This window comes from Triticum urartu, chromosome 5, assembly GCF_003073215.2.
Source record: "Triticum urartu cultivar G1812 chromosome 5, Tu2.1, whole genome shotgun sequence".
NCBI classification, from domain to species: domain Eukaryota; kingdom Viridiplantae; phylum Streptophyta; class Magnoliopsida; order Poales; family Poaceae; genus Triticum; species Triticum urartu.
Genome location: NC_053026.1, coordinates 525,316,646 through 525,460,824, shown reverse-complemented (window position 1 = coordinate 525,460,824; position 144,179 = coordinate 525,316,646).

The following is a 144,179-nucleotide window of genomic DNA, read 5'->3' as shown; positions in this document are numbered from 1 at the left end:
GTGAAGACCGGGAGAAATCCCAGTCCGGCCTTGCTGGTCTCGACGGCGGCGACGCCCGAGGGCACCGCTCCCCTCCTTGGAGGCGCCGCTCGGGTCTGTTTCTCTGCCTCCTTCCCCTCCTTGCTTCCCGGGAGAAAACCTCAATGTTGTTGGGTGGCGGCGGCGCCCTTGGCGTCGCGTCCTTCCTGAAGGCGCCGTTTTTGGGGAGCTGGGTGGGCGTGGTGTTTCTCAAAGATGTGTTTCGTGTGCATCGGCGGCAATAGCTGTTCTCCCACGATGACGGCGACTTCCTAAGTGACTCATTCATTTCGTGAGCTGTCCGGTCTGCTGTAGGTGCCCTGCCTAGCCTGTGGATTCTCCTGAGCCAGGCGAGGAGGCAGGGACCATCTTTGACATTGGAGCTAGGCGGATGTGTTGGGTCGTGGCTGCTGGTGATTAGGTAACGGTTAAGGGAGTCCTGGATTAGGGGGTCCTCGGGTGTCCGGGCTATGTGCTATGGGCCGGACTGATGGGCCATAAAGATACTAGGCAGAAGATCTTCCCCCATGTCCGGGTAGGACTCTCCTATGCGTGGATGGCAAGATTGGTGTCTAGATTGAATCTGGTGGTTCTGAACTCTATGGTGGGTGAATGAATATTTCTTCTACTCCTCTAGGGTTCTGGAATTTTTGGGGTATTTATAGAGCAAAGAGGTGGTCCGGGGGGGCACCCGAGGTAGGCACAACCCACCAGGGCGGGCCTCCTGGCACGCCCTGGTGGGTTGTCCCCTCCTCGGGACTCCCCCCAGGTGCAACCAGGGCCCAACATGTTCCTTCTAGTCCATAAGAAATCTTCGTAAAGTTTTGTGGCATTTGGACTCCGTCTGATATTGATTTTCTGCGATGTAAAAAAGACGGAAAAAACAAGAACTGGCACTTGGCACTATGTCAATAGGTTAGTATCAAAAAATGATATAAAATGATTATAAAACATCCAAGATTGATAATATAACAGCATGGAACAATCAAAAATTATAGATAGGTTGGAGACGTATCAGCATCCGCAAGCTTAACTGCTACTCATCCTCGAGTAGGTAAGTGATAAAAACAGAATTTTTGATGTGGAATGCTGCCTATCATGTCATATCATATTTCTTTCTTTATAGCATGGACAATTGGACTTTTAGTTGTTCAAAGCAATAGTCTAGTTTTGACATGATAATTTAGATACTCAAGCATATCAACAAGCAACCATGTCTTTCAAAATATCAACGCTAAAATAAGCTATGCCTAGCCCATCATGCTCAAACATTGATCCATTCATAAAACACACTCAAATATTAGCTACACCCAATGCTTAAGTACGATCATATTTCCTCTTAGTTGGTGATTTTATAAGAGAAGATGGAGACTCAAAATAAAAAAATAAAAAAATTTGCATAAAGTAAAAGAAATGCCCTTCGCAGAGGGAAGAAGGGATTTGTAGAGGTGCCAGAGCTCAGAGCGAAAAACTTAGAGACAAAAACATTTTGAGAGGTGTATCCATCCCACCAACGAAAACGACTTGGAGTTCCCAATACTTTCCATGCATATATATATCATAATCGGTTCCCAAACAGAAAATAAAGTTTATTCCTTTTTCCACCATAACTTTCACTTTCCATGGTAACCGTATCCACGGGTGCCCTCTGATACGTCTCCAACGTATCTATAATTTTTTATTGTTCCATGCTATTATATTATCTGTTTTGGATGTTTAATGGGCTTTATTATACATTTTTATATTGTTTTTGGGACTAACCTATTAACCGAAAGCCCAGTGCAAATTGTTGTTTTTTGCCTATTTCAGTGTTCTGCAGAAAAGGAATATCAAACGGAATCCAAACGGAATGAAACCTTCGCGAGGATCATTTTTTGAACAAACGCCATCCAGGAGACTTAGAGTGGACGTCAAGGAAGCAGCAAGGAAGCCACAAGGCAGGAGGGCGCGCCCCAGGGGGGTGGGCGCGGCCCCCACCCTCGTGGGGCCCTCGCAGCTCCACCGACCTACTTCTTTCACCTATATATACTCTTATACCCTGAAACCTTCAGGGAGAGCCACGAAACACCTTTTCCACCGCCGCAACCTTCTATACCCGTGAGATCCAATCTTGGGGCCTTCTTCGGCGATCTGCCAGAGAGGGGCATTCGATCACGGAGGGCTTCTACATCAACACCATAGCCTCTCCGATGATGTGTGAGTAGTTTACCACAGACCTTCGGGTCCATAGTTATTAGCTAGATGGCTTCTTCTCTCTCTTTGGATCTCAATACAAAGTTCTCCTCGATATTCTTGGAGATCTATTCGATGTAACTCTTTTTGCGATGTGTTTGCCGAGATCCGATGAATTGTGGGTTTTTATGAACTGTAGCGATCCGACCTTAAACGGTCAAATCTCTATGCATAAGTGTCATCCCTGGATCGGTAATGCTGACACACACAGTACTTGAAGGATTTATAACAGAGTGCAACCACACACCTATTACATCGAATGTCTCAAAAGATAACTTATTACAATAATATGGCTTAAGGACATCTAAATACAATAACAGCGAAAGGCTTGGAAGATAAAGTGAGTCCATCAACTCTAACGGCATAGCTGAGTGCACGACAACGACCTAGCGCACCTTACTCTTCGTCTGAAAAGTCTGCAACATGATATGTTGCAGGCCGAAATGGGTCAGCACATGGAATATGCTGGCAATATAACACATTAGAGCAATGAACAGAATAAATGCTATCACTACATGCATATATGGCTGGTGGAGGCTCTATGGTTATAAGGTTTTTGCGAAAAGCCAATTTTTTCCTACATCAAAGGAATATATTTTATTTAACTATCATGGTAGCTGATAAACATTGAGAATGGTACCCCCATCTCAATCCCAAATAAACAGTAATTAATAACCCAACAAATTAATTTAAAGTGATGAGATCAACATGATAATCCAAGAACCAGATACTCAAGATGTCCATGACCGGGGACACGGCTAACCGCGATTAGTTTGTACACTCTGCAGAGGTTTGCGTACTTTTCCCCACAAGACTCGATCTCCTCCGTTGGATTTCTCGTACTACATGGTGTTTGAGAAACGGATGACCGAGACACAGTCTTTCAGAAGCATTAACTCTTTACTCTGGGTGGACAGTTACACCTACTTTCCCCTACATCTGCTAGCCCACCACTGAAAGAGGTCATGCAACATACTCAACTATGCTAGAGCCCATAATAGCTTGTGGCTGCACACAGAAGTTTCTATCATGAATAATCTTATGATCCCTTTGAGCCTGGGTGGCGAACCAAAGGACAACACTGGTATATCCCCTGGTGCCCGCAACCAATCCACCCAGATGTGTATTTAAGTAGCCACCTTAAGTTAACCATTAATTAACAATCTCACATCTGTCATGGATCACTCAAACCAAACCACGTCTACGAGCATAGCATGGCAACCTAAGCATAGCGTAGAAGTAACTCCTAAGGGTTTGATAATAAAAGGGCAATAAGTTCTCCCTAATCATCTACTTCCCAATACCCACAAGTTAATCACATCCTAATCATGCAGGGTTTTGAGGATTGTAACTAATGCATAAAAACTGGGTATGAAAAGAGTATGATCAATGTGTTACTTGCCTTGCTGATGATCTTCAAACCCTAGAGACTTGTAGTAGCACGCTTCGCACTCCAGGAATTCTATCGCAAACAAACAATAGCATACATAAGCACTCAAGCATAGATGCAAGGGTAAAACTCAAATAAGAAGATCGTGGTGGGGGAGTAAGTCAAAATAGAAAAAAATCACATTGGGTTTAGGGATAATCAGGCTTGAACTGAAGAGCTTCGGTTTGCAAAAATAATCAATCAAATCGGAGCTACGAAACTCAAACTACGGTCAAAAGAACTTCAAATTCAAAACTGCTTGAAACCAAATTTTAAATTTTCAAAACCATGTTCAAGTTGATTAAACAGAAAAAGGGGCTCGAGGCGAAGATTTTGGCGTTGGTTTCACTGGATTTGGACGAACGGTTGAATAGTTGCGAGGGTTTGAAGATCAGGGGCTAATCTGTGATAAAAGTATTCGCGGATAGGTCCCTGGCAGAAATAAAACAAAAAAAAAGAAAAATCTATCGGACCTGATGTGGACCAGATCATGACCAAGGCATCCAAGAGTGAGGTTAATGCTAGCACAAATGCTGAACTAGTAGAGCATCCAAAGGAAGACAAGTGAGGTTAATGCTAGTTGGGGAGCTTCCGGTGCCTATTTTGGGAGAAATGACACATCAGATTTCCAGCTGCAACTTCCCACCTAACCCTAATTAATTCTGGAAGTCTCTAGCACTTTATAGAGGCTAGAAAAGATGGTCTTTGAAGTCAGCTTTCATTCAAAAAAATGGTGCATCATTTGAGGTCTTGAGTCAAAAGTTGTGCAAGTTTCCATGCAAGCTGTCCAGGAATTTATTACAGCGCGAGGCTCAACAAGTTTGCTCCTGCTATAGCTTGGGGCTCACGAATTTACCCTTCTTTTTGAGTTGTTTTCACACCTAACTAGTGGGTGCTTCTAGTATAAATACTCCCCAGTTGTTCCATGTGAAGGGGGATGAGATTGGCAAGTTTATGTTTGTAGACAGCCGGTGAGGTTGTGTTGTGCTGTGAGCACTAGTATCGTTGAGTGTTAGCTCGTGTGTGTGGATTGGAGGGCCTGTCCTCATTTCATATAGGATCCTTGTGGTTCCCTCTTGTGATTCTTCATAGGTTCACAAGCTTCATGGTTTGGGTTGCTTCCTTGTCAACCAAGCTAGTTATCCGCTGCAATTTATCTGAGAGTGTTTCCTCTTGCTCTTGCCACTTGAGAGAAACAAAGTTTGTTAAAAAAGGTTTCGAGTGAGTTTGTTGCTGCTCCTTGTGGGTTCTTTGGCACTGTGAAAGATCGTTTCCGAGGCATCCCGTATCAGGACCAACGTCCGCTAACAGAGACTAACGAATGAATTCGTTCGTTAAAACGAACGAATAGACGTTCGCAAACAGAACTAAAACGAGAAAAACCAAACCGATCTAATAAAAAACCGAAACTAGGGTTATATATAAAAAACCGATGGGTTTTACACCTAAAACCAAAAAAACGGCGGTAAGATCGGCGAGGTCCGGCGGCTCCGGCGGGGTTGCGGCGGGGCGAGGCGGCGTCGGGCGGCGGCAACGGCGCGGCGAGGCAGCGGCGCTCGGCGGCGGCGGAGTGCAGCGGCTACGGCGGCGATGTGCGGCGCAAGCGGCGGGGTGGCTCGGGGTCCAAGGGGGGAGACAAGTGACTATTTAAAGGGGGGAACGGCGTGGCGGCGGACCGACTTGGGGAGGGGGTCGGGAGGCGTCGGGGCGAGCTCGGACTCCCACGGAGTCCTGGCAAGGCGCGACGGCGCGTGCGGAAGGTGGCGGCGAGCGGCTGGGCTGAGGCCCGCTCGGCTGGGCCGTTGGCCCAGTCGGGCAACGCGCGTTTTTTTTAATTCCGCCGAAAAGGGAAATCCTAAATAAAATTTAAAAAAAAATCTAAAAATGCCAAAAACAATTTTTGTCGTCTAAATAAAATATTTAGAACGAAGTGAACATTTTCTTGGCCTAAAAATGCAATTTTGATAAATGCATATTTTTGTAATTCGAATAAACTAGGAATAAAATCTAAATAAAATTATTTATTTGATTTTAATATTTTTCCTGTAATATTTCCTTTATTTTGGAGAAGTCATATCGAGGATAAAAAGATGGGATTTATATCATATTGCTTGAGTTTATCCCTCTACATCATGTCATCTTGCCTAATGCGTTACTCCGTTCCTAAGAACTTAATACTCTAGATGCATGTTGGATAGCGGTCGATGTGTGGAGTAATAGTAGTAGATGCAGAATCGTTTCGGTCTATTTGTATGGGCGTGATGCCTGTATTCATGATCATTGCCTTAGATATCTTCATAGCTATGCGCTTTTCTATCAATTGCTCGGTAGTAATTTGTTCATCCACCGTAATACATGCTATCTTGAGAGAAGCCACTAGTGAAACCTATGGCCCCCGGGTCTACTTTATATCATATAAGTTTCCAATCTACAGTTCTAGTTTATTATTTATTTTGCAATCTTTACTTTCCAATCTATAAAACAAAAATATCAAAAATATTTATCTTATTTTCTTTATCATATCTCACTTTTACAAGTGGGCGTGAAGGGTTTGACAACCCCTTTATTGCGTTGGTTGCAAGGTTCTTATTTGTTTGTGCAGGTACTAGGCGATTTGCGTGTAGTCTCCTACTGGATTGATACCTTGGTTCTCAAGAACCCAGGGAAATACTTACGCTACTTTGCTGCCTTTCCTCTTCAAGGAAAAACCAACGCATGCTCAAGAGGTAGCAAGAAGGATTTCTGGCGCCATTGCCGGGGAGATCTACGCACAAGTCAAGACATACCAAGTACCCATCACAAACTCTTATCACTCGCATTACATTATTTGCCATTTGCCTCTCGTTTTCCTCTCCCCCACTTCACCTTTGCCGTTTTATTCGCCCTTTTTCGTTCGCCTCTTTTAGCTTGCTTCTTCTGTGCTTGCTTGTTGGATTGTTTGATTGTCACGATGGCTCAGGATAATACCAAATTGTGTGAATTTTATAATACCAACAATAATGATTTTATGAGCACTCCGATTGCTTCTATTACCGATGCTGAATCTTGTGAAATTAATACTGCTTTGTTGAATCTTGTCATGAAAGATTAATTTTCTGGCCTTCCTAGTGAAGATGCCGCTACCCATCTAAACAACTTTGTTGATTTGTGTGATATGCAACAAAAAAAGATGTGGATAGTGATATTGTTAAATTGAATCTATTTCTGTTTTCGCTTAGAGATCGTGCTAAAACTTGGTTCTCTTCTTTGCCTAAAAATAGTATTGATTCATGGAATAAATGCAAAGATGCTTTTATCTCTAAAAATTTTCCTCCCGCTAAGATCATCTCTTTTAGAAACGATATTATGAATTTTAAGCAACTTGATCGTGAGCATATTGCACAAGCTTGGGAGAGGATGAAATTAATGATATGTAATTGCTCTACACATTATTTGAATTTATGGATGATTATACAAAAAAATTATGTTGGATTGAATTTTACTTCTAGAATTCTTTTAGATTTGGCAGTAGGAGGCACTTTTATGGAAATCACTTTAGGAGAAGCCACTAAACTCCTAGATAATATTATGGTTAATTATTCTCAATGGCACACCGAAATATCTACTAGTAAAAAGGTTCATGCGATAGAAGAGATTAATGTTTTGATTGGAAAGATGGATGAACTTATGAAACTGTTTGCTAATAAGAGTGTTTCTTCCGATCCTAATGATATGCCTTTGTCTACTTTAATTGAGAATAATAATGAATCTATGGATGTGAATTTTGTTGGTAGGAACAATTTTGGTAACAACGCGTATAGAGGAAACTTTAATTCTAGGCCGTTCCGTAGTAATTTCTCTAATAATTATGGTAATTCCTACAACAACTCTTATGGAAATTTTAATAAAATGCCCTCTGATTTTGAGACTAGTGTTAAAGAATTTATGATTTCGCAAAAGAATTTCAATGTTTTGCTCATGAGAATATTTTTCATTTTTTACTAGAGAGCGGTAGAATACCAATTCCAACTCCATTAGATTAATATACAAATTACCCTGGTCGTCCTAATTTGGTAGAATTTGTGGATTTATAGAAGTATTTGAAACCTACAGATTGCTACAGACTGTTCTGTTTTTGACAGATTCTATTTTTCGTGTGTTGTTTGCTTATTTTGATGAATCCATGGCTAGTATCAGGGGGTATGAACCATAGAGAAGTTGAAATGCAGTAGGTTTAACACCAATCTCCCTAATAATAAAGCACGGATTGAGTCTCCGGGTTCACCGTCGCGGCGTTTTTACAAAAGAGTCCTTTTATTTCTTGATAATCTATATCTATATACCTACTAACGCACGGTCAAATTTTCCCCTCCCTACGAACCTGAGTTGGAGTCAAACTACACCATCAGAAAAAAGAGGTGGAGTCAAACTACACCTCCCCATTGCCTTCCCAACCCCTTCACTAAATATCAATTTGAGAGGCAGAGGAGAAGCAGACAAGAAGGCTTGCGACGGACCTCCGCTCGTGCTGCCAGGAGCTTCCATGGGTCAAGTTGCTACCGTCCCAAGATCCCATGTTGTGCCGCTGCTCCGTTCCACACCGCCGGATCGACGCCGCCGATGTCGTGTGGTGCTGCGATCATCCCGTTCAATACGAAGAAACGATGATGCTGATAAGTAGTATGATCGATTTCCCCTTGATTTCCTCAACCAGAAAACAAGATCGAGATAACTCCGCTCGAGTCATCCGACCACGTCTCAAGCCACTGCCTAAGATTTTTTTGCTCCGCAGTGCAGCCGACCCCTGCGTCGTGGCCGTCGCCGGCGCGCTGGGTCGTAATTCCTATCTATCCCCGGATCTAGGTGGCCTTGCCGCAGTGCACGCCGACTGGGAGATTGGAGAACGCTCTCCAGCATTGGGTGTTCCATAGCACATCCCAGCGGCTGGGGGACGGGAGCACACTCTCCTCCAGGGTATCCCAAACAGTGTCTTGATTAGCGCGGGCCTCCGCAAGCCCCTACTTCAGCGAAGATGCAGAGGCAGACGAGGTCGACGCCGGAGGAAAATTCGTCAGGGGAGGCGGCGCTGCAGGGAGAGGAAGTCGAAGGACATGGCTGGGCTGTGAGAGGTCGCGCCAAGGGAGATCAGGGGAGGATGAGCTAATAGGCGGGTCAGAGAACCGGAGGAGCGCTCGTGTTTGACCCTGATGCGGGACTGCATAGGGAACGGAGCTGAGGGTGTAGGGAGCGAGGTGTCCGTGGCAATGAGGCTGAATGAAAGATGAAATTATTGACTGCTCGTTCGCTACAATTTGGATGAGAGACTACTCTATGGTGCTACTACCTGTGGCTTGATTATTATATTTTCTGAAGTCGCGGTGTTGCGGCCGCTTGCTATCATACAAGGTGAGGGAGAGAAAGAGAGGGGGAGATTTTGCAAGATAAAAATATCTTTGTTTTGGGTTGTGCTGTCGGTGCTTGTTTGATGCTGCTACTAATGGTACGAGAGAGATACCGACTGCTGGCATTGATTATAAGCGTTTGATGGCTGATGTTTATTGCTACTAGATTGAGTGTTTTGTAGCATTGTGCGTGAGGTTTGCATGATCAATAGCATGTTCAATTGATTTCTCGTATTTATGAACTATATTGCCGGGTTGCTTTGTTTTTCATTTTATTTTGTTATGCTAGATTTTCCGTGAAAGAAATACAATTTTGCTAAAGCACATCTTGATGTGCCATAAGTATCGCACATCTAAGTTCTATGTCATTGATCTTACGTCGAAATTCATGTGGATATTTTTTCTTTTTTCTTTTTGTCTTTATGTTTGATTCACTCATTTAGATGTGCAATAACTCGAGCACATCTAGATGTGCCCTAGACACACCTAAAGAAATATTATGAGAAGTGCAACGATTGCTAGAGTATGCCAATTTAGCCAGCTCTCATGTTAGTGATTTTATACTTTTTACGTGGAAGTTAGGATTGGATAAAAGGAATACTTAGAGGTAACAACTGGATATATGCTTCTAAAATGACTAAGATGAGATAACTCTCAAAGAGGCCGAGATAAAAACAATAGTACCTAAGATGCATCTTTGCATAGGTTAAGTCTAGATGTTTATGCATATCGTTACATCTTGGACGGTACAATAAGTTGCTCTAGAAAATTAAGATGCAAAAGTATGACGATTATCCTGATAGCCTAAAAAATATTGAGTATATTGAGTTTAAATGGAGCCGGCCAATCCTAATTCATGGCCACTGGTCTTTGTTCGCACAGGTTAACGGTAAAAAAGAAAGTCGACAGTGCTATCTAATGAGCACGAGGATCCTAAGGGCACATATTTAATTTGCATGCATTAAAATATATATGCTCTGTGAACCAAACTGTGGTTGAATGGTTAAGAGGAAAACAATACTCCAGCTCAGAAGGGTGCAAGTCCTAGACTTGGCACTTGTGTTCGCATTTTCTTGGGTTTATTTCATGCCTTTCGGCGATGTGTATTTAGTGGCAGAAGAAGTTCCCGTTGTCTATGAAGATTTTGATGTGACGATTTTTTCAATCTCTAGATGATGTGCCGACTCAGTCTCTCGAAGATGCTCATAAAGAGCATCTTGCGAATTATCTTGATGCCGCTTTAATCTCCTTAATAATGCCTGCATACTACCCACCCGTGCCTTCCTTGGTGTCATTGACCACAACCTTGCACTCTGAAGCTATGATCACATGTGATAGACAAAGATCAAGAGCAAGAGAAAGGGCTTCACGGAACGCCAACACTTCCAAGGTTGCCGGATCTAAGACCCCAAGCATTTGAATGCCGAGAATCCTAAATACGTATCTACATCATCATTGCAAGAATATAGTATTAGCCTTCACACCCGTATAGGATGGGTTGGAGACTATGCCACACTTTAGCCACTCCCTCTGGCTCAAGGAGCGGGCGGGGCAGGGCAGCATTGAAGCAAGCTAATAAACCTTCATATTTTGTTCACCTGTTAAATAGTCCTATCTTACTTTCTTAACTACATAAATTTGTATATGACATTGGTTGAGCGTATTAACAAGTTCTCTTGTGAACTGATAAGCAGAGAGACTGGTGCACGGATCTAAATTATTTGGAAAACGAAGGAATTGCACTCTCGGATGGGAGAAAGGCCCGAATAAATTAAAGACATAAGGGAAGATGGTGAACATAAAAATAGCATGCAAGTTTTTCTCCCGTTGCAATGCACGAGCATTTGTGCTAGTATAAACAAAGAATTAGTTCATTAAAGTACCTTAAGATGGTGGTTTGTTTTCTTATACTAACGGAGCTCATGAGATTTTTTGTTGAGTTTTGTGTTGTGAAGTTTTCAAGTTTTTGGGTAAAGATGTGACGGATTATGGAATAAGGAGTGGCAAGAGCCTAAGCTTGGGGATGCCCAACGTACCCCAAGGTAAAATTCAAGGACAACCAAAGGCCTAAGCTTGGGGATGCCCCGGAAGGCATTCCCTCTTTCGTCTTCGTCTATCGGTAACTTCACTTGAGGCTATATTTTTATTCACCACATGATATGTGTTTTGCTTGGAGCGTCTTGTATGATTTGAGTCTTTGCTTTTTAGTTTAACGCAATCATCCTTGCTGTACAAACCTTTTGGGAGAGACACACATGAATCAGAATTTATTAGAATACTCTATGTGCTTCATTTATATCTTTTGAGCTAGATAATTTTGCTCTAGTGCTTCACTTATATTTTTTAGAGCGCGGTGGTGGTTTTATTTTGTAGAAATAATTGATCTCTCATGCTTCACTTATATTATTTTGAGAGTCTTTCAGAACAACATGGTAATTTGCTTTGGCTATAAAATTAGTCCTAATATGATAGGCATTCTAGATGGGTATGATAAAAACTTTCATATAGAGTGCATTGAATACTATGATACCTGATATATGTTTTAAGATATAAAGGTGGTAATGTTAGACTCATGCTAGTTGGGCAATTGTGAAATTGAGACATACTTATGTTAAAGTAGGCAAGTCCCTTAGCATGCACGTATGGTAAACATTGTGTGACAAATTTGAAGCATGGGGTGTTCTTTGAGTGCTTTCCTTATGAGTGGCGATCGGGGACGAGCGATGGTCTTTTCCTACCAATCAATACCTCTAGGGGCATGCATAGTAGTACTTTGATTTGAGGGCTAATAAACTTTTTCAATAAGTATACGAGTTCTTTATGAGTAATGTGAGTCCATGGATCATACACACTCTTACCTTTCCGCAATTTGCTAGCCTCTACGGTACTGTGCATTGCCCTTTCTCACCTCGAGAGTTGGTGCAAACTTCGGCAGTGCATCCAAACCCCATGATACGATACACTCTATCACACATAAGCCTCCTTATATCTTCCTCAAAACAGCCACCATACCTACCTATTATGGCATTTTCATAGCCATTCCAAGATATATTGTCATGCAACTTTCCACCATTCTGTTTATTATGACACGCTCCATCATTGTCATATTGCCTTGCATGATCATGTAGTTGACATCGTATTTGTGGCAAAGCCACTTTCATAATTCTTTCATACATGTCGCTCTTGATTCATCGCATATCCCGGCACACCACCAGAGGCATTCACATAGAGTAATATTTTTGTTCTAGTATCGAGTTGTAACATTGATTTATGAGTAAATAAAAGTGTGATGATCATCATTATTAGAGCATTGTCCCATGTGAGGTGAAATAAAAAAAGGAGGCCAAAGAAGCCCAAATAAAAAAAGAGGTCAAAGAAGCCCAAACAAAAAAATGAGAGAAAAGGAGAGAAGGAACAATGTTACTATCCTTTTTCCACACTTGTGTTTCAAAATAGCACCATGGTCTTCATGATAGAGAGTTTCTTATTTTGTCACTTTCATATACTAGTGGGAATTTTTCATTATAGAACTTGGCTTGTATATTCCACTGATGGGCTTCCTCAAAATGCCCTAGGTTTTCGTGAGCAAGCAAATTGGATACACACCCACTTAGTTTCTTTTGATTAGCTTTCATACACTTATAGCTCTAGTGCATCCGTTGCATGGCAATCCCTATTGGGGATCGTTGCAGAAATGAAAAAATTTCTACGCATCATCAAGATCAATCTATGGAGAGACTAGCAACGAGAGAGGGGAGTGTATCTTCATACCCTTGAAGATCGCAAAACGGAAGCGTTGCAAGAACGCGGATGAAGGAGTCGTACTCGCTCACTACTAGGAAAAGGCTTATACATAGAAGTTTGCCAGTAGTGTGTGTTTTGGTGCCCACGCTACTGATAATTAGCAGTAGCGTGTGTTACAAACCGTGCTATTGGTACAACTTAGCAGCAGCGTTGGTTTCTAGAGGGCACACTACTGGTAAGTTAGGCACACCACACCCCCCGGCCAAAAAATAATAGCAGCGTTGGTACCCTAACAAGCGCTACTGTTAAGCAAATATCAGTAGCGCGGGCCCACTAAGAAGCACTACTTCTACTTCTTCTATGTGTAATCTTTTACTAGTAGCGTGTTTTTTGGGCAAGCGCTATAGCTAGTTTTATGTACCAGTAGATATTTTGGCTGGCACACATAGCAGTAGCGCGCTTTGGTGCCCAGCGCGACTGCTATGGTCGCCAGCCAAAATATCTGCCACCTTTCCCCCCCCTTCTTCTTCCTCCCCCTTTCTTTCTCCCCCGTCCCTCTTACACTTGCTTGTCCTTCAATGCTTCCCCCTATTCTTTGCCCCTCCTCCTCCCTCCATTAATGCCCTCCCTCCTTTCTCTTCCTTGTTTTTGCCCCTCCCGCCCATCTCTTCTTTGCCCCTCCACCACCCCCTCCATTAATGCCCACCCTCCTTCCTCTTCCTTTCTTTTGCCCCTTCTCCCCTTCTCTTCTTTGCCCCTCCACCACCCCCTCCATTAATGCCCTCCCTCCTCCCTCTCGTAGCTCTATCTAGAGCTACTAGCTAGTTATAAGAAGGTGCGCGATATTCCTCTTGACAAATAGGTGAGCAAAAAAAGAGTTGTGCAAGAATGGAAATATGTGTGTTTGCGATTAGGACCAAAACTATGTGCGATATGAATATACCGAATTGTGTGTGGCATGTGAGTGACATGAGTTGCCTATGTTTTGTTGAAATGTCGATTCATTTCCGTTTCGGCGAATTTTGGGCAAACTCAGTATGTCCTATGTTTAGGGAAGGTCATGCCGAATTTTTGTATGAATTTGATCCATTCATGCATATATACGTGGTTATAAAATTTGCTCCGCGCACAGGTGATCATGAAGGTCAATGGAAGGATGGTGGAAAGATATTGGCAATCCGATGTGGATGACATGTATGAAAAAAGACTGAGGGATGTTTTATGTCCGTGTCGAAAATGCAAAGGAAGAGTCAGGCTCGACCCCTTTCAGGGTGGTAAATTCAAGGCGCACCTTCTCATGCATGGTTTCATGCATGGCCATACTCGGTGGATAAGTGAAGATGATGATGATGATGATGATGATGATGATGAGGACGTCGACGGGGCAGGAAATAACGACATGGGGCCACCAGACGAAGAGATGACCGATTATGTGCCCGAAGAGGAAGACGGCCTCGGAAATGTCGATGGAGAAGACGCAGTTCAAGGTGGATAAGACGCGGACACGCCACCGTCTTCGTCGCTACTAAGTTCAGCCATGCGGGACCCGCATGTTCGAGACCTGCTTCGCAAGAAGACGACTAGCGACAGAGCTGCTTCTAGAGAGGAGGCCAAACTGGCGCAACTGGAGGTAGACTCGATGACTCCTTTGTATGATGGTTGCAATCCCGAGGTGACCCGCTTGAGTTTCTCACTAGAACTTCTAAAGATGAAGGCAAAAAACAAATGGACAGATACAAGCCTAGATGAGCTTCCGAAGTACCTAAAGAAGGTTCTTCCCGCGGGAAGCCTGTGTCCTACTAGTGTCGAGGAGGCAAAGAAAATCGCGTGCCCTCTTGATCTGCCACATATTAGATATCACACATGCATCAATGATTGCATCATATATCGGAACGAGCACGCGGAAAAAACCATCTGTCCAAAGTGCAATGCTTCACGATATAAAAAGGCCGGAAAGAAAGCTCCACGGAAAGTTGTATGGTACTTTCCTATCACTCTGCGTCTACAGCGGTATTTCGTAGATCCTAAGGAAGCAAAGCTTATGCCCTGGCACGCGCAGAGGGTGAAGCCAGATGACGGAGATGAGCCGAAGCTGAGACACCTCGCAGATGCTAGCCAGTGGAGAGCATTAAATGCTGAATTTGAATTTTTCACAAATGATGCAAGGAACATCGTGCTTGGTGCTAGTAGTGATGGCATGAATCCATTTGGGAACCAGAACACCAATCGTAGCACATGGCCCGTGTTTGTATGGATGTACAACCTCCCCCCTGGTTGTGCATGAAGGAAAAATACATGCACATGGCTATGCTTATTCAAGGGCCGAAACAACCGGGAAATGATATAAATTTGTATCTCGGGTTACTGAAAGAGGAGTTACAGACCTTATGGACAACACCAGCAAAGACATGGGATGCAAGCAAAGGAGAGTATTTCTACATGAGAGTCGCGCTGATCACGACGGTGCAGGACTATCTCGGTTATGGCTATCTTTCCGGCCAGGTGTGCCACGGATATTGCGGATGCACGAGGTGCATGGATGATACAACTTCTCTGCAGCTATCGAAAGATGGCGGGTCTTCGAAAATCGTGTACATGGGGCATCAAAGATGGCTCGAGAAAGATGACCCATGGAGAAAGCGTGGAGATCTATTCAATGGTAAGGCTGAGCATCGAAGTCCTCCACGTAAGCGTAGCGGTGCAGAAATATATGAGTTATTGAAGAACTGGGAAGAGTGCCCCTCGCCGGGAAAGACGAAGAAAAAGGTGCCGGAGCCCCTGCTGAAGATATGGAAGACGAGATTTGTTTTCTCGGACTTGGAATACTGGCCCATACTCGACACGCCTCATAGCCTTGATCAAATGCATATCACAAAAAATATCCTTGAGAGTTTGCTTGGAACAATGATGAACATGCCGGAGAGGAACAAGGATGGGCCGAAGGCAAGAAAAGACTTGGAATTTTTTAAAATCAGGAAAGATCTCCAAATGCCCGGTAAAAGGTCGTCAGAGGAGACCGAGATGGAGACGGAGACGGAAGATAGGGGAAAAGAGTAAACAAGAAGGAAGAACAATATTTCCCCCCCTCTTGCTTCACTTTAGATCCGAAGGAGATCGATCAATTGTTCAGGTGCCTTGCCGGAATCAAAGTTAGTTCCGGATACAGCAGATATCTGGACACTAAGAAAAAAGGTTCAGTGGGATGAAGTCTCACGTCTGTCATGTGATGATGACGCAGTTACTCCCGGTTGCACTTAGAGGGATTATGGATACACATGTGCGTGACACGCTTACTGACCTATGCCACTTTTTATGCTATCAATTGAAAGTCGATCAGTGTGAAGCAACTCCATAGGCTACAGGAAGAGATTGTTGTCATACTGAATGAGCTAGAGATGTACTTCCCGCCCGTGTTCTTTGATGTCATGGTGCATCTATGTGTCCACATCATGGACGACATCATCGACCTAGGGCTGACATTCTTGCATAGCATGATGCCGTTCGAGATGATGAATGGGGTCATCAAAGGATTCGTTCGGAACATGTCCCGTCTAGATGGAAGCATAGCCCAGGGATATCTGACCAAAGAGTGCATCTCTTTCTGTTAGAGTTATCTGACCAAAGACCCTGTTGTTGGTTTGCCCGTCAACAAGCACTGTGGAAGGCTCGAAGGCGAAGGTCACACCAACGGTCATAGGGATGTGAATGTGTTACGCTCAGGCCGACAAAAAGACCTTGACAGCGCAAACTTAGTAGTGCTACAACACCTAGATGTGCTAGAAGATTTCGTGACACTGCACAAAGAGACCATCGCAAAGAAGTACCGTGACCGTGGGGTGCACAGGATGGACGCTGAAGTTATTAGAGAGCACAACTCCACTTTCCTGTGTTGGTTCAAAGAGCGAGTTCTGGCTAATCCCCCGGAAGAGGGTTGTCCGAACGGAACACTCATATAAGCCTTAGCACATGGCCCCTCGACCAACCTCGCGAGTTATCAAGCATATGATATCAACGGATACACGTTTTACACGGAGGAGAAAGATATAAAAAGTGATGACCAAAACTCAGGGGTGAAGATGGAAGCCATGACCGGGAATGTAATTGAAAGATATTACAGTAGGGTCGAAGAGATATGGGAGCTTAACTACTATGGATTGCATAGCGCGACGATGTTCCGTGTCAGATGGGCTAAGAATGTACAGAGAAAACCGACATTTCACTACCATGTGTATACCCGACTCCGATAGCTGTACCGTCAACGCCATCGCCAAAAATGAGCCATGGGTACATGCTAAACACGTGACACAATGTTTCTTCATAATTGATCCGATCAATCCCAGCCGTGTTGTCGTGAGGAGAAGCAAAAGGAGCATCGCCGGAATGGATGGAGTCGCCAACGAGGAATACTATGACCAGTACAATGATCCGATGAGGGAAGATGATGCTGATGACGACGAAACATATGTCAAAAGAAGAATGAAGACTACATTACATACGAAAGATCGTAATCCCTAGAGAAGGAAAAGTCACAACCATGGGCTCACTTATTCGACAACGAACAAAAGAGGGAAGAAGATCAGTCTGAAGCGTCGTCGTTGCCCAAGCTGACAAACTAATCCCCAAAGTGCAAAAGGAAGAAAAAGAAAAGTGCAAAAGAAAGATAAGAAAAAGAAAAGTGCAAATGAAAGAAAAAGAAAAAGAAAGGAAGTTTTTCAAAATGAAATGAAAAGAAAAAGAAAAAGGAACTAATAAGTTGTGGAAAATGAAATGCAAGAAAAATAAAAAATAAAGAAAAATAAAAAAGGAAAAAATTAGCAGTAGCGCGTTTGGCCTGGGCAGGCTATAGCTAAGAAAAATAAAAAGAAAAAGAAAAAGAAAAAGAAAAAAGAAAAAAAAAGGTTCCACCTCTGGCTTGAATGTCGGGCCGTCAACATTGGCTGAGCTCGACACCCTCACGGTAAATACGCGTCGCACCTTCATCAACTCAACTAATTAATTAATCTTCAGTTGTTGTTCTTTTTGGATCTCTGACGTTGCACGTATATGTCTTTGTAGGCCGACTCCACTCCGTGCACCCTTCTTTACAACATGAAGGGCGGGTTGGTGGATGTGGGGAAGGGTACTATAGTGAAGCCTAAGGATCGATTGTTTCACCGCCGGCAAATGCCTGATAAATCCTTAAGGGTCTCTGTGGCGAGTGTGAAAGCGGGCTACGAGGGTCTCCCTCGTCCGATACAAACCGATGGAGAGGATGACGAGACCCCCACCCAGCTTGGCCAATGCAAAAATTGGCCGATCCCGTGGGCGAAAAATCTTCTTCGTGTCGAGGTGGTCGGGAGCACGTCAACGGGAGCTCAGGAAGGTATGACCACAACCCCTCCTACACAAGTACAACCATTGTATGTGTTGCTTGCTGAGATCGAGAGACACGAGGAAGGAGGGCCAACCGTTCCGGCAAATGATGCCATCTGCCCCATGGAAGAGGATATGGATCATGACATGGAGGAGGCCAATGACCCTGACCAGTATTTCAATACTGCCTTTGACAACGAAGTAACAATGAGTCAACCATATGAATATGAGATGCATGTACCAGAGCCGGAACGTCCTCGGGAGTGCAAGATGTCTTTGTTCATGCAATTCTCGCAGGACACGACTCCAGATGCCGGTTCCACCCAAGTTCAACTACTTAGCCAGAGTCGTCCAATGCTGAGCCCGGCAACACTAGGGGTGTTGCTTAGGGAGGGTCTGACAGACCCACCACCACCTCAGCCCACCAAGAAGAAGCAGATGAAGAGACCGGCGACGAGAAAATCCAATAAAGTTGGCAATGTTGGTTCTAGCAGCCAGCTGTGTTCGACCAAGGTTGACAGTGTATCGATGAAACATGCACCATTAATCCATGTCACGGGAGAGCCAATGGTACCAGCGAATGCACTAGCTGCCATAACAGGTGATCTCAGGAGACTCCATGACCATGTGCTTTCGACAGAGAGAAGCCTCCTCGCCTCGGATGATCCAGGATACCCACTTTATACGGTTCATGTGCCGAGCAGTTGCAAGATGTATGTCCACACATGCCCCGCGGACCTCTTCTTCCTGAGGTTTGATTACATCTTCCAGATGTTTCAAATGAGGACACTCGATTTTACCTTCGTCCGCCTATATGCGCTGCACATGAACTACATCGTCAGGAGAGAGCAAGTCACCGGTCTTGCAGTCGCGGACCCATACTACATGCATGAGGGCTTCTTGTCAATCAATGACGCCAACTGTCAATATGCGAGTCAGTACATCGAAGAATTCTTGGTCAGCAATAAGGACAAAGAAACGATTCTCCTACCTTATCATCCCGAGTAAGTCATCGACGGATAGCACTATAACACATACATGCATTTCAATAGTTTCTTTGCACGCATGGAGGCTAACTTGATCGTGTATTTTGCACAACAGGGTGTGTCGTGCCGTTCTCATCATTCTGTACCCACGTTACTCCCGCACTCTATATTTGGACCCATCGAAGAACATAGAGAAGAAAGATTACACACACATAAAGCATGTTCTGGACAGATCTATGCTGGGCTTCAGCACGCGGGGTGGCTACATCCAATGCAAAAAAACAAATAAGGCCGGATGGAGTACAGAATGGATGTGCAATCACTTTGCATGAAATCTTCATCCGATACCCATATCCAGAGAAGGGCCGAAGCCTTTGGAGCCGTGCCGGATAATCAACTTCAAAATGATTTCTACCGGATCCAGCAGGAAATTGTGTCCATCATCATAAAAGTTGTCCTCGAAGAGAATGGCATGTTCTACGGCGGCCCAATATCGCGAGCTGACGTCCGAACCCGCATTGCCCTACAGCGTCAGGACATGACGCCTTTCACTAAGCTTGGTGACAACCTTCCAGATATGGACAGATGTGAAGAGTGCAATGCTTAAAAACAATGTGTCTATTTAGTTACTTGTTACTTTCTGTATGACGAAACTTTGAATGTCTCAGTGTATGATGAAACTATTAGATGTATGGTGCCACGCTCTAGTTAATTACTTTCGGTATGATGAAATTAGTTAACTATGTTTACTATATATGTTGCTTCTATTTCATAACTGTTTCGTTCAATTCGCTTCATTATATATATATATGCATCTCTGACAGGTATATAGATCAACGATGGCGAGGAAGTGGTATGCCGTGTATGTAGGGCATGTTCCGGGTGTGTGCGATGAGTGGCCACAGTGTCAGGCCCAAGTCTCTGGCTTCTCCGGTGGAAGCCAGAAAAGGTTTGATAGCAGAGCGGAAGCGAAAGCTAGTTACTTGTGATTCATAGCACAACAGGGCATTCAGAACCAGCGCTGCTGCGAAAACTACTACATAATACCGTTTTTGATCATCGTGATCGCTCTTATCTTCTATGCGGTCATATCATAGTCTACATAGATGATGAAACATGAGTATGTGACCATGTAGTTGCATGTATTGAGAACTTGTAATGACTTGTAACGCTATTTCGAGACATGTGTTCGACCCTGATTGATGATGATGAGATACTTGAGACATGTCGAGACTTCTAATAACTTTCGCTCATCGATGACTCACTTGCTTTTCAATGAATATGCATGTTATTGTATAAACGGGGTATCTATTTAATTGTGTACAGATCCAAAATGCAAAAAAATACAAAAGTTAGCAGTGGCGTGGGGGTAAGCATTACCAGTAGCACTCATAGGGCCCTCCGGGGTAGGTTGACGCTCTCGGTGGACCCTCGGAACCCTTTCGGTGGTCCTGGTACAATACCGATAAACCTCCGAACACTTCCGGCGACCGAATAAGGACTTCCCATATATAAATATTTATCTCCGGACCATTCCGGAACTCCTCATGATGTCCGGGATCTCGTCCGGGATTCCGAACAACATTCGGTAACCGCGTGCTAATTTCCATAACAACTCTAGCGTCACCGAACCTTAAGTGTGTAGACCCTATGGGTTCGGGAATCATGCAGACATGACCGAGACATCTCTCTGGACAATAACCAACAACGGGATCTGGATACCCATGTTGGCTCCCACATGTTCCATGATGATCTCATCGGATGAACCATGATGTCGAGGATTCAATCAATCCCGTATACAATTCCCTTTGTCAATCGGTACGTTACTTGCCCGAGATTCGGTCGTCGGTACCCTAATACCTCGTTCAATCTCGTTACCGGAAAGTCACTTTACTCGTTCCGTAATGCATGATCCCATGACTAACTGCTTAGACACATTGAGCTCATTATGATGATGCATTACCGAGTGGGCCCAGAGATACCTCTCCGTCATACGGAGTGACAAATCCCAGTCTCGATTCGTGCCAACCCAACAGACACTTTCAGAGATACCCATAGTGCACCTTTATAGCCACCCAGTTATATTGTGACGTTTGGTACACCCAAAGCATTCCTACAGTATCCGGAAGTTGCACAATCTCATGGTCTAAGGAAAAGATACTTGACATTAGAAAATCTTTAGTAGACGAACTACACGATCTTGTGCTATGCTTAGGATTGGGTCTTGCCCATCACATCATTCTCCTAATAATGTGATCCCGTTATCAATAAAATCCAATGTCCATGGTCAGGAAACCGTAACCATCTATTGATCAACGAGCTAGTCAACTAGAGGCTCACTAGGGACGTGTTGTGGTCTATGTATTCACACATGTATTACGATTTCCGGATAACACAATTATAGCATGAACAATAGACAATTATCATGAACAAGGAAATATAATAATAACCATTTTATTATTGCCTCTAGGGCATATTTCCAACAGTCTCCCACTTGCACTAGAGTCAATAATCTAGTTACATTGTGATGAATCGAACACCCATAGAGTTCTGGTGTTGATCATGTTTCGCTCATGCAAGAGGTTTAGTCAACGGATCTTCGACATTCAGGTCCGTATCCACTTTACAAATATCTATGTCTCTATCTTGAACATTTTCACTAATGGAGTTGAAGCGATGCTTGATATGCCTGGTCTTCTTGTGAACACTGGGCTCCTTGGTAAGGGCAATAGCTCCAGTGTTGTCACAGAAGAGAGTCATCGGCCTAGACGTATTGGGAATAACTCCTAGGTCGGTAATGAACTCCTTCATCCAGATTGCTTCATGTGCTGCCTCCGAGGCTACCATGTATTCCGCTTCACATGTAGATCCCGCCACAACGCTTTGCTTGCAACTGCACCAGCTGACTGCCCCACCATTCAAAATATACACCTATCCGGTTTGTGACTTGGAGTCATCCAGATCTATGTCGAAGCTAGCATCGACATAACCATTTACGACGAGCTCTTCGTCACCTCCATAGACGAGAAACATATCCTTAGTCCTTTTCAGGTACTTCAAGATGTTCTCGACCGTTGTCTAGTGTTCCATGTCGGGATTACTTTCTTACCTTCCTACCAAACTAACGGCGAGGTTCACATCAGGTCTGGTACACAGCATGGCATACATAATAGACCCTATGGCCGAGGCATAGGGGATGACACTCATCTTTTCTCTATCTTCTGCCGTGGTTGGCATTGAGTCATGCTCAATCTCACACCTTGCAATACAGGCAAGAACCCCTTCTTGGACTGATCCATATTGATTTTCTTCAATATCTTGTCAAGGTATGTGCTTTGCGAACGACCAATGAGGCGTCTCGATCTATCTCTATAGATCTTGATGCCCAATATGTAAGCAGCTTCTCCAAGGTCCTTCAATGAAAAACACTTATTCAAGTAGGTCTTTATGCTTTCCAAGAATTCTATATCATTTCCCATCAATAGTATGTCATCCACATATAATATGAGAAATGCTACAGAGCTCCCACTCACTTTCTTGTAAACACAGGCTTCTCCATAAGTCTGTGTAAACCCAAACGATTTGATCATCTCATCAAAGCGAATGTTCCAACTCCGAGATGCTTGCACCAGCCCATAGATTGAGCGCTGGAGCTTGCATACCTTGCCAGCATTCTTAGGATCGACAAAACCTTCCGGCTGCATCATATACAATTCTTCCTTAAGGAAACCATTAAGGAATGTTGTTTTGACGTCCATCTGCCATATCTCATAATCATAGAATGCAGCAATTGCTAACATGATTCAGACAGACTTTAGCTTCGCTACGGGTGAGAAGGTCTCATCGTAGTCAACCCCTTGAACTTTTCGGTAACCCTTAGCGACAAGCCAAGCCTTATAGATGGTCACATTACCATCCGCGTCTGTCTTCTTCTTAAAGATCCATTTATTTTCTATGGCTCGCCGATCATCAGGCAAGTCAGTCAAAGTCCATACTTCATTTTCATACATGGATCCTATCTCGGATTTTATAGCTTCAAGCCATTTGTTGGAATCCGGGCCCGCCATCGCTTATCCATAGTTCGAAGGTTCACCATTGTCTAACAACATGATTTCCAGTACAGGGTTGTCGTACCACTCTGGTGTGGAACGTATCCTTGTGGACCTACGAAGTTTAGTAGCAACTTGATCCAAATTTTCATGATCATCATCATTAACTTCCTCTCTAGTCGGTGCAGGCACCACAGAAACATTTTCTTGAGCTGCGCTACTTTCCGGTTCAAGAGGCAATAACTCATCAAGTTCTACTTTCCTCCCACTTACTTTTTTGAGAGAAACTCTTTCTCCAGAAAGGATCCATTCTTGGCAACGAAGACCTTGCCTTCGGATCTGAGGTAGAAGGTATACCCGATAATTTCCTTAGGGTATCCTATGAAGACACATTTTTCTGACTTGGGTTCGAGCTTTTCAAGTTGAAGTTTCTTGACATAAGCATCGCATCCCCAAACTTTCAGAAACGACAGCTTAGGTTTCTTCCCAAACCATAATTCATATGGTGTTGTCTCAACCGATTTCGACGGAGCCCTATTTAAAGTGAATGCGCAGTCTCTAAAGCATAACTCCAAAATGATAGCGGTAGATCGGTAAGAGACATCATAGATCACACCATATCCAATAGAGTGCGATTACGACGTTTGGACATACCATTATGCTGAGATGTTCCAGGCGGCGTGAGTTGTGAAACAATTCCACATTTCCTTAAGTGTGTGCCAAATTCGTGACTCAAATATTCTCCCCCACGATCTGATCGTAAGAACTTTATTTTCCTGTCACATTTAATCTCCACCGTATTCTGAAATTCCTTGAACTTTTCAAAGGTCTCAGACTTGTGTTTCATTAAGTATACATACCCATATCTACTCAAGTCATCAGTGAGGGTGAGAACATAACGATAGACACCACGAGCCTCAACGCTCACTGTACCACACACATCAGTATGTATGATTTCCCATAAGTTGGTTGCTCGCTCCATTGTTACGGAGAATGGAGTCTAGGTCATTTTGCCCATGAGGCATGGTTCGCACGTGTCAAATGATTCATAATCAAGAGACTCCAAAAGTCCACCTGCATGGAACTTCTTCATGCGTTTGACACCAATGTGACCAAGGCGGGAATGCCACAAGTATGTGGGACTATCACTACTAGGGAAAACCCTAGTAGTAGCGCGGGTTTAATGCCCACTAGTAGCGCGGGAACCCGCCCTACCAATAAGGCGCTACAGCTATTAATTACCAGTAGCGCGTGTGACAAGCGCTACTGCTAAGACACATAGCGGCAGCGCTTGTTCTATACCACGCTGCTGCTAATCTAGCTAGTTGTAGCGTGTTTACTATCCATCGCTACTAGTACTCTTTTTTTCATTTTAGTGTATTTATACGTCGTTATACAAATTTTGGGAGAATACCAATTATGAGGTTTATATCATTATGTCCATAACAGTGTGTCAAATGAAGGTGGATTAGGTTCAAGTGGAGCCAATATGTGGTGCATGTCAAAAGTATACTACTAATCCAAATTAACTTGATCTAGTTTGGACTAGTAGTACTTTCGATGTGCAGCACATGTTGCCTCCACTTGAATCTAATCCGCCAACACAAGCTATAATCATCATCATAGTCATTACCACCAACAGTATTTATTTAATCACCATAGTCATAGTGTAGCACATCACCATCTTTAAACTCATTCTAGCTAGCTAATCACCACCAACACTACCTGCGGTAGCTATCTAATCACCACCAACACTAGCTAATAATAATCATCATAGTTATTACCACCAACACTAGTTAATTAATCATCATAGCCATAGTGTAGCACATCATCATCTTCAAACTCATTTCTAGCTAGCTAATCACTCATGTTGCTCTCTCTTTGGTAAAATAACATAAAACATGTATAGCACTCCTCCTTCATCAAGTTGGAGCATGCAGATGAACCTGTCTCCTAATCGTGAGCTGCGCTTCTGATTGCTGCCCCCTAGTACTTCTCTGCGATAATTCACAATTTTGCTCCAGTCTTTCACTATTAAGCATTCCTCGCTATTAGAAATCCTGAATGCACTAAAGTGCATTGTAGGATATCTTGGCTGTAAGCTAACAATATTCATGGTACCTTTAGTCTCGATCCAATCAGGCACAACATTCATCGGGAGTCCCTGTTAAAGAATGTCGTATAGTAACATACTTAGCAATGAAGTTTAGCTTAAAAATAATGTATGCAAAAGATGCACTGAGGACAAATAGTAAAAATCTTACCATCTTTCCTAAATAGATGTGACCGTAGTTCAGTACGAAGACTATTGGTCGAACGTTTTCAGTACTAACATTTCTAAGTGCAGGAAGAAAATTTGACTTGACAGTATCAAGATCCTCAAGCCATGAAACATAATGACTTAGCTCCTCGCAGTTTAGTTCAGCCCCGGGACAGTAGTAGGTCCTGTCTACCAAGCGCTGGTCATGCTTGCTTGAACGGAAATAAGCTGAAAATAGAAATTAGTTGTCAACTATTTTTGAATAAACAATATCAAAGACATAAATATGGTTGAGAAACTCACATAATGGTATAACTGGAGGCGTCTGCACATCGACCCAGATGTCAGTATTTTTTCAAGTAAACTTTCTTTACCTCCAAAGTACAACTGAAACCTATCTTATCCAAGACAAAAACTCTTGCATGGCAGGGGATACGCTAGTAGAATAGTAAAATAAATAAATTATAAGTTGAAGCAAATGAAGGAGATGTCATGCTTAATTACGAAAAAAGACTTGCCATTGTGACTTACTGTATCCACTTCGAAGTTCTCGTCCAGCTTGATGCTGAAGCGCCTATCATCATCTAGGAAGATTCCGTCGCATAGTCCGCGCCCGTCTTTGCAGTATTTGCAAATACCGAAATCCTTTTCGTCGTCAGACATTTCCTATGTTCATAGTTGAAAGATTAATTGAAAATCGATCGAAGACAACTACCAGGATACTCATATTCTGGCACAAGTCATGCCAAAATTCACGGAAGTCAACTACCAGGATACTCATATTCTAGTACAAATCCTTTGCACTCGATATTTCCTACATATTCTGGCACAAGTCATGCCAAAATTCATGGAAAAATCCGGCATGACCTTTGCTAAAATAGGACATATCGAGCACCTAAAATTTGCCGGAACGGAAGTGAATCAACACTCCGGCAAAACATAGGACACTCGGAGGTGTAACTTGCAAACATGACCGGCCACTTGGGCAAGCACATATCCTATTTAAGTAACACAAGATATACACTTCAAAATATCTTATAGGACTCATATTGACATGAGCATTCAATAAGCAAAACCAAATCGTAAAATAAGTAAGTATTCAAATTAGCATGCATTCAATAAGCAAAATTAAATCATCTCATGCCTCCGTACATCATCGAATATTATCACTAATACATCCCGAATCGTATCATACATATAACATCACTAATACAAGTAAAACCCTAGCGCACGACGGGTATCGGCGCGGGCGGTGGACACCCACAGAGAAGGAACCATCACATGATCATAGCTCCAGTGAGATCCCTGGAGAACCTGCCAGGTATTGGAGAACCTGTGCTCCAACGCAAACAAGTAGCGACGGACATGTGCGTCCTCCTCACTGACATGGTGACGCACCACCTCCGTGGGGTCCTCGAGCCTCTGGACCGTCACTGGCCCACGCGACCGCCACCAAAGAAGGTTCGGGTTAACAACGGGCTGGCTCCTCACCAACCTGCGCCCCCCGGTAGGTAGCGCCTCCTAGTACCACCCCGGCGGAGCCCAGTCCCGGACATAACCCATCTGGTGACGTAGGTGTCCTCTGCCGACTCGACGACGAGGATGCAGGATAGGCATCGTCGACTAATTGCTTTAACTAAAAAATTAAACTAGTTCTATTAATTTTCGTACTAAAAATAAAATAGTTGTATTAACTCAACTAGTCCGATTAGGCACTTACTATGAATAAAACTAATTTGATGAACTCTAAATTTAACCCTAAGTAATTTGATGAACTCTAAAATTTAATGAACCCTAACTAATTTGATGAACTCTAAAATTTAACCCTAACTAATTTGATGAACTCTAAAATTTAACCCTAACTAATTCGATGAACTCTAAAACTAATTCTATTTAACAACTACAGCCATAATTAGCATCTAATTTGATGAACCCTAACTAATTAGATGAACTCTGAAATTTAACCATAAGAACCCTAGCTAGGCAGAGGTAAGGGAGGAGGAGGAGGAGGGCGTGCTCACCTTTGGCGCCGTTGGAGTTAGGGAGAGGGGCACGCGGCGTCGAGGTCGGGGACGGGGTCGGGGTGGCGGGCGCACGGCGGAGGGCGGCAATGTAGGGGGGGCGTCGAGGTCGGGGTCGGGGGCGACGTCGAGGTCGGGGTTGGGGACGGGGGCAGCGTCGAGGGTGTGCGGAGAGCGACAGGTCACGCGCGGCGGCCGACGGCGATGCAGGGTGGCGACAGCGGAGGAGTAAGAAGAGAATAGTGATCTATGGCTTTAGCTTAGTGGTCGTGTCCTACACTCAGCGTGTGCTCTGATACCATCTTGTAGCGACCCAACCTCAAACGGTCAAGTCTCTGTGCTTCAGTGTCATCCCTGGATCAGTAATGCTGACACACACAGTACTCAGGATTTATAATAGAGTAGCAATCACACACTTATTACATCGAATGTCTCCAAAGAGAATTATTACAATAAATATGGCTTAAGGCCATCTAATACAATAACAACGGAAGGCTTGGAAGATAAAGTGAGTCCATCAACTCCAATGGCATAGCTGAGCTGCACGGCAACGACGTAACGAACCTTACTCCTCGTCTAAAAAGTCTGCAACATAATACGTTGCAGCCCAAAAACGGGTCAGCACATGGAATATGCTGGCAAAATAACACAGTAGAGTAGGAACAGAATAATGATATCACTACATGCATACTTGGCTGGTGGAAAGCTCTATGGTTATAGTTTTGCGAAAAGCCAATTTTTCCCTGCAACAAAGGAATAGATTTTAATTTTAACTATCATGGTAGTTGAAACATCATTGAGAAGGTTCCTCCAACTCAATCCCAATTAAGGTAATTAACAACCCAAAAATATTATTTTAGAGTGATGAGGTACTTAAGATACTCCAAGTACTAGATACTCAAGATTGTCCATAACCGGGGACACGGCTAACCATCATTAGTTTATACACTCTGCAGAGGTTTGCGCACTTTTCTCCACAAGACTCGATCTCCTCCGTTGGTTTTCTTGCACTACAAGGTGTTTAAGAAACGGATGACCGAGACACAGTCTTTCAAAAACATTAACTTTCTACTCCGGGCAGACCATACCAAACCTACAAACCCACTACCTGCTGATCCACCTCTTCAAGAGCTTCACGTAACTTACTCAACTATTCTAGAGCCAATAATAGCTTGTGGCTGCACACGGAAGTTTCTAGCATGAATAATCTCAGTTCCCTTTGAGCCTAGGTGGCGGTCCATAGGAAGATCACACGGCTACTCCAGGATTTCCAAAAATATAGGCAACATTGGGTACTCCAGGTGCCTCAATCCACCCAGATGTGTATTTAAGTTGCCACCTTAAGTTGAACCATTAATTAACAATCTCACATCTGTCATGGATTTCACTCACCCAAACCACGTCTACGAGCATAGCATAGCAATATAAGCAACGCGTAGAAGTAACTCCCAGGGGTTTGAATGTAACAGGGCAATAGGTTCTACCTCATCAACTACTTCCCAACCCACATGTTAATGACACCCTAACCATGCAATGTTTGAGGATTGGAACTAATGCATAAAAACTGGGTGATAAAGGCGTATGATCAAAGTGTTACTTGCCTTGCTGATGATTCGCATAACCTAGGGACTCCAAATAACACGCTTCGCACTCCGGGAACTCTATCGCAAAAAAAACAATAGCATACATAAGCAATCAAACAAAGAAACACGGGTAAATCTCAGATAAGAAGATCTAACCAGAAAGTTCAACTTAAGAACTCCGGTTTGCAAAAAGAATCAAATCAAACGGAGCAACGAAACTCAAACGGCGAAGGAAACAAGATCTATTTACTAATCTGGACCTAGGTCAAATTTTATAGTAGAAAAAACTTGTGCAGGTTGGTTAAATGAAAAGAGGGTCTCAAGACGAAGATCTAGGTGCTTGAATCGCCTGATTCCGACTAACGAGCAAAAAGAAAAACTAAAACGAAAATCGGATAAGAAATCGTGATCAGAAATAATCGCGGATTAATCCGATAAAAGAAAACTGACGAACAAGCTAACGAACGAGCGTTTGTTATCTGTAACTAACGAGCGAAAACCGTTCGTTAAAACGAACGACTGGACGAACGTCTGCTAAACGAAAAACCGAAGAAAAATCGGCGAACCGAAAAAAATGACTAGGGTTTTCTAACGCAAACCGATCCGGTTTTCAAAAAACCGAACGGCGCTAACCTCGGCGATGTCCAGCACGGCGGGGCTCCGGCGAGGGGCGGCGCTATGCGGGGCGGCGGTGGCGGCTCCGGGCGACGGCGGCGCGGCAGCGGCAAGAGGCGGCGGGGCGGCGCGGCGGCTCGGCAGCAGCGGCGGGTGGTGCGGCGGCGTTGGCGGCGGGGGCGGCTCGCGGCGGGGTGGGGCTCTAAGGGCGGTGGGGGTGCGGCTTTAAAGGGGGCGGGGCGGAGGTGCCTTGGCGGAGGGGGCACGACGCGGGGAACGGGAGTCCGAGCCGGACTCCATGTCGGCGGCAGCGGCGCAGTCCCGCTAGGAGACGGTGGCGCGGGGCGAGGTCAGCCGGCGCTGGGCTTCGACCCAGCTAGGCCTAGGCGCGTTTTTTTAGTAATTCCGCCAAAACTCAGAAAAATCCTAGAAAATAAAATAAAATTCTAAAAATGCCAAACAAATTTTCTCCATCTAAATAAAATATTTAGAACAAGATGAACATTTTCTTGGCTCTAAAATGCAATTTTTGAAACCGTACAATTTTTCTAATGCAACCAAAATTGCAAATAAAAGCAAAAATTGATTTTAATATCTTTCCTCCAATATTTCATTTATTTTGGAGAAGTCATATTATCTCCTCTCATATATTAATAGGAAATATTTTCGGAGAGAAAAATAATTAAAACCAAAATCCTTGTTTCAATATTTGATATAAGTCAAACATGGAATCTGGGAAATCCCCAACTATCTCCGTGGGTCCTTGAGTTGCTTAGGATTTCGAGGATCGCGAGACGAAATGCAACAAAACATGATATGCAAGAATGATCTATGTTACAAAACCGGCGGATCTCGGGTAGGGGTCCCGAACTGTGCGTCTAAGGCGGATGGTAACAGGAGGCGGGGGACATGATGTTTACCCAGGTTCGGGCCCTCTCGATGGAGGTAATACCCTATGTCCTTCTTGATTGATCTTGATGATATGAGTATTACAAGAGTTGATCTACCACGACATCATAGAGGCTAAACCCTAGAAGCTAGCCTATGGTATGATTGTTGTTGTCCTACGCACTAAACCCTCCGGTTTATATAGACACGGAGGGGGCTAGGGTTACACAGAGTCGATTACAAGGGAGGAGATCTACATACCCGTATTGCCAAGCTTTCCTTCCACGCCAAGGAGAGTCCCATCCGGACACGGGACGAAGTCTTTAATCTTGTATCTTCATAGTCTAATAGTCCGGCCAAAGGATATAATCCGGCTATCCAGAGACCCCCTAATCCAGGACTCCCTCAGTAGCCCCCGAACCAGGCTTCAATGACGATGAGTCCGGCGCGCAGATTGTCTTCGGCATTGCAAGGCGGGTTCTTCTCCAAATTCTGAATATCTGCTGAGTAGTGTCCGGTTCCCCATAAATGTTGCGCTTCTTGGCTTCCGCGCTCAATAAGGGCTATCTTCCACGTGTCGAGCGTATGAGAGGATCCAGGGCATTTTTATATTTGCCACCCTAGCCATGTAAGTAAACTGTCTATTAAAGAGATGGGGATTCTTAGATCCAGACCACACCATCCTCCCACGGCGAGTATCCATCAGAGCGCACTCGGAAAAATCCATTCCAACATGGCCGGCCGTCGCAGCTCCTCCTCTCGCTCCCGTAGCCCTAAGCCCGGTGATTGGGAGAAGTGTTCCTTACCGCACAGCCAATTAGTAGGGTTACAGACCCAGGGATTTCTCCCTCCAGCGTATATGGTCCCGTTCGAGCCGGGCTCGCCACATATAATGGCGGGGAGCAAGCGGAGAGCTTCCCCAATCCCTCCAACGGGGAGCGGGTATGCCTTGTCCCTTATTTACTAAGGGGACTTGGATTTCCAATCCATCGTTCCTCCGCGGGCTCCTGGAGTTTTATTGCCCCCAGTTGCATAATTTCACCCCCTCTTCCATATTACACATCGCTGGTTATGTTGCCCTTTGTGAGCTGTTTCTGGGTTGCGAAGCTCATTTCGAGCTATGGAAGAGGCTATTCTGCCTTGTGCCCCGCACATAGAAGGGCTCAATATATCAAGTGGGCGGAGCCGAAATATGGCGCATCGCCGGGACCGGATACCTGTCCGGTACCCCGAAGAAGATGTCAGAAGACTGGCCTTCGGAGTGGTTTTACATGGAGGACGCCCCCCTTCCAGATACTATTAGGATTGGTCTTCCCGAGTTCGACAATGCCCCTTTGAAGAAACGCCAAAGCTGGCACCCACAGAGCCCTCAGGAGGAAGATAACGGAGAAGTCCTTTACCTGATGGGCCGAATAAAAGTGCTGGCTCAATCAGGACTGACAATAATCGAGGTTATGTCAATATGTATAATGCGGGGGGGTGCAGCCACTTCAATATCAAGGGCACCCCATGTGGCGCTTTAACGGGGAAGATGATGCCACCCGCTACGGGCGTAAGGGACCGGACTCAGTTGCTGCTCTAGCAAAAATTCTGTCCGATTTGTTCAAGGGAGAGGAAGAGGAGTTCATCCGTATTAAGCCACGGGATGGATTCTCCATTTACAACCCTCCAAGCTGGGTGAGCTGTCATTTTTTACTCCCAACCTTCCCGCATTCTTCGTCATAAATACTTACCTTGTCATTTCATGGAAGGAACTGCGAAAAGCTGTAAGGGAGGTCAACAGCCCACCTCCACAACCGAAGGACCCTGACCGGGCCCTCGATCCCGGACTCGAAGAGGATCCGGACATATTTGTGGAGCTGATCGACAGGACATTCTATCAATTGAGCTGCGATGATGCCATGGTGGCAATCATAGCCGACTATCCTGGGCTACTCCCTGCATCTCATGTAAGAAAACCGGAGTCCCAACTTCCGAAAAGGATCCCCTTTTATACACTTCACCTACCGTACACATATGGTGTCTTACAGGGAAGGCCGTCGAGACGCCACGCCGAACCCGCAGTGACTCACCAACAAGGGGCACCGAAGCCGGGTAGGCTAAAAAGGAAGGCGGTTAGGAGGGAGACGCCGGCGCAGAGTTATGATACAGAACCTCGCTCCGTGGTTGTCGTCTTTTAAAATATAATAACGTCCATGTTTCCTAGTAGGAAAAACGCTCGCCGGACTATATCCGGGGAGGTTTACCAGTCGGGCTCCAAGGCCGGACATAGAGGCGGAGGCTAACACGGGGCGAACGCCGGATGCTCCTCCTACAGAGGATGCGGATAGACTATCCGCTACAAATTCCAAAGTGGAGAGCGCCATGAATCACAGGCGTCGCCGGCCATACTCCGTGACGCTTGTTTCTCCCAAGAGGCGTTCGATGCCTTCAACTCAGGAGACGCATACATCTGTGCTGCTCAAAACGGTCTTGCCAGAGCCACGGACCAGTATGTAAAGGATATACGGGTAAGAAAATATGACGATTATATATATCAGTTACCCCTGAGACTTGAAACAGTTGACACAACTGATTTAAGGATCATTATTTGTGAAGGTTCTTACAAAGAAGAATACCCAATTGTCTCAAGAGCTGGAAGAGTGCAAAGCCCAGCTACGGGCTGCAGTTGCCACATTGAAGGAGTCTGAGAAGGCCCCCTCTGGTAACACTTGTTTCCATTGCGAAGAATGACAGGTACCAGATAGTATGCGGCATGCATGCAAATCTAACAATAGATGTTGCAGATGACTCCGGAGTGAATCCGGAGGCCGTGCCGGGGAATGCACAACGTGTTAATCGACAGCTAAATGCTGGCGACCGCGTGCTTACATGCGTCAGGCAGGAGAAAAATGATCTCCAGGACGCTAATATCCAGCTGGGCGTGGAACTGAAAGAATTCCTAGCCCATCTTGCGGACTCCGTGAAGGAGAATAAGCAGCTTCGACGCGGCATTTTCAGTAAGTGCTTGAACAAACTTTTGAAAGAGTTCGGTAAAGAAGCCGGCTAACAGAGTTATGTCTATAGGTATGCTGACGGGTCGTGGGTGATCTTCTACCACAGCTCTCACAACTGCACGAACAAGTTCGGCAGGTGATGCAGGGTATTGCCCAAGCCTTGTGGCCATCCTCCTCCCCGCCAGGAGGCATGGGGGAACTTATAGAGAAGCTCAAGGGAGCGTGGCGGCGCTTCCAATTATGGAAGATATCAGCCTGCCGACAAGGTGCAAGGGAAGCCTGGGCCATGGTGAAGACGCGATATACCAAAGCTGACCCAAACCACATGGCCGAGGTTGGACCTATGGGGCCCGATGGGAAAGAGATCCCCATTAGTTTGGTGTATGACCAAGTAGAATTAGCCGCAAAGTATTCCCAACAGGATTGTAGGCTAGACAGCCTCACTACTAGGAAAAGGGCTATAGATAATATGGACACTAATGGCGCACCACATACAGGTGCGCCATTAGTAATATATTACTAATGGGGCACGTGGTGTGTGGTGCGCCATTAGTAGTTTTGAAAAAAAATTGTTACTAATGGCGCACCATGGGACAGTGCGCCATTACTAGTAATGGCGCACCACACCCACCGTGCGCCATTAGTAGTTTTGAAAAAAAAATAAAAAAAATTGTTAGTAATGGCGCACCAGTGGACAGTGCGCCATTACTAGTAATGGCCGATGTGCCATTACTAAGTTTCTTTCAAAAAAAAATTCAATTTTTTTATTTTTTTCCAAAACTAGTAATGGCGCACCGTGGGTGTGGTGCGCCATTACTAGTTTAACTAGTAATGGCGCACCGTGGGTGTGGTGCGCCATTACTAGCTTAACTAGTAATGTCGCACCACTCCCACCCAAAAATTCCACCGAATGCACCCCCCCGGACCGCCTTTTCAGTTTAAAAAATAAAAGAAAATGATGGAAATGTCAAAAAAATAAGTTTCCCATGTGATATGTGGTCTACTTGTTGGGGAAATTTACAAGTATGAATTTCGACTTTATTTGCAACATCTCTCTAGAATTTGTAAAATGGGCATAACTTTTGCATACAAACTCGGATTAAAAAGTTTTTTATATGAAAAATCACCTACTCAAAAGGTTACATCCAAATTTTCAAAATCCCCAAAAACCTAACAGAAAAAAGATACGGGGCTTTTAAGATCTACAGGGAAAAAATGGAAAAAAAAATTAAAACTTACTAGTGGCGCACCGTTTGCTAGGTGCGCCACTAGTAACAGAAAAAAAATTGGTTTAAAAAAAATTCGTTTTTTTTTCAAAATATGATACGTAATATGACCGGGAAGTTTGAAATATTTCGACGGAGATTTAAGTAGGGGGCTTACCCTAGGCATTTGCATACCAGAAGCTAGAGAATATGACCAATCTCCCTCCATTGAACTCGAACCTAGCCGCAACATGATTGATTTTTAGGGTCGCCCCCTTCTGATCGACTTGGGGGCTCAAAACCCAAGCCCCGCCGCCGCCCCTCCCTTTCCTCCCCCCTCGGCGCTGCCTGTGCTGCATCCGGGCATGCCCGAGGCGCCACCAAGGAAGGTGGTGGCCGGGCCTTCGCTGCTCTCCATCTGCTGCAGGGGGCTGCGTGCTCCGGGGCGGCGGCCCTGGTGGAGTGGCGTCACCAGCCTGCGGCAGGTGGTGGCGCGGGCATGGTGTTGGAACTACGTCCTAGAGGTAATAATAAAATGGTCATTATTATATTTCCTTGTTCATGATAATTGTCTATTGTTCATGCTATAATTGTGTTATCCGGAAATCGTAATACATGTGTGAATACATAGACCACAACATGTCCCTAGTGAGCATCTAGTTGACTAGCTCGTTGATCAATAGATGGTTACGGTTTCCTGACCATGGACATTGGATGTCATTGATAACAGGGTCACATCATCAGGAGAATGATGTGATGGACAAGACCCAATCCTAAGCATAGCACAAGTTCGTGTAGTTCGTCTGCTAGAGCTTTTCTGAATGTGATGAATGATATATGTGATGTATGAGATTGATCATGTTCTTGTAATAGGAATCACGACTTGCATGTCGATGAGTCTGACAACCGGCAGGAGCCATAGGAGTTGTCTTAATTTATTTATGACCTGCGTGTCAACTTATACGTCATGTAATTACTTTACTTTATCGCTAACCGTTAGCCATAGTAGTAGAAGTAATAGTTGACGAGACAACTTCATGAAGACACAATGATGGAGATCATGGTGTCATGCCAGTGATGACGATGATCATGGCGCCCCGAAGATGGAGATCAAAAGGAGCAAAATGATATTGGCCATATCATGTCACTATTTGATTGCATGTGATGTTTATCATGTTTTACATCTTATTTGCTTAGAACGACGGTAGCATAAATAAGTTGATCCCTCGCAATAATTTCAAGAAAGTGTTCCCCCTAACTGTGCACCGTTGCTAAGGTCCGTTGTTCCGAAGCACCACATGATGATCGGGTGTGATAGGTTCTAACGTTCGCATACAACGGGTGTAAGACAGATTTACACACGCAAAACACTTAGGTTGACTTGACGAGCCTAGCATGTACAGACATGGCCTCGGAACACGGAAGACCGAAAGGTCGAACATGAGTCGTATGGAACATACAATCAAGATGAAGATGTTCACCGATGATGACTAGTCCATCTCACGTGATGATCGGACACGGCCTAGTTGAATCAGATCATGTATCACTTAGATGACTAGAGGGATGTCTATCTGAGTGGGAGTTCATTAAATAATTTGATTAGATGAACTTAATTATCATGAACTTAGTCTAAAATCTTTACAATATGTCTTGTAGATCAAATGGCCCACGCTAATGTTGTCCTCAACTTCAACGCGTTCCTAGAGAAAACCAAGCTGAAAGACGATGGTAGCAACTATACGGACTGGGTCCGGAACTTGAGGATCATCCTCATAGCTACCAAGAAATCATATGTCCTTGAAGCACCGCTAGGAGAAGCACCACCCCCAGCAAACCAAGACGTTATGAATGCTTGGCAGTCCCGTGTTAATGATTACTCCCTGGTTCAGTGCGGCATGCTTTACAGCTTAGAACCGGGGCTCCAGAAGCGTTTTGAGCAACACAGAGCATATGAGATGTTCCAAGAGCTGAAAATGGTTTTCCAAGCTCATGCCTGGGTCGAGAGATATGAAGTCTCTGACAAGTTCTACATTTGTAAGATGGAGGAGAATAGTTCTGTCAGCGAGCACATACTCAAAATGTCTGGGTTGCACAACCACTTGTCTCAGCTGGGAGTTAATCTCCCGGATGATGCGGTCGTTGACAGAATCCTTCAGTCGCTCACACCTAGCTACAAGAGCTTTGTGATGAACTTCAATATGCAGGGGATGGAAAAGACCATTCCTGAGGTATATTCAATGCTGAAATCGGCGGAGGTGCAAATCAAAAAGGAACATCAAGTGTTGATGGTGAATAAAACCACTAAGTTCAAGAAGGGCAAGGGAAAAAAGAACTTTAAGAAGGACGGCAAGGGAGTTGCCGCGCCCGGTAAGCAAGCTGCCGGGAAGAAGCCAAAGAATGGACCCAAGCCCGAGACTGAGTGTTTTTATTGCAAGGGAAGTGGTCACTGGAAGCGGAACTGCCCCAAGTACTTAGCTGACAAGAAGGCCGGCAACACCAAAGGTATATGTGATATACATGTTATTGATGTGTACCTTACCAGTACTCGTAGTAGCTCCTGGGTATTTGATACCGGTGCGGTTGCTCATATTTGTAACTCAAAACAGGACTGTGGAATAAGCGGAGACTGGCGAAGGACGAGGTGACGATGCGCGTCGGGAATGGTTCCAAGGTCGATGTGATCGCCGTCGGCACGCTACCTCTACATTTACCTACGGGATTAGTTTTAAACCTCAATAATTGTTATTTAGTGCCAGCTTTGAGCATGAACATTGTATCAGGATCTCGTTTAATACGAGATGGCTACTCATTTAAACCCGAGAATAATGGTTGTTCTATTTATATGAGAGATATGTTTTATGGTCATGCCCCGCTGGTCAATGGTTTATTCTTATTTAATCTCGAACGTGATGTTACACATATTCATAGTGTGAATACCAAAAGATGTAAGGTTGATAATGATAGTCCCACATACTTGTGGCACTTCCGCCTTGGTCACATTGGTGTCAAACGCATGAAGAAACTCCATGCAGATGGACTTTTGGAGTCTCTTGATTATGAATCATTTGACACGTGCGAACCATGCCTCATGGGCAAAATGACCAAGACTCCGTTCTCCGGAACAATGGAGCGAGCAACCAACTTATTGGAAATCATACATACTGATGTGTGCGGTCCAATGAGTGTTGAGGCTCGCGGTGGCTATCGTTATGTTCTCACCCTCACAGATGACTTGAGTAGATATGGGTATGTCTACTTAATGAAACACAAGTCTGAGACCTTTGAAAAGTTCAAGGAATTTTAGAGTGAGGTTGAGAATCAACGTGACAGGAAAATCAAGTTCTTACGATCAGATCGTGGGGGAGAATATTTGAGTCACGAATTTGGCACGCACTTAAGGAAATGTGGAATAGTTTCACAACTCACGCCACCTGGAACACCTCAGCGTAATGGTGTGTCTGAACATCGTAATCGCACTCTATTGGATATGGTGCGATCTATGATGTCTCTTACCGATCTACCGCTGTCATTTTGGGGCTATGCTTTAGAGACTGCCGCATTCACTTTAAATAGGGCTCCGTCGAAATCCGTTGAGACGACACCGTATGAATTATGGTTTGGGAAGAAACCTAAGCTGTCATTTCTAAAAGTTTGGGGATGCGATGCTTACGTGAAGAAACTTCAACCTAAAAAGCTCAAACCCAAATCGGAAAAATGCGTCTTCATAGGATACCCTAAAGAAACTATTGGGTATACCTTCTACCTCATATCCGAAGGCAAGATCTTTGTTGCCAAGAATGGATCCTTTCTAGAGAAAGAGTTTCTCCCAAAAGAAGTAAGTGGGAGGAAAGTAGAACTTGATGAAGTATTGCCTCTTGAACCGGAGAGTGGCACAGCTCAAGAAAATGTTCTTGAGGTGCTTGCACCGACTAGAGAGGAAGTTAATGATGATGATCATGAAACTTCAGATCAAGTTGCTACTGAACTTTGTAGGTCCACAAGGACACGTTCCGCACCAGAGTGGTACGGCAACCCTATCCTGGAAATCATGTTGTTGGACAATGGTGAACCTTCGAACTATGAAGAAGCGATGGCAGGCCCATATTCCGACAAATGGCTGGAAGCCATGAAATCCGAGATAGGATCCATGTATGAAAACGAAGTATGGACTTTGACTGACTTGCCCGATGATCGGCGAGCCATAGAAAATAAATGGATCTTTAATAAGAAGACAGACGCGGATGGTAATGTGACCATCTATAAGGCTCGACTTGTCGCTAAGGGTTGTCGACAAGTTCAAGGGGTTGACTACGATGAGACTTTCTCACCCGTAGCGAAGCTGAAGTCCCTCCGAATCATGTTAGAAATTGCCGCATTCTATGATTATGAGATATGGCAAATGGACGTCAAAACGGCATTCCTTAATGGTTTCCTTAAGGAAGAATTGTATATGATGCAGCCGGAAGGTTTTGTCGATCCTAAGAATGCTGACAAGGTGTGCAAGCTCCAACGCTCAATCTATGGGCTGGTGCAAGCATCTCGGAGTTGGAACATTCGATTTGATGAGATGATCAAAGCGTTTTGGTTTATGCAGACTTATGGAGAAGCCTGTGTTTACAAGAAAGTGAGTGGGAGCTCTGTAGCATTTCTCATATTATATGTGGATGACATACTATTGATGGGAAATGATATAGAATTCTTGGAAAGCATAAAGGCCTACTTGAACAAGTGTTTTTCAATGAAGGATCTTGTAGAAGCTACTTATATATTAGGCATCAAGATCTATAGAGATAGATCGAGACGCCTCATTGGTCTTTCATAGAGTACGTACCTTGACAAGATATTGAAGAAGTTCAATATGGATCAGTTAAGGAAGGGGTTCTTGCCTGTGTTGCAAGGTACGAGATGAGCACGGCTCAATGCCCGACCACGGCAGAAGATAGAGAAAAGATGAATGTCGTCCCCTATGCCTCGACCATAGGGTCTATTATGTATGCCATGATGTGTACCACACCTGATGTAAACCTTGCCGTAAGTTTGGTAGGAAGGTACCAAAGTAATCCCGGCATGGAACACTGGACAGTGGTCAAGAATATCCTGAAGTACCTGAAAAGGACTAAGGATATGTTTCTCGTTTATGGAGGTGACGAAGAGCTCGTCGTAAAGGGTTACGTCGATGCTAGCTTCGACACAGATCTGGATGACTCCAAGTCACAAACCGGATACGTGTATATTTTGAATGGTGGGGCAGTCAGCTGGTGCAGTTGCAAGCAAAGCGTCGTGGCAGGATCTACATGTGAAGCGGAGTACATGGCAGCCTCGGAGGCAGCACAAGAAGCCATCTGGGTGAAGGAGTTCATTACCGACCTAGGAGTTATTCCCAATGCGTCGGGCCCGATGACTCTCTTCTGTGACAACACTGGAGCTATTGCCCTTGCCAAGGAGCCCATGTTTCACAGAAAGACCAGGCATATCAAGTGTCGCTTCAACTCCATTCGTGAAAATGTTCAAAATGGAGACATATATATTTGTAAAGTGCATACGGACCTGAATGTCGCAGATCTGTTGACTAAACCTCTCCCTCGAGCAAAACATGATCAACACCAGAACTCTATGGGTGTTCGATTCATCACAATGTAACTAGATTATTGACTCTAGTGCAAGTGGGAGACTGTTGGAAATATGCCCTAGAGGCAATAATAAAATGGTTATTATTATATTTCCTTGTTCATGATAATTGTCTATTGTTCATGCTATAATTGTGTTACCGGGAAATCGTAATACATGTGTGAATACATAGACCACAACATGTCCCTAGTGAGCCTCTAGTTGACTAGCTCGTTGATTAATAGATGGTTACGGTTTCCTGACCATGGACATTGGATGTCATTGATAACGGGATCACATCATCAGGAGAATGATGTGATGGACAAGACCCAATCCTAAGCATAGCACCTTTTCTGAATGTCAAGTATCATTTCCTTAGACCATGAGATTGTGCAACTCCCGGATACCGTAGGAGTGCTTTGGGTGTACCAAACGTCACAACGTAACTGGGTGACTATAAAGGTGCACTACAGGTATCTCCGAAAGTGTCTGTTGGGTTGGCATGAATCGAGACTGGGATTTGTCACTCCGTATGACGGAGAGGTATCTCTGGCCCACTCGGTAATGCATCATCATAATGAGCTCAGTGTGACTAAGTAGTTGGTCATGGGATCATGCATTACGGAACGAGTAAAGTGACTTGCCGGTAATGAGATTGAACAAGGTATTGGGATACCGACGATCGAATCTCGGGCAAGTAACGTACCGATTGGCAAAGGGAATTGTATACGGGATTTCTTGAATCCTCGACATCGTGGTTCATCCGATGAGATCATCATGGAACATGTGGGAGCCAACATGGGTATCCAGATCCCGCTGTTGGTTATTGGCCGGAGAGTTGTCTCGGTCATGTCTGCATGGTTCCCGAACCCGTAGGGTCTACACACTTAAGGTTCGATGACGCTAGGGGTATTAGGGAGACTTGTATGTGATTGCCGAATGTTGTTCGGAGTCCCGGATGAGATCCCGGACGTCATGAGGTGTTCCGAAATGGTCCGGAGATGAAGATTTATATGTAGGAAGCTGTCATACGGTCACCAGAAAGGTTCGGGGGGCATATAGGTATTGTACCGGGACCACCAGAGGGGTTCCGGGGGTCCACCGGGAGGGGCACCTCTCTCGGAGGGCCTAATGGGTCGTAGAGGAAAGGGATCCAGCCCTACATGGGCTGGGCGCATCCCCCCTTGGGCCCATGCGCCTAGGGTTGGGGGGAAACCCTAAAGGGGGTGCCCCCCTTGCTTGGGGGGCAAGCCCCCTCCCCTTGCCCCCCCCTCTAGATCTCATCTAGAGCGGGCCGGCCCCCTTCCTGCTTCCCCTATATATAGAGGGACAAGGGGAGGGCTGCACACACCATGCAAGGCGCAGCCCCTCCCCTCCCCAACACCTCTCCTCCTCCGCAAGAGCTGGGCAAAGCCCTGCCGAAGTACTGCTACTCCACCACCACCATGCCGTCGTGCTGCTGTTGGAGCCCTCTTCCTCAACCTCCCCCTCCTCCTTGCTGGATCAAGGCACGGGAGACGTCCTCGCTCTGTATGTGTGTTGAATGCGGAGGTGCCGTCCGTTCGGCGCTGGGATCATCGGTGATTTGGATCACGACAAGTACGACTCCTTCATCCCCGTTCTCTTGAACGCTTCCGCTCGTGATCTACAAGGGTATGTAGATGCACTCCTCTCTCCTCTTTGCTAGATGACTCCATAGATTGATCTTGGTGATGCATAGAAAATTTTAAATTTCTGCTATGTTCCCCAACAACATGGACCGGCGACCTCGGCCGTGTGGACGACCGGCGAACCAGAGGACATGAGCCAGGGTGTGTCGGCAACCTTGGCTGTCAGTGGCGCCAGATCTGGCCACCCCTGCATCCTCTGTCTCTGGATGAGCCATGCCCCAGTCGGATCCGGCTTACTTCATCGTGGGGCACCGGTTCTCGCGCCATTGGGGTGTGGATGGCAGGGAAGTGAAGACCGGGAGAAATCCCAGTCCGGCCTTGCTAGTCTCGACGGCGGCGATGCCAAAGGGCATCGCTCCCCACCTTGGAGGCATCGCTCGGGTCTGTTTCTCTGCCTCCTTCCCATCCTTGCCTCCCGGGATAAATCCTCAATGTTGTTAGGCGGCACGGCGCCCTTGGCGTCGTGTCCTTCCTGAAGGCGCCGTATTGGGAAGCTGGGTGGGCGTGGTGTTTCTCGAGGATGTGTTTCGTGTGTAGCGTAGGCGGTAGCTGATCTCCCACAACGATGGCGACTTCCTAAGTGACTCCTTCATTTCGGGAGCTGTTCGGTCTGCTGTGGGTGCCCTGCCTCGCCCGTGGATTCTCCTGGGTGAGAGGGGATTAGGTTCCCCTCCTACGGCCGCCCTTATCAGTGCACCATGAGAGAATTAGCCCCACATTCAGTACCTGCACTTCGGTTCTCAGTGTCTTCTGCGAGTCTAGCTGTTGCTCATCTTCGTCTTCCTTTTCGTGACCAGTCTGTGGAATTCAGTGTTGCTCTGCTCTTGGTGATCTATTTGTGACTTGTTGGACGAGCTTGCTTTCTTTCCAGATGCAGCATGCGGGCAACTATCTCCCAGGTTGTATGGTGAACTGCTCCTCTTGTCAACAGTACGGCGCCTTTCGAGCCAGACGAGGAGGCAGGGGCCGTCTTTGACATTGGAGCTGGGCGAATGTGTTGGGTCGTTGCTGCTGATGATTAGGCGACGGTTGAGGGAGTCCTGGATTAGGGGGTTCTTAGGTGTCCGGGCTATGTGCTATGGGCCGGACTGATGGGCCGTAAAGATACAAGGCAGAAGACCTTCCCCCGTGTCCGGGTAGGACTCTCCTATGCGTGGATTGCAAGATTGGTGTCTGGATATGTAATTTCCTTCCTCTGCAAACCGACTCTGTACAACCCTAGGCCCCTCCGTGTGTACATAAACCGGAGGGTTTAGTCCATAGAGGCTATCAGAATTCATACAAGCTAGGCATCTAGGGTTTAGCCATTACGATCTCGAGGTAGATCAACTCTTGTAACCCCTATACTCATCAAATACAATCAAGCAGGACGTAGGGTTTTACCTCCATTAAGAGGGCCCGAACCTGGGTAAACATCGTGTTCCCCTTGTCCCTTGTTATCTTTGATCCTCAGACGCACAGTTCGGGACCCCCTACCCGAGATCGGCTGATTTTGACACCGTCATTGGTGCTTTCATTGAGAGTTACTTTGCGTTATCGATAGAAGGATCAATAGCTCGCCTTGTCATTAATGCTGACATTACTTTTGGAAGGACCCTAACTCCAGGACAGGTCCTCCAGCTCGGAGGTTTTACCATGGGCGCTCGCTCAGCTATTAAGCCAACGGCGGCCCCCACAATTGCCAAACATCATCTCCGCATCAGCCTCGAACACTCTGAAAAGATGGACCCGGCAGATGTCTTGTCCTTGAACGAGCTGCTAGATCGCATCGCCGCCCTAGGGGTCACAACAGACTATGATCGGCTTGGGTTTAAACCCGATCAGAGGGAGATTAAATCCCCACCGATCACCCATCTGGCAGCGGTCATTGAGGAACGAGCCGATAACGCTTCTTCTCCTAAGTTAATTAAGAACCAGCTATGTTCGGATTTCCAAGCCCTGTGAGCCGGATACCCATCCTCGGGGAGAGACTTCATGTTCTACAAACATAGGATCAGGCATTAAGCCCGAAAGTCACCGGGGCGCTCCTGATCCTGAACTAGTGACCTCGGAGATTCTTCACGCTTTAGATTCAATTGTGGGTCAGGATTCAGATTTTATCCCACCCACCACGATCAATATTTCCCAAGTAATTCAGGTCCTCCAGACATATGTAACCTAATGTATGTACAACAACAACCTTAGGAAACAGTTCATCACTTCTAGACCAGATTCCTCCTTGTTAAAAACAAGATTAAAGATTGTTGCGACAATGAAGCGGTTTCAGTTTTTTGCCATAACTGTGCAGACGAGGGATTTCTTAACGCTCTCAACCGTTGTCGCGTACAACACTTCATAGAATTGGCCCACATAGTACAGAAGTACTGCGCGATGGAAAGCGCATGGAAAACTGTGACGGCCCGATGGCAACCCCTTGCCTTTAAGCAGCCCACCGGACGAGCAAAACGGATGCACCCCTATGGGGCATCCGAACATAAGCCAATTGACAAGAAAAACAAGCCCTTCATGGGATATAGAACCGTCCTTGACGAACTGCTCTACAAGCCCTGTCAGATACATACGACGCCGAGCACCGAACCAACGCACAGCCTTCGGGCATGTTGGGCTCTCTGGCAAGTGGCTAAGAGCGGTGAGGCTATCCTCACCAACACTACTCCAGAGAAGCATTCTTCGGAGGATGATGATTTCAACATCTTTACGGTCTTTGAGACCTTTTCTTAAAATAATCGGCGCAAACGGGCGCTCCGCGAGCTCGCCAAAGTCAATCAAGTAACCGCAATGAACCCTTGGAGCGATATGGCCATAACTTTCACTGCTTATGACAAACCAAGGGCCCGATCAGTCCGAGCACCAGCCGCCTTGGTCTTAAATCCAATTGTGGACGGCTTTCGACTCACCAAGGTGCTCATTGATGGCGGAAGCGGACTTAACCTCATATACGAAGATACGCTCGACAAAATGCAAATGGACAAGAGTCGCATCGAGCAAAGCAGTACCACCTTTCAAGGTATTATCCCCAGTCAAGAAGCACGATGCTCGGGGAAAATTAAACTTGATGTAGTATTTGGCACGTCTGATAACTACACGTCCGAAGAGTTGCTCTTCCACGTGGCCCCTTTCAACAGCGGATACCACGCCCTTTTGGGGTGGGACGCCTTCGCACGCTTTCAGGCCATACCCCATTATGGGTACATGAAGCTCAAAATGCCAGTGCCCAATGGAGTAATCACTATCACCAGCGATCCAGATATAGCCCTCCGTGCTGAAAACAAAACCGCATCCTTGGCCCTTGAGGCACTATCCGAGGTCCTCGCAGCCGAAGAATTAACCACTCTGCGTTCCATAGTGGACAAGGACGATGTAATCCTTGACAAGAGGCCCAAATCCACCTCTTTCAAACCAGCAGACGAAATAGTCAAATTTCAAGTGCACCCGACGGATCCTAACAAGATAGCATCCATTGGTGCATAGCTGGATCCGACGGTCGACGTCGCCTTACGAGCATTTCTGTGTGAAAATTGGGACGTCTTTGCCAGGCATCCTTTGGATATGCCAGGAATCCCACGCAGACTGGCCGAACATAGCCTCAACATAATAAAGGGGTTCAAACTAGTCAATCAAATGTTGCGGCAATTTTTCGAACCCAAACAACAAGCTATGGGGGAGGAACCAGCCAAACTACTTGAAGCCGGGTTCATCAGAGAGATCAAGCACCCGGACTGGCTAGCAAACCTGGTCACGGTGCCGAAGAATGATAAATCCTGGCGCGTTTGTGTCAATTTCAAAGACCTCAATAAGCATTGCCCTAAGGACCCCGTCCCACTGCCCCGCATTGACCAAATCATTGATGCAACTGCAGGACACGATTCATTGTGTTTCCTCGACGCCCACTCCGGTTATCATCAGATTAAGATGAAGGAGTCCGATCAGGCCGCAACGACATTTATCACCCCATACGGGCCTTTTTGCTTCAACACTATGCCCTTCGGACTCAAAAATGTTGGTGCCACCTACCAACGCATGATTCAAACATGTCTGGAAAAACAAATTGGCAAAACAGTGGAGGCATTTGTGGACGACGTGGTCATCAAGACTAAACATGTCGAATCACTGGTGGACGACCTACGCCTCACATTCGACAATCTCCGAACATATGACATACGACTCAATCCAGAAAAATGTGTCTTCGGTGTTCTAGCCGGGAAACTGCTCGGGTTCATTGTTTCCAATAGATGAATTGAAGCGAATCCAGCCAAAATTCGAGCCTTGTCACAGTTGGGAATGCCAACAGACCTAAAGCAGGTCCAAAAACTAGCTGGTTTCATGGAAGCCTTAGGCCGCTTCATCTCTAGATTGGGAGAAAAGGCGCTACCACTTTATCGACTGCTCCGGTGCACCGACCACTTCGAACGGACGGATGCGGCTATAGCCGGATTGGAAGAAATAAAAACCTTGTTAGTAGGCAACACATTCCTAGCCGCACCATGTGTCGGGGAGCCTATGTTGCTCTACATATCTACGACTCACCAGGTAGTGAGCATCGTACTCGTCGTTGAACGAGAGGAAGAGGGACATAAACTGGTGTACTATGTATCGGTGGTCCTTACTCCATGCAAATCTCGATACTCGCATTATCAGAAGATAGCTTATGTGGTCTTTATGGCATCCCGGAAGTTGAGACACAACTTTCAGGAGTGTTCAATCACGGTAGCATTCGAAGTATCACTCAATGACATCATAAATAACTAGGATGCCACTGGCCGCATCGCCAAATGGGCCATCGAGCTCTTACCATTCGAAATAACATACAAGCCACGCTGAGCTATTAAATCTCAGGTGTTGGCCGACTTTGTCGCCGAATGGATGGAAGCCAAACTCCCTAGAGAGTACAACACATACTCCAACTAGAATATGTACTTCGACGGCTCTAAAATGTTAGCCGGATTGGGGGATGGTGTCATCTTGACACCCCCTACGGGGGACACAGTCTGTTACGTGTTACAAATCATGTATACAGACTCCAACAATGCGACCGAATACGAGGCAGCACTACATAGTCTCTGAATGGTTGTCTCTATGGGCATACAACGCCTAGAGGTGTGTGGGGATTCGAACCTCGCAATATCCCAAATAAATGGAGAATTCAATGCAAAATACCCAAAAATGGCGGCATACCGAAACTCCGTACTCAAAATATCAGCTCGGTTTGAGGGGCTCGAGTTCCATCATGTTGCTCGAGACAATAATCAAGCAGCGGACATCCTTGCTCGAATGGGCACTAAGCGTGATCCCATCCCGCCTAACACCTTTGTGGAAAGGCTCTTCAAGCCATCCGTGGTATGGTGGGACAAGAGCGGAAATACTAGTCCGGAGCCGATCATACCCCTAGATGCCGAACATAATTCTGATATCATCGGGGGTTCAGGCACCGAAATGACACCTTCCGCCCATGTAATCATGGTCGTCATTGCTCCATGGACCGAACCCTTCCTGACCTACTTTAATAGGAAGGAGCTCCCTGTTGACCAGAATGAGGCCCGTCGCATAGTTCGACGCTCTAAAGCGTACAAAGTTCACAAAGGTGAACTCTACAACAAAAATACTACCGGAGTTCTTCAAAGATGCATCATCGAAGAGGAGGGACGACAGCTCTTGGCCGAAATACATGCTGGTCTTGGTGGCCATCATGCCGCAGCTCGGGCCCTCGTAAGTAAGGCCTTCCGTACAGGCTTCTTTTGTCCCACGGCCCGAGCAGATGCACAGGCCCTTGTACAGCATTATGTGGGATGTCAGCTTTTCGCCAACCAAAGTCATATGCCGCCCACTGCCTTAAGAACAATCTCCATTACTTCGCCTTTTGTGGTCTGGGGGCTAGATATGGCCGGACCCCTTAAAAAGGGAAGTCACAAGAAGAAATATTTACTTGTCATGATGGATAAATTCACTAAGTAGATAGAGGCCAAACCAGTAAAAACGGCTGAAGCCGGGCCGGTGATCGACTTTATATCCGGCGTGGTACACCATTATGGTGTCCCACACAGCATCATTACTGATAACGGCTCCAATTTCACAGCTGATGAGGTGAAAAATTGGTGTGCCAACTTGGGCATTAAGCTCGATTACGCCTCCGTATATATCACCCTCAAACAAACGGACAGGTCGAACGGGCTAATGGCCTGATAACGGGCGAGATCAAACCCAGACTAGTGCGATCCCTACGGGAGTCAGATAAACACTGGGTCGAGGAACTAGATTCCGTAGTCTGAGGATTGCAGACTATGCCCAATCGCAAGACTGGATACACACCCTTTGTTACGGTGTACGGCACACAGGTTGTCTTGCCTTGCGACATTATCCATGACTCACCTTGAGTACGCATGTATGAAGAGAGAGATGCCAAGCTCGATCGGTAGGACGACCTAGATGGCCTGGAGGAAGAGCGTGATATTGCAAAAGCCCGTTCTGCATTTTATTAACAACAGGCTCGGAGATACCAAAGCAGAGAAGTGCGGGCCAAAACTTATAATGTCGGCGACCTCGTTTTACACCTCCCAGAGAAGAAGAAGGACAAGCTCAAACCAAAATGGGAGGGGCCCTTCATTATAGATGAAGTTTTCACAGGAGGAGCCTATCGCCTTCATAATGCATCGGATAATCGCCTAGAGCCGAATCCATGGAACGCTGCTCGCCTCGGAAGATTCTACGCATAAGTTCTTTTTCTCCTCTTTATTTGTTTTTGTTTTCTTGTTTTTATACGATTCCCAGGATATGTTCGGATAGGCCGAATACTTAAGGGATACACATCCTAAAATGTATACACCTCACCATGACTGGGGGCTTCTTTAGCCGAAGCTTATTATTATTCCGAGCCTGCAGCTCACAATATATGCGTCGTTTGTTCATATACACCCTTTTTGCCATTATATGCCTCTGTATGACTTGAGGTTTTGCAAAGCTGGGTTGCCTCGCTCGTTTGTTTATGCCCTACGTTCCCGATTGTTCCGCTAGGGCGTAAAGGGAGCACCTCTGTGATTGTTACAACCGGGTAATCCAGACCTGTACCTCAGACGGGTGAAGCTGAAAGCTAGCATTCTTAAGAGAATAATTGGTCGGCAATCAAACGACAGATTGTTACATATTGGTAACTCTTCAAATATACAGGACAGTTTTTTCCGTACTACGGACCAAAGCCCCGGCGCGCATAATTACAGCATGCCAACCCAAAGAAAGGAACACTTAATGGAACTTTTCTCCTTTGAAGATGTTTCTTACACATGTAATATAACATACCTCCTGAACTAAAAAATTTGTCTGTTCGAGCACAATGACTAGGTTGCCTGGTTTCCAGACATAAGTGAATATTTCTTTTTCATTCCACAATAATATCCAGAAACACTCCACCATTTCAGTTTGGAGGTTAAAACCGAAAGCCTGCGATGACAAATTTTCCACATGTTCGGTTGAAGATACAGGTTGATCACAAAGTACATTAACACATTGAATCAAATACCTATTCCTTATCTATCCCATCAATCAGACTGTCTAACCTACAGTCTTCATGCGAATATTTCGCAGCTATCATTACTTGGTCATACACCAAGCTCAACGGAATTCCTTTACCGTCTGGTTCCGCCGGTCCTACTCGGGCCATCTGATTCGGATCTACCTTGGTGAAGCGTGTTTTCACCATCGCCCAGGCTTCTCGTGCACCTTCATGGGGGCTGTTGGTGAGGCTCTAAGACGTCAGATATTGCGATCAATGCAATCTATCGCAACACCAATTAGCATTCACCTAAAGCACATGAAACACCATTCCCCAAAAAACAATAGAACTATTTGCCTGCCGTCTTGATGATGATTTGCTGAGTGGTTCTATGGTGGTGAGGCCATTTATTATTCCATGAATCTAAGAGATGAAGATGATCGCATGTCTCCATGACACACACATATATATAATAGTTCATATTACAGAAATTGCTAATGGAGCTCGATGGAGCCCTTAATTTGAAAACCAAAAAAAATAGGTTTTAAAATGTTCTGAAAAAAAACTCTAGACCTATCGAAATACGTTTTTACGCTCGCTACACAAAAATGATAAAATCACGTGTTTCTAGCACATGTACTATTCACTATAAAAGTACATGATTTTGTATTTTACACCACTCACATCAAAACGTATGTCGTGATGAAATTTCACAGAAATCTAGTATACATCTATAAGTACGTACTTGTGTATTTATTTTCAGATTTTTTTGAAACTTAAGAAGTTTATTTATTTTTCTAATTTTTGAATATTTCGGGCTCCTTGGGAAAAGTATACCCTTATAAAGAGGCGAATAGTTCGATCTAATCTCTATCCCTGATGTGCTTCGGAAATCATGAAATTTTGTGATGGCGATGTCACCAAGCCAAACACAACGAAAATCCTGGAAACACGTTATATATATAAATGATAAAATCACATATACCTACTTCATTGTAAAACTCCCTTATTGGATAAGTACACAACGAAAATCTTAGAAGAAATCCCATCCAGATAACCACCTTGCTGAAAACTTGAATTACATTTTGATGAAGACAAACAAATCACCCGGGTACATGGCCCAATTGCAATTTGCCTTACATAGGCACCCATAAATCACAGGGAAATACGATCAAGTCTAGCTTATTCAAACAATCACAGAGAAACATTTGCTGATTCACTTCAGAACCCAGCCCCTAATTCTAGAGCCTCAGGGTCAGATCAATCCCGTCGGAAGTCTCTACCTTATCTACTCCTTGCTGGTGTCCACGGTGAACCTGTTTGCCGCCGGCCACACGCGCCGACAGAGCAGATGATGGTTGAGTTGGAGCAAGGCTGGTACCAGTCTGCCATTGCCACTGCAGAGAAGGAGGCACGAAGCTGACCGAGGGGTAGTGGGGTGTTATTTTGGGTGGTGGTGGTGGTGGTGGTGATAGCGTGCATTATGATGACAGAAGAAGATGATGATAATGACGATGATGATGTACATTTTGTGGTAGCTAGGTCATCAAAATTGATAATGTCATGTATATATATTCTCCTGAGGTGGTATATAGTAACCCCGCATGGTGATGGTGAACTTGCGGTGATAGGATCACACCATATTTTTGGATGTCACGGTAGGATGACACCATATTCAGTAAATTTTGGGTACATAGTCTTTATGTAGGAGTGAATTCTATTTTTGTAAGGTTTTGCTAAGTCTCAAACGCTTGAGATTTTCTTAGACATCAATAGATTCAGAAAAGTGTAACTTATTTCCCTGAGCAGTGCAACTTGCACTTTCCTAGAAAAGTACAAGTGGATGAAAAGTTCACTATACTAAATTTATAGTTTTGTGAATTGATTGGGACTTACGATAAAATTCTCCATCCAATTGATCCCATAATTGTTGGCCTGATTATATAACTTTTGCTTATGATATGATAAATTCAATTTGAATCCATGAAAATTTTCTTTCTCATTCGTAATAATATTTGTTCTCCATGAGCTATTTTTTTATTACAAAAATTATTTGAACTATATTTCATAGACTAATGAAATTGTGATTCTATGTTTTAGAGTCTACTTCCACCTAGACAATATTTCTTTTTCTTTTTTGATATGAAAGATCTGGAGAAGCTGATGTAATTCTAAACATCAAGCTAATTAAGAATGAGAGTGGGATTACTTTAACGCAATCTCACTATGTTGAGAAGGTCTGGAGTCGGTTTGGTTTTATATATAGCAAGATTTCTCCAACACCTTATGGTCCTAGTGTGACACTTCAAAAGAACATGAAAGAAACGAGAGATCAACTAAGATACTCTCAAATTATCGATTCACTCATGTTTTTAGCTAGCGCAACAAGGCCAAATATTGTGATCCCTCGCGACACAAATTAGCATTCACCTTAAGCTCATGAAATACAATTTCTTAAAAAAATGGAATTTTATCTGTTGTCCTGATGATGATTTGCTGAGTGGTTTTATAGTGATGAGGACACTTATCCTCTTAATTAATCGATAGGCAAAACTTTTGCCTCCATTTCGGACATTACGGAGCTACATGAAGCCCTTAATTTGAAAATTTTAAAACTCAAATTTTTATATTTAAAAAAAATCTGAAAAATTCACTCTAAAAGTATCCAAATAGTTTTTACATGAGCTAAACAAAAATGAAAAAATCAAGTATGTCTAGCACATGTACCACCAGAAAAGTATATGATTTTGTATTTTGTATAGCTCACCCACGTATTTCATGATGAAATTTCATACAATCTAGTATGCACCTTGTGTATTTATTTTCATATTGTCTTTGAAACTTAGGAAGTTGATATTTGAAAATTTCAGGCTCCATGGAGCCCGAGAAAAATTCCACTCTCGTCATACATTACCCTTATATATAAAGAGGGGAATAGTAAGATCTAATCTCTATCCCTCTTTTTTTGGCGGGTAGATCTGATCACCATCCTGGTGTGCTTTGGAAATCATGAAATTTTGTGAAGGCGATGTCACGAAGCAAAACACAACAAAGGTCCTGGAAAAACTTTTATATAAAATGATACGATCACACGTTTTATAACTACTTCGTTGTAAAACTCCCCTATTGGATAAGTACACAACGAAAATTTAGAAGAAATTCCATCCAGATAACCACCTTGCTGAATACAGTACTACTCCCTCCTTCCATTTATATAGGGTCTAATGCATTTTTTAAGACCGCCTTTGACTATTGACAAGATTAATAGTACATGACATGCACAATGTGAAAATTATATCATTGAAAACTCCTTTGACACACGAATTTAACGGTGTGCTTTGTGCAAGTTGCATGTCATATATTATTGCTCTAATATTTGGTCAAAGTTAGCCTTGAAAAACGCATTAGGCTCTATATAGATGGAAGGAGAGAGTACTTGAATTACACTTTGAAGAGAGACAAGTCACACGGTAGATGGGCCAATTTCAATTTGTCTTAGATACGCATCCATAAATCACAGGGAAATATGATCAAGTCTACCTTTTATAATAAAACGAAGAAAGTAGAGGAATCGAACTTAACGAAATAACTTTAAAACACTTCCAGATTCACTTCAGAACTCGACCCCTAATTCTAGAGCCTCAGGGTCAGATCAGTCCCGTCGGCATTCTCTTCCTGATCCACCGCACGCACGCCTTTCTGGTCTCCACGGTGACCTCCATCTCGAGTCCCACCGTAGCCGCGGGTCATACGCGCCGACACAGCAGATGACGCTTGAACCGGAGCAAGCCCGGTACCAGTCTGCCATTGCCACTGCAGCGAAGGAGGCACGAAGCTGACCGAGGGGTAGTGGGCGGCAAACAGATTCTCATGGAGGTAAGCTCTGCCCAAGGCGGTGGTGTCCTCCGACGAAGCCCAGATGCGCGCCGACGACGACGAGGGAGGACGGTCTATGCGTGCCTTCTTGTTGACGGGGCCTGGTGGCGCCCACAGGTGCCTGTGCACCGTCTGATGCCCGGACCGCCCCTGCACGGTGGTAAACGTGCGCGGGCAGTACTCGCACTTGAACCTGGCCTTCTGCACCTCGTTGCTGGAAGTCGATGACGCCGTGAGAGACGACGTATGGCTCGTGTGCCCTGCCTTGTCATCCTCGGCACGGGTGGCCAGCGGCAGAGACTTGTCGTTGTCGGCGGGGAAGGTGGACACGGAGGAACCAGAGGACTCCATTTCTGCAGCTGGACCAGCAGATGAGAGAGACGTAATGATCTTGTTGTGTGGTTTGGCTGCTTGCTTGCAGTACTCTACGGTGGAGATTTTAAAGTTCCGGAGCGGGATGTGGGATTGGCTAAGAATGGAAGAAAACATGCAGGCGATGTTATTTCTAGCAATGCAGTCATTTTCATAATTCTCTACAATTACTCATATATTTATGGCCTCCCAAATAAATGTATTTTCCCCCTCAAAAAATTAAATGTATTTTCCTTTTCTAAATGGAAATGTATTTCCCCTTAATGACGATAGGAACTCAATTTGCATTGACCGGCTACGATTCCCACGGCGGATGGGCTCTCAGTGTGCATTTCCCATGACACCGGTCGGCTGACGTTTTTCTCTAGCATATTAGTAATGTCAAAATGGGATTGACACTGAAAATGAAGAAACAAAATTTTATGGCCGACGAGCACTGATGGGTTAAGCTTGCAGTCGGTCTGTGTTATGATATCATCACCGGACGGCCAATTCTAGAGGCGGGTCGGTGATGACTCCAAGTGTGTATATAAGCCTGCACTCTTGAAAGCTTAACCATATCCCAGCCTTCGGCCGCCGTCTGCCTCATCATCCCTTCCCTCTTCCCTCCCCCCTCCCCCCCCCCCCCCACACACACATACACATACAGACGTACTTTGCCCCTGGCCGCGCCCTCCCCGTCGATGCGCCATGTAGAAGGTGCCCGCGTAGGCACGTGCGTGCAGGTGCCATCACATGCCCTTGGTCCAGGTGCGTGACAGCCGGTGCAAGGCCTGATGTCTGCGCAATGCTCTCGGGTCTCCCGGGCCGCCATGGGCGGCCGTTGACCCCGGCATCACTGCCATGTTCTTCGGCCATGGCAGCGTCTGTGATGGTGAGCATTAGTACACTCGTAGTTTTCGAGTTCATGTCTAAACTAGTTTTTTTTATTGTGAACGTATTGTTTGTATGTGTGGCTAACCTATGCAATGTATGAGATTGTTTGTATGTATAACCCACGAAATGCAATGTAAGAGATTTTGTTTTGGAGCCGACGCGACGACTCTTTCATGGGGATGGCTCGAAGGGAGAAGGCGACGTCGATCGGCCGCCCTCTGGTGCCGTCCGCAGCTTCGACAGCCATCCGCGTGGCCCCGAAAAGCTAAGTCATGTAAAATTTTGGCTAATTTCATTTATATGAGTTTGTTCTCCTCGAAAGATCTATTTCCTTGTATGGGAAACCTGCACGCAATGGGACCCTTTCTCTATTCGCAACGCCCTTGTCTCTGCCTCGAGTCCGCTCGACAGTTTATGCGGCCGCGCTGGGAATGGCAAGGTGGCCTACCCGCTACTAGCCGCGCTCTTGTCCAGTTTCGAGTCCGCTCGACGGTTCAAGCGACCGTGCTGGGAGCGGCAAGGTGGTTTGCCCGGCAGCAAGCGCCCTTCCGGCGGGGTGCTAAGGATCCGTCCTCAAAGCACCACAGCATGGGTTTACACGATGGCAGCCTTATCTCACCAAGCGTAGGGTGCAAACATACAAAGAAAGATCTAACAGAAAGATAGCATGCAGGATATTGATGTACTGCAGAGTTATATTACATCAAATAATCGCTGCGGTTCTAACTTAAGATAAAACTGTCTTGGTCTTGAACTCGCAGCGGCAACGAGAAACGGAGTGCCTAGTCCCGGCGCCGGCCCTCCACCCTCTCAACTCCATCGACGCAGTTGATGATGGGCTTGATACGCTCCTTGAGCACCGCGAGGTCCGCCTCCTCCGGCAAGCTCTCCAACACATCGGCAAAGTTGATGGTGGGGTTCCAGAACGCCACCTTGGTGAGTACCTTGGTCAGGGCGCCCCGGTAGAGCCTCCAGGACTCGTTCGCCAGATAAGTTGCCCGGTTGGAGCGGAGCTGCTTCAGGGCTCCAAGAATGCCCTCGAAGAACAGGGTCAATCTGGCGTTGGGACTCACGTTCGTCTCCGGGAGGTACCTCACATTCGGCATCCCCATGGCAGCCAGCTTCGTGGTGATCCTGCCGGCGACGTCGGCGAGGCGGCTGACCCAACGGTTCATGATATCCGCGTATTCCTTGTGTTCGGCGGCAGCATTCATCCGCAGCTGCCTCTCCTCCTCCAGGCCCTTGGTCAGGGTCTCTTCCTGGGTCCTGACCTCCGAAAGCGTCCCCTCAAGGCCCTCCAGCTTCAGCTTCAGGTCACTGATGGCGTCGTTGGCCTTGGAGAGCAGCTGGGCCTTGCCAAGGACTATGGCATGTGCCTCCGCCAGAGAACCATTGGCCGCATCCTTCTCCTCCGTCAGCTTCAGGACCTGTTCCTTCAGCCCATCCAGCTCCGCCACCTTGCCGGCATGGACCAGAGCTTGAGCATTGAGTGCCTCCTTGTGCCTCTGCTCCAGCTCCTGGGTCGACTGCGCGACGAGCTTCTCGACCTCCTCATCCTTGCCGTGGAGTGTGGCGGCGAGCACCTCCTCACGAGCGCCAAGGTCCTCCTCATGGGAGTTCAGCTCGGCCTGGTGCTAGTGCCGGACGGCCACGTCCTTGGCGGCATGTTCCTTCGCCGCCTCCTGGGCTTTCTCGACGTCAGCCTGCTTCAGGATGAGCTCCTGTTCACGCTCAGCCAACAGATCCTGGGCAACTTTCAGTTCATCGTGGGCATGGCGGAACCAGGCATGCGTCTTAGCGACGTGCTCCTCGAGGTCCACCTCTTCTTTGTTCACCGCTGCCATCCTGGATTTCGCCTTATCCAGGCGGGCACGGTGAAGCGCCTGGAACTTTTGGAAGTTGACGCTCATGGCCCGAAGGAGCTGCTCTCCTTGAGAACCGTCACCACCGGCGCTCGGTTTGTCGACAAACTCAAGCCCGGCGGCGGCGAGTGCCTCGTCATCGAACACCTCCCCCTCGGTTGGTGCCCTGGTGCTCGCCGTCCCTGGGAGGTGGACGAACAGGTCATCGCTCACCTTCAAATATTTGCCCAAGACAGAGGCAACCGAGGAGGAAGGTTGATCGTCGACCAATCCCTTCCGGCAAGCCCCTTGCCGGCCTCCCCCGCAGGCCCCTTGCCGGCCTCTTCAGCGGCGGTCTTGGCGGCCTCCTCGGCGGCAATCTTGTTGGCCTTGTCCTCGGCGTCCTTGGCGACCTCCTCGATGACGGTGTCGATATCCTCCCGGACCGCCGAGGAAGGGCCTGGATACCAAGGGGTATGAGACGGAGCCAAGATCAAGATTCAAAAAGAAGAAGAAAGAACAGGGACGAGAGGCGAACAACTTACCCGCACCAGGCTGGGAAGAAGTGGCGCCTTCCCCGCCAACGTTCGTTGCCGGGGCGGAGCCACCGGCACCTAAGCTCGCTCCCTCCTTCTCCATATGTGTGGGCTCGGTGGTCGATGCCCTTTCCGAGGATGCCCCTCTGGGCAGCGTAGTCGAGGGGGCGGCATGCTGGGGGTGGCCCTCGGTGGCTCCTCCTACTGCTGTTCTCCTCCTGCAAACCCGGCAAGGTCAGCATCAAAAATTCACACCCCAAGGCTCATCTATGAAGGAGTGAGTGGCGGACTCATGCTGGGGGCTGAAGCGGGGGTTGCATCGGGGGCTGATGTCCGGGCTGCTCTCCACCAACAGCGGCGTATGCGGAGTACCCGCCGGGGGCTTGTCGCCCGCTGAGGCCTTGGCCCTCTTCGCCACCCTCTGTGCCAGCGCCTCCGTGTCCCTGTGAAGATGACACCAAATCAAAGGAAGATAACACAGGCGTAAGGTCAGGAAATGATGGGGGCAGAATATTACTCGTTCTCCACCTCCTCCTCCGCTAGCTTCCTCTTCCTTGCCGGGCTGAAGGACCCGAGGTCGAACTCGGCCTCCAAGGTGCCGTCAGAAGAGGACGGGTTTCGGTGCCGCTTGGACGAGGAATAAGAAGCTATTGTCCTCTTCGCTGTCGCGGCCTTCATCGCCCTCGTCTCGCGCACGGGGTGTCCCTAGGCCGGCTGCCGCTGCATGATCCTGCCAGGCTAGACCGGCTCACCAGAGGTAGCCCGTCACGGGACGCGCCGCCTCCCCGCAGCCGGGAGGTCATTAACCTCGACCTCCTCTTCAGACGACTCCTCGCCCACGTCTTCCATGAGGGGAGCCTCATCGCCGGCGCCGCTGGCCTTCCCGGCAGACTCCGCCCACTGGGCGAGCTCCTTCTCCTCCACGGCCGCGTCGGCCTCATCCTCCACGCTGCCAGTGTTGTCGGCCTCCCTGGCGAGCGCCGCCTCTGCCGCCCTGGCGGCGATGTAGTCCAGCTCCGCCTTGATGGTGTCCTGGATGAACAGCGGCTCGTCGCGGACATAAGCCTCCGACAAGGTGTCGAAGAACTCCTGCACCCTCTCCACTGGCGGCTCGGCCCAGACCAGGTCAAGGCCATGTGCATTGAAGTCCGACATCATGGCGATGATGCCGGACTGGCGAGAGTTGTTGCTCAGCAGTACCACTCCCGCCGGCAACCCAAACAGGGGCCCCTTGATGGCCTTGCCGGCCTTCGCGGCCCTTCCGGTCCTCTCAGCCCTGCCGTCACTGCCCATGTCGAGATGAAAGTGCCTTTGACAGAAATGGGCATGCCCTATCACCGTGAAGTTATGCTTCAAGCCAGGGCGGAGCCTCATGACGTTGGCCGCATTCCCGAAGTCCCAGGCCGGCCTCCCCTTGTTGTGCAACGGGGCGATTCGGCGACGCATGAAGTACGCCCCAATCATCTCGAGGGTGAGCCCGGTCGTGGTGAGGCGATGGATCCTGGTGGTGGCGATTGAGAGCTTCTTGTCATTGGCGTCGAGGTCGCTCCAGTCCGTGCGGCGGGTCGGTGGGCTCTGACGAACCCAGCAAAACTCCTGCGGGTCCTCCTCCTCGATCCAGCACCACCGGCCCGCCACTCCTCCCACCTCTCCTTTCGGGCACCCTTCGGGTACGTGCCTTTCTCCTGGGTCCTCGGGATCCAGGCGATGCTCCCAGAGATGGCACCCCTGGTTGGAGGCAAGGGAAGAAGTGGTGGCAGAAGAGCGTTGTGCTAGGGAGCACCCCGGCAAAACCCTCGCGAAGGTGGGCGAAGAGAGCCATGCACACCACTGTGTTCGGCGTGAGATCCAAAAGATGAAAGTCGTAGGTGTGCATGACGTCGTTGAAGAAGTCAGAGAAAGGGGGGCAAAGCCCGCAAGAGAAGAAATTGATGAAAAAGGGGTACCGATTTGGGCCATCGGCAAAATTGGCGGGGACGAAAAGCATGGCAGGGTGCCCCGTCGTCTTCCTCCCCCACAGGGGCAAGAAGAAGTTCTTGAGGTGAACCGCATCGACCGTCGATGGGAAGTAGGCGAGCTGCGTCCGCCGTGCCGCCGACTCGCTCTCTGGTGCCTCCTTCTCCCCGGCATCCTTGGCCGCTCCCTTGCCCCTGTTGGTTTTGGGCGCCATGGCAGCTGAGAGGGGGCGAAGGATCAAGAGCAATGGGGGTGCAGCGGCAGCAAGCAGAGGCAAGAACTTCGAATCTTTCGCCTAAGGAAGAAGAGAGGAATGGCGGTTCCAAGATGGGAAGAGGCGCAGAGGGTAAATGAGCAACGCACCTATGGTTTTTCCTTTTTATGGGGAAGGCGTGGGCCGCCTCTTTACCATTTACCGCAATGTGACGCATGAGAGCAGCAACCGCCCCACGCATGACCCCCACGTCATGCATGACCCCCACGTCGCGCATTCAACGCGGGTCGTGGGGAAGTGCAACTGGCGAGGGAGTTACTGCGGTACAACTCGGCCCCGCATGCCCGCGCACCATTTTGGGCGTAGCCCAACAACACATCGCGCTTATGTATGGCCCAGGCCCGGGGCTCCTGTCGGTGCACAAAAGAAGGGGTCCTATTTTGTACCCTTTACTTGTGCGTGGGAAGTTGGAGCCACGCCTGCGGCCACACCTAGCGGGGCAGAGGAAGGAAGCAAAGCCACAAGAAAACCAGAGCAACGCCAAGCCAGAAACACAAAGAGCAGAGGGGCAAGGTGAACTCCCCCGGCAAGGCCCTTGCCGAGGCAGCCTCCACAGCCCCGGCAAGAACCTTGCCGGGGCAACTTGCCCAACACCAGCAGAGCCGCCACCCTTGAGCCCAAGAATTCCAGCACCATCAACCACTTTGGAACCGAGGCTCGGGAGGCACCTCCATGGTGGCATGCGGATCTTTGTGGAGACCAGAAGCACACAAGACTAGATGATAACCAGAAGACGACGATCTTGCCAAGGATAGCCGCGAGATCCCTGGCAAGACCCTTGCCGGGGACGACCACGACGCCACGGCAAGACCCTTGTCAGGGCCCCGGCAAGACTCTTGCCGAAGACATCCGCGGGGCCGCAGCCAGGCCCACATCTGCCAAGACTCCCCCGCCGTTCCCATGCAGCTGCCAGCCCACCAGCTAGGCAAGCACCTGCGTGGCTATGTGCGGCCTCTAGGCCGACTCAGCAAGCACCTGCGTGGTGGCATGCAGATCTTCGTGAAGATTGCCACCGCACCAACTCAGCAGCCAGCCAGCCAGCGTGGCGCTACACGCCTTGTCAGTTCAGACGCGCGTCGAAGCCAGGCGAGGCGGTGACAGCTGGGACGAGCTTCCTTGCCGTCCCCGATAAAGCAAGAAGGGCATGTCGGCAGCGCATTAAATGTGTTTGTCCTACGGTACCAGGAGATAGACTCGATTACTGTATAGCTTTCCACCTCCTGTGTGCCACTGCGGCAGCCCCTTTGGCTATAAAAGGAGGCCCGCGGCATACTGAGGGGGATTCGGATTTTTTGGACCCTGCACGCCTTGTAGCTAGTCCAAGAAAACCAGATAAACACAAACCAGCAGGAGTAGGGTATTACGCATCACTCGCGGCCCGAACCTGGATAATCCCCCCGCGTTGATCTCTCAATCCCGCTCTTTCCACAGCCCGCGCTCGCCAACCGTAGCAAAGGGGATTCCTCGTGATCCCATAGGTGTCGTTTCCCCCGACAAGAGGTTGTCCCAAAGGGCTTTGGAACGCGAGGAGGCCATGGCGGGCGTGGTGCGGAGAGGAGAAAGGGACCGGAGGAGGATGACTGCGGCTATGACCGGGGTTGGAGTTTATATACTAGGCGGATGGCAATGAGTCGCCGCGATGCGGTTAATGGTAGGTGGAAGACAGACGGACGGGTGTGCCGGAGTAGGTTCCTCAGCAACCGCATACGATTAATGTAGGGCGACGGACCGACGGGGAGTAGTTTGAACGCGGAGCAGTCGCATGCACCGGGAAGCAAACGACCGGGGCGCCGCTTCAATGCCGGCAACAATGAGAGGTCGCGTCCGCTCTGACTGGCCATGAATGTGGCACTGGCGCCCTGGAGGGGCGTTGACCGCTTTGGCAGGGAACCGATCACGGACGAGGGGGGCTAATGGTGGGACTGGGTAGTTAGAAGCGGGCATGGCAGCGGTCCGGACGCCTGCAACACCCACGTGCATATGAGTTTTCCGCTAAATTGCATATTCCAGGATCGTAGCAGTTATAACATGAAATATAAACTCTTAATTATGAATAATGGAAATATAATAATACAAGATTATTTCCTTTAGGGCATATTTCCAACACGTGCAGGTGCCATCGCATGCATGTGGTCCGGGTGCGTGACAGCCGGTGTAAGGCCTGGTGCCTGCGCAATGCTCTTGGGTCTCCCGGGCCGCCATGGGCGGTCGTTAACCCTGGCATCACTACCATGTTCTTCGGTCACGGCAGTGTCCATGATGGTGAGCTTTAGTACACTCGTAGTTTTCCAGTTCATGTCTAAACTAGTTTTTTACGATTGTGAATAAATTGTTTGTATGTGGGGCTAACCTATGCAATGTATGAGATTGTTTGTATGTGTTACCCATGAAATGCAACGTCAGAGATTTTGTATATGTGCATATCAAATGTATTATTGGAAATATGTATGTGATGTTGTTAGTTGTATGGTTGTGAAGGTGGGCTGCACTCCTAGCAGTAGTACTACTCGACTGCTAGCATTGCAGCATTTTGCTTTTAGCAAGAATAAACATTACTGACCGGCCTCTAGACTAATAATTCTTAGTGATAATACTTTGTTGTAGCCAGTGGCGGAGCTTCAGTAGCAAACATGGGCGGGCCAGTACAAAGGAAGACTCAGTATTTTTATTCTGATGGCCCAATTTACAGTTTGTCTCCACTGCATCTCCCTTTGGCTGGGCGGGCCACGGCCGTTTTTCCTAAAATGTAGCTCCGCCAGTGGTTGTAGCACTCTTCTATGGAGAAGTGACATGTCAGGCGGTCTGTGATGATAGTTACCACAGATGGGTCAACTGGCACTAGGGCCATGCCGGCGGCGAGTTCCTCCTCCGTGGGTCAGTGCTCGTCGAGGAGGCGGAGGTTGTAGGCCTGGTCGGCATGCGCTTGCCGGAACTCGGCCTCCCACTCCACCCACATCATGTCGGTGTATTGAGAATGGGCCTCATCACCCACGGTGATGCTGGCTTGGACCGGCGAGGAGGGTGGCAACGACTCGTCATCCATTGGGATGTCGTCAGCCACCGTCTGCCTGCCGGCTTGCAAGCCGGCAGCAATGGAGGCCATCTCTTTCTTCTTCTAGGATGAGATGTTGTCCCAAAGGGCTTTGGAATGCGAGGAGGCCATGGCGGGCGTGGTGCGGAGAGGAGAAAGGGACCGGAGGAGGATGACTGCGATTATGGCCGGGGCTGGAATTTATATAGCGGGCGGATGGCAATGAGCCCCGGCGGTGCGGTTAATGGTGGGTGGCGGACAGACGGACGGGTGCGTCAGGGTTGGTTCCTCGGCAACCACATATCATTAATGTAGGGCGACGGGCCGATGGAAAGTACTTTGAACATGGAGCAGTCGCGTGCACCATGGTAAATTACTCTATCACCTAACGACGTGGCAGTGACCAAACTAGTATGATAGATTAACGCAATTAAACGTCATCGGGTATGTACTTTCTTCGTTTTTATTTTCTCTGCATATTAGCTAAGTCAAACTTTATAAAGTTTGATCGAATTTATAGAAAACAATATGAACATTTACAGTAACAAATTTATATGATGTGAAAATATATGCAATGATGAATCCGATGATATATATTTGGTGATGTATATGTTAATATATTTTTCTAAAAACTTGTTGAAAGTATATGAAGTTTGACTTTAGACAAACCTAATATGCAGTGTAAAAAACGGAGGAGTATATTAGTAATTACACGATGCATGGGTTTTAGTACATGATAAACAAATAAATACATGATTAACATTTTGCTATACAGGATGAATATATTTTTTAATTACATCATGAACAACTTTTTAATGAGTGGCAATCATTTTCTTAACATACACAATGATTTGGAGAAAAAAATAGGAGGAACCTTTTCTGAAAAACAAGAAACAAATAAAATATTCAACAAAGATTTTGAATACATGGAAAAACATCAAATGATAGTCTTTGTGAAATAGACGATGATTCTTCAAAATATAAGGGATTTATTTTCCATGCCCCTGATTCCTTAGTATCAATCAGGCAAGATATTTACAAAGTAGGCAATCTCCAAAACCTCACAAATTGCTTGGTTCCTTCGCATATTGAAGGCTCCCAAGCACACCTAGCTAGGGGATCTGACCTCCTCCAAAAGTAGCAGCATAAGGTTGCTTCATGATGAATCTCTAACTTATGCTTCAAAAACATAATCTCCTCCACACTTAAACTCTAATAGGATGGATCCTTGGATATGGATAGGTTGAGTATTTGAATGGTAGGCTTGGACATAAAGGGGAAAACACATCAGGGGATAAGATGCACTTTCACATACTACACTTCGCATCATCTTCGGCTAGCATTCACTATCAAATATCTCGGTCACCTTTGTTTGCTCCTTGGAAATGGAGTGCCCTGGAATCCAATGGGGTCATCCTTTAACAGCAGATGAGATTTGACCAAATAAGAGCATCACGAATAGTTCCACTTCCATAAAAGTTTCAGGTTTGAGGGGAGTTGGGTCCAAAAAAACTTGAACAGTTCATGTAAAAGCAAAAACAAAAACAAAAAGACCCAATATAATCAGCCCAACTATCCCTCCTTCTAGGGGGGAGATGGCCCTTCCCCTAAACATTCTGTAAAACTGCCGTGTCAGCGCGCCGCCACCAGAATCCGCCAGGTCGAGCCAGATCCACCATGTCGCCATCGCGCCGCCCACCATCGCCAACCACCGCCATCTGCTGTCTGCCGCCATCGCCACCGCCAAGTACCAATTTTACGGGAAGATTTTTACAGAAACTACAAAAGCAGCTTACCTGTCAACCTCCCCTAGATTATATGGACACCTTGTAAAACCATATTTAGGGAGAGTTTGTCATGGGGACTGTTGGTGAGGCTCTAAGTCGGATATTGTCATCTCTCACAATCTATCGTGACCAATTAGCATTCACCTAAAGCACATGATAACCCATTCCCCAAAAATTTGCCTGCCGTCTTGATGATGATTTGCTGAGTGGTTCTATGGTGGTGAGGCGATTTATTATTCCATGAATCTAAGAGATGAAGATGATCGCATGTCTCCATGAGTTCATATTACAGAAATTGCTAATGGAGCTCGAGCTCCATGGAGCCCTTAATTTGAAAATCAAATTTGTTAGGTTTTTCAAAATTCTTTAAAAAACAAGTCTGGAAATATCAAAATACGTTTTTACGCGAGCTACACAAGATGATAAAATCACGTGTTTCTAGCACATGTACTATTCACTATAAAACTACAAGATTTTGTATTTTATACAGCTCACGTCAAAAGGTATTTCGTGATGAAATTTCACACAAATCTGGTATATATCTATAAGTACCTGTGTATTTATCTCAGATTTATTTTTATTTTATTTTTGAAACTTAGGAAGTTTATAATTTGTTCTAATTTTTGACTATTTCAGGCTCCAAGGAGCCTCAGAGCAAAAAGTATATACCCTTATAAAGAGGGGAATAGTTAGATCCAATCTCTATCCCTGATGTGCTTCGGAAATCATGAAATTTTGTGATGGTGATGTCACAAAGCCAAACACAACGAAAATCCTGGAAACACGTTAAATATATAAATGATAAGATCACATATACCAACTTCGTTGTAAAACTCCCTTATTGGATAAGTGCACAACGAAAATCTTAGAAGAAATCCCATCCAGATAACCACCTTGCTGAATACTTGAATTACACTTTGATGAAGACAAACAAATTACTCGGTACATGGCCCAATTGCAATTTGCCTTAGATAGGCAGCCATAAATCACAGGGAAATACGATCAAGTGTAGCTTATTCGAACAATCACAGGGAAACATTTGCTGACTCACTTCAGAACCCAACCCCTAATTCTAGAGCCTCAGGGTCAGATCAATCCCGTCTGAAGTCTCTTCCTGATCTACGCCTTGCTGGTGTCCACGGTGATCTACGCCTTGCTGGTGTCCAAGGTGAACCTGTTTGCCGCCGGCCACACGCGCCGACAGAGCAGATGGTGGTTGAGTTGGAGCAAGGCTGGTACCAGTCTGCCATTGCCACTACATTGAAGGAGGCACGAAGGGGGCCGAGGGGTAGTAGTGGGCGGCAAACAGGTTCTCATGGAGGCAAGCTCTGCCCAAGGCGGTGATGTCCGACGATGATGCCCAGATGGGTGCCGACGACCAAGCGGGAGGAGGGTCTATGCGTGCCTTCTTCTTGACAGGGCCGTCTGGCGCCCACAGGTGCCTGTGCACCGTCTGGTGCCCGGACCGCCCCTGCACGGTCGTGAACCTGCGCGGGCAGTACTCGCACTTGAACCTGGCCTCCTGCACCTCGTTGATGGAAGTCGATGACCGCGTGCGAGACGACGTTTGGCTCGTATACCCTGCCTTGTCATCCTCGGTACGGGTGGCCAGCGGCAGGGACCTGTCGTTGTCGGCGGGGAAGGTGGACACGGAGGAACCAGAGGACTCCATCTCTGCAGATGGTCCAGATGAGACGTACTACTGAATGCTTCGGCTGCTTGCTTGCAGTACTCTACGATGGACGTTTTATAGTTACGGAGCGGCATGTGGGATTGGCTAAGATTGGAAGAAAACATGCTGGTGGCGTTATTTCTAGCAGTGCAATCATTCCCATAATTCTCTACAATTACTGGGATGTTTATGGCCTCCCAATTGAATATATTTTCTTTTTTAAATTTTTTGGATTAATCGAAATGTATTTTCCCTTGAATTTTTTTTTAGTCTAAACACACTCCACTTCATTGATCATTAAACAAATACTTGTACATGGGAATACAATTTAGGTCTAGAGTATTAAGGAGCCATACATGGCGTCCTAAAGAAAGGCCTAAAGTGTGTTTAGCGAGGCTATGTGCCTCAATATTTGTCTCTCTTCCTTAAAAGATGAAGGAACACCAAGGTGTATCTGTGTAGACATAAGGTTGATCTCCTTGATAATGCTTGCATGCATACCGCCGGTGCTTCTTAGAATGTCATTCACCACACCTTTGCAGTCGGAGGCAACTTGTACATTTGTTAAAGAAAGGTCTAGAGCTAAGCTAGCGCTTTCCGGCATGCCAATGCCTCCAAGGTAGAGGGATCGGTGACACCGAAGCACTTAATCGCTGAAGCACCCAGATACTTGCCTGTGGAGTCTCTGCAAACAGCACTAAAGGACCCTTCAAACGATTCACGGGCCACAACACCATCCACTCGAATTTTAGCTACTCCATCAGCCACCCGGATCCATCTTTGGCGTTGAACATGAGCTACATGGGGCTGTCCCAACTGTGTCTTTGGTTTACTCAACTCAAGTTCCATTATATACCTCTTGACAAAACCGCTCGTGGCCAAAGGCCCCTGAAATATTTGCTCATGTGTAGCCTTTCTGCGTGCGTGCCAAATTGCCCGAAGTGTCACAAGTAGCTTAGTGAAATCCGCATGCGGTAAGGTCTCCATGAGGGAAAATATTAATCGCTTCGCATCAAGTTCTCTGATCTGCATCATTACTTTCATCAAGTCCTCGTCCTCAAGCGCCCAAACGCAACATGCCATGTTACACTCAATCAAAAAGTGTCGCCAAGAATTCGGTGTCCCACATGGTCCACACACTATTTGAGTTGACATGTTTCGGTGGTGTAACAAAACTGCCGTAGGAAAAGATTGCCGAGCTAGCCTCCAGAGAAAGATTTTAATCTTGGAAGGGACATCAATTTTCCACATTTTTGTCCATGCTTTCATCTCCCCATAAGCATTAGAGTTGTCAGTGCGTCCTTCCAACCATGCTTCTCGACGGATCTTTGTAGAAATCAACATGCGATACACCGAACGCACCGAGAAGATGCCATTTCATTCGTGCACCCAAGACCAAAAATCGTCAAGTTGTCTTGTGCATAGAGGGATAGATAGGATCACTTGGGCATCGGTTGGCAAGAAGACTTGACAAAGTCTCTGTCGGTCACATTCCCTCGACGGCAAGATGAGTTCGCTGACATGCTACGGCCACTAGAGGCCCAATTTTGTTTCGTCCAATTTCCCGTTCCGGCCAACGTGCTAGAACGGTCCATTATTTAGTAGCCCATATATATATATATATATATATATATATATATATATATATATATCAAGCACATGCAATAATTTTGGAGAAATGGTCTAGAAAGTTACTCAAATTATTACATAATCTCATAAATAATTAAGTTACAAAATGTGTTTACACACAAAATTATGACATATATCTAAGAGCTCAGGAAACGACAAGTTCACCAACAGAATCACCATTTCGATGGAGATTTAAGAAGGGGGTTTACCCTAGGCATTTGCATACCAGAAGCTAGAGAATATGACCAATCAACTCTTGCTTCTTTCTGACTCCTCCGTCTCTTTTTTTTTTGATGATCACCTACATGTTTTCCTCTTCGCTGCTTCCTCGAGATGTTGACTGCATCTCATAACCCAGCTTCACCTGTCTTTTAGCCAGTAGTTGTGCCTCAAGAACTTTTACAGTTTGTGACTTTGACGATTGCATCTAATCTACATTATGCGGGCATGTGCATGTGGCACTGCTCTAGGAGGTTACCTTGGAAATGACCTCAAAACTTGATCTTGGGATTGTCCCTTCTGCCATCATAATCTCATTTGTAGTCTCGAACATTACTACATATCGACATACGACTAACCCCTCATCACTGGCCGGCATATGGCCATGAGTCACTGATGAGGGTCATCACCGACAGGCCAGCGTCGGCGCGTCAGTGTTAAGCCTGTGCGGATCATCTATGATTGTTAACACAGACAGGTTAAAATTTTGTCGGTCAGTGATGTTGTCCTCCTCAGCCATTTGGAGGTCGAAAGTTCATCACAGATTGATGTCAAAATTTGCTCGTCGATGCTATTACTTAATCCCCCCCTAAATGATGGCCATTGTTGTCTAATCAAACATCAGCCTCTTTTTCCGACGGAGAGAAGTATGTGAAACGAAGTATTAACCCATCCATGCCTCATCGATTACCAGCAACATTGTTCGGCTACCAATCCGTGCGTTCCCAACAAGCATGCATTGGTTGGCTTTTAGTGTGCATTTTCACTAGTAGAAAACGGCCCATTTATCCCGGTTCCAGAGGCCCTTTAGCCCTGATTCTGAAATCGGGACTAAAAGGTCGGGACTAAAGCCTAAAACCTTTAATCCCGATTCGCTTACGAACCGGGACAGAAGGGGCTCCACGTGGCCGTTGCAGGGCGTCCAGGCAGGAGGACCTTTAGTCCCGGTTGGTAACATCAACCGGAACCAAAAGGCATCCACACGCCAGCAGCTGGTAGGAGCTGGGGTTTTTATTTTATTTTTTGAAAGGGGGGTTTAGGGGTTTTGGAGGGTTAATTTAGGGATTTCATATTGTGTTCGCTAGCTAATAGAGAGAAGTGACCTCTCTTTATCTCCGTGCTTGGTCGACACTAACTACTATACGTATAGAGAGAACTCGACACACTAGCTAGTAAGCAAATGAAGGAACCATTAAGTACACAAGATCGTCATGAACATATACGGAGAGAAGTGACCTCTCTTTCTCTGAGAGATTGGTCGAACAACAAGTTTTCGTATATCTATCTGACGCTACTAGCTACATATATACAATATAAGATCTCTTACAATCCCTAACATCTAAAGTCTATATCAATTTCCACATGGTATTCTCCGGCTTTATGTATGACGTGGTCAAGAAAGAATCTCGCCAATTCCAAGTCTCTTTCCATAGTTTCTACAAATATTACAACATGGCAATAAACAAACATGAGATATGGATATATTAGTGGCAAACATACGCCTAGCTAGCTAATCACAACAAGGAATCATATGCACAAACATATACCTAGCTAATGACAATAATGAACATAACAATTAACGATAGGGGCGGGAGGGGGTAGATCGACAACGCTCTTTCTTCGTCTATGGCTTGAGTGGCCACGAGAGTTGGTCGGGCAAGCGGACCGCCTCTCTCATGCATGTCTGATGTCCCCCCTCATGTCAAAGTTATCGGGGTTATACTTTCAGAAGAGGACACTTTGCGGAAAATAATTGCTATGAACATAACAATTACGGGTAGGGGCGGGAGGGGTTAGATCGACAACTCTTCTAGGGTTTGGGGTGTCCTCGACAACTCTCTATGGTTTGGGGTGGCCTCGACAACACTTTTTCAGTCCCGGTCTGGGTGGACTCTAGAGTTGGTCAGGCGAGAGGGGGTTGATCAACGTCACCCCTCATGTCGAAGTTACCGGAGTTTTTTCTAGGGATTTGGGTGGCCCCAAGAGTTTGTCGGGTAGGGGCGGGAGGGGTAGGAGATCGACAATGCTTTTTTCTAAGGTTTGGGTGGCCTCGAGAGTTGGTTGGGCGATAGGGGGTTGATCGACGTCCCCCCTCATGTCGAAGTTACCGGAGTTTTCTATATGAACAAAAAAATCCACATGACATGTCCGACGAGCGGACCGCCTCTCTCGCATGCATGTCCGACGTCCCCCCCCCCCCCTCATGTCGAAGTTATCGGGGAGGGTGTAGATCGACAACGACGCTCACCCCTCATTTTAACTTATGAACATTTGAACAAAAAATATTCTAAGAACTAAAAATGCTATCCATCCATACATCCATAGACACATACATACATGAAAAAAATGCTATGAACAAAAAAATACATATAGCCACATATTTGAACAGAAAATACATATATGTACAAAAAAATTCTATGGAACAAAAAAACATCATATATACATCCATCCATACATACATATAGCCACATACATACATTATATATGAACAAAAAAATCAACATATATATATAATCATAATGCAGCGAGCCGGGGTGGCGGTGGCTCACAGCGGGCGTGGCCGGCGACGATGACGGTGGGGGTGGCGACGGCGACGGCGATGGCGGGTGTGGGCTCGGGGACAACGACGGGGGCGGCGAGGGCGCCGGCGACGACGACCGGGGCGGCAAGGGCGCTGGCGACGATGACGGTGGGGGCGGGCTAGGGCAGGGGCGCGGCCGGGCACGCTCGGGGGTGGGGCAGGGGCGCGGGCTTGGGGCGGGGCAGGGCCGGGCTCGGGGACAACGACGGCGATGACGGGGCAGGGGTGCGGCGACGGCGACGGCGGGGCAGCGGACGGCGTTGGGGCAGTGATACGTCCATTTTGCATCCTGCTTTTATATCGATATTTATTGCATTATGAGCTGTTATTACACATTATGTCACAATACTTATGCATATTCTCTCTTATTTTACAAGGTTTACATAAAGAGGGAGAATGCCGGCAGCTGGGATTCTGGGATGGAAAAGGAGCAAATATTAGAGACCTATTCTGCACAGCTCCAAAAGTCCTGAAACTTCACGGAAGACGTTTTTAGAATATATAATAAATATTGAGCGCAAGAAGTTCACCAGGGGGGCCACACCCTGCCCACGAGGGTGGGGGCACGCCCTACCCCCTGGGCGCGCCCCCCTACCTCGTGGGCCCCCTGGTGGCCCTCCGGTGGCCATCTTCTGTTATATAAAGTCTTTTGATGGGAAAAAATCATAAGCCATCTTCTCGGACGAAACTTCGCCGCCACGAGGCGGAACCAATCCAGGGCTCTGCCGGAGCTGTTCTGCTGGGGAAACTTCCCTCCGGGAGGGGGAAATCATCGCCATTGTCATCACCAGCGCTCCTCTCATCGGGAGAGGGCAATCTCCATCAACATCTTCATCAGCACCATCTCCTCTAAAAACCCTAGTTCATCTCTTGTATCCAATTCTTGTCTCTAATTCCGGGATTGGTACTAGCAGGTTGCTAGTAGTATTAATTACTCCTTGTAGTTGATGCTAGTTGGTTTATTTGGTTGAAGATCGTATGTTCAGATCCTATATGCATATTAATACCCCTCTAATTATGAACATGAATATGCTTTGTGAGTAGTTACGTTTGTTCCTGAGGACATGGGAGAAGTCTTGCTATTAGTAGTCATGTGAATTTGGTATTCGTTCGATATTTTGATGAGATGTATGTTGTCTCTCCTCTAGTGGTGTTATGTGAACGTCGACTACATAACACTTCACCATTATTTGGGCCTAGAGGAAGGCATTGGGAAGTAATAAGTAGATGATGGGTTGCTAGAGTGACAGAAGTTTAAACCCAAGTTTATGCGTTGCTTCGTAAGGGGCTGATTTGGATCCATATGTTTCATGCTATGGTCAGGTTTACCTTAATACTTTTGTTGTAGTTGCGGATGCTTGCAATAGAGGTTAATCATAAGTGGGATGCTTGTCCAAGTAAGGACAGTACCCAAGGACCGGTCCACGCACATACCAAATTATCAAAGTACCGAACACGAATCATATGAACGTGATGAAAACTAGCTTGACGATATTCCCATGTGTCCTCGGGAGCGCTTTTCTCTATATAAGAGTTTGTCCAGGCTTGTCCTTTTATACAAAAAGGATTGGGCCACCTTGCTGCACTTTATTTACTTTTGTTACTTGTTGCTCGTTACAAATTATCCTATCACAAAACTATCTGTTACCACTTATTTCAGTACTTGCAGAGAATACCTTGCTGGAAACCGCTTATCATTTCCTTCTGCTCCTCGCTGGGTTCGACACTCTTACTTATCGAAAGGACTACGATAGATCCCCTATACTTGTGGTTCATCAAGACTCTTTTCTGGCGCCATTGATGGGGAGTGAAGCGCCTTTGGTAGGTGGAATTTGGTAAGGAAAAATTTATATAGTATGCTGAAATTTACTGTCACTTGTTACTATGGAAAGTAATCCTTTGAGGGGCTTGTTAGGGGTATCTTCACCCCGACCAGTAGATCAAAGAGTTGCTCCTCAACCTACTGAACCTACTGAAAATGAAAATGTCTGCTTTGAAATTCCTTCGGGTATGATAGAAAAATTGCTGGCTAATCCTTTTGTAGGAGATGGAACAAAGCATCCTGATGAGCATCTAATATATGTGGATGAAGTTTGTGGACTATTTAAGCTTGCGGGTGTACTCGGAGGTGTTGTTAAGAAGAAGGTCTTCCTTTTATCTTTGAAGGGGATGCATCGACATGGTATAGGCTATGTGATGATATGGGGTCATGGAACTACAAACGATTGAAATTGGAATTTCATCAGAAGTTTTATCCTATGCATCTTGTTCATCGTGATCGCAATTATATATATAATTTTTGGCCTTGCGAAGGAGAAAGCATCGCTCAAGCTTGGGGGAGGCTTAAATCAATGTTATATTCATGCCCCAATCATGAGCTCTCGAGAGAGATGATTATTCAAAATTTATATGCTTGGCTTTCTGACAACAATCGCACCATGCTTGATACTTCTTGTGCTGGCTCTTTTATGAAGAAGACTATGGAATTCAAATGGGATTTATTGGAAAGAAGTAAATGCAACTCTGAAGATTGGGACCTCGACGAAGGTAAGGAGTCAGGTATGACACCTAAGTTTGATTGTGTTAAATCTTTTATGGATACCGATGTTTTCCGTAAATTTAGCACTAAATATGGACTTGACTTTGAGATAGTAGCTTCTTTCTATGAATCTTTTGCTACTTATGTTGATCTCCCCAAGGAGAAGTGGTTTAAATATCATCCTCCCATAGAACTAAAAGTAGCTGCACCAATTAAAGTTGAAGAAAAGACTGTCACTTATAATGATCCTATTGTTCCTACTGCTTATGTTGAGAAACCAACTTTTCCTGTTAGGATAAAGGATCATGCTAAAGCTTCAACTGTGGTTCGTAAAAGCAATATTAAAACTTATACACCTTCTGAGCAAATTAAAGTTGAACCCGATATTGCTATTGTTAAAGATCTCTTGGCTGATAATATTGATGGCAATGTTGTTTATTTCTGTGATGAAACTGCTAGAATTGCTAAACCTTGTGCTAAAGATAAACCTAGACTTGTGGTAGGCATGCCTGTTATTTCTGTTAAAATAGGAGATCATTGTTATCATGGTTTATGTGATATGGGTGCCAGTGCTAGTGCAATACCTATTAGCCTATATAGAGAAATTATGCATGATATTGCACCTGTTGAGTTAGAAGATATTGATATCACAATTAAACTTGCCAATAGAGATACTATTTCACCAATGGGAGTTGTTAGAGATGTTGAAGTCTTGTGTGGGAAAAATAAATATCCTGCTGATTTTCTTGTTCTTGGTTCCCCACAAGATAGCTTTTGTCCCATTATATTTGGTAGACCCTTCTTAAACACTGTTAATGCTACCATAGATATGTTGTCACTATCGGTTTAGATGATATATGAATTTAATTTCTCTAAATTTAGTAGACAACACCGTGAAGAAGAATTACCTAGTAAGGATGAAATTATTGGTCTTGCTTCTATTGTCGTACCTCCTAGTGATCCTTTAGAACAATATTTGCTAGACCATAAAAATGATATGTTTATGAATGAAAGAAGGGAAATAGATGAAGTATTCTTTAAACAGGAACCTATTCTGAAACACAATTTGCCTGTTGAAATCCTAGGGGATCCTCCTCCACCCAAGGGTGATCCCGTGTTTGTGCTTAAACCGTTGCCTGATACTCTTAAATATGCTTATCTTGATGAGAAAAAGATATATCCTGTTATTATTAGTGCTAACCTTTCAGAGCATGAGGAAGAGAGATTATTGAAAACTCTGAAGAAGCACCGTGCTGCTATTGGGTATACTCTTGATGATCTTAAGGGCATTAGTCCCACTCTATTTCAACATAAAATAAATTTGGAAGAAGATGCTAAACCAGTTAGTGATCATCAACGACGGCTGAATCCTAAAATGAAAGAAGTGGTAAGAAAGGAAATACTAAAGCTCCTTGAGGCGGGTATAATCTATCATGTTGCTGATAGTCAGTGGGTAAGTCATGTCCATTGTGTCCCTAAGAAGGGAGGTATTACTGTCGTTCCTAATGATAAAGATGAATTGATTCCTCAAAGAATTATTACAGGTTATAGGATGGTAACTGATTTCCGCAAATTAAATAAGGCCACTAAAAAAGATCATTACCCTTTACCTTTTATTGATCAAATGCTAGAAAGATTATCCAAACATACAAATTTTTGCTTTCTAGATGGTTATTCTGGTTTCTCTCAAATACCTGTGTCAGCCAAAGATCAATCAAAGACTACTTTTACTTGCCCTTTTGGTACTTTTGCTTATAGACGTATGCCTTTTGGTTTATGTAATGCACCTGCTACCTTTCAAAGATGCATGATGGCTATATTCTCTGACTTTTGTGAAAAGATTTGTGAGGTTTTCATGGACGATTTCTCCGTCTATGGATCTTCTTTTGATGATTGCTTGAGCAACCTTGATCGAGTTTTGCAGAGATGTGAAGAAACTAATCTTGTCTTGAATTGGGAAAAGTGCCACTTTATGGTTAATGAAGGTATTGTCTTGGGGCATAAAGTTTCTGAAAGAGGTATTGAAGTTGATAAAGCCAAGGTTGATGCTATTGAAAAGATACCATGTCCCAAGGACATAAAAGGTATAAGAAGTTTCCTTGGTCACCCGGATTTTATAGGAGGTTCATTAAGGACTTCTCAAAAATTTCTCGGCCTCTGACTAATTTATTACAAAAAGATATACCATTTGTCTTTGATGATGATTGTGTAGAAGCATTTGAAGTACTTAAGAAAGCATTGATCTCTGCACCTATTGTTCAGCCACCTCATTGGAATTTACCCTTTGAAATTATGTGTGATGCTAGTGATTATGTCGTAGGTGTTGTTCTAGGGAAAAGAGTTGATAAGAAATTAAATGTTATTCAATATGCTAGTAAAACCCTAGACAATGCTCAAAGAAATTATGCCACTACTGAAAAAGAATTCTTAGCAGTTGTATTTGCTTGTGATAAGTTCAGACCTTATATTGTTGATTCTAAAGTAACTATTCACAGTGATCATGCTGTTATTAAATATCTTATGGAAAAGAAAGATGCTAAACCTAGACTTATTAGATGGGTTCTCTTGCTACAAGAATTTGACTTACATATTGTTGATAGAAAGGGAGCTGAGAACCCCGTTGCAGACAACTTGTCTAGGTTAGAAAATGTGCTTGATGACCCACTACCTATTGATGGCAGCTTTCCTGATGAGCAATTAAATGTCATAAATGCTTATCATACTGCTCCATGGTATGTTGATTATGCTAATTACATTGTTGCTAAGTTTATACCACCTAGTTTCACATACCAGCAAAAGAAAAAGTTCTTCTATGATTTGAGGCATTACTTTTGGGATGACCCACATCTTTATAAAGAAGGAGTAGATGGTATTATTAGACGCTATGTACCTGAGCGTGAACAGGAATAGATCCTACGCAAGTGTCACTCCGAAGCTTATGGAGGACACCATGCTGGAGATAGGATTGCACATAAGGTATTGCAATCTGGTTTTTATTGGCCTACTCTCTTCAAGGATGCTCGTAAGTTTGTCTTATCTTGTGATGAATGACAAAGAATTGGTAACATTAGTAGACGTCAAGAAATGCCTATGAATTATTCACTCGTTATTGAACCATTTGATGTTTGAGGCTTTGACTATATGGGACCTTTTCCTTCCTCTAATGGTTATACACATATTTTAGTTGTTGTTGATTACTGCTACCTCTTGAGCACTGCGTTGGTTTTCCCCGAAGAGGAAGGGATGATGCAGCAAAGTAGCGTAAGTATTTCCCTCAGTTTTTGAGAACCAAGGTATCAATCCAGTAGGAGGCTATGCGCGAGTCCCTCGTACCTGCACAAAACAAATAAATCCTCACAACCAACGCGATAAGGGGTTGTCAATCCCTACACGGCCACTTACGAGAGTGAGATCTGATAGATATGATAAGATAATTTTTTTGGTATTTTTATGATAAAGATGCAAAGTAAAATAAAAGCAAAGTAATAAGCAAAGGAAATAACTAAGTATTGGAAGATTAATATGATGAAGATAGACCCGGGGGCCATAGGTTTCACTAGTGGCTTCTCTTGAGAGCATAAGTATTCTATGGTGGGTGAACGAATTACTGTTGAGAAATTGACAGAATTGAGCATAGTTATGAGAATATCTAGGTATGATCATGTATATATGCATCACGTCCGAGACAAGTAGACCGACTCCTGCCTGCATCTACAACTATTACTCCACTCATCGATCGCTATCCAGCATGCATCTAGAGTATTAAGTTCATGAAAAGAGAGTAACGCCTTAAGCAAGATGACATGATGTAGAGGGATAAACTCATGCAATATGATGAAAACCCCATCTTGTTATCCTCGATGGCAACAATACAATACGTGCCTTGCTGCCCCTACTGTCACTAGGAAAGGACACTGCAAGATTGAACCCAAAGCTAAGCACTTCTCCCATTGCAAGAAAGATCAATCTAGTAGGCCAAACCAAACTGATAATGCAAAGAGACTTGCAAAGATAACCATTCATACATAAAAGAATTCACAGAAGATTCAAATACTGTTCATAGATAGACTTGATCATAAACCCACAATTCATCGGTCTCAACAAACACACCGCAAAAAGAAGATTACATCAAATAGATCTCCACAAGAGAGGGGGAGAACATTGTATTGAGATCCAAAAAGATAGAAGAAGCCATCTAGCTACTAACTATGGACCCGTAGGTCTGAGGTGAACTACACACACTTCATCGGAGGGGCTATGGTGTTGATGTAGAAGCCCTCCGTGATCGATGCCCCCTCCGGTGGAGCTCCGGAACAGGCCCCAAGATGGGATCTCGTGGATATAGAAAGTTGCGGCGGTGGAATTAGGGTTTTGGCTCCGTATCTGATCATTTGGGGGTACGTAGGTATATATAGGAGGAAGGAGTACGTCGGTGGAGCAACAGGGGGCCCACGAGGGTGGAGGGCGCGCCTGGGGGGTAGGCGCGCCCCCTACCTCGTGGCCTCCTCTTTTGTGTCTTGACATAGGGTCCAGGTCTCCTGGGTCTTGTTCGTTGAGAAAATCACGTTCCCGAAGGTTTCATTCCATTTGGACTCCGTTTGATATTCCTTTTCTTCGAAACCCTAAAACAGGCAGAAAACAGCAATTCTGGGCTGGGCCTCCGGTTAATAGGTTAGTCCCAAAAATAATATAAAAGTGGATAATAAAGCCCAATAATGTCCAAAACAGTAGATATATAACATGGAGCAATCAAAAATTATAGATACGTTGGAGACGTATCAATTACGTTACTAAGTGGGTAGAAGTTATTCCAACTAGTAGTGCTAATCATAACACCTCTATTAAAATGCTTAAAGAAGTTATTTTTCCAAGATTTGGAGTCCCTAGATATTTAATGACTAATGGTGGTTCACATTTTATTCATGGTGCTTTCCGTAAAATGTTTGCTAAGTATGATGTTAATCATAGAATTGCATCCCCCTATCACCCCCAGTCTAGTGGTTAAGTAGAATTGAGTAATAGAGAACTCAAATTAATTCTGCAAAAGACTGTCAATAGGTCTAGAAAGAATTAGTCCAAGAAACTTGATGATGCATTATGGGCCTATAGAACTGCATATAAAAATCCTATGGGTATGTCTCCGTATAAAATGGTTTATGGAAAAGCATGTCACTTACCTCTCGAACTAGAACACAAGGCATATTGGGCTATTAAAGAGCTCAATTATGATTTTAAACTTGCCGGTGAGAAGAGGTTATTTGATATTAGCTCACTCGATGAATGGAGAACCCAAGCCTACGAAAATGCCAAGTTGTTTAAAGAAAAAGTTAAAAGATGGCATGATAAAAGGATACAAAAGCATGAGTTCAATGTAGGTGATTATGTATTGCTCTTGTTTAAGATTTTTTTGCAGGAAAACTTCTCTCGAAATGGGAAGGTCCTTACGTTATCGAGGAGGTCTATCGTTCCGGTGCCATAAAAATCAACAACTTCGAAGGCACAAATCCGAAGGTGGTGAACGGTCAAAGAATCAAACATTGTATCTCAGGTAATCCCATAAATGTTGAAACCAATGTTATTGAAACCGTAACCCCGGAGGAATACATAAGGGACACTTTCCGGAACGTTTCAGACTCCGAAAAGGAATAGGTATGTGGTACGGTAAGTAAACCGACTCCAAAATAGTTTTTAAGGCAATATTTCTCCGTTTTGGAATATTTAGAAAAATAGAAAAATAAGAAGCAGTCCGGGAAGGACACGAGGCCTCCACGACGGGTGGAGGGCGCGCCCCACCCTCCTGGGCGCGCTCCCCTACCTCGTGGGCACCTCGTGCGCTTTCCGGACTCCGTTTTCTTACACACTATGTATTTTGGTCGGTAAAAATTCATTATATAATCTCCCGAGGGTTTTGACTCCCGTATCACACAAATATTCTCTGTTTTTGTTTCGACTGTCCTGCTGCATATTAGAGCAACATGTCGTCCCAGGATTCAGAAGGAGAAAGCTATGTGGCTGATTACCTTGTAGATCCTAAGGTCTATGGAGATGTGGAGCATTGTGGTTGGACTACGGAAGAAGAAGAGGACTATGAACCCAAGGGAAGGGAGGAGACGAGCTCAGAAGAAGATAAAGTCCCATTACCTCAACCTGTGGACATGCATGTGGAGTTCAAAAAGTCAAGCCTCCCAGATAGAGTAAAGAAACCTAAGATCGAGTTTATCCCTTTTCGCCTCTTGCAGGAAAACAAGCAGGAACTATGCAAAAAGATACTGAGCCTGGAGCAGGAGATCGATGACCTAAGGGACCAAAACTCTGTCCTCAAGCGTAAATTAAGGAATAAACCTACGCCATCAACAAAACCATCACCTTCTCCACCAACAAAGAAGAACTGAGCATCGGGTATGGGCACTCCCCTTGGCAACTGCCAAGCTTGGGGGAGTGCCCCGGTATCGTATCACCATCACTTTTATCTTTACTGTTTTTCTTAGTTCGATCCTTTTGGTAATATCTTGTTCTAGTAGAATAAAGTTTATGGCATGATCTAGTTTTGAGTTTTGCTTTATGATCCCTCTATGTAATCGATTCCGTGAGCTATATACAGTAAAGATTAGTGTTGAGTCAAGGGCTTGATTGTTTTACCATTATCTTAAGTGAATAAAAGAAATGAGAAAGAAACAAAGAGATCATATGGATCTTATGGATAGTAGTGAGCTCACATAGAAAAATTATGATGAATAAAAGTTGTTGAGAGTTGACAAACATAGTTTTGGTCATCGTTGCAATTAATAGGAAGTAATAAAGAAAGATAGATCTTCACATATGAATATACTATCTTGGACATCTTTTATGATTGTGAGCACTCATTAAAATATGACATGCTAAAGAGTTGACGTTGGACAAGGAAGACAACATAATGGGTTATGTTTTCTTACATCTGAGATAAATTATATTGTCATGGATCATCCAACACGGTTGAGCTTGCCTTTCCCCCTCATGCTAGCCAAATTCATCGCACCAAGTAGAGATACTACTTGTGCTTTCAAATACCCTTAAACCAGTTTTGCCATGAGAGTCCACCATACCTACCTATGGATTGAGTAAGATCCTCCAAGTAAGTTTTCATCGGTGCAAGCAATAAAAATTGCTCTCTAAATATGTATGACTTATTAGTGTGGGAGAAAATAAGCTTTATACGATCGTGTGATATGGAAGAAATAAAAGTGACAGACTGCATACTAAAGGTCCATATCACAAGTGGCAATATAAAGTGACGCTCTTTCGCATTAAGATTTTGTGCATCCAACCATAAAAGCGCATGACAACCTCTGCTTCCCTCTGCGAAGGGCCTATCTTTTACTTTTATCTCCTACCTTGCATAAGAGTCATGGTGATCTTCACCCTTCCTTTTTACATTTTATCCTTTGGCAAGCACAGTATGTTGGAAAGATCCTGGTATATATGGCTAATCGGATGTGAGTTTTCATGAACTATTATTGTTGACATTACCCTTGAGGTAAAACGTTGTGAAGCAAAACTATAAGCCCCTATCTTTCTCTGTGTCCGATTAAAACTCCATACCCATAAGTATTGCGTGAGTGTCAGCAATTGTGAAAGACTATATGATAGTTGAGTATGTGGACTTGCTGAAAAGCTCTTATATATATTGACTCTTTCCTATGTTATGATAAATTTCAATTGCTCCAATGACTGAGATTATAGTTTGTTAGTTTTCAATGAAGTTTACGATTCATACTTGAAATTGTGATTGAATTATTACTCTATCATAAGAGATCATATGACAAGAATTATATAAGTTTATGTTCTAAGAATGATCATGATGCCCTCATGTCCGTATTTTATTTTTATCGACACCTTTATCTCTAAACATGTGGACATATTTTTCGATTTCAGCTTCCGCTTGAGGACAAGCGAGGTCTAAGCTTGGGGGAGTTGATACGTCCATTTTGCACCATGCTTTTATATCGATATTTATTGCATTATGGGCTGTTATTACACATTATGTCACAATACTTATGCCTATTCTCCCTTATTTTACAAGGTTTACATAAAGAGGAGAATGCCGACAGCTGGGATTCTGGGCTGGAAAAGGAGCAAATATTAGAGACCTATTCTGCACAGCTCCAAAAGTCCTGAAACTTCACGGAAGACGTTTTCAGAATATATAATAAATATTGAGTGCAAGAAGTTCACCAGGGGGGGGCCACACCCTGCCCACGAGGGTGGGGAGCGCGCCCTACCCCCCTGGGCGCGCCCCCTACCTCGTGGGCCCCCTGGTGGCCCTCCGGTGGCCATCTTCTGTTATATAAAGTCTTTCGATGGGAAAAAAATCATAAGCCATCTTCTCGGACGAAACTCCGCCGCCACGAGGCGGAACCTTGGCGGAACAAATCTAGGGCTCTGGCGGAGCTGTTCTGCCGGGGAAACTTCCCTTCGGGAGGGGGAAATCATCGCCATCGTCATCACCAGCGCTCCTCTCATCGGGAGAGGGCAATCTCCATCAACATCTTCATCAACACCATCTCCTCTAAAAACCCTAGTTCATCTCTTGTATCCAATTCTTGTCTCTAAGTCCGGGATTGGTACGAGTAGGTTGCTAGTAGTGTTAATTACTCCTTGTAGTTGATGCTAGTTGGTTTATTTGGTGGAAGATCATATATTCGGATCCTATATGCATATTAATACCCCTCTGATTATGAACATGAATATGCTTTGTTAGTAGTTACGTTTGTTCCTGAGAACATAGGAGAAGTCTTGCTATTAGTAGTCATGTGAATTTGGTATTCGTTCAATATTTTGATGAGATGTATGTTGTCTCTCCTCTAGTGGTGTTATGTGAACGTTGACTACATAACACTTCACCATTATTTGGGCCTAGAGGAAGGCATTGGGAAGTAATAAGTAGATGATGGGTTGCTAGAGTGACAGAAGCTTAAACCCTAGTTTATGTGTTGCTTCGTAAGGGGCTGATTTGGATCCATATGTTTCATGCTATGGTTAGGTTTACCTTAATACTTTTGTTGTAGTTGCAGATGCTTGCAATAGAGGTTAATCATAAGTGGGATGCTTTTCCAAGTAAGGACAGTACCCAAGCACCGGTCCACCCACATACCAAATTATCAAAGTACCGAATGTGAATCATATGAATGTGATGAAAACTGGCTTGACGATATTCCCATGTGTCCTCGGGAGCGCTTTTCTCTATATAAGAGTTTGTCCAGGCTTGTCCTTTACTACAAAAAGGATTGGGCCACCTTGCTGCACTTTATTTACTTTTGTTACTTGTTGCTCATTACAAATTATCCTATCACAAAACTATCTGTTACCACTTATTTCAGTACTTGCAAAGAATACCTTGCTGGAAACCTCTTATCATTTCCTTCTGCTCCTCGTTGGATTCGACACTCTTACTTATCGAAAGGACTACGATAGATCCCCTATACTTGTGGGTCATCAGGCAGCCTGGCGGCGTCGTCGGGGTGAACTAGCGATGAAATTGTGAAATTTTGCTAAGTGTGGGCTTATATACCCACACCTTTAGTCCTGGTTAGTGGCACCAACCGGGACCAATACCCCCCTTTGGTCCCGGTTCGTGCCACCAACCGGGTCCAGAGGTCTCTGGTTTCCGCCCTTTGGGCTGACAAATGAGATCTTTGGTCCCGGTTGGTGGCACGAATCGGGACCAAAGGGGGGTATTGGTCCCGGTTTGTGGCAGACGAAAGGGTGTTATTGCCCGGGGCCAAATGTTTAGTCCCACCTCGCTAGCTGAGAGGGCTCGAGAGTGGTTTATAAGCGCTGTTGCGCGAACCCTCTCAGGCTCCTCTCAACTGCATGCTTTCAGGCCTAATCGCACACTCCTCTGCCTGTGGGCCTACTGGGCCTGCTGCGATCCTAAATCCTGGCCCAACTAGCTGGCTGGCTTTCTAGTCATATTCAGGCCATGGTGGCCCAGTAGGAGGCATTTTTTAAAAAAAATCCAGTTTTTTTGTTTTCTTTTTTGCTTTATTTTTTTCTTACAGCTAAATACTTATAGTTTTTCAGTAATTCTTTTTGCTTTTAGGTCACAAAAATTATAAACTTTCTATTAGTGCCATTAGTTTTCAAATTTAAATAGTTCAAATTTGAATTCTTTTAAATTTGTGTGAATCACTAGTTTGTGAATAACTTTACTATAAAAATAGATTTTTGAGTGATTCTTTTTCCTGCTATTTAATATTACTGTGTTTTATCATTATATTCAATTTGGTTATTTTTACGTTATTTTAAGTGTTTGTTTTAATAAAAAACATATTTTGTAATTTAGTTTGCTATTAAAGTTTCTATCAAAAAAATCTTTACGAAAATTCTTTTTGCTATTAATGTTTTGAACAGAAAATACTTCCGTAATTTTATTTGCATAAGTTTTATATAATTTTAGTTTCAAAAATACTAGAGGTTTATAAAAATCTTTTTAGATGATTCCTTTTGCTATTAGAGTTTTACAAAAGCTTTTTAGTTCATTCTTTTTGCTATTGAAGAATATTATAGTTTTGTTTTAGTTGATCATAATAGAATATTTTAATTGATTATTTTTAGTTCATTATTTTTGCTATTAGAGTTTCATAAAAGTTTTCTAGTTGATTCTTTTTGTTATTAGTTCATTCTTTGAGCTAAATGACCCTGTAATTGAAAAGCACTACAAATGAACTCTGAAAAAGTTGAAAGTTGGCATGGTATCATAAATTCACCCACATAGCATGTGCTAAAAAGTTGAGAGGGTTACATCAAAAACTGGATGCACTTCGTGTACAAAATGAACAATCTCTTTCAAAGTATTAGGGTTTCGGACGAAAAACTCATCTGTTACAAAGGGATTTCATTTTTTTGAACTTATTTGAACTCCAGACTTTTTGTGTTTTCAAAATGCACCATTCAAAGCCACATCATGAATCTTTAATCCATTCTGACTTCATTTGGTATTTTTCATGCATTTACTGATTTTTAAAGCTAAATGACCTTGAAATTAAAAAGCCCTGCAAATGAACTATGAAAAGTTTGAAAGTTGGCATGGTATCATCATTTCACCCACATAGAATGTTCTAAAAAGTTGAGAGGGTTATGGCAAAAACTGGATGCACTTCATGTACAAAATGGACAATCTCTTTCGACGTATCAGGGTTTCGGATGAAAAATCATCTGTTACAAAGGGATTTCATTTTTTGAACTTATTTGAACTCCAGAATTTTTGTGTGTTCAAAATGCACCATTCAAAGCCACATCATGAATTTTCAACCCTTTCTGACTTCATTTGGTATTTTTCATGCATTTACTAATTTTTTAAGCTAAATGACCTTGAAATTGAAAAGGCACTACAAATGAACTCTGAAAAGGTTGAAAGTTGGCATGGTGTCATCATTTCACCCACATAGCATGTTCTAAAAAGTCGAGAGGGTTACAGGAAAAGCTGGATGCACTTCGTGTACAGAATGGACAATCTCTTTTGAAGTATCAGGGTTTCATACGAAAACTCTTCTGTTACAAAAGACATTTCATTTCTTCACATGTAATTGCAGTGATAGTCTTCACTTTTTCTTTGCTTGTGTCCTTTGCTTATTGCGTCGTAACCATGGATAATCTTTATCGTTTAACAGGGTGCTTGGGTCAGCCTTGACTTTGAAGGGAGGAATTTCATGAAACTTTTCATAATCTTCAGACATGTCTGTCTTGCCCTCCACTTCCACGATGTCTCTTTTTCCTGAAAGAACTATGTGACGTTTTGGCTCATCGTATGATGTATTTGCTTCCTTATCTTTCTTTTTCTCGCGTTGGTAGACATGTACTTCACATAGGAAACCTGTGCCACATCATTGGCTAGGACGAATAGTTCGTCTGTGTACTCAAGATTGTTCAGATCCACTGTTGCCATTCCGTCCTGTGGGTCTACATGTACCCCACCTCCTGACGGATTGACCCATTTGCACTGAAACAACGGGACCTTAAAATCATGTCCATAGTCAAGTTCCCATATGTCCACTATGTAACCATAATATGTGGTCTTTCCCCTCTTGGTTGCTGCATTAAAGCGGACACCACTGTATTGGTTGGTGCTCTTTTAATCTCGGGCGATCATGTAAAATGTATTCCCATTTATCTCATACCCTTTGTAAGTCAATACAGTCGAAGATGGTGGCCTCGCCAACGAGTACAGCTCATCAGAAACAGTGTAGTCACCCATGAGACGTGTTCATATGTAATCCAGTCGTCACACTACTCCGGATGTTTGGAGCGCAAAATATTCTTGTGTTCATTGGCATACGGGGTCACCAAGGTAGAATTATGTAGAACTGTGTAGTGTGCTTGAGACCAAGAATGTCCGTCCCTACATATTATTGAGTCCTCTCCTAGCATGCCTTTTCCAGTCAGTGTCCCCTCATACCGCGATTGAGGGAGACCAATCGGCTTAAGGTCAGGAATGAAGTCAACACAAAACCCAACGACCTCCTCTATTTGTCGGCCCATGGAGATGCTTCCTTCTATCCTAGCGGATACGAACATATTTATTTAAGACACCCATGAACCTCTCAAAGGGGAACATATTGTGTAGAAATACAGGGCCCAGAATGGCAATCTCGTCGACTAGATGAACTAGGACGTGCATCATGATATTGAAGAAGGATGGTGGGAACACCAGCTCGAAACTGACAAGACATTGCGCCAATTCAATCCTTAACCTTGGTAGGATTTCCGGATCGATCACCTTCTAAGAGATTGCATTGAGGAATGCAAATAGTTTCATAATGGCTAATCGAACGTTTTTCGGTAGAAGCCCCCTCAATGCAACCGGAAGCAGTTGTATCATAATCACGTGGCAGTAATAAGACTTTAGGTTCTGGAACCTTTTCTCTGCCATATTTATTATTCCCTTTATATTTGACGAGAAGCCAGACGGGACCTTCATACTAAGTGGGCATTCAAAGAAGATTTCCTTCTCTTCTTTGGTAAGAGCGTAGCTGGCAGGACCTTCATACTTCTTTGGAGGCATGTCGTCTTTTTTGTGCACACGTTGCTGGTCCTCCCGTGCCTCCCGTGTATCTTTTGTCTTCCCATACACGCCCAAGAAGCCTAGCAGGTTCACGCAAAGATTCTTCATCACGTGCATCACGTCGATTGCAGAGCGGACCTCTAGGTCTTTCCAATAGGGTAGGTCCCAAAATATAGATTTCTTCTTCCACATGGGTGTGCATCCCTCAGCGTCATTCGGAATAGATAGTGCGTCGGGACCCTTTCCAAATATTACTTGTAAATCATTAACCATAGCAAGTATGTGATCAGCAGTACAGATGACGGGCTTCTTCCGGTGATCTTCCTTGCCTTTGAAATGCTTGCCTTTCTTTCGAAATTGATGGTTGGTCGGAAGAAATCGAAGATGCCCCAAGTACACATTATTCCTGCATTTGTCCAAATATATACTTTCAGTGTCATCTAAATAGTGCGTGCATGCATGGTATCCCTTGTTTGTCTGTCCTGGAAGGTTACTGAGAGTAGGCCAATCATTGATGGTTACAAACAGCAACGCATGTAGGTCAAATTCATGATGGTCTTGCTCATCCCACACACGTATACATTTTCCATTCCACGGCTGTAAAAGTTCTTCAACTAGTGGCCTTAGGTACACACCAATGTCGTTGTCGGGTTGCTTAGGGCCTTGGATGAGAACTGGCATCATAATGACCTTCCGCTTCATGCACAACCAAGGAGGAAGGTTATAGATACATAGAGTCGCGGGCCAGGTGCTATGATTGTTGTTGTGCTCCCCAAAAGGATTAATGCCATCCGCGCTTAAACCAAATCATACGTTCCTTGCGTCACCTGCAAAGACCCCGCACTTTCTCTCGATTTTTCTCCACTCTGACCCGTTAGCGGGTGCTCTCAACTTCCCGTCTTTTTACGGTCCTCTTTGTGCCATCGCATCAACTTGGCATGCTCTTTGTTTCTGAACAGACGTTTCAACAGTGGTATTATAGGAGCATACAACATCACCTTGGCAGGAACCCTCCTCCTGGGCTGCTCGCCCTCAACATCACCAGGGTCATCTCATCTGATCTTATACCGCAATGCACCGCATACCAGGCATGCGTTCAAATCCTCGTACGCACCATGGTAGAGGATGCAGACATTAGGGCATGCATGTATCTTCTGCACCTCCAATCCTAGAGGGCATAGAACCTTCTTTACTCCGTACGTACTATCGAGCAATTCGTTATCCTTTGGAAGCTTATTCTTCAATATTTTCAGTAGATTCTCAAATCTGTTGTCAGATACACCATCGTCTTCCTTCCACTGCAGCAATTCCAGTGTGGTACCGAGCTTTGTGTTGCCATCTTCGCAATTTGGGTACAACCCCTTTTGTGATCCTCTAACATGCGATCGAACTTCAACTTCTCCTTTTCACTTTCGCATTGTCTCTTTGCATCAACAATGACCCGGCGAAGATCATCATCGGGCACATCGTCTGGTTCCTCTTGATCTTCACCTTCCCTCGTTGCAGCATCACCATATTCGGAGGGCACATAGTGGTCATCATATTCTTCTTCCTTGTCTTCCATCATAACCCCTCTTTCTCCGTGCTTGGTCCAAACATTATAATATGGCATGAAACCCTTCTCAAGCAGGTGGGTGTGAAGGATTTTCCGGTCAGATTAAGACTTTGTATTCTCACATCTAGGGCATGGACAACACATAAAACCATTTTGCTTGTTTGCCTCAGCCAATTCGAGAAAATTATGCACGCCCTTAATGTACTCGGAGGTGTGTCTGTCACCGTACATCCATTGTTGGTTCATCTGCGTGCATTATATATAATTAAGCGTGTCAAAAACCATTATAGAACATCATGAATAGAGAAGTGACCAAATTAATAGAAGTTCATCATCACATTAAAACCAAAGTACATTATCAAAAGTTATTACTGAAAAAATACATAAAGTTCTTACATATATAGTTCTCATTGAACAACATATAGCTCTCTAGAGCATCTAATTAAACCATACATTGAAACTATGTAAAACATTTCAATGCAACAAATGCGATCATAATCGCAACTAAGGTAACAATTGATCCAACGGCATAATGATACCAAGCCTTGGTGTGAATGGCATATTTTCTAATATTTCTAATCTTCAAGCGCATTGCATCCATCTTGATCTTGTGATCATCGACGACATCCGCAACATGCAACTCCAATCTCATCTTCTCCTCCTCAATTCTTTTCAATTTTTTCTTTAAGTAATTGTTTTCTTCTTCAACTAAATTTAACCTCTCGATAATAGGGTTGGTTGGAACTTCCGGTTCACATACCTCCTAGATAAAAACATCTCTGACACGTTGCTTGGCATAATTGTCATAAACACTAAATGAACCAAATAGTTATAAAGATAATATATACCACATCTAAATCATAGACAGGACGAGGGCCGACAGACGCGGATACCAAAACCATCGCACTATATAATAACAAAAAATAATAAAAGTAAGAAAATTATACAAGTATCTATCTAAATCTTACAAGTAAGAACTTTTTTCTTTTAGAAAGAAGATAAGAACAAGAGGCTCACCATGATGGTGTCGGCGACGAGATCGGCGGGGGCGATCGACGGCGGTGAGGACGGGGACGGGAAAGTATGTATCGCCAAACCTAGACAAATCTTGGGGAAAATGGAGCTTGGACAAGGAGCCTCGAGAGGAGAAAGATTAAGTGTTGCTCGGGCATTTCATCTAAAACCTCATGTGCATCGAAGGTGACCTAGAGCACCACAAAGCTCTCCCACGGCCGGCCAAAAAACAGAGCGATGGCTCTGCTCGCGGGCAGGGGCAGGGGTATATATAAGACACTGTTTAGTCCCGGTTGGTGGCTAAAACCGAGACTAAAGGACCACGTTTGGTCACCGTTCTAGCCACCAACTGGGACTAAAGGTTGTGGGCCAGGAGCGAGGCCCATTGGTCCCGGTTCGTGTCTGGAACCGGGACCAAAGGGGTCAGATGAACTGAGACCAATGGCCCCCAAGGCCCAGCCGGCGCCCTGGGCTCACGAACCGGGACTGATGCCCCCTTTGGTCCCGGTTCGTGAGTGAACCGGGATTAATGCCCTTACCCAGGAGTCAACCAAAGCCCTGTTTTCTACTAGAGTTTCCATGACACCTGTCGGTCGACATTTTTCTCCGGCATATTAGAAATGTCAAAATGGGATTGGTACTTGGAATGAAGAAACAAAATTCTATGGTAGAGGAACACTGACGGATTAAGCTTGCAGTCGGTCTGTGTTATAATATCATCATGAGACGGCCAATTATGGAGGCTGGTCGGTGATGACTTCAAGTGTGTGTATACACCCCCCCACACACACACACACATGTGTATACGCATACACACTCTTAACACTTAAGCATGTCCCAGCCCTCCACTATCGCCCACCTCATCATCCCCTGCCCTCCGCATCACCGGATGTACGCTACCCTTGGTCGCACCCTCCCCATGGATGCGTCGTGCAGTAGGTGCCTGCAGACATGTGGTTGGCATGTGGTTGGCATGTGCGTACAGGTGCCATCGCATGCTCATGGTCTGGGCGCATGACAGTCGATGCAAGGCTTGATGTTTGCGGGGTGCTGTCAGGTCTCTTGAGACGCCATGGGCCGTCGTTGAACCTGGCATCGCTGCCATGTTTTTCTGCCATGGCAGTGTCCAGGATGATGATGAGCTTTATAGTACACTCATAATTTTTTGGTTCATGTCTAAACTAGCTTCTTATGATTATGAATAAATTGTTTGTATGTGGGGCTACCCTACACAATGTATGAGATTGTTTATATGTCTAACCCATGAAATGCGATGTAAGAGATTTTGTATACCTGCATATGAAATGGATTATTGGAAATATGTGTATGCGATGTTGTGATTTGTATGGTTGTGAAGCATGGTTTTACTGCTAGCAGTAGTACTACTGGACTGCTAGCACTGCATCCGTTTGCGTCTAACAAGAATAAACATCATTGACTGGCCTCTAGACTGATGATGGTCAGTTAATACTCCCATTGAAGCACTCTTCTGTGGAGCAATCACAGGCCAGGCAGTCTGTGATGATAGTTATCACAAACGGGTCAACTAGCCCGTCCGTGATCTCAATGTCATCATTGAACCCGCGTAAGTGATGATGCAATCTAGTCGTTAGTGTTATTCAAATCTGTAGTAGTGGAAATAGGGCCAAAAGAAGTTACAATGATGAACTAAGCAAATTCAGTTAGATGACAGCCTTCGGTGTCTTGAGAGGAAAGCACAACTTATCTAAGAAGAATGGTTGCCCATATAATTTCACTAGATAATACCCCGTGCGTTGCGGCAGGATTGCCCATATAATATAGACACTTATTTTAAGACGGAAAGAAGACATAGTTATATGTAGAATCTATGTATATATATAGAATCTATGTAGTATGTCCCATGTATGTTGAGAGAAATATAATTAGTGTGATTTGATGAGGTGGCATGTGGTTGGGTTGTGATGTGTGCATGTTGGGAGAGAATATAAATAGCATTTCCATGCATGTTTAGAGAAAATAATTAGTAGGTGATGAGATGGCATATGTGGTGACGTGGCATGTGTGCATGTTGAGAGAATTGAGATAGTGGGGATAAACTATATATGTAGGATACCTTTGGTCCGGTCTTTATCCCTAACTGCGGCAGGAAGTGGACAATTAAGAGGTAATGCTATGTGAGGGACCGTCCATCGTGATAAATTACTCAATCACCTTTTTTTGAGACAAACTCACAAAGCTTTTTATTCATCCGTCACAAGGTTTACAGGGACGAAAATAAGATCTCTGGGTAGACCTAACCAAGCATGGCGGCCAATACCCAACATTAAAGCGTGCTTTACAAGTTTGTGAGCCTCTACATTAGAGGTTCAAAATTCATGGCTAATCGTACAAGAGGAAAAAGACTTAGATCGTTCTACTATTTCATGTACAATTGCTCCATAAGATGCCGACATTCCCGTCTTGGTAGCTTCCACCACCTGTTTACAATCTGAAGCAACAGCAATTTTGTGGACATAAATATCATCAAAGAGAGAAAGAGGATCCCGGATCGCCAAGGTCTCCAGTACTTCTAGATCAACAATATTTCTGAAAACTACCGCGGACACCCCCAGGTAGATCCCTATGCTATCTCGACAAATGGCTGCGGCCGCCCCAAGCCCTCCATGTCTTGCTACTGCAGCATCAACGTTCGCTTTCACATGCTGGTCCGGGGGTGGAATCCATGTCGTCGACTTAATCACAGGGACAGCCGGCGAACCAGTGCCTGTTTTCTTCAAAAACTGAATATTGGAGAGATAAATCAAGATGAAGCCATTCGTGGCATGAGGCTTTGATAAATTCCTTCATGTATCACCTTGCACCGAGCAGACCAAATGGCCCACAAGGTTACGATCATGATAGTGATTTCATCCTCTGTTACGGTTTCAAGCATGTAGTGTAGCCAACGTTTTGCATTTTCATCTCTGTTCGAGGACATATGTTGAACAAGCTCCTCACGGGACAGAGCCCATATACATCTGGACATGGCACAATCAAGTAATGTGTGTCGCTATAACAGCCCCAAAATTGGGTTATCAATTTTTGAGTTGTTATTCCTTCCTGGCACTCATTTTTCAAAATCTTTCTCCTAAGTTTGTTGGATGACTCTGAGATTTCTTGTCATTTCAACCTTTCAAAACCTTGCTCATGTCTTTTTCAGTGGGCAAGACCTCATTTGCATCATCTCAAACCCTCTCAAACCCTAATTCCAAATTTTTGGAATTTGGATATGCCCTTTGTGCTTACAAAGGAGCCATCATTTTCCTTGATCTGTTGATCATTCCAATTGTTCCCAGAGACCGTTCTACCTTTCTGAACCTTGGATATGCAAAAATATTGCTAAGTCCCATGCAATATTTTTGAATTGTGATTTGTTCCTTTTCTTGCTTTTCTGAGGAATAAAATCCAAAGGCATAGCTAGCCATCTCCTAAATTCATGAGAATTGGTGGAGTTGATACTTATGACTAATCCAAGCTCTTGCTAATATATTGGCCATAATTAAATAAGAAAAATTGCCTTTTCCTATTTAATGCCAATATTGCATTTATGCCATTTTCCAAAGGAACTACTATTTTTATAGCAGGTAAAATTCCCACATAACTTGTGGAGCTTGTCCTTGCTATATAATCACTAGTTCCATCCTCATCTCATGTTCCTCAGTTCAAAATTTTCGCACATGATCCAATGCAAGTTTCTGCCATATCTACAATTTTGCAAAGGAAGTGCTTTATTACTAATTCCAATGGATCTGAAATTTGGCAGGGTGATTAACCTTGATAAATAACCCATGTATGCAAAATATGAGCTCAATCCATTCATCCTAGCTCCCTGTGCTATTTTTCAAAGTTTCTGACCAGAATGCAACTTTGTGAAGGAAGTAGCTTCATAGAGTTTCCAAATGGGATGCAACTTTTACATCCTCTCAAATATCTCAAATCATTAGCCTCCACCAAAATTAAGTTCATTTCATTGAACTATGTGAGCACAGGAGCAATTCTTGGTTTCTTTCCAATTTTTCTGTTTGTTAAGCAAGTGCATTTTATCTTGCTCCATTATGGCTGAAAATATTCCCAGGCTTTCTCCTATCTATATGATCCATCTCCACAAGATTTTGGCTCATTTAATCTAGCCAATTGCACTCAGGATTTTTCTGAAGTTTTTGGACAGAAATGATAGCTGTGAAGGAAGTACCATTTTGGTAAGTCCATTTGGTATGAACTTTTTACAGCATCATTGTATGTCCCAATAATCAAGCTTTGCATATTTCAGCTCAATCCATCGCTCCTAGTGAGTGCTTGCTCATCATTCAATTTCTGGGTAGATTTAGCAGTTGTACAGCAACTATGCTAAATACTTTAACAAATGACCTAAAAATTACCAGGACTGTAGTCCTTTCTACCCTAAGCCTCCCAGACATCAAATTTACCTTTTACCCTCTCTGGTTTAATCTCTGGAGTGTGGCCAAGTTTTCAACAGCAAACTTGTGGAGCTCGGTTTACTCAGCTTAGTTTGTCTCTGCCCGTTTCTTTACGGTAGTTACAAAGGACTACGCGGTAGACATGAGCTGGCATCAGTAAAAACTCCAAAGCGTGCCTTGTCCGTGGTGACCACGAGGGCAGCCAGCCAAAACGGTGGTCTAGTCACTCTTCTCATCGGCAGCGCTGCTCCGACCAGCTCTGGCCTCGCCATTAATGCCCAATAGTTCCCCCTCGTCATCATCTTCCCGCTGGACCTCTGGCCCCCTTCGTTTTATTCTCCGGCGATCCGTGCCAAAGACCGAAACAGTGCGCTCCTGTGCATCGTCGCCTTCCTCCCCGGTGTCCTCTTCCTCCGTTCGTCCGCGAGCTTTGCTCGATTCCGTGAGCCTCTGGCTCTCGTCCGCACCCTCCTCGTCGCCTTCCCGACGCTTCCCGTGAGCTTTGGTCGCGCCTGCCAACACTGTGCTCTCGCCGATGCGCGGACACGTCGCGTGCCGCGTGCCACCTCCTCCCCGCCCCCTCGAGCCCTCCCGCGGCTATTTAAGCACGCCCCGAGCATCCTCAAAGTCCACAACCCCCTCCCCGAGCCTCTCCCCGAGCTCAGAGCCCCTCTCTGACCACCACTGTCGCCATAGCTGCCGCCTCGCGTATCGCCCAATTTCGGTGACCCCGAGCTCTCCTCGCCGTTCCTCCACCACCACCGCAACCCCCCAGAGTCTGGCGCGTCTCCCCGTGACCTTAGCCTCTCTGTTCCCCCACCATAGCCCCATTTTCTCCGGTGGCCGAAGCCCCTCTCCGCCGCGTGCACCACTGTTTCTTCTCCCGCGCTCCTCGCCGGGAACGGAGACTACCCCGGGGTGCGCCTCCTCCTCCTGAGCCCGGGGGTAGGTCGCCTGTCGCCTGCCGTGGCCGGACGCGCCAGCGAGTGTCGTCGGGGCGAGCGTCTCCCCTCGGCCAGGCGCGTGTCGATCGGGAGGAAGATGAAGCCAGGCCAGGCGGGCCCCTTCCCGTGCGACCCCACCTATCAGCGACCGAAGGGCATGGCCCAGTACCACGTCAGATAAGTGGCGGCGCCCCCGCCGCAAAATCGTTTTCGCCGCATGAAAGCGCATTTATGGAAAGTGCAATTTCAATCTCAGAAAGCGTATTTTTCCTCCCCTTCGGCCGGGAATACGTTTCCCCCTCTGGAAGACGTATTCTCAGAAAAGACACGTTCTGTTTAAACTACCAGGGACCTGTTTGTAGAAGTATTTTTACAGACTAGTCCCAGAGCTTTAAACGTCCGTATCTTTTTACCCGTAACTCCGAATGAGGTGATTCCAACGCTCAATTTCTCTGTTCATCGAGCCCTTTTCGATGGTACCATTTTCTTGATGTTTGCACATTCTGAAAATGATCATTTTACCCTTGCCCGTAAACAGCCCCCTCCGAGAGAGAACTGTTTCCGACAAATTTTTCAGCGATCGTTCTACACTTCTTCCCGGAGTATTTGTCGACCCCAGGCAAGCCAACCTCTTATCATGAGCCCCAAACTTGCATGTTGACTTTGCATGCACCTTGTGTGTGTGTAGTTGCAGTTGTTTCATATCGTTTTCGTCTGCAGTTATTCCATTATGCTTGTCATGCATGCCTGTGTTTTCACGATATCGTTGGCCATGCTAATTAGAATGTTGGTATTGATAATGCCATGTCACTACTCTACTTTATTTGCATGTCATCGTTATAAAATGTTATGAGGATTGTAATGCACCGTTGGTATGCTATTACTTGGTATTGTCATGTTCTTTATGCTATAGTTGTGCACTTGAGAAGTTCAATATTTTGTTCATGCATTTGTATGCTTCATGCTCATTGTTGCATTCATGGTCATGATGATGGAGAAGGAATTAAAATGACTTAATAATAACAAACCTCCTCCGTCATCGATGGGATCGAGTCATAGTGCCACCAAATCGAACTTTTTCAGTGCAGCCACATTTGCCTTTTTGGGAAGGCCTTAATGCAATCTATTGCCGTGCCTCTCATCGATGCCTCCAGCTAGGGAAGGTTATGGTCATGCTTACCCTGATTAGGTAGGCGGACATAACCTTGTGTCCCATTGTTAAAAAATTTGGTACCGGTCCCCGTGATGGACGTTTTGGCCATGACAGTGGTCATTGTTTCTTTGGTAGGCATGGGGCCACCCAGGACTAGCCCAGTTGGGAGTGGGTCGGAGTCGTCGGGAGAGTGTCATGGCAGTAGGTCGGTTTCGTCAGAATGCCATTGGTCCACCCAAATGGGATGACGAGGCCATGGGTTCCATGGTGTGGATACAGTGTGCTACCTCTGCAGAGTGTATATAAAGTCTATCGATAGCAACACAGTTCGTAGTAGGTCCCACTATCAGGTCTTGGTCGAAATGGAGGATAAACCTGAAATAATTAAGTTGGTAAATAAAGATGTAATAACAAGAATATTGTGACTTGGACTATGAGATGGTCGTGAGAAGTCATGACAATGTTTTGATATGATCACGAGACGAGGTCTCGGTGACCGTTTGAAACCCAGTGTTGGTCATGGTTGTGATTGCCGGAAAGATCACCGTTCGGTTGTGACGCAACCCGTTGGTAAGAGAGTCCGAGGGACTCGGTGCACAAGTTTGGTTTCTTTGCATGAGTAATATATCATTATTTGCATTTAAAGAACCATGGTAGAACAGAAGATGGTTGCATAAAGTTAACATGCTATGTCTGCATTGGACATATTCGGTAGTTTATTTTCAGCATAGTTTCATGATGCCATGCCATGCTTTGATTTATATGTTAAATTATGCCATGATTGGATGATATGTTATGTTTTGCTATTACCCTGTTAGAAGCATGTTTTGTTATGCCATGATTACTGCCATGTTAGTAGATGCTATGATATTGTTCATGCTTAGTTGATCTTTATCATGCCATGTTTAGTAATTGATATGAGGTAGGCTGTTACATGCGCTCGGTTCTCGCCTTGTCTTCTGCTTGTTTGGATGCTATGTATTTGGTTGTCTTGCAAGTACCTTCAATGTACTGACATGGTGTGTCATGCCAGTTTTGCAGGTCGTGCCGAATTGTTCGTTTGTTCCGTCGTGCTAGGCCGTAACCTTGCCAGTCCTATGAGTTGTGGAGCCCAGCCAGAGTTGTTATGTTGTCAAACCAAGACTTCCGCCGCCATTTTAATAGACTTCCGCTGCCATTTAAATAGCCGTAGGGCTATGCCAGATGATTGTATTCATCAATGATGTAAGCTTATGCACATGTATTTGATGAATATTATTGTACCCGGAATGCTGTATTATGGACCTGTCGTGCGTCAGGTGTTATCCTGGGCTGATGTGCGAAGGCCCCCTACTCCATGCGGATCGGGGTGCCACAGTCGCCAACTGTCATGTGCTCCACAGATCGTACAAACCTGTGTTGTGGCCATGCTTCTATGCTGGAGGACATCCCCGGTTGGCAAAGAATGTTGGGAAAGCCTCCAAGCGAAAACCTTAAGTTTGGAGGGCACATTCATCTTCCATAGCTTTGACCAGGCACTCATCTCCCCTTGTAGGTTTGATAATCCTTCAGTATCTTCTATCCATGCCTCCCTACCCATGTTAATCCTGAAGATCATCTTGTAAGCCGTCCTAATAGAGAAACAACCCCGCGAGTCCTCAGCCCATGCCAAAAATCTTCAACCTGCCTAGTACATATTGGAATCCGTAGTATGGCCTCAGCATCCACAGGGGGAAAACTTGCCGAACTACTTCTTCCCACCATGAAGCGGTAGTGGCATCAATTAGCTGAGAAACTCGTTGGGGGTGGATCTTGTATCACTAAGGTAGTTGGTCTCATTAGTCCCGCTCTCGGTATCCAATTATCCTGCCATATATTGGTAGTCCTTCCATCCCCAATCCTTCTTATGATCCCCTATCTGAGAACATTGTTGTCGTCTATTATTGCATGCAAAATCTGAGAGGGGTGTGGGCCAAGTTCTGCTTCAAGTATAGAGCATCCAGGATGGTAAGCCGCCTTCAGTATACGTGCACTGAGCGAGTTGGGATCCATCAGACACCTCCAAGCCTATCTTGATAGTAGTGCCAGGTTGAAAATTTCCAAGTCGGGGAAACCCAATCCTCCCAAGTTCTTTGACCGTGTCAACACATCCCAGGCCACCCAACATGGCTTTCTTCGTCCTTGCTTACAACCCCACCAAAATTGTCTGATTGTTGATGTCACACTCTCACATAATCCCCTAGGGAGTCTGAAGCAAGACATAGAGAAAACAGGGATGGCCTGAGCCACGGATTTTATGAGTACTTCTTTCCCTGCCGCAGGGAGAAGCTTCTGCATCCATCCTTTGATCTTTCCCACACTCTATCCCTAAGGTACTTGAAAGTGCCATTTTTTGATTAACCAACTTCAGTGGGCATCCCCAAATACTTTTCACTAAGAGATTCGTTCTGCACTCCCAGAACGTCCTTAACCTGTTGTCTGGTCACTTGATGGCAACATTTGCTGAAGAAAACAGAGGACTTGTCATTGTTGATTCTCTGACCAGAAGCATTACAATAAGTATTCAGGAGGTTTGAAACCAAATTTGCACCCTCCACACTAGACTAAAAAAGCAGCATGCTGTCATCTGCGAAAAGAAGGTGGTTCACCTCAGGAGCTGTGGGAGCCACCTTAACACCATTGGAAGCGGATGACTGAGAACTGGATTTTAGTAGGCATGAAAGGCCCTCTGCTACAAGTAAGAATAGGTAGGGGAAATTGGATCTCCCTGGCGAATACCTCTTGTTGGTTTGAATTGCTCAAGCTTGAGTATTCTATAGTCTCACCTAAATAGCTTGGCGTAATCATGGTCATAGCTGTTTCCTGTGTGAAATTGTTATCCGCTCACAATTCCACACAACATACGAGCCGGAAGCATAAAGTGTAAGCACTCATAAGCACAAATAATATTATCCGTGATCAGCCTACCAGGCACAAAAGCTGACTGCTCCTCCGAGATAATGTCAGGAAGGATTATTTTTAACCTGTTTGCGACAACCTTGGCGGCAATTTTATACAAGACATTGCACAAACTGATGGGCCTAAACTGTGTCAACTGAGTTGGATTTGTTACCTTGGGGATCAAGACCAATACCGTATCATTTATACTTTCTGGGTTCTCCTCCCCTTTTATGATGCGCATAATTACTGCGGTGACTTCGTCCCCACAAATATCCCAATGCCTTTGGTAAAAATGAGCCGGCAAGCCATCTGGGCCAGGAGCCTTGGTCGGAAATATTTGAAATAATGCATTTTTTACCTCAGCATAAGATCTCATTCATTGCAAGCATAACCTTCCTTGGGACATGACTCGGTACCTCCTCCATTCCCTATACCCCTTCGGAAGTATACAGAGTCTTATAGAACTCCACTACCATGGCCTTCAATTCTGCCGAGTCCTCAGTGTGTATCCCCAAAGCGTTTGTGAGTGCCCGGATCATGTTTTTCTTATGCCTCATGCTTGCCCTCATGTGGAAGAACTTGGTATTCCTGTCCCCCGCCGAGAGCCATTCCACCCGGGATCTTTGACGCCACATTAACACTTCTCTATGATATAGTTCGGCCAACCTCTCATTTAGTTTCAGCTCCACATGTGATGACCTCACCCTCCCTGGATCATTACGTAATAATTCCAGCTGAGTCTTCAACTGCTTGATCTCCTTTCTGACGCTGCCAAAGTTGTCTCTACTCCACGAGGACAGATCATTGGTTATGGCCAGAAGTTTGTCATGAAAGTCGCCGACTCCATAGCCTGCATTAGCCGCGTTCCAGCTGTTTGTAATCATGTCCTACCATGAATCATGGGACTCCCACATCACCTCGTACCTGAAGGTTCTATTAGGCATCGGATCACTTTGCGCGGCATTCAATTTCAATAATATAGGCCCATGGTTAGAAGTAGCGGCAGTCTGGTGTGTTAATATTGCATGTGGGAATCGGACCATCCAGCTCGCAGAAGCTAGTGCCCGATCCAACCTGACTCTTGCGTATGACCCCCCTGCTACCTTCTTTTCAAACGTCCAAAAGTGCCCTTGGTAACCTATATCCATCAACATATAGATGTCAATTGCGTCCCTAAAACCCTAAATCTGGGCATTGCTTCTGTTGGCTACTCCTTCGTGTTCCTCAGGTCGCAAAACTTCATTAAAATCTCCAAAACAAAGCCACGGCAGGTCGCTGACAGTACTTATCCCTTTCATGAGATCGCACGTTTGATGCCGAGGTGATTTTGGCCTCACCGTATACGCACGTGATCCTCCACGGGTCTTGACCTGCATCCTCAATTTTGGCATCAATGTGATAACAAGAGTCTCCCAACATCTCAACCTTCGTTGTATTATTCCAAAAAATACCAATGCCTCCACTTCTCCCCTGACTATTAACAGCATATGAGTTATCAAACCCTAGAGTACTAGTAAAAGCTTCTACACGTGCCCCGCTTATCTGTGTTCCGACAATAGAAAGCACGGTAGGGGTAAACTTCCTCGCGAAGTTCTCGAACTGTCGTAGGTTTACCCGCGCCACGACAGTTCCAACAAAACACACTCATTGGTCCTGGCGGCACTCCTCCAGGGACTCCGCCAAATTTTTTGCAGCAGTATGATAGCCCTCCTTGCCTTCTAATCCAGTCCTTGCCTTCTTTGGATCCCTAGTGATTGGTGGACTAACAACAGTAGCACTCACAGGGACTAAAGCCAGTTGGTTCTCCCTCGGAACAGTACCATGCACAAACGGTGGAGCCGAAGAGTTGCTGCCTAGTTCTGCTCTCCCCCATCCTCTTTCTTGTTTGGTCCTCCATCACCATGTCCAAGTCAATACTCGCTCCACCTCCTTCCTTCAGCACCAAGTTCCTTCCATCAGCAGCACCTAGTTCACCCTCCTCCTGAAAATCCTCCTGCGTCCCTGGTGTAGGGGTTGGACCGCGCCCTCCATTGCGACCTCATCTTCTTCCTCCCCGACGACCTCGGCCACCACCTGGACCTCGGCCAGATCTCATGAACCATTCAGCCCGTAAATCCTTGAAGACGAGAGCCGATGGAGGATGTATTCATGTACCATGCTCCTTAAACAAGTGACCAAGCTTTCCGCAAACTGCGCACTAGTCTGGCAGCTTCTCATACTTCACACGATAAATCTGGCGCTTAGTTTCACGGATAATAGACACGGCGTTCTTGAGAGGTTTTGAGACATCAATTCTGACCCAAACACGATAAAAGTTTCCTAAGAAGTCTTGCGACGGGGGCTCAGCAAACAGAAACTCTCCCACTTTAGCAGCAAGAGACGGGACTAGATGGGCGTACAGATCTGGTACATCATGGATTTGCGCCCATATCTCGATCGTGTCCATCTTGATGGTCATTGGCTTTGTCACCCCATCATAAGGCTTGATGATCATCGCGTCCCCTCGGAAGTGCCATGGGCCATCGTTCATGACTCTCTCCCAATCTCCAAGGCACGAGAATTGGACTGTGTATAGATTACCTTCCAACGGTCTGAACTTGACATCTTGTGCCAAGTCCCAAGCAGATCTCATATTCCGGAAGAACCACGTCTGGCTATAGGTTTTTGGGGTATGAATCCTAGCCAAGGCAACCCAACGCGCAGCCACTGGTGGTGCTTCCTTCTCATCGAAGACGACGTCGTCCAGATCCTCTTCTCCCAGCCCTAGCTCTTGCATCATCCTCTCCACATCGCTGACCCCCGCTTGGTCCGAGATCTCAGCTGTAGCCATGGAGATTTCCTTACCCGACGAAGATTGCATCGGGTGTTCGGATAGGAACCCAACTCCGTCGTACTGCCCGCTAGCCACGGCCCAGTGCGATCGAGGATCACAGACCGGGTCGCTCGCCCAGCAAGAAGAGGATCGATGGCAGGGATGGCCAGAAAACTCGACGGCGGCGGAAAATCACTAGCGTGAGAAACAAAACCCTAACTCGAGGGAAACACTCAATCACCTAACTATGTGGCAGGGAGCCAACAAGTACAAGTGGTCAATAGTTTAACGCAATTAAACGTCATCGGGTATTGCCATGTATATTATTAATTACATGATGCATGAATTTAGTACATGATAAAAGATAATTACATAATGAACATTTTGCTATACACGGTAAATATATTTTAATTACACAATGAACAACTTTTTGATGTGTGACAATCATTTTCCTAAAATAGACAATGTTTTGCAAAAAGATAGGTGGAACTTATTCTGAAAGAAAAATAGAAAAAATATTAAACAAACATTTGGAGCAGATGGAAAAACATCACATGATAGACTTTGTGAAGTAGACGAAGATTCTTTTAAAATATAATGTATTTTGAAAATAGTTGATGAAGTTTCTTCAATACAGTGAATACATTTTAATGCGGATATACAAAATAATTGAAACATACATAAAGATTTTATATCCAGGAGCACCCCAGGAACATTTTCTTACATGCTGAAACATTTTCTTTTTCTTAAAAATATATATTCCATTACAAAGAATAAAAAGTAAAATAAAAAATGTTAAAAGAACCCAAGAAAATGGGAACCATCACCTCAGAATGAGCAATCCACGTAAGTTTAGGGAAAATATAAATGCATCCTGAAACTCGTGCAAACGCCGCACGCTCGGCTCTGGGAGTCCCACTCGTTGGCCCACCACATCTATTTATGGATATAAGCGTGAAATCACTAATTAAGGAGTACTCATTCTAAAGATCACTTTCACCTCCCCAAGTTGCGACAAATGGTGTGCTATATGTGCGCCGCTTGTCGCAACCCGAGAGTTTTTTCTTTCTTCGTAGATCCATTTATTCAAAACGATTATCTATTGAACCGTGCTTCCAAATCTCGAACGGTTTTCACTATTGGATTTCTCGCGTCGATATCTTCAAAACTAGATACAGTGTTGATAGGTTTTGAAGAACTTCTTTTCACGAAAAAATGGACGAAAAACCAGACGAAAAAACCGGACCGGGAGCACTTTTTTCCTTTTCGAGAGGCGCATGGTCGTGCCTCTAGCGGAAGCAAAACCGTGTCTCTCGCAAAAGCAAAATTATGACTCACGCGGAAGAAGAAAAAAGCGAAAACGCGTTTTTCCCCGTTTCCGAGAGGCACAATCGTGCCTCTCGCGGAAGCAAAATCATGCATCTCGCAGAAGCAAAACCGTGCCTCTCACAGAAGGAAAAAACACTTTTTTGTTTGTTTCCGAGAGACACGGCCATGCCTCTCGCGGAAGCAAAAAACCATTCCTCTCGCGGAAGCAAAGTCGTGCCTCTCGCGGAAGAAAAAAAGATAAAACACATTTTTTTCATTTTCGCCCGTGCCTCTTGTGGAAGCAAAATCATGCCTCTCGCTGAAACAAAATCATGGCTCTCGCGTAAGGAAAAAATGAAAACGCATTTTTTTTGTTTTCGAGAGACACGACCATGCCTCTCGCGAAAACAAAATCATACCTCTCGCAGAAGTAAAACTGTGTCTCTCGCGGAAGTAAAACCATGCCTCTCGCGTAAGGAAAGCCGTGCCTCTTGTGAAAAGGGAAAAAAACATGTTTTTCGCGTAAAAAATCTGAAAAAAAAATTGTCCAAAATCTAAGGAAGGCTAGTGAAAAACCGAAAGCCGAAAGAATCATCTGAAAGGCAGAAAACTCGTGCGGAAAAATAAAATAAAAAAATCCGGAGCAAGTGCTCAGAGCGTGACATCTGGCGGTGGCTGATAGCGCGCAAAGTGGCGCGCTCTCAGCCATCCACAAGTGACCTTTTGGGAGGCTGGGAACGAGCACTCTTCAGTTAGTTGCTCTCCCATAAGCGTCAATTTCTACTGTTTTGGTGGAAAAAATGCACACTTCGTTCTGACCTTGGTGGCCCATTTTTTCTTCGTACCGCACGTTCGTTTTTTACCATCAGTTTTCTCGGCTTTTATATTTATCTTTTAGGCCCATTCTTTAGTCTGTATTTTTGGTTTTCATATTTCCGTTTTACTTTTATAATTTTTTATCTTCCTTTCATCTTTATACTTACATTTTATTTTCATCTTTATAAAATATTTTTTCAAATTGTGGTTTTTTCAAAATCACAAATATTTGTAAAACTAAGGAACATTTTGGAATTTATGAAAAAATAACTCGCGAATAATCCTCCAAATTAGTAAACATGTTTCCAAGTCCGTGAACATTTATCTGATATGTGAACTTTTTGGAAATATGTGAATTTTTCGGGTCCATGAGTAATTTTCCAAAATTCATGAACTTTTTAAAATTCATGAACACTTTCTAATATCATGAAGTTTTTTCGCAATGCATGAACTTTTTTCAAATTCGCAAAATATTCAAATTTCTAGGACATTGTTTCAAATTCGGAAAAAGAAATCAGGTTCGCAAACTTTTTTTCAAGTTCATTAAAATTACAAAAATTGGTAAAATATTATTTCACAATTTTTTCAACAGATGTTTAAAAAACTATCTAGTTTTTTTACGAGTCCAACGACCGAAAAAAACAGACAAAAAACCAGGAGATAGGGGCATGCACGCAAACCAGTTTGCTTGATTGCTAACTGGCGCTAAAAGTGCTAAGATCTCCTGAACGACACATGCACGCGTGATGCGTCAAACTGGAGTAGTTTCGCACAGGAAGGAATGCAATTGGGTGGGGCACTCACATTTGCAGTTAGACCACGAAAAACGTTTTAAAAAAACATTGTAACATCTGGTACTGTAAAGTATATTATAGTGTCCTTTTATTTGCTCGGCGTTTATTTTGTAAAAAAATAAACTATAAATAATTATGGTGAACAATTTTTGAATACGCATTGAATACTTTTGTAATATGCATTGAACAATTTTTTCGAATACACATTGAACATTTTGTGTAACAGACGCTGAACAAACTTCTAATACACAGTGAATATTGCAGTATTTGTTGAACAATTTAATAATAGACGGTGAACATTTTCTTAAAACGTGATGATTTTTTTGTAATACACAGTGAACTTTTGTATAATACACAAAAACGAACAAGGAAAAAGGAAAAGAAAATAAATAGAAACCGAAAATAGAAAAATAGAAGAAACAGCGAAGCCAACTGTGGCCCGGTCCAAGATGGGCCGTCGAGGGGTTCCCTTCAATGAGACAGGAGAGAACCCCTCGCTAAAGGGAACCGCCAGTTGGGCTGGCCCAGGTACGTTGGAAACACCAGCCTTGTTTTTCTATTTTTTTCACGGCTTTGTTTTCTTTTTTCCTTTTTTTTACTTTTTTTATACTAACAAATATTCTAAATAAATATATTACAAAAATAATTATTCATAAAAACATTTTATAATATTGACCAAGCATTTGAAAATACTAAATGTGTATAGAGAAAATGCTTATCACATATATGAGAAATGCATACAAAAATATATATTGTGTGTGAAACAATTTAATAATGTATATAAAAAAAGTCGTTCAAGCATTTGAGAAAATTTTGAACAAGTGTTTGAAAAATGTTAAGCAAGCATTTGAAAAAATTTAAATGTTTATAGAAAAATGTTGAAAATATATTTCAAAAATGATGAAACAAATTTGATCATGCATATAGAAATTGTTAATTAACCATTGAAAAAATGTTGAACAAGTATTTGCAAAATGTGAAATGTGTATAGAAAAAATGTTGACCATGAAAATATTGATCATGCGGATAAAATTGTTAATCAAGCATTAGTTGAAAAATTTTACAATTATAAAAAATGGTAATCAAGCATTTGAACAAATTTAAATGTGTATAGAAAAAATGTTGACCATGTATAAAAAAATTATGAAATTTTTCATCATCTATATAAAAAATTAACAAAGCATTCGAAAAAATGTTGAAAATGTATTTGGAATTTTTTATCAAGCATTTGAAAAATGTTAAATGGGTATAGAAAAAATGTTGACCATGTAATTAAAAATGATATATTTTTTATAATATACATATCAAAAATGTTAATCAAGCATTTGAAAAAATGTTGAACAAGTATTTGAAAATTGTTAATCAAGCATTTTGGAAATGTTAAATGTGTATAAAAAAATATTGACGATGTGTTCAAAAAAAGTTAATACTGCATTTAGAAAAAAATAATTAGTCAAGCATTTATGAAAATGTTAAAATGTGCATTGAAAAAATGTTAATCTTGTATTTTAAAAATATTGATCAAGCATTTGAAAATTGTTTAAAATGTGTATAGAAAAAATGTTGACTATGTATTAAAAATGTTAAACTTGTATTGAAAAAATGTTGAATGTGTAACAGAAAAATGTTGTTTACATATATGAAAATGTAGAATGAAAACAAAAAAACAGGTAAATGAAAACAGAAAAAGGAACAAACCAAACCAAAAAGCAAAGAAACATGTAGAAAGAATAAAAAATAATGAAAGCAAAACAAAAACAGGAGAAGTAAAAAAGAAAAGAAACAAAAAATGAAAATAGCATTGAAACCCGAAGAAACAAATGAAAAAAAATAGCCCCTGGTATACGTCAAATCCTCGGGATATCCGAGATCGAACAAGCAACAATTCGGCTTTTTTGAAAAAGGAAAGCCATTTGTTTTACACGGACAACCGCTACTGGTCATATAGAGCTTGATGCTACCGCGGTTCGCCGACCAGTTTACGCTTGTTGTGACAGTCAACTTTGGGCTTTCTCCAACTAAGGTACTTGACCGGTTAAACCAGAAGTTACAATCACAGTGGTGCTCCCTTTACCTCCTAGCCAAACAAAGCGGGAACGTAAGAGGTAAGCACAGGAGCCGAGCAACCCAGCTATTAACCGAAGACACAACTCAAAACTGATGCATATGATGCAAAGTACCGAGGATATAGGGCCGAGGTCTTCTGTAGAGTACCTCGGATGGTAGAGGGTGTCAGCTTGATTCTACAGCCCCCCGTAAGGTTTTATGGTGCCTTAAAGGCATCCATCACCTGTATCGTTTATAGTTGTGTTTCAAGAGAAGGATAAAAGGATGTGACATTGGGCCATCTCTTATAAAAAGGATCGAACCAATCTGAACTATAACATAAAGCATACAAGATATCAATATGAAAGATAGGCAAGAAGGGTAGCGCGGCTAGTTATCGGATGGTGGGCTTGACGTCCTTTATTGTCCTGCTGGCGTATGTCCTCCATCTTGTTAAACAGCAGTTCCTCATCGAGTCCGAGGAAATACATCGTCACTTGTGAAGGGACCCGTCGTTTCTTGAATTCATTCGAAATGGTGATTTAGCAGAGGTTTATTGAATTCAGATCAAATGCCATTCGTAGTCAGCCCCCGACCGAGTCTTCCCTATGCTTAAGAGCAGGGTGTGAATTTACCGCCAGGGGTGCAGGAAAACGTGTCAGTTTACCTGACCCGTTACCTAGGACGTTGTGATTCACCAGCTCCCATGGGATTTTCAACGCAAAGTTGTGTGCCCGAGGGACACAAACCTCGCATGGAAATGGGGCAGTGGAGCGTGCGTCCCAATTTGGGGTCACCCTTTTTGTGCGCTGAGGTGAAGTTTACGCTTCTTGAACATTTCATGTGGCTTTGGCCGCTTGACACCGCTCGCGCTCTTGACGCTTCCTCGGTCGTGAAGGTCACTGTTTGTTCCTCGGTTTGGAGGGAGCATTCCGTGTTTTCATTGATTGTAATGATGTCATTCGGTCCTGGCATCTTAAGCTTTCAGTAAGCATAGTGAGGGACGGCGTGGAATCAAGCGAAGGCGGTCTATCCGAGGAGTGCGTGATAACCACTTCGAAAGGGTACGTTGTCGAAGATTAATTCTTCATTGCGGAAATTATCGGGTGTGCCGAAGACAACATCCAAAGTGACACTACCCGAGCATTGTGTCTCAATTCTCGGTATGATACCTTTAAAGGTCATAGTACTGGGCTTGATTCTAACCAGATCTGTATGCATATCGTGACGGTATCGGCGTATATCAAGTTGAGACTACTACCCCCGTCCATAAGGACTCGGGTCATACGAAAGCCGTCCACTATGGGATCGAGTACCAGAGCACAGTGCCTCCATGACGGATACTTGTTCGATGGTGTCTTTGGTCAAAGGTGATCAGAATTTCTGACCATGGGTTGTAAGTTGGCGTTGTTGGCTCTACAGCATGGACATCTCGAAGCGCGTGTTTTCTCTCCTTCCTGGTGACGTGAGTAATGTGAATCATGTTCACGTCCTTGACTTCGGGAGGGAATTGCTTCTGGCCACCATTACCTGGCCTAGGCTGGTTACCATCCCCGTTATGAGGCTGGTTCATGCCCTGTTTCTTGGCCGCTATCTTGCCGACTTGCTTGATTACCCATCAATTCCGGTTCGAATGAGTAGCAGGCTTGTCTGGGATGCTGTTTATGGCACATGCTTTATCCAATATTTTGCCCAACATTGAAGGGTTTTCTTTATTCCCTTGAAAGAGTTTTCGCTTGTTCCCACCACGTTGGTTGCTGAATTTGGCATTTACTGCTCCATGATTGGTGTCTCTGCTATGTCCTCTACTGCGGTGCTTGTTGTTTTAATTGCGTCGGGGTTTACCATTTCCGTCGTGCACCTCAGAGGTACTTGGGTCACCATTGTGGTTATTTCAGCAAGCTAGCCAGCTGCCCTCACCTGTGCAAAATCGAGTCATCAAGTGTGTGAGGGTGGCCGTTGACCAGGGTTTTTCCTACTTGAGCTCTCTAGCGAGCCACTCATCGTGGATGTTGTGTTCGAAGGCTGCTATTGCCTCCGTGTCCGGGCAGTCTACTATTTGGTTTTTCTTGGTTAAGAACTAGTTCCATAATTTTATTGGCCGACTCCCCTGGTTCCTGCATGATGTGACCGAGGTCATCAGCATCCGAGATCAAACATAAGTCCCTTAAAAGTTAGCTCGAAAAGCATCCAGGTCTTCCCAGTTGCCAATTGAGTTCTCCAGCAGGCTATTCAGCCAATGTCGGGCTGAACCTTTGAGATTTAAGGGTAAGTATTTGATGGAGGTCATCACCTCGGGCCATGTGAATGTGCATGAGGAAGTCCTCTATCCACACGGCGGGGTCCGTGGTTCCATCGTATTGCTCAATATTGATGGGCTTAAACCCTTCCGGGAACTGGTATTGCATCGCCTCATTTGTAAAGCACATGGGGTGAGCTGCTCCTCGGACCCGAGCTATGATATGTCATACGCCAGATGTTTCTACTATCCGATCATGCATGCAATTATGCGCATTACCATACTTGGTCGAACAAGTTTGGTATCCTGCCTGTTCGGCGGGTGGGCGATCCCTACATCCATAAATAGATCAGGATGGTGCGGCTGGCATCTCGATTTCTTCCGCAAATCGTATGTTTTCCGAGGTGGAAGTGGATCCTTGCCATGATGGCGAGGTAATTCGGGAGGATTATGGTACCCTCTAGCTAGCCTGTCTTGGCCCCAGGGAGGTCGATCTCGGCCTGATTCTTATCCCAGTTGCACTCTGACAGCAGCGTGCCGGTAACCTCCCCGTCGAACTCTAGGAGCAAACTCCTTCGCAGGTAGTACTACTTATTTCCCGTGAATCTTTCCTCGAGATCTTGCTTGACACTGAGGACCTCGGTCCATTTATTGGTTAGCTTGTCATGTTCGACTCGAAGCCTTTGCTTCATGCTCTTGGCGGTGCTAATTAACCGTCGGTAGAAGGCCTTTAGAAGAGGGTCATCTAGTGGCTCCTCGGGGATATCAAATTCTTCAGGTCTGAGGCTTAAGTATTCCTTAGACTCGGTAATAGTCGTGGTTCTCAGGATCCTTTTCGTCCCTGTTGGGCACGCCCCCATTGATGGGATTGTCGCCGGCTATATCGCATGTGTTTTGGTCCTCGGCGTTGTTCGAAGTGTCGGCGTTATCAATTGCCTCATGGCTGGTGTCACTGTTTCCTGTGCCTTTATTATGGTGCCTCTAGCATCGATGTTTGCGAGGCTCCTTATCTCCTTCATCGTCTTTGGATGTGTCTACCATGTAGACATCATGGGTGGAGGTAGCCACCCAATTCCTGATGTTGTCGGTGGTTATAGGTGATGCGGTATATGGCATATCATCGACATCTTCATCCATATCAATGGCTCCTCGGAGGCATAGTCTAGCACGTAGGTTTAATCCTCGATTGTAGCGGCTACGTGGGTGGCGGGTGGGATGAAAATTTATGCGCCCTCAGATTTACATCCGATCTGGTAGTAGACCGAGGTTTGCCCGTCTGAGATAGATTTGGTACAGTATCTCATTTAGAACACAGAGGTCGGCTTCGCCCATCTCTTGATAGTAGGCGGAGCTAAGATGGAGTTGGGTTGATGTATTGCATGACGCAGCCTCGAGGCTTTCACCACGACGGCTTGATGCCTGAACCGGTGAGGTGACACTCGGATCCGAGCATGAAGTCAGATCTGGGAGACGGGTCGCATGGTGGGTGCATGGGCGATGATATCCGCGGGATTCTGTGGTCGATCTAACACCCAACCCGAGAAATCAAGCTAGCCGCCTGAATCCATAGTGTATTCCAGATTGCCAAACCGGATGGCTTGGCCTGGAGAGACATTCTCTACTTGGACGAGATGGCCAGTTGAGTCAAGGTGCAACACGATGTTGCCGAAGGCAAGAAGCTGGTCGGGGAAAAAGATATCCCCACAGCCAACATTGTCATTGATCTGAAGATTCATCATCGAGCTCTTGCGACCACACAGTGGGTCCTGTATGAGCCACCAATGTTGGTGCTAAAACCGGCATATCTCTAGTAGGGGTTCCGAAGCTTGGTGATATGAGCTAGATGATAACAGGAGAAAGTAGGGACATGATGCTTACCCAGATTCGGGCCCTCTTGAGAAGGTAAAACCCTATGTCATGCTTTTGATATATTGATTGTGATGGTGTACAAAGTACAATATGATCTACCTCAAGATTATATGAAGGAGTTCTAAGCTCCAAACCTTGCAACCATGCCTCTACAGGCTAGACCTCACGGCTTATATAGGCATCGAGGGTATCTAGGGTTTACACATCGTCAATTCAATATAGGGATAAGTATGTCAATCATTCAAATATGCCTTGAAGTGTACGCCAAGCCTTCGGAGATCTTCATCTTGATTACACCTAGGGCCAGGGCATGCATCGCCCATTCATCAGTCTTTGGTGGATCCTCGGTCCGGCCCATAACCGGCGGACCGACGTGGTAAGCACCCCCTACTCTAGGACACCAATAGGGTGGTTCTAAAATTTAGTCTCATACCTCTAGTGGAGGAGGTATGAGACATGTTTACATAGTGGGTTCTCTCCACCACACTATGCGGTGACTATGATGAGAGAACACTACACGCATACGCGCTCGCCTCGCCTGGCCTGGTCTGGCCAGGGGGGTGTGGTTGTGCGACATGTGTGTGAATGGTTCACAAGTTGACTTATTCGTAATATTACGACTTGAAAACAAAGTCGGTGTCGGAGTAAATGACCACAGGTAGCCTCATCAGCTCCCCATGATATTTCAAGACATCGGTGCCGACTGCGCCCCTCATACCTCTCAGACGGACGGCTGCTCCCTTAGGCTGGCTGGTCCAAGCGACCGGCTGCCAGAAGGCGGCAGGATACCGGAAGGCGGCAACGAGGCAGCCAACTTCCAGCAGGTGGCCCCTCGTGCCCTCAAAGTTTGCACCCACATAACTACGACAGGACGGGGCGTGGCTACAGTGCAACCTGCCACCCTAGAAACCCGGGCTGAGCGCGGCTACAGTATGAATGTACCTGGCGAACGCCCGCCATCCGGCGGGGTACTATAGCCACGCAGCCCGTGACATCACCTACTACCTATGGAGCTACGCTCCCACGACGACTTGTCGGTACGGCCCGCAGGTGGCGGGCCCTACCTGACAGCGAACCCCAAAAGGCGGCAGATCTCTAGAAGACGGCGATAGGGTGATCCGCCTCCCACCAGGTGGCTCCCTCCCCCTTCAAAGTTTGTTCACCATTAACCAGAGGAAACGGGGAATGGCTACAGTGAACGCCCACCAGGAGGCGGTACTGTAGCCATGCTTCCCCGACAAAGCATATGTCATCAGTAGCGAGGCTACAGTGCGGAGTGATCAACCGGATCCGCAAGCGGCGGGCGCGGCCTGTCGGCCGAGTACACGACAGCCGGCGGGACCCACCAGGCGGCAGGCCCCAGCAGCCGGCGGAGAAGCCGGCGTTTAGAGAGACTGGCGGCCGGGTCCCACACCCAGCCCGATTACCATTGTACCCCTGGGGGTAAGCCTATATAAACCCCCCAGGTCACCCATGCAAAGGGTTCAGAACCTTAGCATGCGCACACACATATAGAGAGGGGAAGAAAGGCTAGCCACGCTCATCTTCCTCCTCTAGCCAAACAGCTCAAGGAGCAACCTTGTAGTTACCTTGTTAAGATAGTGATCATGCGGAGACCCCGCAGAGCAGGACTAGGGGTGTTATCTCCCAGGAGAGCCCCGAACCTGGGTAAGCTTTGTCGGCTTAGGCGTTCTCGCTCACTCCCGCCTCTAGAGCCCGGCAACGTAATCTTGGCCCTCTCCCTGATAAGCCACCCCTTGGTATATGTCGCACCACAACCCCGACATTTGGTGTCCATTGTGGGGCCAGGTGCACCTCGTCCGGAAACCCGTTCCGGACGGGAACCCTTTTCCTTCCCATCGAATGCAGCCAGCCTGGCACACTGGATGGCATCTGCGTCGACACGCTGCGTGGCGCAGAAGCCGCTTGCACCGTGAGCACTCTTGCTGACCTTGTCGGCGAGATCCGTCTCTCCAATGAGCCGGCACCTGACGAGGGAGCGGCCCGCTCCGGAAGTTGCCTCGTCGACCTCCTTGGCAAGATCGACATCGCCAACGAGCCTGCCTTCAACAAAGAGTCTGTCGGCTCCACTGACCTGATGCTTGTCGACTTCGATGTGGCATCCCCCGATTCCTTCCCTGCCAACATAGTGATCATCGACGACCTGCTCCCTCCTGCGATCAGCAACGCCAGCACCAGCACCATCACGGAGGCGCTGGTCATCAGTCACGATGGAGCTTCTGGCTGGGCCAGCCAGGACCCACTAGAGGCGGCAATGCGGGACCTGTCTGCGCCCATCACGGCAGACGCTAACGTTGAGATGCTGGAGGCCTGCCGCATCACACTCGTCAAGAGCGCCAAAAAGTTGGCCGCCATGAGACGCCTCACTGAGGCCTACCAGCGCGAGATCGACCATGCCGTCTGCGGCACACCGGCTGCTGGCGAGCCCAGCCGGATGGGCACCGTTCGGCAGCGGGACGTGGCCGTCACCAGCATGTTGGGGGTGGACCGCCCCGTCTATGCCACGCCTTTGGAGAATCTGCGTGCTGCCTAGGCGGCAGCAGACGAATTGGATCACCTGGAGGGTGACGAGCGACACTGCATGACAGAACGTGTCCAACAGCTCCTCGGTGCGGCTGCCATGCAGGAAGAAGTCAGGCGCCGCATGGTGGAACCCGGCCTGCATGCCGAAAACCTCCCCCCCTCCCCGCCGAGAACATGGCACGACCTCCTGGACGCCGACAGGCGGCACCCGAGACCGAAGAGACCCAAAGCCGGCTGCTAGCCGCAGTCGGACACGCATCACCAACGAGCGCGACCAAGACGGCCGCCCTCGAGCAGTCGAGCAGCGGGGTGATCGTCTGCCTCCCCCACGCAGGGAGAGACGCGTCTCCCCACCGGCTGTTGATCACCCAACTCTTGGAGACCGGCTAGGCCGCCGTGAGGGAATCGGAGAAAAGGACGCCCGCCACCGGATCAATCGCCTGGCGCGATCCCTGACGCTTGAAGAAGAAGATGCGATCGGCCCACCTTGTCCCCCCCCCCGAATTCGTGACGAGCCCTTCCCCAAAGGGTTCTCGCTCCCTCGAGACACTCCCAAGTACAACGGCTCCGTGAAGCCGGAAGATTGGTTGGTTGACTACTCCACCGCCGTCAGCATAGCAAACGGCAACAAGCGCGTTGACGTGAAGTATGTTCCCCTCATGCTCGAGGGCATAGCCCGGACATGGTTGAACAGTCTCAATCCCTACAGTGTCAACAGCTGGGTGGACTTCACCGAAGTCTTCATCCGCAACTTCACCAGCACCTACAAGCGGCCGCCCAAGCCTCGCCAGCTCTCCCTATGCGTCCAAGGCCCCACCGAGTCCACCCGCGACTACTTGACGCGGTGGAGTGAACTGTGCAACTCTTGCGAGGGGATGCACGAGGTGCAAGCCATAGAATACTTCACTGCCAGGTGCCGAGGGGTCACCCTACTCAAGCATCGACTCCTCTGCGATGAGCCAGCTACAGTCGACGAACTGCTGATCATAGCAGACAGTATGCCACTGCCGACTCCTCCATGAATTCAGAGCTCCGAGTGGACGCGTCTGGGAAAGTGCTCCCTTCGGCTCCTCAGGCGCCGGCTGGTGATAACAGTCGGCGACAGCAGCAGAACGACAACAAGCGCAACACCCCGCAGCTGGCTTCCATAGCCGACAAGTGGCAACAGTTGAAGATCAACAGCCAGAGGGTCAGCCCTGCCCCAAGCATCAGAAGGGCAGCAAGCCTGCTTGGTTGCCCGCTTTCTCCTATGAGCAAACCCTCGATGCTGCCTGCAAGTTCCACAGTGGCGCGAAACCATCCAACCACGCCACCCGGAAATGCCATTGGCTCACCCGAATCGCCAAGGGCGAAGGACTGCCGCCTCCGCTTGCTGGCCAGCCAGCTCCGCCTCCTCTGTAGCCGGCGGTCCGCCCGGTTACCGCCATCCAAGGAGTTCCCCAAAGAACACGAAGTCTGCGTCGTCTTTACCAGCGTGGCTGATGACAACCATAGTCGGCATCAACAGCACCATGAGGTGAATGTTGTCACTTCAGAAGCCCCAGAATTCATGCACTGGTCCGAGAAGCCCATCAGTTGGAGCCATGATGATCACCCGGAGGTGATGCCTTCTCCGGGTTCCTCTGCCTTGGTGTTGGATGCCACCTTTTCAACAGACAGGCGAGCTACTCGTTTCTCCCGAGTCCTGATAGATGGCAGTAGCAGCATCAACATCCTCTACCGTGACACCATGGAGAAACTGCACATCAAAGAAAGACAACTCCAGCCCAGTCGGATTTTTTTCCATGGAATCGTGCCTGGCCTTTCCTGCTCACCAAACGGCAAGATTAAGATAGATGTCCTCTTCAGGGACAAAGATCACTTCTATCGAGAGCCAGTTTGGTTTGGGGTAGTTGACCTAGAGAGCCCTTACCACGTGCTCCTAGGGCGGCCTGCTCTAGCCAAATTCATGGCGATGCCACACTATGTCTACCTCAAGATGAAGATGTCGGGTTCCAAGGGCATTATCACCATAGCCGGCGACTACAAGAAGTCGGCTGCCTGTGCTACAGCTAGCAGCCAGCTGGCCGAGTCCCTCGTGATTACTGTCGAGAGGAAGCTCCTTGACCGGGTTGTGGCCATGGCCAGCAAGCAGCCGGACCTGTCACCAGACCCCAAGGAGTCGGAAGCATCGGGTTCTTTCCAGCCAGCCAAAGAAACAAAGAAGATCCCCTTGGACCCCGACCACCCGGAGAGGCACGCTATCGTGGGGACCAACCTCGATAGCAAATAGGAAAGCGAGCTCGTCGATTTCCTCCGTGAGAATTGGGACATCTTTGCATGGTCTCCCAAGGACATGTCGGGTGTTTCGACGGATTTCGCCGAGCACAAGCTACATGTCAGATCAGATGCAAAACCAGTTAAGCAGCCCCTCCGCCATCTGTCAGAAGAAAAAATAAGAATTGTTGGTGAAGAGATAGACCGACTCCTAGCGGTCGGCTTCATTATGGAAGTGTTCTTTCCAGAATGGCTTGCCAACCCAGTCCTTGTACTAAACAAGAATAACAAGTGGCGCATGTGTATTGACTACACCAGCCTCAACAAAGCCTGCCCCAAAGATCCATTCGCTCTGCCCCGGATTGATCAAGTGATAGACTCCACAGCCGGATGCGAGCTACTGTCTTTCCTTGATGCCTACTCCGGCTACCATCAGATCAAGCTGAACCCGGCCGACCGGCTGAAGTCGTCCTTCGTCACACCATTTGGAGCCTTCTGCTACCTGACCATGACATTCATCCTGAGAAATGCTGGTGCCACTTTTCAGCGTTGCATGCATAAGTGCCTCCTCAAGAAACTCGGCAGAAATGCCCACGTCTACGTAGACGATATTGTGGTGAAGACGGAGAAGCGTGGTACCCTCTTGGAAGATCTCAAGGAGACTTTTGACAATCTGTGTCGTTTTTAAATCAAGCTCAACCCAGAAAAGTGTGTCTTCGGAGTCCTAGTCGGCCAGCTCCTTGGCTTCCTTGTCTTAGAACGCGGCATCGAGTGCAACCCTGTGAAGATCAAGGCCATTGAGCGGATGGAGAGACCCACCTGACTGCAAGATGTCCAGAAGTTCACCGGCTGCTTGGCGTCCATCAGTCGCTTCATCAGTCGGCTGGGTGAGAAGGCATCACCTCCGGGTGATCAAGATAGATGTACCAGTTAATGAAGAAAACCACGCTCTTCGAGTGGAATGATAAGGCGGACAAGGCCTTCCTCCAACTCAAGAAAATGCTGACTACGCCACTTGTGTTAGCGGCTCCGGCTGCTAAGGAGCCCATGTTCCTCTATATCACCGCCACCAGCCGGGTGGTCAGCACTATCATTGTGGTGGAGCATCCAGAAGACGGCAAAGCACAGCTGGTTCAGAGGCATGTGTACTACTTGAGTGAGGTGTTGTCAGCCTCAAAGCAGAACTACCCCCACTACTAGAAGATGTGCTACGGCGTGGTACTTCACTGCCAAGAAGCTCAGGCCATATTTCCAAGAGCACTCCATCACGGTCGTCTGCACTGCTCCACTGTCCGAGATCATAGGCAACAGAGATGCATTAGGCTGGGTGGCCAAATGGGCCATCGAGTTAGCCCCCTACACCATCTTCTATCAGCCACACACCGCCATCAAGTCCCAAGCACTGGCCGACTTCCTTATCGACTGGGCCGAGACCCAGTACCTGCCGCCAACTCCGGACTCCACTCATTGGCGGATGCACTTTGATGGCTCAAAGATGCGAACCAGTTTGGGAGCTGGCATTTTCCTCACTTCTCCCAAAGGTGACAAGCTCAGATACACGCTGCAAATGCACTTTGCCGCCTCCAACAATGTGCCCGAGTACGAGGCGCTCATACATGGACTCCGCCTGGCCAAGGAAATTGGCATCAACCGGATTCTGTGCTACGGTTGTCGGTGTCAAAACTGGCAGATCTCGGGTAGGGGGTCCCAAACTGTGTGTCTAAGGATTGAGGGTAACAGGAGGCAGGGGACACGATGTTTATCCAGGTTTGGGCCCTCTCTATGGAGGTAAAACCATACGTCCTACTTGATTGACTTTGATGAGTATAGGAGTTACAAGAGTTGATCTACCACGAGATCGTAATGGCTAAACCCTAGATGTCTAGCATGTATGATTATGATTGCCTCTACGGACTAAACCCTCCGGTTTATATAGGCACCGGAGGGGGCTAGGGTTGTATAGAATCGGTTTACAGAGAAAGGAATATTCATATCTGCACGCCAAGCTTGCCTTCCACGCAAAGGAGAGTCCCATCCAAACACGGGGAAAGTCTTCTATCTTGTATCTTCGAGGCCCCTTAGTCCGGCCCATGTTGCATAGCCCGGACGCCTGAGGACCCCATAATCCAGGATTCCCTCAGTAGCCCCTGAACCAGTCTTCAATGATGACGTGTCCGGCATGCAAATTTTCTTCGGCATTGCAAGGCGGGTTCCTTCTCCGCAAATCTCCAAGCATCTGAACCAAAGGACTGTATTCGGATTTACATCTTTGGTCTTTGGCCTTCGGCTTTACATTAAATGTTATATCCTTCGGCTTCTGCACCATCGTCACTCCAGCTCCCACGTGTCAGACGAATACGAAGGGTCCAAGCATTTTTACACATAACACCCAGGCCGTGTAGGGAAGGCGTCTATTTAAGGAGATTGAATCTCAGATGTCATTCCACACCAGGCGGAAAATCCTTAGAGCTTGCCACAAGAAACCACACAAACATGGCCAGCGCTCCCAGTTCTTGTTCCCCCCCCCCACGGTCCGCAAAAAGGCGATTGGGAGAGTTGTTCTGTATCCCACGCCCAGCTGACCAAGCTCCAGATGCAGGGATATCTCCCCCCTGCGGATCTAGTCCCCGTTCGGGCGGGATTAACCTCTTAGCCTTGGCAGGAAATTTCCCTAATCCTTCAGAAGGGGAGCGAGGGTGCTTCATTTCCTTTTTATTAAGAGGCGTTGGATTTCCAATCCATCCTTTCCTCCGAGGTCTCCTGGAGTATTATGGCCTCCAACTGCACAACCTCACGCCAGGCTCCATTTTGCACATCGCGGGCTTCGTCGCTCTTTGCGAGCTGTTCCTAGGCTGTGAGGCCCATTTTGAATTATGGAGGAAGCTTTTCTACCTCGTCCCTTGCTCCCAAAGGGGATCCATATTCGAGGTGGGCGGCGCCGAAGTGTGGTGTATAGCCAGGACGGGATACATATCTGGCACTCCAAAGAAAGCACCCGAAGAGTGGCCCTCAGAGTGGTTTTATATTGAAGATGTCGTTCTATCTGACCCAATCCGACGAGGCCTACATGCATTTTCCAATGCTCCGTTAAAGAAGCGCAACAGCTGGCGCCCCCGAAGCCTCGAGGAGGAAGACAGTGCGGAGGTTCAAAGGCTAATGGACAAGATAAAGACACTCACCCAATCCAGACTGTCCATTATTGAGGTAATGGCGATTTCAATAACGCGGGGCATTCAGCCACTCCAATCTAGAGGACTCCCCATGTGGCATTACAACGGAGAAGATGACGCATCATGATGCGGACGTAAGGGTCCGAACAACTTCGCCGCCTTGGCCGCCATGCAGGCTGATCTTTTTAAGGGGGTGAAAGAGGAATTCACTCGCCTTAAGTGCCTAGATGGCTTTTCCATGTACAACCCTCCCAGCTGGGTAAGCCTTTGCTGGAAATATGCCCTAGAGGCAATAATAAAATGGTTATTATTATATTTCCTTGTTCATGATAATTGTCTATTGTTCATGCTATAATTGTATTAACCGGAAACCGTAATACATGTGTGAATACATAGATCGTAATATGTCCCTAGTAAGCCTCTAGCTGACTAGCTCGTTGATCAATAGATGGTCATGGTTTCCTGACCATGGACATTGGATGTCATTGGTAACGGGATCACATCATTGGGAGAATGATGTGATGGACAAGACCCAATCTTAAGCGTAGCACAAGATCGTGTAGTTCGTTTGCTAAAGCTTTTCTAATGTCAAGTATCATTTCCTTAGACAATGAGATTGTGCAACTCCCAGATACCATAGGAATGCTTTGGGTGTACCAAACGTCACAACATAACTGGGTGGCTATAAAGGTGCATTATAGGTATCTCCGAAAGTGTCTATTGGGTTGGCACGAATCGAGACTGAGATTTCTCACTCCGTATGATGGAGAGGTATCTCTGGGCCCACTTGCTAATGCATCATCATAATGAGCTCAATGTGACTAAGGAGTTGGTCACGGGATCATGCATTACGGAACGAGTAAAGAGACTTGCCGGTAACGAGATTGAACGAGGTATGGGGATACCAAAGACCGAATCTTGGGCAAGTAACATACTGATAGACAAAGGGAATTGTATACGGGATTGATTGAATCCCCGACATCGTGGTTCATCCGATGAGATCATCGTGGAACATGTGGGAGCCAAAATGGGTATCCAGATCTCGCTATTGGTTATTGGCCGGAGAGATGTCTCGGTCATGTCTGCATGGTTCCCGAACCCGTAGGGTCTACACACTTAAGGTTCAGTGACGCTAGAGTTGTTATGGGAAATAGTATGTGGTTACCGAAGGTTGTTCGGAGTCCCGGATGAGATCCCGGACGTGACGAGGAGTTCTGAAATGGTCCGGAGGTGAAGATCGATATATTGGACGAAGGGTATTGGAGTCTGGAATTGTTTCGGGGTACCGGGTGACGACCAGCGTGTCCGAAAGGGGTTTCGGAGGCCCCCGCAAGCGTTGGGGGGCCTTATGGGCCAAGGGGAGGGGGCACATCAGCCCACTAATGGGCTGAGCGCCCCTCCCACCCCATCTCACGTAACTTGGAGAGGTGGGGCCGCCTCCCCTAGGGCAACCACCCCTCCCGGCTTGGGGGGGCAAGTTTCCTAGCGGCGGGGGCGCCCAAACCCATCTAGGGTTTCCCCTGTGGCCGCCGCCCCTCCCCTAGGGAACCCTAGGGCGCCTCCTCCACCCCCTTCCCCCTATATATAGTGAGGGAGAGAGAGGGAAGCCACACCCTTCCCCTGGCACGGCCCCTCCCCCTCTCCTACACCTCATCCTCCTCTGTAGCGCTTGGCGAAGCCCTGCCGGAGAACCACGACCTCCATCACCACCATGTCGTCGTGTTGTCGGAGTTCTCCCTCAACTTCTCCTCTCTCCTTGCTGGATCAAGAAGGAGGAGGCGTTCCCAGGCTATACGTGTGTCGAACGCGGAGGCGCCATTGTTCGACGCTTAGATCGGAATCGACCGCGATCTGAACTGTTGCGTGTACGACTCCACTAACCGCGTTCTTGTAACGCTTCCGCTTAGCGATCTTCAAGGGTATGAAGATGCACTCTCTCTGTATCTCTCTCTCTCTCGTTGCTAGTATCTCCTAGATTGATCTTGGTGACACGTAGGAAAATTTTGAATTATTGCTACGTTCCCCAACAGTGGCATCATGAGCTAGGTCTATGCGTAGATTCTATTGCACGAGTAGAACACAAAGTAGTTGTGGGCGATGATTTGTTCAATTTGCTTACCATTACTAGTCTTATCTTGATCCAGTGGGATTGTGGGATGAAGCTGCCCAGACCAACCTTACACGTACACTTACGTGAGACTGGTTCCACCGACTGACATGCACTTGATGCATAAGGTGGCTAGCGGGTGTCTGTCTCTCCCACTTTAGTCGGATCGGATTCGATGAAAAGGGTCCTTATGAAGGGTAAATAGCAATTGGCATATCACCGTTGTGGTTTTGCGTAGGTAAGAAATGTTCTTGCTAGAAACCCATAGCAGCCACGTAAAAATTGCAACAACAATTAGAGGACGTCTAACTTGTTTTTGCAGGGTTTGCTATGTGATGTGATATGGCCAAAAGGATGTGATGAATGATATATGTGATATATGAGATTGATCATGTTCTTGTAATAGGAATCACGACTTGCATGTCGATGAGTATGACAACCGGCAGGAGCCATAGGAGTTGTCTTAATTTATTTATGACATGCGTGTCAATGAAAACGCCATGTAATTACTTTGCTTTATTGCTAACCGTTAGCCATAGTAGTAGAAGTAATAGTTGGCGAGGCAACTTCATGAAGACATGATGATGGAGATCATGGTGTCATGCCGGTGACGATGGTGTTCATGCCGCGCCTTGAAGATGGAGATCAAAGGCGCAAGATGATATTGGCCATATCATGTCACTTTATGATTTGCATGTGATGTTTGTCATGTTTACGTCTTATTTGCTTAGAACAACGGTAGCATAAATAAGATGATCCCTCACTAAAATTTCAAGAAAGTGTTACCCCTAACTGTGCACCGTTGCGAAGGTTCGTTGTTTCGAAGCACCACGTGATGATCGGGTGTGATAGATTCTAACGTTCGAATACAACGGGTGTAATCCAGATTTACACATGCAAAACACTTTGGTTGACTTGACGAGCCTAGCATGTACAGACATGGCCTCGGAACACGAGAGACCGAAAGGTCGAACATGAGTCATATAGTAGATACAATCAACATGGAGATGTTCACCATTGATGACTAGTCCATCTCACGTGATGATCGGACATGACCTAGTCGATTGGGATCATGTATCACTTAGATGACTAGAGGGATGTCTATCTGAGTGGGAGTTCATTGAATAATTTGATTAGATGAAGTTAATTGGCATGAACATAGTCTAACTTGTCTTTGCAAATTACGTTGTGGATTAATAGCTCGCGCTTTAGCTCTTTGTTTTAATACGTTCCTAGAGAAAGACTAAGTTGAAAGATATTGTAAGCAATTGTGCGAACTAGGGCCGTAGTCTGAGGATTGTCCTCACTGCTACACAGAAGGCTTCTGTCCTTGATGCACCGCTCGGTGTGCCAACCCCTCTAGCATCATCTATGGATGTTGTGAACATCTGGTAGACACGTTCTGATGACTACTTGATAGTTTAGTGCGCCATGCTTTACGTCTTAGAGTCGGGGCTCCAAAAGCGTTTTGAATGCCATAGAACATATGATATGTTCGAAGAGCTGAAATTGGTATTTCAGGCTCATGCCCGTGTTGAGAGGTTGAGACCTCTGACAAGACCTTTGCCTACAAGATGGAGGAGAATAGCCCGGCCAGTGAGCATGTGCTCGGCATGTCTGGGTACTTCAATCACTTAAATCAAGTGGGAGTTAATCTTCCAGATAAGAGAGTGATTGACAAAAGTTCTCTAGTCGCTATCACCAAGCTACTGGAGTTTCGCAATAAACTATAACATGCAAGGGAAGATAATCCCGGAGCTGTTCGTCGTGCTTAAGGCTGTAAAGGTAGAAATCAAGAAGGAGCATCAAGTGTTGATGGTTAACAAGAGCACTGGTTTCAAAGAAGGGCAAGAAGGGAAACTTCTTGAATGGCAAGCCAGTTGCCGCTCCAGTGAAGAAACCCAAGAACCCAAACCCGAGACAAAGTGCTTCTATTAGGGGAACGGTCATTGGTAGCGGAACTGCCTCAAATACTTGGTAGATAAGAAGGTTGTCAACTTCAACAAAAGTATATTTGATATATGTGTGTTATTGATGTGTACCTTACTAGTACTCCTAGTAGCACCTGGGTATTAGATACCAGTTCAGTTGCTAATATTGGTAACTCGAAACAAAAGCTACGGAATTAACGGGGACTAGCTAAGGGCGAGGTGACGATGTGTGTTGGAAGTGTTTCCAAGGTTGATGTGATCACCATCGCACGCTCCCTCTACCTTCGGGGTTAGTGTTGAACCTAGATAAATATTGTTTACATTGGTGTCTGCGCAGAGCATGAAAATGATTAGATCATGTTTATTGCAATACGGTTATTCATTTAAGTCAAAGAATAATGGTTATTCTATTTACATGAATAATACCTTCTATGGTCATGCACCCAATGTGAATGGTTTATTGAATCCCGGTCGTAGTTATACACATGTTCATAACATTGATGCCAAAAGATGTAGAGTTGATAATGATAGTACCACTTTCATGTGGCACTGCCGCTTAGGTCATATTGGTGTAAAGCGCATGAAAGAACCTCCATGCTAATGGACTTTTGAAGTCACTTGATTTTGAATCACTTGACACATGCAAACCATGCCTCTTTGGCAAGATGACTAAAACCCCGTTCTTTGGAACAATGGAACGGGCAAGTGACTTGTTGGAAATCATACACGCTGATGTGTGCGGTCCTATGAGTGTCGACGCGCCCGGTGGATATCGTTATTTTCGCACCTTCACTGGTGAATTGAATAAATATGGGTATATTTACTTAATGAAGCATAAGTCTGAAATGCTTGAAAAGTTCAAGCAATTTCAGAGTTAAGTTGAGAATCATCGTAACAAGAAGATCAAGTTCCTTCAATCTGATCAAAGGGAAAGTATCTGAGTTATGAGTTTGGCAATCACTAAAGACAAGGTGGAATCGTTTCATAGTTGACGCCGCCTGGAACACCATAGCATGATGGTGTGTTCGAATGTCATAATCGAACCTTATTGGATATGGTGTATGATGTCTCTTACCAATCTACCACTGTTTTGGGGGTTATGCATTAAAGACAATTGCATTCACTTTAAATAGGTCACCATCTAAGTCCGTGGAGATGACACCGTATGAACTATGGTTTGGCAAGAAACCAAAGATGTTGTTTATTAAGGTTTGGGGCTACGATGCTTATGTCGATAGGCTTCGGTCGGAAAAGCTCGAACCCAAAGCGGAAAATTGTATCTTCATAGAATACCCAAACAAGACGATTGGGTATACCTTCTATCTCAGATCTGAGGGCAAAGTGTTTGTCGCTAAGAACAAGTCCTTTCTCGAGAAAGAGTTTCTCTCGAAAGAATTGAGTGGGAGGAAGATAGAACTTGATGAGTTTGTTGAACCTTCACTTCAACCAGAGAGTAGCGCATCACAGAAAGATGTTTCTGTGGCAACTACGTCAGTTGAAGAGAAAGCTAATGATGATGATCATGAAGCTTCATATCAAATTACTATCGAACCTCGTAGGTCGACAAGGGTGTGTACAACTTCTTAGTGGTAACCCTGTCTTAAAGGTCATGTTGTTGGACAACGATGAACCTATGAGCTATGAAGAAGTGATGGTGGGCCCGGATTCCAACAAATGGCTAGAAGCCATGAAATCCGAGATAGGATCCATGTATGAGAACAAAGTATGGACTTTGGTGGACTTGCCCGATGAACGGCAAGCCATTGAGAATAAATGGATCGTTAAGAAGAAGACATATGTTGATGGCAATGTCACCATTTGTGAAGCTCGACTTGTCTCAAAGAAGTTTCCGACAAGTTCAAGGTGTTGACTATGATGACACTCTCTCAATCATAGCGATGCTAAAGTCTGTTAGAACTATGTTAGCAGTTGCTGCATTTTCATTTACGAAATCAGGCAGATGGATGTCAAAACAAAGTTTCTTTGACGGTTTCCGTGAAGAAAGGTTGTATGTAATGCAACCAAAAGGTTTTTGTCAATCCTAAAGATGCTAAAAGGTATGCAAACTCCAGTGATCCTTCTATGGACTGGAGCAAGCATCTTGGAGTTGGAACATACGCTTTGATGAGGCGATTAAAGCATTTGGGTTTATACAAAGTTTGCAAGAAACTTGTATTTGCAAGAAAGTGAGTGGGAGCACTACGACATTTCTGATAGGTATATATGGATGACATATTGTTGATCGGAAATGATGTAGAATTTCTAGAAAGCATAAAGGGTTGTTTGAATGGATTTTTTCAAAATAAGACCTGTGTAAAACTACTTACATGTTGGGTATCAAGATTTATAGAGATAGATCAAGACACCTGATAAGACTTCCACAGAGCACATACCTTGACATGATCTTGAAGGAGTTCAAGATGGATCAGTCAAAGAAGGAGTTCTTGCCTGAGTTGTGAGGTGTGAAGTTAAGACTTAAAGCTCGACCACGGCAGAAGAAAGAGAAAGGACGAAAGTCGTCCCCTATGCCTTAGCCATAGGCTCTATACGATATTCCATGTTGTGTACCGTGATGTGCCTTGCCACGTGTTTGGCAAGGGGGTACAAGAGTGATCCAGGAGTGGATCATTGGACAGTGGTCAAAATTGTCCTTAGGAATAAGGAAATGTTTCTCGGTTATGGAGGTGATAAAGAGTTCGGCGTAAAGGGTTACGTCGATGCAAGCTTTAACACCTATCCGGATGACTCTGGGTAGCAAACCGGATACGTATAGTGGAGCAACCATTTGGAATAGCTCCAAGTGGAGCATAGTAGCAACATCTACAATATGAAATCGAGATTTGCGAAGAACACACGGATCTGAATGTTGCAGACCCGTTGACTAAAACCTCTCTCATAAGCATAACATGATCAAACCCTAGAACTCATTGAGTGTTAATCACATGGTGATGTGAACTGGATTATTGACTCTAGTAAACTCTTGGGTATTAATCACATGGCAATGTGAGCTAGATTATTGCCTCTAGTAAACTCTTCGGGTGTTAGTCACATGGCGATGTGAACTATGAGTGTTAATCACATAACGACGTGAACTAGATTATTGACTCTAGTGCAAGTGGGAGACTGTTAGAAATATGTCCTAGAGGCAATAATAAAATGGTTATTATTATATTTCCTTGTTCATGATAATTGTCTATTGTTCATGCTATAATTGTATTAACTGGAAACCGTAATACATGTGTGAATACATAGATCGTAATATGTCCCTAGTAAGCCTCTAGTTACTAGCTCGTTGATCAATAGATGGTCATTGTTTCCTGACCATGGACATTGGATGTCATTGGTAACGGGATCACATCATTGGGAGAATGATGTGATGGACAAGACCCAATCTTAAGTGTAGCACAAGATTGTGTAGTTCGTTTGCTAAAGCTTTTATAATGTCAAGTATCATTTCCTTAGACCATGAGATTGTGCAACTCCCAGATACCATAGGAATGCTTTGGGTGTACCAAACGTCACAACGTAACTGGGTGGCTATAAAGGTGCATTACAGGTATCTCCGAAAGTGTCTGTTGGGTTGGCACGAATTGAGACTGGGATTTGTCACTCCGTATGACGGAGAGGTATCTCTAGGCCCACTCGGTAATGCATCATCATAATGAGCTCAATGTGACTAAGGAGTTGGTCATGGGATCATGCATTACGGAACGAGTAAAGAGACTTGCCGGTAACGAGATTGAACGAGGTATGGGGATACCGACGACTGAATTTCAGGCAAGTAACATACCGATAGACAAAGGGAATTGTATACGGGATTGATTGAATCCCCAACATCGTGGTTCATCCGATGAGATCATCGTGGAACATGTGGGAGCCAATATGGGTATCCAGATCCTGCTATTGGTTATTGGTCGGAGAGATGTCTCGGTCATGTCTGCATGGTTCCCGAACCCATAGGGTCTACACACTTAAGGTTCGGTGATGCTAGAGTTGTTATGGGAAATAGTATGTGGTTACCGAAGGTTGTTCGGAGTCCCGAATAAGATCCCGGACGTGACGAGGAGTTCCAGAATGGTCCGGAGGTGAAGATCGATATATTGGACGAAGGGTATTGGAGTCCGGAATTGTTCCGGGGGTACCGGGTGACGACCAGCGTGTCCGAAAGGGGTTTCGGAGGCCCCGGCAAGCGTTGGGGGGCCTTATGGGCCAAGGGGAGGGGGCACTTCAGCCCACTAAGGCCTCATTTGGTTGTTGGGGAGGAGAAAACTAGGGCAATAAACCACTAGGGAGGCATTTCCCTATGCATATGGGATCCCCCCACCACGCGGGGCATGTTCCCTTCTATCTGAGGTGTCCAAATGAGAACAAGGGGAGAGAAGGGAATCCCTCGCTGACAGAGAAGCTCGGAGGTGGAAGACTGATTCTTGGTCAGTCTCGCTCGAGCCGTGCTTTCTCTCCCCGACCCCTGGGGGTGTGGAACATTTCGCCGGGGAAAGGGCGCGGGTCGGGCAGGGATCCCTCCCCTAGGAGTGCGACCAAATAACGCGATCGATTTCCTCGGCTTGATCTGGCCCATGCTTTTCTCGCCCAGGGAAAGCGCAAGGTTCCCGCTGGGATCCCATGCAACCAAAGGAGGCCTAAGGGGCTGAGCGCCCCTCCCACCCCATCTCACGTAACTTGGAGAGGTGGGGGCGCCTCCCCTAGGGCAGCCACCCCTCCCGGCTTGGGGGGCAAGTTTCCTAGGGGTGGGGACGCCCAAACCCATCTAGGGTTTCCCCTGTGGCCGCCGCCCCTCCCCTAGGGAACCCTAGGGCGCCTCCTCCACCCCCTTCCCCCTATATATAGTGAGGGAGAGAGAGGGAAGCCACACCCTTCCCCTGCCGTAGCCCCTCCCCCTCTCCTACACCTCATCCTCCTCTATAGCGCTTGGCGAAGCCCTGCCGGAGAACCACGAGCTCCATCACCACCACGTCGTCGTGCTGTCGGAGTTCTCCCTCAACTTCTCCTCTCCCCTTGCTGGATCAAGAAGGAGGAGACGTTCCCGGGTTGTACGTGTGTTGAACGCGGAGGCGCCGTTGTTCGGCGCTTAGATCGGAATCGACCGCGATCTGAATCACTGCGTGTATGACTCCACCAACCGTGTTCTTGTAACGCTTCCGATTAGCGATCTTCAAGGGTATTAAGATGCACTCTCTCTCTCTCTCTCGTTGCTAGTATCTCCTAGATTGATCTTGGTGACACATAGGAAAATTTTGAATTATTGCTACGTTCCTCAACAGCCTTCGCTCAGTAATTTTATTTAATACTCCTCCTGAGTCGTACCCAGCTGAACTTAACCCCGCCATTTTTTCACAGGAATGGAGGAAAGTTGTCACAGAGATCTATAGCCCCGCCCCGCAGCCGGAGGACCATAATCGGGACCTGGATCCTGGTTTCGAAGAGGATCCGGATATATCCGTAGAGCTCAAGGAGGGGGTTTTCTATCAAGCGAGTTATGATGGCATGGAAGTGGCCATTATAGCCGATTACCCCGGCCTTCTCTCTTCCTCCCACGTAAGTACCCTGAAGATATCTCCTCAAAAAGAGTTTTCTCACTGTGCTTCACCCACTGCATTGTCTTGTGTTTTAAAGGGGCGGCGCTCGTCTCGCCACTCCGCACCAGAGGTATCCCTTAAAAGGGGGGAGCCCGTGCGAGGTGGATCTTTGAAGAGAAAGGCGGATGATGACACTATCCAGCCTTCGTCGAAGAGGTATGGTTTTTAATGTGCCCCATGGCAATCATACAGAATTGTGACGTTCCTTACTGCACCATATTTTAGGAAGAGTGTTCACCGGACTGTATCCGGAGACGTCGCCGGACATACGTCCACTAATCCGACCCTGGACCCTGCCTCCAGGGCTAGAGCTGATGCGGGTGCAATACCGGATTGTCCTCTCTCCGAAGATTCGGATAATGTGTTCGTCACCAACTCCGAAGTGGAGAGTGCAATGAACCATCGGGGCCGGAGGGCCGCTATGCGTGACCCCAACTTTACGGAAGAGGCATGCAATGCCTTCAGCTCGGCGGATGCATACATCCGAGCTGCTTGGGATGGGCTTGCTGGGGCCACTTGCCAGCTTTCAAAGGAGATGCGGGTAAGATCGTACTGCATAGATTTAATAATCATGTACCAGTAGCCCCCAAGACTTGAAATAGTTGAAGCAACTGATTTTAAGGATCGTTTGTGTAACCAGTACTCACGGAGAAGAACAACATGCTGTCTCAGGAGCTGGAAAATTGTCGGACCCAGTTAACTACTATTACCGCTGAACTGGAGAAGTCCAAGGAGGCACCGACTGGTAATGTCCCCTCCTACCCGGAAAATATGATCATGTGGTAGTAATGTTGTTTTTTCCAAATAAACATCATTGTGTTTACGAAGGCAGGATCGTCAGGTCAGCTGGAAGAGAGATTGAAGGCCGCGCAAGTGGCTAAAGAACATGCTGAAAGGCAAGAGGCCGCTGGTCAACGTGTACTCACACGGACCAGGAATGAAAAGAACAAGCTGCAGGATGCCAACACCCAGCTAGGCGAAGAGCTGAAAGACGTGCGAGCCCAACTGGCAGACGCCTTGAAGGAGAATCGGAAGCTGAGAGGCAGCATATTCAGTATGCTTTTATTGACAAACTTGTCTCCAGCCAAATTTGTAAAATGATTGTCATGGCAGACTTTCTGCTTCGACCTCCGAAAACCTTAGGTTTGGAGTGTTTCCGAATACTATACTGCAGGTAAACACCAAAGTATGTTCGGAAACCAGGCAGTCCAGTCATAGTTGCTTAAACAGACAAGTTGTATTCAGGAAGTTATGTTATATTACAACTGATTTGTAAGAAACATCTTCCAGAGAGAATAGTTCCGTTAAGGGTTCCTTTCCCTAGGCCAGCATGCAGGTTTTTTTGTGCATACCGAAGTTGTGATGCTAAAATCACAGTACATGTTATAGTTTGGGGGAATTGTATTGCAACGGGGGGCAGTTTGTCTTTTGCTCGCCGACCAATTATTCCCTTAAGAATGCTAGATTTAGGCTTCACCCATCTGAGGTACACGTCCGGATAACCCGGCTGTAACAATCGCAGAGGTGCTCCCTTTATGCCCTAGCCAAACAAGCAGGAACATAGGGCATAAGCACAGGAGCCAGGCAACCTAGCTTGGCAAAAACTTAAGTCATAAAGGTGCATATAATGGTGAAGAAAAGACGTATATGAGTAGACAACAAATATATACTGTGAGCTTTATGCTTGAAAAATAATAAGCTTCTTGTGAGAAGAAGCCCCCAGGTATTGTGTGGTATATACATTTAAGGATGTATACCCCTCAGGTGTGCGGTTGATCCGAACACGAGCCGAAAGTCGTATAAAAACGAAAAGAAGAAAAAGGAAAGAAAAGAAAGGGGGAACGAATAGTGAGTTCAGACTTAGGCGTAGAATCTTCAGAGTCTGGCAGCGTTCCATGGGTTCGGCTCTAAGAGATTGTCCGATGCATTACGAAGGCGATAGGCTCCTCCAGTGAGAACTTCATCTATAATGAAGGGACCCTCCCATTTGAGCTTGAGCTTGTCCTTTTTCTTCTCTAGTAGGCGTAGAACGAGTACCGGCATTGTAAGTCTTGGCTCGCACTTCTCTGCTTTGGTATCTTCGAGCTTGTTGTTGGTAGAATGTTGAGCGAGCTTTTGCAACATTGCGCTCCTCCTCCAGGCCACCTAAGTCATCTTGTCGATCGATCTCGGCTTCTTTCTCCTCGTACATGCAGACTCGAGGTGAGTCGTGGATAATATCACAGGGCAGGACGGCCTTTGTGCCGTACACCATGAAGAACGGTGTGTATCCGGTCGTGTGATTGGGCATGGTCCGCAGCCCCCATAATACGGAGTCAGGCTCCTCAACCCAGTGTTTATCTGACTCCTGTAAGGATCGCACTAGTCTGGGTTTAATGTCGCTCATTATCAGGCCATTAGCCCGTTCGACTTGACTGTTTGTTTGAGGGTGATAGACGGAGGCATAATGGAGCTTGATGCCTAGATAGCGCACCAGGTTTTTGCTTCATCGGCTGTGAAGTTGGAGCCGTTATCAGTGATGATGCTGTGTGGGACACCATAACGGTGTAAGACTCCTGATATAAAATCTATCACTGGTCCGGCTTCAGCCGTTTTAACTGGCTTGGCCTCTATCCACTTGGTGAATTTATCCACCATGACCAACAGATATTTTTTCTTATGGCTTCCCCCTTTAAGGGGGTCCGACCATGTCAAGCCACAGACCGCAAAGGGCCAAGTAATGGGGACCGTTTGTAGGGCGGTAGCCGGCATATGGCTTTGATTGGTGAATGTAGCGATCCGACCTCAAACGGTCGAATCTCTGTGCTTCAGTGTCATCCCTGGATCGGTAATGCTGACACACACAGTAGTTCAAAGGATTTATAACAGAGTAGCAATCACACACTTATTACGTCGAATGTCTCAAAAGAGAACTCTTACAATAAATATGGCTTAAGGCCATCTAATTACGATAACAGCGGAAGGCTTGGAAGATAAAGTGAGTCCATCAACTCCAACGGCATAGCTGAGTGCACGACAACGACCTAGCGCACCTTACTCTTCGTCTGAAAAGTCTGCAACATGATATGTTGCAGCCTGAAACAGGTCAGCACATGGAATGTAGCGACCCGACCTCAATCGGTCAAGCCTCTGTGTATCCGTGCCATCCCTGGATCGGTATGCTGGCACACACAGTACATCAATGTATATATCCAAGTGCAATCACATGTATAAATAACGTAAAACTGATATATACCTCATAAGTCTCAGCGAAAACAAACATAAGGGTGTGGAGTCCATCAACGCCAACGGCAAGTTGAGTGTAGACCGTAACCCTACAACGTAACTCTTACTCGTCGTAGAAAATTCCTGCAACATAAGACGCTGCAGCCCTGTAGGTCAGTACATTGAATGTACTGGCAAGTCACATCATAAGAATAATGAACCTATTGTACATGCAATTTGGCTAGTGGAAAGCTCTAAGTTTAGTTTTTTTTGCATAAAGCTAGTTTTTCCCTAGAATAAAAGATATTATTCTACCACTATAGTATAGCATAGGATGAGTTGGTAAACCCAACTTAATCCATTCCCAAAGTTTCATTTAAAACCCAACTGTTTAATTAAGAGTGATGATATCTCCCAGCATTTCCACTGCTAGATGCTCAAGTTGTCTGTAACCGGGGACACGGCTAATCGATTAGGTTTTAACACTCTGCAGAGGTTTGCGCACTTTTCCCCACAAGACTCGATCGCCTCCCTTGAAGTTCTCACACTGCCTGGCGTTTGAGAACAGGATGACCGAGACATAGTCTTTCGAAAATGTTCCCCCCTTAACCCACGGATAGGCCGGTACACCTACATCATTCTACATCTGCTAGCCCATCCCGGAAGGGGTCACACTAACTACTCAACTAAGCCATAGCCCATATTGGCTTGTGGCTGCACACGTAAGCTTCTAGGCATGAGAATACGATTGATCTCTTTGAGCCTGGGCGGACGGACCACTAGTGGTGCACCACCATGGATTTCCCATACATGCTCTCACTGTACTTCGCCACCATTCAAACCAAGCCTACGCCCAAGTAGTTCATTAAGTTATCTTGGTTCTACTTACTACTTTGTCACTCATCTCTCACAATGAACACTTCCCAATCCACGTCTACATTGGCGAGGCAAAATTAAACTTACGCGGTGGTGACAAAGGTATATGGTTCAAACCTACCTCAATGAACTACTAGGTAACGGCATAGCCATCTGGCATCAATAAATCCTACCATGCAATCCTACCACAAAAGGACTAAGTGCATAATATAAAACATAGGTAATTTGGAAGAATGGTCAAATGTGAACTTGCCTGGTAATAGTTGATGAAGACGATATCGCTCTCAAAAATTTACTTAATAGAACTATTCGTCACTCTCCGATGAAAATCTATAAAGTCAAACATTGCACTCTCATAAGCAATCATTTCGGAGAACCAAATAACATGCAACATGAAAAGACTCGAAAAATCCAAATGAACACACAACACACTTAACTATCAAAAGAAAATACTAAGTGCAAAACAATATAGGGCATGTGGTTCAGAATTTGTGATGTGAAGCATAGTGCATACAAGGCATACGGTAAAACTACTATGGACAGATCCTAAGTGTGTGAAAATTAGTGTGATAATGGTCCAGGTGATAGGGTTTGGCTACGGTGACAAAACGCAAAAAGAATCGACTTCATCGGAGCTACGGTTTAGGAGATATGGCCAGTTGAAGTTTGAATTCAAACCTGAATAAATTCAAATTTGAAATTGGCCAAAAGTTTACAAAGATGACACTACTGGATAGATCTAATCAATACGAAGAATTTTCCACTGGTTTCATCGAGTTTGGGCCTACGGTTAAAAAGTTGTGGCTAACTAAAGTTCAGGGACCAATCTGCAAATCCTAGGGACTAATCAGTGAAACAGAAACTAAAATATACTACGAACAGGCCCTTGGCCACATGGCAGATTCCTACTGGTGCATACCCATTCGTTGCGGAGGTTATCCAGCGGACGGTCGACATATAAGACAAACGGGCCGCGGCTAAACTAAGTGAACCGACCGGTTTAAAAATAAAACCGATGATTTTTTTCGTGTACCAGTTCACAAAAAAATGAGACTTAGAAAAGAACGAAGGGGCGGGGCAGCTCACAGAGGGCAACTGCGGCGGCGCCGGCGTTGGGCAGGACCACGGCGTAGGCGGGGCGGCGGTCTGCGATGCTTCTCGGCGACGGGGAAGGAGGCGAAGGGGACCGGCTTGGCGTGGGCGACCGGATGGTGGTGACGGCGGGCGTCGGCGTGCACCGGATGGGGCAGAGGGAGGCGGCTTTGGTGCTCCGACGAGGGCGCGCGTCGTCGGAAAGAGCGGCGGCTCCAGCGGGTTCCGGCTACAGCGGAGGGTACAGGGAGATGCGGTGCTTCGAGAGGATCACGACGATGGTGGCGGCTCGCATCGTCAGCGTTGGAATCGCGCGGAGGACGGGCGGCGGCTTGTGTGCTCCGGCGGGATGCAAACGGACGGGGCGGGGTCTGCGAGCGGCGTGGGGATCAGAGAGATGGTGAGATTGAACGAGGAGCCTCGGGGGAATTTATAGGCGAAGGCAGGGCGTCGGGGACCAGCGGATAAGCCTCATCCGCGGGGCCTCGCCGGCGGTTGCGGGCGGCACACACGCGAGCTCGTTCCGAGCGGCGCGGTGGGAGGTTGGGGGCGACCCGGGGATGGGCCCCGCTAGTCAGCGGCAGCGGGAAGCGAGCGAGGGGGAGGCGCGGGCGGTTGAGCGACGTGAAGGCCTTCGGGCGTTGGGGCTCCACGTCGGGCCGAATTTGGCCATGGGCCAGTTGGGTGCTCCTGGGCCGAACAGGGTCTCGGTCCAGGTGGTGCGCCTATGGTTTTTTTTTGTTTTTTACAGAATGAAAACAAATTACGACAAACGAAAATAAATAAAATTTACATAGGCATATTATATATCAAAATTCTCAGAAAATACCAATAATAAGGTGAACTATTTTCCAAGTTCAAATAAAATCCAAAATAAATCATAAAAGTCAAACAGTGCTACTGTTGCATTTAAAATCAATAAAAATCATTTTTTTTAAATAGCAAAATGATTTCAAATTTATTTTCTCCTAATTTTACATTGAAAAGAATCATTTTACCCTTATTTCCATTTATTTATTTTTAGGAGAAAAATAATTTGAATTAAAACTAAATAACTTCCAAGAGGATTTGAATTTGGAATTTGAAACAACTTCAATTGGAAAATGAGTTTCAAATAACTCCAAAGTGACTTCCAATTTATTTCTTTGAAACTTCCAACTCTCTTTCTTCAAATATGAAGAAGTCATTTTATCTCCCTCATGAACTCATTGAGTTGCTTAAAGTTTCTAAGTTTAAAATATTTCAAATGGAATTCAAATCATTTTCAAACCCCTTTTCATTTCTTTAAATGGAAGAAGTCATATTATCTTCACTCTAGGGTTTTGTGATGAAATGAATTTGAATTCATGGAGATCAAAATGCAAGATGAAAGTTTTGGGAAAGTCCTTTTATTCCCTCTCATTCAACTTTCAAAAGGTTTCAATTTCCACTCAGTTTCACACAACAAACAAACAAACAATCATAATTACTTATTTAATATAACATTCCAAAATTTATAATTTTGGGATGTTACATGGAATATGCTGGCAAAATAACACAATAGAGCAATGAAACAAGTAAATACTATCACTATATGCATATATGGCTGGTGGAGGCTCTATGGTTACAATGTTTTCGCGAAAAGCCAATTTTTCCTACAACAAAGGAATATATTTTATTTAACTATCATGGTAGTTGAAAAACATTGAGAATGGTATAACCCCATCTCAATCCCAATTAAAAGTAATTACCATCCAAACAAATTAATTTAGGGTGATGAGATCCACATGATAATCCAAGAACCAAATACTCAAGATGTCCATAACCGGGAACACAGCTAACCATGATTAGTTTGTACACTCTGCAGAGGTTTGCACACTTTTCCCCACAATACTCAATCTCCTCCGTTGGATTTCTCGCACTACAAGGTGTTTGAGAAACGGATGACCGATACACAGTTTTTCAGAAGCATTAACTCTAACCCGTGGTAGACAGTACCAACCTACATCCCCTACATCTGCTAGCCTACCACTGGAAGAGGTCATGAAACTTACTCCACTACGCTAGAGCCCATAATAGCTTGTGGCTGCACATGGAAGTTTCTATCATGAATAATCTTATGATCCCTTTGAGCCTGGGCGGCGAACCAAAAAGGACAGCACTGGTATATCCCTAGGTGCCCACAACCAATCCACCCAGATGTGTGTTTAAGTAGCCACCTTAAGTAAACCATTAATTAGGAATCTCGCATCTGTTATGGATACACTCAAACCCAATCCACGTCTACGAGCATAGCATGGCATTATAAGCATAACGTAGAAGTAACTCCCAGGGTTTGATAATAAAAGGGCAATAGGTTCTACCTCATCAACTACTTCCCAAAACCCACATCTTAAGAGATCCTACTCATGCAATGTTTGAGGGTTGAACTAATGCATAAAAACTGGGTAATGAAGGGGTATTATCAATGTGTTACTTGCCTTGCTGATGATCCACAAAACCTAGTGACTCGTAGTAGCATGCCGCGCACTCCGAGAATTTTATCGCAAACAAACAATAGCATGCATAAGCACTCAAGCAAAGATGCAAGGGTAAAACTTTAAATAAGAAGATCCAAACTGAAAGTTCAACTGGAGAGGTTCGATTTTCAAAAATAATCGATCAAAACGGAGATACGGAACTAAAACTATGGTCAAAAGAGCTTCACAGACAAATCTGCTTGAAACCAAATTTTAAATTTGTCAAAACCTTGTTCAAGTTGATTAAACAGAAGGAGGGATTCGAGACAAAGATTCTGGCGTTGGTTTCACTGGATTTGGACAAACGGTTAAGAAACGGCGAGGGTTTGAAGATCAGGGGCTAATCTGCGGTAAAAATAATCACAGATAGGTCCCTGGCCAAAAAAGAAAATAAAAGAAAAACTAACGAACAAACGTTCGCTAATAGAACCAATCTAACGAAAATCGTTCACTAACAGATCTAAACGAACGAACATTCGTTAAATAAACTAAACCGCAATCTAATAAAAAACCGACCTAGGTTATTACCGAAAATAAAACCGACGAAAACCGGCGAAAATCCGGCGGCGACGAACTCCGGCGAGGCGGGGCGGCGGACGGCGGCAGGCGGGCGGCGGCGGATGGCGGCACGGCGGCGGCAGATGGCGGCGCGGCGGCGCGAGCGGCGGCCTCGGGCTGGCTTATAAAGCCTGGCCGGACGGAGTCCGGCTCGGGCACGGCCTCTTAGGTTTGGAAGTTTTTTTTAAACGGTGCCGCCGAGAAAAATCCTAATTAAATAAATAAAAATCTAAAAATGCCAAAACAAATTTTTCCGTCTAAATAAAATATTTAGAAGAAAGTGAACATTTTTCTCACCTAAAAATGCAATTTTGAAAAATGCATATTTTTTTCTAATTCAAATAAAATAGCGATAAAATCCAAATAAAATATTTATTTGATTTTAATATTTTTCCTCCAATATTTCATTTATTTTGGAGAAGTCATATTATCCCCTCTCATATATTTTTAATATGAAATATTTTCGGAGAGAAAAATAATAAAACCAAAATGATCCACTTTTCAATATTTGAGAAAAATTCAAATATGAAAATAATAAAATCCCCAACTCTCTCAGTGGGTCCTTGAGTTGCTTAGGATTTTAGGATCACAATACCAAAATGCAAATAAAATATGATATGCACATGATGACCTATGTATAACATTCCAAATTGGAAATTTGGGATGTTACAAACCTACCCCCCCTTAAGGTGAATCTTGCCCTCGAGATTTGGGTTGGCTAGAAAATAGGTGTGGGTGGTCTTTCCGTAGATCATCTTCTCGTTCCCAGGTGGCTTCATCCTCGGTATGGTGGCTCCACTAAACTTTGCAAAACTTGATAACCTTGCTGCGTGTGACTCGGCTGGCAAACTCAAGAATCTTGACTGGTTTCTCCCCATAGGTCAGATCACTATCCAACTGAATTGCTTCCAGGGGCACTGCATCTCTCAAAGGAATATCGACCATTTCGTCATGGCACTTCTTCAACTGGGAAACGTGAAACACATCATGAACTCCTGACAGTCATTTGGGTTACTCCAACTTGTAGGCTACTTCTCCCATACGTTCCAAAACTCGGTATGGTCCTACAAATCTTGGGGCTAACTTTCCCTTAACTCCAAAATGTTTAACTCCCCGCAAAGGTGACACACGAAGATAGGCTCTGTCTCCAATTTCATAGACTACCTCCTTGCGTTTCGGGTCTACATAACTTTTCTGCCTGGACTGAGCTACCTTCAGTCTATCTCGAATCAACTTAACCTTCTCTTCGGACTCTTTGATCAAATCGGGTCCAAACAACTGACGGTCTTCAACTTCATCCCACATCAACGGTGTTCTACACCTTCTTCCATACAAAGCTTCGAAGGGTGCCATCTTCAGACTGGCTTGGTAACTATTGTTGTATGAGAACTCTACGTAGGGAAAATTATCATCCCAACTAGATCCATAATCTAGTGCACAAGCCCTCAACATGTCCTTCAGAATCTGATTGACTCTCTCTGTCTTTCCATCTGTCTGTGGATGAAAAGCTGCACTGAACTCTAGCCGGGTGCCCAAGGTCTGGTGCAGCTGATGCCAAAACTTTGAAGTAAACTGTGTTCCCCTATCTGATATGATAGTCCTCGGAACTCCATGCAGACATACGATCCTGGTCATGTATATCTTGGCCAACTTCGCACTTTTATAAGTGGTCTTCACTGGGATAAAGTGGGCCACTTTGGTCAAACGATCCACTACTACCCAAATAGAATCGTATCCCGTTCGGGTCCTGGGTAATCCGGTGATGAAATCCATGCCAAGCTTATCCCACTTCCATTCGAGTATTGGCATAGGTTGCAGTAATCCTGCTGGCTTCTGATGTTCTGCCTTCACTCTCTGACATACATCACATGCGGCAACATACTCGGCAATATCCTTCTTCATACTAGTCCACCAGAAATGCTCCTTCAAATCCAAATACATCTTGGTGTTTCTAGGGTGTATCGAGTATGGCGAGTCATGAGCTTCCTGGAGTATCAACTTCCTGATCTCTGCATTATTGGGCACATAAACACGGTCCTCAAACCACAAGGTGGTGTGCTCATCCTAACGAAAACCCTTGGCCTTTCCTTTGCTCATCTTCTCCTTTATCTCAGTAATTTCCTTATCATCCTTCTGAGCTTCTTGAATTTTTCCCAACAATGTTGACTGAATTTCCAATGTTGCCACAAAACCTCTAGGGACTATCTCCAAACGAAGCTCCCTGAGATCTTAAGCTAACTCCGTTGGCAGTCCTCCGCTTACGAGGGTATTGGCATAACTCTTCCGGCTCAAAGCGTCTGCTACGACATTGGCCTTCCCTGGGTGATAATGCAGCTTCATATCATAATCCTTTATAAGCTCCAACCATCTCCTTTGCCTGAGATTCAACTCCTTCTGTGTGAAAATGTACTTCAAACTCTTATGATCCGTGTACACATCACAATGATTCCCAATAAAAAAAATGTCTCCAGGTCTTGAGTGCATGCACTACAGCTCCTAACTCCAAATCATGCGTGGCATAATTCAACTCATGCGGTCGAAGCTGTCGTGAGGCATGCGAAACAACTCTTCTGTCCTGCATAAGCATGCCTCCAAGTCCTAAGCGAGATGCGTCGCAATGCACTTGGAAATCCTTGCATATATCCGGCAGAATCAGCACTGGGGTTGTAACCAAACGTTTCTTCAGCTCCTGGAAACTTGCCTCACATTCATCTGTCCATTTGAACTTGGTGTCCTTCTTCAACAACTCCGTCATAGGCTTCGCAATCTTAGAGAAATTCTCAATGAATCTCCGATAATATCCCGCGAGTCCAAGAAAACTGTGGATCTCTCCAACTGAGGTGGGTGCCAACCACTTAGTGACTGACTGAACCTTAGTAGGGTCTACTGCTATACCTTCTCCTAATATAACATGTCCGAGGAATCCTACTTCCTTCAACCAAAACTCACATTTGCTGAACTTGGCATATAACTGATGCTCTCTGAGCTTCTCGAGAACTAAACCCAAATGCTCCTTATGCTCTTCTTCATTCTTCGAGTATACCAAAATGTCATCAATGAATACCACAACAAATTTATCCAAGAACTCCATGAACACCTTATTCATCATACCCATGAAATAGGCAGGGGCGTTAGTCAATCCAAATGACATAACCATGTACTCATATAGCCCGTACCTTGTGGTGAAAGTTGTCTTGGGTATATCCTGTTCTTGGATCTTCAGTTGGTGGTATCCTGATCGAAGATCGATCTTGGAAAATACTTTAGCTCCTTGCAGCTGGTCAAACAAATCATTGATCATCGGCAGTGGGTACTTGTTCTTGATCGTTGCTTCATTCAATGCACGATACTTAACCACCATTCTCAGAGATTTATCCTTCTTCTCAACCAAGAGCACTGGGGCTCCCCATGGTGACGAGCTTCGTCGAATGTAACCTTCCTCCAATAATTCATTAATCAGTTTCTTAATCTCCTCCAGATCATTCGTGGGCAACCGGTATGGTCTCTTCAATATTGGTCCGGTGCCTGGCAATAGCTCTATCAAAAACTCAATGTCTCGGTCTGGCGGCATGCCTGGTAGTTCCTTGGAAATGCATCCGGATAATCCTTCACTACAGGCACTTCTTACTGAACAACTCCTGTGAGGGAATTTACGTGAGTCCTTTTTGGGGTATGCCTGGATACATACTTAATCCTTTTTCCCTCAGGGTGGTGAGTAGAATTGACCTACTAGCACAGTCAATGTTTCCTCCATACTTCGATAGCCAATCCATACCCAGTATCACATCCAATCCTTGTGACTCTAGAATTATTAGGTCTGAGGGGAAAATATGGTTGCCAATGTTTAAGGGTATCCGGTCGCACCATCGGCTAGCCATATACTCTGCTCCTGGTGAGCTTACTAACAAGGGTGTCCTAAGGGCTAAGGTGGGTAACTTAAACTTGTCCACAAATTCCCTTGAAATGTATGAATGTGATGCACCAGTATCAAAAAGAACGAGAGCGGTAAAGGACTTAACCAAAAACTTACCGATAACTGCGTATGGCTGCTCTTCAACCTCCTCCACGTTCACGTGGTTCACCTGTCCCTTATTGAAAGGGTTGGGCTTCTTCCTAGATCTTCCATTGCCCTTTCCATTCTTGAGTTCAGGACACTCATTGGCAAAGTGTCCAGTCTTCCCGCACTTGAAACAAGTAATGTGGCTTTGGTCCTTCTTGGCGGGTGTAGCTGGGTTAGAGCGGTTCTAACTGCTTGCTCCGTTCCCATTTCCATTCCTAGAGCCATTATGGTAATGCGAACTTCCTCCATTGTGGGTATGGCCTCCATGGTTATGGGTAAATCCTCCCAGGTTCGGGGTAAAATGTGGCTTCTGCTGAGCTCCTGAATTGTACTTCCCTTGTCCATTCTTCCTTTTGCGGCTCTCAATTTGCTGCTGCTTTCCTTCAATCATAAGGGCCTTATCTACCAACTCCTAGTAGTTGTTAAATGTTGCCACCATCAACTGCACACTCATCTCATCGTTCAGCCCTTCCATAAATTTCTCTTGCTTCGCGGCATATGTGGCCACATCATCCGGGGCATAGCGAGCTAACTTGCTAAACTCCTCAACGTACTGCCCTACAGTACGGTTGCCCTGGCGTAAGCTGCGAAACTCATGCTTCTTCATGCTCATAGCTCCAGTTGAGACGTGAGCAGTGCAGAATGCTTGCTGAAACTGCTCCCAAGTAACATTGGCTATAGGGAAGGTGGCTGTGTAATTCTCCCACCATGAGGCTGCAGGTTCATCCAATTGGTGTGCGGCAAAACGCACCTTCTCAGCATATGTGCAACCTGCAGTCGTCAACTCCCTTCCAATCCTGCGTAGCCAATCAGCAACAATGGGCTTGGTGCTACTGGAAAACACTGGCGGTTGTAACCTCAGAAAACGGGCTAAGTTGTCAACTGGAGGTGGTGGCAGTGGGTTGTTGTTATTGTTGTTGTTGTTGCCTTGATTCTGAACTAGCAACTGCATCAGTGTATTCTGCTGTTGGATCAACTGAGTGAGATCCGGTGAGAAGACAAATCTGGGGTCATGTCTCAGAGGCATCTGATGGGTTTAGAGGGGAGAGATTAGAATAGAATGAGGTCTAGTGAGAAAGCACTACCCATATGCACATGAGACAAACACAATCAATATCACTCCCAAAACAGTATCAAACAGGGGCATACAATCGATCTAACTATCGTTACAGTGCTCGGACTACTAATATATACATGGGGGAAATACTAATATTAGTATGGTGGTCTACTAGAAACTTTGATCGGTAGAAGACTCCATGATATCTGCTCCAGCTTCGTCTTCATAATCATCGTCACTGGGGTCGGAGTCAGTGTCGTCGATGATGATATAGTCCTTGGGGTGGTCGTCATCTCCTCCTGGCGCAGGGTCTCCCATGAATACTCCTAGCTTCCTTGTCAGGTCGTCATTCATCTCCACTAGTACGGTAATTTCCTCCTTGTATCCGTCGTGTGTAGGCTTGACTTCCTCTTCGAGCTCCATGTTCCTAGTCATCAACTTCTTCAGATCTATCATACTTGCGCACATTTGGTTCTCCTGGCGCCGTATGTGCTGGTTTAACTCCTGGATGTAAGCTGCAATGGACCTGTCCTTCCTGGTGCTGATCATCTCCCATTGTTCATCTCGGCGCCCACATATCTGATAGATGGTGTCCTTAAGATCCTTGTGATAAACTTTGCCAATGCGTCCTATGGCGATATGGGCTGCCATGCTCTTTCCTAGACTTCAGGTTCATGCATCAAAGGAAAACTCTATGGGCTCAGTTACTAGTGTGAATGTTCTTCCTGGAACTTGAAGTCGAATCATCCAACGTTCCTCTTCTGGTAAAGTGGCGGTGTAGGTCCCGGTGAAGCTCGGTATTCCAATGTTCAGGTACCTAGTGACTTCCTTCAAGTGTCGTCCAAAAGGTGTGTCTTCATCCGGCTGTGCAAACTTGTTCCTCGTGTCTGCCATCCAATAGAGTAGAAAATGGAGAGAAGTCAGAAATGAGTAGAGAATAGTGACATATGGCTCATATTAGTGGTCGTGTCCTACATTCAGTGTGTGCTCTGATACCATCTTGTAGCGATCCGACCTCAAACGGTTGAATCTCTGTGCTTCGGTGTCATCCCTGGATCGGTAATGCTGACACACATAGTACTTCAAAGGATTTATAACAAAGTAGCAATCACACACTTATTACATCGAATGTCTCAAAAGAGAACTCGTTACAATAAATATGGCTTAAGGCCATCTAATTACGATAACAGCGGAAGGCTTGAAAGATAAAGTCAGTCCATCAACTCCAACGGCATAGCTGAGTGCACGACAACGACCTAGCGCACCTTACTCTTCGTCTGAAAAGTCTGCAACATGATATGTTGCAGCCCGAAACGGGTTAGAACTTGGAATATGCTGGAAAAATAACGCAGTAGAGCAATGAAACAAGTAAAGACTATCACTATATGCACATATGGCTGGTGGAGGCTCTATGGTTACAATGTTTTTTGCGAAAAGCCAATTTTTTCCTACAACAAAGGAATATATTTTATTTAACTATCATGGTAGTTGAAAAACATTGAGAATGGTATAACCTCATCTCAATCCCAATTAAAAGTAATTACCATCCCAACAAATTAATTTAGGGTGATGAGATCCACATGATATTCCAAGAACCAGATATTCAAGATGTCCATAACCGGGGACACGGCTAACCATGATTAGTTTGTACACTCTGTAGAGGTTTGCGCACTTTTCCCCACAAGACTCGATCTCCTCCATTGGATTTCTCGCACTACAAGGTGTTTGAGAAACGGATGACCGAGACACAGTTTTTCAGAAGCATTAACTCTAACCCCAGGTAGACAGTACCAACCTACATCCCCTACATCTGCTAGCCTACCACTGGAAGAGGTCATGCAACTTACTCCACTATGCTAGAGCCCATAATAGCTTGTGGCTGCACACAGAAGTTTCTAGCATGAATAACCTTATGACCCCTTTGAGCCTGGGTGGCGAACCAAAAAGGACAGCACTGGTATATCCCTAGGTGCCCGCAACCAATCCACCCAAATGTGTGTTTAAGTAGCCACCTTAAGTAAACCATTAATTAAGAATCTCACATCTTTTATGTATACACTCAAACCCAATCCACGTCTACGACCATAGCATGGCATTACAAGCATAACGTAGAAGTAACTCCCAGAGTTTGATAATAAAAGGGCCATAGGTTCTACCTCATCAACTACTTCCCAAAACCCACATGTTAAAAGATCCTACTCATGCAATGTTTGAGGGTTGAACTAATGCATAAAACTGGGTAATAGAGGGGTATGATCAATGTGTTACTTGCCTTGCTGATGATTCGCAAAACCTACTGACTCGTAGTAGCACGCTGCGCACTCCGGGAATTCTATCACAAACAAACAATAGCATACATAATCACTCAAGCAAAGATGCAAGGTTCAAACTTCAAATAAGAAGATCCAAACTGAAATTTCAACTGAAGAGGTTCGATTTGCAAAAAGAATTGATCAAAACGGAGATACGGAACTGAAACTACGGTCAAAAGAGCTTCGCAGACAAATCTGCTTGAAACCAAATTTTAAATTTGTCAAAACCTTGTTCTAGATGATTCAACGGAAAGAGGGATTCGATACGAAGATTTTGGCGTTGGTTTCACTGGATTTGGACAAACGGTTAAGAAACGGCGAGGGTTTGAAAATCAGGGGCTAATCTATGATAAAAATAATCGCGGATAGGTCCCTGGCTGAAAAAGAAAATAAAAAGAAAAACTAACGAACGAACATTCGCTAACAGAACCAATCTAGCGAAAATCTTTCACTAACAGATCTAAACGAATGAACATTCATTAAATAAACTAAACTGGAAAAACCGAAATAAAATGCAATCTAATAAAAAACTGATCTAGGTTTTTACCGAAAATAAAACCGACGAAAACCGGTGAAAAACTGGCGGCGACGAACTCCGGCGAGGCGGCGCGGTGACGGGGCGACGGACGGCGAATGGCGGCGCGGGCGGCGGACGGCGGCGCGGCGGCAGACGGCAGCGCGGGCGGCGGACGGCGGCGCGGGCGGCTGCAGGTGGCTAGGGTTAGGGTTTGGGGCACGGCGGCTTGGGCCTCGGGCTGGCTTATAAAGCCTGGCCGGATGGAGTCCGGCTCGGGCACGGCCCATTAGGTCGGTTGGAAGTTTTTTTAAAAAAATGGTTCCGCCGAGGAAAATCCTAATTAATTAAATAAAAATCTAAAAATGTCAAAACAAATTTTCACCGTCTAAATAAACTATTTAGAACAAAGTGAACATTTTTCTGGCCTAAAATGTAATTTTGAAAAATGCATATTTTTTCTAATTCAAGTAAAATAGCGATAAAATCCAAATAAAATATTTATTTGATTTTAATAATTTTTTTCCTCCAATATTTCATTTATTTTGGAGAATTCATATTATCCCCTCTCATATATTTTTAATATGAAATATTTTTCGAAGAGAAAAATAATAAAACCTAAATGATCCACTTTTCAATATTTGAGAAAATTTCAAATATGAAAATAATAAAATCCCCAACTCTCTCCATGAGTCCTTAAGTTGCTTAGGATTTTAGGATCACAAAACCAAAATGCAAATAAAATATG